This window comes from Oncorhynchus keta, chromosome 2, assembly GCF_023373465.1.
Source record: "Oncorhynchus keta strain PuntledgeMale-10-30-2019 chromosome 2, Oket_V2, whole genome shotgun sequence".
NCBI lineage: Eukaryota > Metazoa > Chordata > Actinopteri > Salmoniformes > Salmonidae > Oncorhynchus > Oncorhynchus keta.
This window is the reverse complement of record NC_068422.1, coordinates 67,175,402-67,313,812: the sequence shown is the minus strand read 5'-3', so window position 1 is coordinate 67,313,812 and position 138,411 is coordinate 67,175,402. Positions and strand designations below refer to the sequence as shown.

The window sequence follows — 138,411 nt, the reverse complement described above, 5'->3', positions numbered from 1 at the left end:
TTTGTGGGATCTTGTTTTCTGTTTAGTGTCTGTACCTGACAGAACTGTGTGCTTTCATGTTCACTTTTGTTATTTTGTTTGAGTGTTTTTGAAAATAAAAATCATGAACACTTTCCACGCTGCGCTTTGGTCCACTCCTTTCGACGAGAGCCGTTACAGGGGCGCTGCCGGAGAGGGACCAGTGACGTGCAGTCAGGGTAGACCCTACATTGTTCTAATAAAAAGCTGTATCAAAATAAATTCAATTATATACAAGAAAAAATCAATTATATACAAAATTGCCATTCTTTTATGCAATGTAATGTTTTTTCACAATGAGTTTGGTGTTTTCTATGCCCAAAATCCACAAATGTGCTAAAACTGCATCAAATGCTCTTGTCGACCTGTGCCTACCTTCCCATCCATTTAAATCATTGACACACCGCCGTTCCTGACTGCCGTCACTGTAGATGGACAGGGTAGGTATAGGCCTTGCTGCTTACACTAGCTCCATTAGATGCATTGAGCGGATTTCTTATTTTGCGCTCGTATATTGCCTTTAAGGCTTAAACAAGCTGTGTGGGAAAAGCACTGCTTATTTGGGCGTGTCTACATAATGTGTCGCTCATCTCGTAAACTGCGTAAGGAAGCTTGATAGCGAGTAAAAACAACCTGACAAAATTGACACTATACATCTTCTTTTAAGTGACGCAGCGTTTGAATAGAGGCGTCACTACAGACCAGGGTTTGATCCCGGGCTGTATCACAACCGGCCATGATCCGGAGTCCCATAGCGCGGCGCACAATTGGCCCAGCATTGTCTTGGTTAGGGGAGGGTTTGGCCGGGGTAGGCCGTCATTGTAAATAAGAATTTGTTTTTAACTGACATGCCTAGTTAAATACAGGTTGGTTAAATAAAAAACACCTGTCTTCCTGACCTTCCTCAGAAGAAGGGCCAAAAAATCATCAGATCGTTTAAACAGGAATGGTATGAACAAAAAGACTGGCTGTTCTACCAGTAGCCACCTGTACTGTTTCCCCTGCCTGCTCTTCTCATAATTTCATTTTCTGACTATCTCGGAAACTCACTTAGATAATAATACCTTTGATACAGTGATAGCAATACATGGTTATAACATCTACAGAAAAGACAGAAATGCCAATGGTGGAGGTGTTGCTGTTTATATTTAAAGTCATATTCCTGTAAAACCTAGAGAGGATCTCATGTTCAATACTGTTGAAGTAATATGGCTACAGGTTCATCTGCCTCACCTAAAGCCCATTCTGGTGGGAAGCTGCTATAGACCACCAAGTGCTAACAGTCAGTATCTGGATAACATGTATGAAAGGCTTGATAATGTATGTCAAATCAACAGAGGTGTATATTTTCTGGGTGATTTAAATAATGAGAGTGGCTTTCATCAAGCTGCCCACTCAAGAAAAAGCTTCAAACTGTAACCAGTGCCTGCAACCTGGTTCAGGTTATAAGTCAACCTAGCAAGGTAGTTAGAAACAGCACAGGAATGAAATCATTAACATACTGTATATTGATCACATCTTCACTAATGCTGCAGAAATTAGCTTGAAAGCAGTATCTAGATCCATCGGATGTAGTGATCACAATATAGTAGCCATATCTCGGAAAACCAAAATTCCAAAGGCTGGGCCTAATATAGTGTATAAGAAGTCATACAATATGTTTTGTAGTGATTCCTATGTTGTTGATGTAAATCATATTTGTTGGTCTGTGGTGTGTAATAAGGAGCAACCAGATGCTGCACTTGACACATTTATGAAATTGCTTATTCCAGTTATTAATAAGCATGCACCCATTAAGAAAATGACTGTAAAAACTGTTAAATCCCCATGGATTGATGAGGAATTTAAAAATGGTATGGTTGAGAGGGATGAGGCATAAGGAATGGCAAATAAATCTGGCTGCACAACCGATTGGTGAACATACTGCAAATTGAGAAATTATGTGACTAAACTAGACTATGAAACAAAGATAAATGATATAAAGAATGACAGTAAAAAGCTATGGAGAACCTTAAATTACATTTTGGGAAAAAAGACAAACTCAGCTCCATCATTCATTTAATCAGATGATCTCATGCGTCACAAGACCCACGGATATTGCCAATTACTTTCATGATTCTTTCATTGGCAAGATTAGCGAACTTAGGCATGACATGTCAGCAACAGACGCTGACACTACACATCCAAGTATAACTGATCAAATGTTGAAAGACAAGCCTTGTAATTTTGAATTCCGTAAAGTGAGTGTGGAAGAGGTGAAAAAAATGATTGTTGCCTATCAACAATGACAAGACACTGTGATCTGACAACTTTTGCCACTTCTATTTGCAAAAGTCATTCTGCTACCTAAGAATGCTGGCTCAAATAGCCAACCAATCAGCAGGTTACCATCCCATGGTTACCATCCCTAGGTTACCATCCCTAGGTTACCATTCCTAGGTTACCATCCCTTCTGAAAAAATGGTGTTTGACCAGGCCCTACAGGTACTAGTTTTGTCACACCTGGACACTGTTCAGTCATGTGGTCACAGCACAGAGAGCTAACATTAATGATATGCATGGCTCAAAGTGGGGGAGAGATTTACTTCATCACTACTTGTTTTTGTAAGATGTATTGACAAGCTGAATGCACCGAGCTGTCTGTTTAAACTATTAACACACAGCTCGGAGACCCATGCAAAACCCCACAAGACAAATGAGCCGCAAAAACAACATGTGACAATGCACAATGCTAACCCACTGGGCACACATTGGTTGAATCAGTGTTGTTTCCACGCCATTACAATGACGTTACGTTGAATCAATGTGAATAGACGTTGAATTGACGTCTGTGCCCAGTGGGATGGTAGCCTAAAGGAAAAGAAGGACCTTAGTAAAGCAACATGCTTAGGGGAGCATTTCGTGGTAATGATGAACCCAGACACTTGACGACTTCGTGTTGTTGGATAGGCTTACATCAAGCAGAATACAGAATGATTTGATTTAAGCAGTCCGTGATGTTAGGACAGATGAATAGACTTCATTTACAAGTAAAGGTAGACCTGCATTTTTGTTTGCAATTTGCAGGTTAGGGTACTGTTGAATGGATATGAGAATAATTGTTTATTAGCCTTTTCAAACTTGTAAAACGTAACCAGTGCGTGTGAAACTAACTGTGCCCACAAACCGTCTACTTGCCTGTCCACAAACGGTAACAATTATAGATGGCTAGACAGAGGTGCTGTCCATTGAGTACCACAGTTAACCTGCTGAATCCTGGCCACGGCCTCAGCTACCTTATAAAATACTTTCTTCTGAAGCTCATTTTCATCATTGTTCCAGCTCATTCTGTTACGGGATACTCCAGGACGTGCCAATTCTGCCGATACCAGATTACGTGTGAACCTGTCGAAACGTGGAAGCTATACTGTCCACTAGGGGCAATGTGAGCACCTATTCGCTTCTAATAGGCTTGCAACCTGGTTGTTGTGGATGGGCGTTTAAGCCGCAGACTCCGGCTCTGAGGGTCACGTGTTCAATCGCACTGCTAGACACTCGTTTTTAGTTTTTTAGTTTGAAGCCTTTCCCAAACCTTAACCACTCAGAATTAATGCCTACACTTAAAGGGATACTTCGGGATTTTGGCATTCTTGCAGATACCAATAAACCTCCAGCCATTGCACTTAGGGCTACTTAGCTTTAGCTCGCAAAACTACCTCTAACATCCTTCATATTGGACACAGAGACATAACATTTTAAACCTATCCGTAACCTTAACCATTCTGAGTTAATGCCTAACCTTAAGTTTTAGTTTCACCTTTGCAGAGTTTTACTGACAGCTAAAATACGGCACCACATGGCATAATTAAAACTTAAAGCCAAGGCTTAAATCTGTAACTGTAGTTACGCCATAGCCTGCCGTTTTATTTGGAGATTTGGTTGCATTGTTCGGTCAAGTTTGCTTTGTTCACCTTGATAATGTAAGTAATAACTTTAATTTATGCCCTTTATTCCAATGCATTATGTTAATGTATCTATTGCTTCATATCTGTCATTGTTTGCATTTGCTGGTCAGCCTGTTTAGAGTGCTCCCATTGCTTTGTTTTTCATGTCGACATTTGATTTATCAAGCTATAATTTCGTTTTGACTTGACTTTTTTCAGTAATTTCGATTGTTGATATGGACATTTCCTTAGTACCTTTAAAGTGGCAGTGCAGTCAAAAAAGTTATTTTCCTGTGTTTTTTATACAGTATATTTCCACATTATGAGATTGGAATAATATTGTGAAATTGTGAAAATTATGATAATGCCCTTTTAGTGTAAGAGTTGTTTGAAAAGACTGCCTTTCAGCTTGTTTGGCTGGTTGGGGTTTTTGGACTGCCTGGTGACATCACAACGTATATGTTTTTGGGGGTACTTTTTCATGATATCCAATTAGTAGTTACAGTCTTGTCCAATTGATGCAACTCCCGTACGGAGAGAGCCATGCGTCCTCCAAAACACGACCCCTCACGGCAACACTGCTTCTTGACACATTGCTCTCTTAACCCGGAAGCCAGCCACACCAATGTGTTGCTAGAGCGCAACGGGACAAGGACATCCCAGTCGGCCAAAACATCCCCAACTCAGAAGACACTGGGCCAATTGTGCGCCGTCTCATGGGTCTCACGGTCGCGGACGGCTGTGACACAGCCCGGGATCAAACCCGGATCTGTAGTGACGCCTCGATCACTGTGATGCAGTGCCTTAGACCACTGCACCACTCAGGAGGTCCAGGCGATATAGGTTAATAGACCAATAACAAAGAGAGTTTGCCCTTCTCTCTGCCAATAACAACTAGCTATCAGGTTACATATCCCTCCTATTAGGCTCATGCAATTAGGCCCCTCTCTCAGACCACTCCCAGGCAGTCTTCTTGCTTGAGAAATTGATTTTATTATTTTTTAGCTATTATACTTTTTGTATTTTTGTGTTATTTTTGACCACTTCAATTGAAAAACAATTACAGTAAGGTACTTAATTGTTACCCAGATATGATTTGAGATAAAAACGGCTGTAACGGTTTTCTTTAGGTGAAGTAGAGGAGGACCAAAATGCAGCATGGTTATATTGATTCATGTTTAATAAAAAAAGATAAACACGAACACTACAAAAACAATAAACGTGGAAATCCAAAAACAGCCCTATCTGGTGCAAAACACAGAGACAGGAACAATCACCCACAAACACACAGTGAAACCCAGGCTACCTAAATATGGTTCCCAATCAGAGACAATGACTAACACCTGCCTCTGATTGAGAACCATATCAGGCCAGACATAGAAATAGACAAACAAGACATCCAACATAGAATGCCCACTCAGATCACACCCTGACCAACCAAAACATAGAAACATACACAGCAAACTATGGTCAGGGTGTGACAACGGCTGCATTGGTGTCATGCCCTGATCTGTTTCCACCCCCATCCAGGTGTCGCCCATCTTCCTGATTATCCCCTGTGTATTTATACCTGTGTTCTCTGTTTGTCTGGTGCCAGTTTGTTTTGTTTCATAACGCCAACCAGCGTTTTCCCCTCTGTTCCTGTCTCTTGATTATTCCTGGTTTTGACCTTTTCTGCCCACCCTGAGCCAGCCTGCCGTCCTGTACCTTTGCCCCACTTCTCTGGATTATCGACACCTGCTTGCCTTGACCTGTTATTTGCCTGCCCCGTTGCTGTTATAAACATTGTTACTTCGACACAGTCTGCATTTGGGTCTTATCTGAAACTGAATAATTGGACAGTTAGAAATTATCATGACACAAGCCGAGACCCAGATGCAGACACAGGAGGCAGATGGTTAGAGTCTTACAATATGTATTAATCCAATAGGGGAAGGCAAGAGAATAGTCGTGGACAGACAAAAGGGTCAAAACCAGTTCAGAGTCCAAAAGGTACCGAAGGGCAGGCAGAATCAAGGTCAGGGCAGGCAGGATGATCAGGCAGGCTGGAAAGAAGTCCAGAGTCAGGCAGGAGTCCAAACCGGAAGGACTAGCAAAAAGAGAATAGCTAAAGGAGTACGGGAAAAACACGCTGGTTGACTTGACTAACATACAAGACTAGCTGACAGAGAGAGACAGGAAACACAGGGATAAATACACTGGGGAAAACAAGCGACACCTTAAGTGGGTGGAGACAATAACGTGGACAGGTGAAACATATCAGGGTGTGTCAGCAATATTATGAATTATATGTGTGTGTAATAATATTTCTCATAATATGTGTGTGTGCTGGCTTGCACATGCGGTGCATTGGTGGAATTGTGTCCATATACTGGTATTTTAATGCCACCTATTGTTTGTAATTGTGATTGGCTACATCGGTCTATGATATGGTGGGGATGAGTTAAGCAGCGTCGGATGATAAGAAATATTCGGCTACCGCTTGTGTATCTTAGCTACATTTGTATTTAGGCCTACACTGGTGAATATTTTTGTCAATTTGGGTTAATAGCCTATGTCACTCTGGTTGTTGGAACTTGGGCTTCAGCGAGGTTTATTTGTGAGTAAATCTGGCTTTGATAATAGCTAGTGCCTCACCAGCCACCGACCTCCCCGCACGTCACTGATCCACACAGTAATGTGTCACTGGAACATGCAGCAATGGTAATTACTGCTTCAGCTGGCTTTGATGATTACAAATCAAACTTGTATTTCTTCAAGAAAGTTTGCTGTTAATTTCACAAGGCTGCCATCATGTCCCCAGATGAAGAAACATCACCCCAATGGCCTGGGGATAGTTATGTCTAGCAGGCTGTAGCAGGCAGGTCTGCAGAGCTCTAGGTCACCTAGATGTCACACCAACGGCACACACACACACACACACACACACACACACACACACACACACACACACACACACACACACACACACACACACACACACACACACACACACACACACACACACACACACAGGGCTTGAGACTTTCTCCTTCGCTGCAGGGTGATGAATAGAGAGAAATAACTTTTTCACATCACACAACACTGCCCCTGAAACGTTGAGATAAGTGAAACTGACATATTTACCACTGCCCCTGAAACGGTGAGATAACTGAAACTGACATATTTACCACTGCCCCTGAAACGGTGAGATAACTGACATATGTACCACTGCCCCTGAAACGTTGAGATAACTGAAACTGACATATTTACCACTGCCCCTGAAACATTGAGATAACTGAAACTGACATATGTACCACTGCCCCTGAAACATTGAGAACTGAAACTGACATATGTACCACTGCCCCTGAAACGTTGAGATAACTGAAACTGACATATGTACCACTGCCCCTGAAACGTTGAGATAACTGAAATGGACATATGTACCACTGCCCCTGAAACGTTGAGATAACTGAAACTGACATATTTACCACTGCCCCTGAAAGAGTGAGATAACTGACATATGTACCACTGCCCCTGAAACGTTGAGATAACTGAAACTGACATATTTACCACTGCCCCTGAAACGTTGAGATAACTGAAACTGACATATGTACCACTGCCCCTGAAACATTGAGAACTGAAACTGACATATGTACCACTGCCCCTGAAACGTTGAGATAACTGAAACTGACATATGTACCACTGCCCCTGAAACGTTGAGATAACTGAAACTGACATATGTACCACTGCCCCTGAAACGTTGAGAACTGAAACTGACATATGTACCACTGCCCCTGAAACGTTGAGATAACTGAAACTGACATATGTACCACTGCCCCTGAAACGTTGAGATAACTGAAATGGACATATGTACCACTGCCCCTGAAACGTTGAGATAACTGAAACTGACATATTTACCACTGCCCCTGGAAGAGTGAGATAACTGACATATGTACCACTGCCCCTGAAACGTTGAGATAACTGAAACTGACATATTTACCACTGCCCCTGAAACGTTGAGATAACTGAAACTGACATATGTACCACTGCCCCTGAAACATTGAGAACTGAAACTGACATATGTACCACTGCCCCTGAAACATTGAGAACTGAAACTGACATATTTACCACTGCCCCTGAAACGGTGAGATAACTGAAACTGACATATTTACCACTGCCCCTGAAACGGTGAGATAACTGACATATGTACCACTGCCCCTGAAACGTTGAGATAACTGAAACTGACATATTTACCACTGCCCCTGAAACGTTGAGATAACTGAAACTGACATATGTACCACTGCCCCTGAAACATTGAGAACTGAAACTGACATATGTACCACTGCTCCTGAAACGTTGAGGTAACTGAAACTGACATATGTACCACTGCCCCTGAAACGTTGAGATAACTGAAATGGACATATGTACCACTGCCCCTGAAACGTTGAGATAACTGAAACTGACATATTTACCCCTGCCCCTGAAAGAGTGAGATAACTGACATATGTACCACTGCCCCTGAAACGTTGAGATAACTGAAACTGACATATTTACCACTGCCCCTGAAACGTTGAGATAACTGAAACTGACATATGTACCACTGCCCCTGAAACATTGAGAACTGAAACTGACATATGTACCACTGCCCCTGAAACGTTGAGATAACTGAAACTGACATATGTACCACTGCCCCTGAAACGTTGAGATAACTGAAACTGACATATGTACCACTGCCCCTGAAACGTTGAGAACTGAAACTGACATATGTACCACTGCCCCTGAAACGTTGAGATAACTGAAACTGACATATGTACCACTGCCCCTGAAACGTTGAGATAACTGAAATGGACATATGTACCACTGCCCCTGAAACGTTGAGATAACTGAAACTGACATATTTACCACTGCCCCTGAAAGAGTGAGATAACTGACATATGTACCACTGCCCCTGAAACGTTGAGATAACTGAAACTGACATATTTACCACTGCCCCTGAAACGTTGAGATAACTGAAACTGACATATGTACCACTGCCCCTGAAACATTGAGAACTGAAACTGACATATGTACCACTGCCCCTGAAACGTTGAGATAACTGAAACTGACATATGTACCACTGCCCCTGAAACGTTGAGATAACTGAAACTGACATATGTACCACTGCCCCTGAAACGTTGAGATAACTGAAACTGACATATGTACCACTGCCCCTGAAACGTTGAGATAACTGAAACTGACATATTTACCACTGCTCCTGAAACGGTGAGATAACTGAAACTGACATATGTACCACTGCCCCTGAAACGTTGAGATAACTGAAACTGACATATGTACCACTGCCCCTGAAACGTTGAGATAACTGAAACTGACATATGTACCACTGCCCCTGAAACGGTGAGATAACTGAAACTGACATATGTACCACTGCCCCTGAAACGGTGAGATAACTGAAACTGACATATGTACCACTGCCCCTGAAACGTTGAGATAACTGAAACTGACATATGTACCACTGCCCCTGAAACAGTGAGATAACTGAAACTGACATATGTACCACTGGTCCGTGGAACAATAATCACAGACGTCTTGCAGCAAGAAAAACACATTTGATAGTGAAAAGTGTTAAAAGAAGAAAAACTCGTGAATGGATCTGGGCTGTCTGGGGTTGTGAATCCACCTGGTGAGATTATAAATTGATGTTGCAGAGGACAGAGCAATGGGAAGGACACACAACGAACCAACACAGTATTTGCCAGGTGACAAAAATACTTTAAAAAAATGTATATCAATCAATATAATCTCACCCCAGCAGATTACCAACCCTATTGTTAATTTCTAATTAAATTACATAATAAGAATACATAAATATATATATATTCTCAAAGGAGGCGTGTTTGCTTTGCGTGTCACGCTCCCACAAGTGTACTGAGGTCACACGGTACATTTCAATCACTCTGCCGCCGTGCCACGTTGACCGGCAGCCCTCCCCCACGGCCCACCCTCAGCCTCTCCATCCCATCCTCCCTCCATTAAATAAATTGTGTTGTAATAATCTCCTGTGATGTGATGTGTGCTCCTAATATTGGTGGATGGACACGGCAGCAGCCTCTTTTGATTACCCCACTCTCAGGCTCGGCCAGACCCAGAGCTCACGCTAATCCTGTGCGTTACCTTCACTAAATAAAAAAAAGGGTGCAATGACTCCTCCGGCCGCACCCATTTCCCCACTATGGCATCCCCTACTGCATAGGCTATTAGCACTGTACTGTGGTGTGCCGTGCAGAGGAGAGGGGAGACATGCTCCATGGGGGCTGGCTGGGGGCCGGAGCCGGGGGCGACTCTCACTCTCAACACCCACCAATAGGGTTTGAGCAGTCAGACTGAAACTACGGCTGCACGTGGCCACCAGGCAGGGTGGAGAGCCTGCATTATTTCCTCCCAGCTCATTTTCTATAAATCACCCAATGACAAGCTAGAGGTCCCGCAAGACCCAAACAAATCAATATGAAAACGCACCCTCAAATCAACTGTAATCAACCTGGCTGAACGTAGACAACACTGTCATCTGATCCCACCCCCTCCCTTTCTACCTGAGCTACGAGCAAGTCGAGAGCGAGCGATAAAGTGTGTGTGTGCGTGTCAGCAAGCAGAGGAACAGTACTAGAGCATTGCAACCGTGTATTACACCTGTGTCATTTGTCATTCAAATGGCAATTTTCCGATAGGTTTTAGTACCCAGTCACTATAGTGTACTAGAAACAGTCTACTGTACAATGATTTAGCCTATAGCCTTCTCAACCTATGAAACAATCTATGACTGAACAGGCAAAGCTGAATTTCTGTATGACAAGCTATTTGTTGTGCTTCCAACAGACACATTTTATAAAGCACTGTCACGAGATCAATATGACGAGCCACCATACAAATACAGTTCTGCTTTCATTCAATGTGCAATCTTCATTTATGTACTGAAATAGAAATGTAGAAATGGGGGAGTCAGTTATACGACCTCATTTTGAATTGGGATGCCATTATTGTTTGAATGAACCAAAAGGGGATACAAACGGAAGCCGTTATGCACACATAAGACTTGTCTAGACTGGAATACAAGGGACAGTTCATATATTTACTTTTGAGGTGCTGAAACATTTGCAGTTTTGATCCAGCAGTAAGCGTTCCCCTTTAGTTTCATAATGACAGCCACAACTCTATCCCAGTTTTACAGGCTGATCGCTACAATAGATTTCCAAACAGAGATGTCTTTTAGAAACAGGATAATAACCCTGTCATGGGGAGCTAAAGCAAGCTGAACTAATGGGTGTTACCAAATGCATTCAGAAGGAAGTATTTCTGCTAATGCACATTTGGACATAAAGGTGTTTCTTGGCCCTCGAAATGTATTCAACCGAGAGTAATGTGCATTCTGTCTTCTAAATCTGCTCTACTTCTCTTTAATGTATTCCTCTGTAAAGGGAACAGGAGGAGAAGGAACTAGAAGATGTCTTTTTTAGAGGCCTTTTTTACTGCCGAGTGAAATCTCTTTGGGGAGATGGCGATGGTTATGCAGGATCAATAAAAGGCCAGGTGAGATGTGGGATTTGAAGGTTTGAACAGGGAATCTCCTGGCAGAGGGTGAGGCGGAGGGAGGAAGTCGATTGATTGACAGACACAGCAGGCCAGGTTAACCTCCTCTTCTGATCGGGTTGGGAGCACGGTTTCATGTTTAATAGAGTCTTTAAAACCAAAATAAGCTTTCATGTTAAAAGTATTGTCATTTTCCAACTCCGTGGCGATACGGCAGTATAAAACAATATACTACTACTGATGATGCATCGTTAAGCGTGCTGCTGAATTACAAGGTTATTAAAAGGTACTTAAAGATTGGAGAACAATGTTTTGCTGCCACATCATCCATCATTAACCTTGCCAAATCTCTCACTGATTCACCCCATACAAAACACCAATCAATCACATCTGCTGCAGGCTGGTTGGCTGGCTGGCTGACTACATCACTTCCCCAAAGAAAGGAAGAAGACGCATGTTCAGCAATGAGCAGAAATGAGGCTGTACAGCTTTGGCTCTGGAAATGAGCCTTTAGATTGGATTACGATGCCATTTTTAAGCCGTCTCTTCCCCTCAGAAGATGTGCTGTGCTCCTCCTCTCCCTCTCAACATTATGCAATAGTTGAGAAGAGAAAATATTGCTGAATTTCTGTAGTCATGATTGTGTGTGACTCCCAGTGACACTTTAATTTGTGCGTATTATGACAATATTAAATAGCAAAGGCTTTGGTGCAGCCAGGGAAATTGAAACTCAATCACAGAGTTCTGACTTCTCCAACCATGCCCATTACAAGATCCTCCTTCATCTCCTTCTATACTTTAATTTCAGCCATGTGTTTATTCGGTCTCTGATTGTAGTCAATATGCCTGCCTGGGGAACTATTTTGTGTTTTCTATGGCAACAACATCTTCCTGATCTTCCTGTCTGGGTTGGCGCCCCCCCTTGGGTTGTGCCGTGGCGGAGATCTTTGTGGGCTATACTCAGCCTTGTCTCGGGATGGTAAGTTGGTGGTTGAAGATATCCCTCTAGTGGTGTGGGGACTGTGCTTTGGCAAAGTGGGTGGGGTTATATCCTTCCTGTTTGGCCCTGTCCGGGGGTATCATCGGATGGGGCCACAGTGTCTCCTGACCCCTCCTGTCTCAGCCTCCAGTATTTATGCTGCAGTAGTTTATGTGTCGGGGGCTAGGGTCAGTTTGTTATATATGGAGTACTTCTCCTGTCTTATCCGGTGTCCTGTGTGAATTTAAGTATGCTCTCTCTAATTCTCTCTTTCTTTCTCTCTCTCTTTCTTTCTTTCTCTCTCTCTGGCAGGAGCTGAGCCCTAGGACCATGCCTCAGGACTACCTGGCATGATGACTCCTTGCTGTCCCCAATCCACCTGGCCGTGCTGCTGCTCCAGTTTCAACTGTTTTGCCTGCGATTATTATTATTTGACCATGCTGGTAATTTATGAACATTTGAACATCTTGGCCATGTTCTGTTATAATCTCCACCCGGCACAGCCAGAAGAGGACTGGCCACCCCTCATAGCCTGGTTCCTCTCTAGGTTTCTTCCTAGGTTTTGGCCTTTCTAGGGAGTTTTTCCAAGCCACCGTGTTTCTACACCTGCATTGCTTGCTGTTTGGGGTTTTAGGCTGGGTTTCTGTACAGCACTTTGAGATATCAGCTGATATACGAAGGGCTTTATAAATAAATGTGATTTTGATTTGATTTGAACAACACAGAAACAAACACTTCCTCATTATCCTCCTCTTTTAAAGCTGCAATATGTAACTTTTTGGGTTACCTGACCAAATTCACATAGAAATGTGAGTTATAGATATGTCATTCTCATTGAAAGCAAGTATAAGAAGCAATAGATTGTTCTATGATTGTTCTATGCATATTTCTATGCTTCCAGTTCTTAAGTTTTGTTATTACATGTTTTACTTTTGGTTTTGTACACCAGCTTCAAACAGATGAAAATACAATATTTTTGGTTATGGAAAATACATTTCACAGTGATTTAGATGGTACAATGATTCTCCACGCAAACAAGAATTAATCCAATGTCTCACACAAGTCTGTAGCTATACAACCTGTTAGTGGAGGGTGCTTAGTGGGATGACACTGCAAAAAAGTAGTTTTTTCATCTCATATACATTCAGACAGCTGCACTCATTAGCTATTATCAAAAACCCGACCCTAGGCAACACAGTGACTAGGCAACACAGTGACTAGGCAACACAGTGACCAGGGTCTGGCTTCAATGATGGACTCTTTTGGCATAGAGGAACTCCGTCACTGCCTACACAAATAAGGGAAGACAAAAAATCTGCGGACACTCCCAATAAATCATGAGGCAGACATGCCAGAACGTCACGATTCAGAAGTTTGCAGTCAATACCTTTGCATCAACTACCTTAACTAAAACCTGTGCAAACTAGTTACTTGGGAAACGCACTCATTAAAAATTGCCTCTGTGATCTCCATCTTGCTAGCAACTATTTTGTAGTTTATTTAAGCTGATAAAGTAGTAACGTAGGCAGTGACAGTTCCTCTATGCCAACAGATTCCATCATTGAAACCAGACCCTAGTCACTGTTGCCTAGGGTCGGGTTTTCAAGACTACTCATTAGCAGAGTATTGTACTTCAATGGGGACACTTAAGCTTGCTGAAGCACAGAATGTTCATCGTGACCTATGTTAAGGGTAAAGGCATCAACTGGATGACTAAATTATAACGATAGCAGACCATTTAACAATGAGTCAGGACTGAAAGAGATTTTTAATTGCACAAGTGAGAGGAACGTCCCATGTAATCACAGTCAACTGATTTTATAGCGTGTAAACTGCTGTCAGCTAGCTGAAATGTTTCAAATATAATTACGCCGATATACAGTAATACCCTCCCACACACACTGAGCAAGGCAAGTGATTGACCTGATTCTCATGCCACTTGGCAGGCATGGCCACTGGACATTAGGATGTGTTGGATGCCAGGCGGAGTCAGAGACTGTAGCTACCGAGGGAGTGGGTATAATAGAACTGGCAGACTCCTGTCTATAGAGTAACTCTAGCCTCACTTCTTTATAAGGGGAAAGAGTGGAGTTGGGGGTGTAGGTAATTATAGCAAGAGTGGGAGGCAATTGCAGGTGTGGGAGACAGAGGAGTGACTTTAGTGTAGGAGGTGCTATCTGTAGTGGTACAGGTGGGAGGGGTCACATTGGGAAAGGAGATGATGGCCCTTGTGGTGGGAGAGAGGGGTAAGAGCCAGGTAATTGATTGCAGCATCTGTGATCTAGTCCTCGCTGAATACCAATACTCCCCACTGAGAAAGAAATCATATAACCTTGGTATGAAATGTGTAAACATAATCAGAATACTGACAATAAGACAAAAGGAATCCAGTGTTCCAGTTACTGAATACTGTGTATTATGAAGGTTAGTCAACACTGTTGGAAAATATCCCTGGATAAAACAAATAAAACATGATGGTACAATAAATCATATGATTCAACTCCCAACTTACACAGATATGCATTTCTACTATTATATACTGTCACTTGCACAGTGCACGCACACACACACACACACACACACACACACACACACACACACACACACACACACACACACACACACACACACACACACACACACACACACACACACACACAGACACAGACACATACACTTCTTGCAAAGGCAAAGCAAATGACATCCCATGTCTTTTCTTGGCAGCCTGAGCTAAGTAATCCAGGCATCTGAGAAATGTGCACCATCCTGTGATGTGAAGGCAGCAGAATGTCTGTGTAGATTCACAAGACCAATGGGGAAACAAGCAGATAAATCAGTCTGTTTTCCATGGAGAGTGCCTTCCTTTCCCTGAGCCTTCTCTCTCTATCCACAGCCCTGGGTTGTGTCTGCCTGCCTGACACTGCTGCCTGCCTGCTCCCTCTCTCCCTCTCTGTCCGCCAGCCTAGCCTGCCTGTAAACACTCGTCACGCAGACTTGTCTCTCGCGAGCGAGACAAACCTGGTCTTGTTCTTGAAGCACTACTGTTATGACACACCTTCTGCTTGTGTGACAGGTGATGGGGTTGGTTAAGGCATTACTGTATATCATTATATCAGTGTACAGTAGATGAACCAAAGACTAGCTGGATCAAACTAGCTGGATCAAATCCAATGTCAAGGACAGGGAAAGATCTGTCGGGCAATTAGGCTTCTGCTATTGTCTTTCAGAACAGTATGATACATTTTTGCACTTAGCGTTTCGTCTGGTAACAATAGAGGCATTAGCCAGCATGTAATGTCAATAGCTGGAGGCTTTTATTTTAAATATATGATTAGAGATTGTGTATTGTCCAGTTGACAATTCAGTGTCACCTCAAAAGAATAAGGTAAGCAAGAGGTCAAGAGGTCAACTTTTGAAAAAGTTTTCATGTGCCATTTCACTGTCCTTGAAACGCTGATACAGATCCCCAATATGGCAGCCAGAGACAAAATGTGTCAATGACCTAAATATTTTTGAACGTATCAGAATACTGAAAAGTATGGTGACTAGGTAGGTTAAGATCACCTCTCAAATGTTTCATGAATTTGAGATCATTTGGTTGAATTCATACATGAAAGAACAATCAGCATTCATGTATATTACTATCATTTGTTTCAAATTGTGTTAAACTGTAATATAGTTTAATATAATATATTATGATATTGTACAATATAGTTTAATATAATATAGTATGATATTGTACAATATATATTTACTATTTAAATTATACATAACAAATATTACTATTGCAATATCAAACTTTGTATCTGGTTGCTGCGATACTATAATCCACTTTTGGAGTAAAAAAAAATTCCTTAATAAAATATTCTCTCCTAATCTATCCTATATTACATGCATGAGCTGAATGATTACAATCCACGAAAGAAATTCAACCTGTGTAAGAGGTTGTTATTAACTTAATTACATTATTGGGATTATAAAGATCACTGCTTATTTTGAAAATGTGTGAAAATGCTTTATAAATGCAGGCTACATTCATATGGGTTTGTGCTGTAACTCATATTCTCTGTAGCCATGTTCCACCCGTTCTATGGATATACTTCAGAATTCACTGTTTTTGGGCATATGGCCAGTAGGCCCTTGACGTATAGCATCAATAATGGACAATGTCCATAATGCTAAGCAATCCTGTGCTTTACATTTGAAGCCATGCATCACATGCATGCACTGTACTGTATAGCCAATGTCATAGTCAAGGGCAATACTTAATGAATAACAAGAGAATGAGGCTGCACTTCCATGTATACCTCATATGAAAACTTGAAGAATGATACTGGTAATTTATAGGTAGAACTGGTTATGATCATTTTTAACACATGAAACCTGAAACCTTAAATACTAGTTTGTGTGGGGGGGAGGGGGGGGGTCGTCATGATTCAGTCATAAGCACATCACCTCACATAAAGCCAATAGAGTTGCTGTACATTGATTAGTGATAAATCATTTCTCTGAATATAACTTGGATTGAATGAAAAGAGAGAATATTACATTGGTACACTTCTATTGATTCTGTTTAAGAAAATGAACAGACACCTTTGAGAACCATCTATGTGTGTGATGTTTGGCCTGTTCCTGCCACACATTATTCTGATGCCACGTATATAATCAGACTACATTACATTTATTAGACTATTATTAGATTTCCAAGGTTGAATAAGTTATTATAGCTGATGTCTAATAAATACATGTAAAATGAAGAGTAAGTATCATGGGATTATGTAATTCTCAGACGTGTAAATGATTTTTGATTTGTTTTCAATTCATTAAACAAATTGTTCCACGCACATTTATGCACAGAATTAGGGATAAACCAAATGTATCCTTTTATATCCGAGATGATGGCATTTTCTTATGTCATCATTAAATACCCTATCACTAATGCATTTGCCATTGTACATGATGGTGAGATAGTGAAATTATCAGTTGAAAATAAAGTACCCATTTCATTTGCCTTGAAGGCTAGGTGAGTGTGTATGGACGCATCCTGCCCACACTTCATCCGCGCATGACGCTCTGACGTCTGACCAGAGCACAATGGAGGTAGTTACCTGAAATCACTGTACGGGTGAATTATCCAAAATCCGGCGGATTTAACCCGCTCTTGTTCCCGTTCCACCGCCTTTTCGCTCCCAAACATCCTTAGGGAGAACTTGTTGACCCCCGGTTGCAGCATTGCCCCAAACTGCCTGTGTATGAATCCTGCCTGGTACAATCTCTCGTCGTCCGGCGAAATTTGATCAATGCCATCCAACTTTATGAACCCTGATTCCTGGTCAAGAGAAGCATGTTGGGCACCACCAGCACCACCAGCGCTGGCGCCTTGCGCACCTTGGTCCGCCCCACCGCCAATAGCTCCGGGAGGGCTCTCCTCGCTCGGGGTGACGTCCCCTTCCGTGATGAGGCGCCTCTGCTCCGCCGAGTCTGAGTCGTGCACATGCCGACTGGTGATGGAGGAGAAACTGCCACGAAATCTCCGACAATCTCCATTTAAACTGGTCTTCGTTGGTCTCCCAATGTCTGTCTCCATGATCACCGTGTCTCCACTTCTGGTCTCCCCGATGCCTTTGATGCTTCCTTTGGAGGTTGGTGACGGCAAGGGTTTCATCCTAATACTCTTCCTCCGGGTGTCCTTGTCGCCGTCTTCTCCTTCGCCCATAATATAAGCTTTCTGTCCAATATGCTGTGGCAAACTGTAGAGCCTTTTACGCATGGAGGAGTGCAACCTGTCCATTATGACATTGAGACGGAACGAACAATTTCAAATGCAATAGATGTTCAGAATAGGATGGTTATTGTTGAGAAGTATAGCCACGAACCACACAGCTCCCTATCTGTGAGTGAGAGAGACCAGTCTGGGGCTAATCTCAAACCCTGAAAGCATTACACTGATACACATGACACCGGCGGCTGTGGCTCTTCTGGTGCAAATACAGGAAGAGGCTCCTCTCTCGATCATTACCTTACAGTTTAGATATGCCTTCTCTCGCTGTATTGCCAGTCCGATTAACCATAACACTCATGGTAGGCACGTACGCTCAAACCGTGTGCGCACCAAGTGAGGTGGAAAATCTGGTAGAAGCCACCTTAGCATGATATGTGAGGGACGTGCCGACTGACAGAGAGGAGACGAGGTCATGAACAGCGTAAGGAGGGATGCTCTTTTCCTCCAGATTTGTGTCAGCTGCCTCTCAATAATAAACAATGCAATGCAATCACGCACCATAGGCTACATCAACAGCAGCATCCAAGGACCAGCTGACATCTATTGTCCCAAGCATTCTGGTAACATGAATATTCATGAAGCTGATGGGTTGCCATAGGAGCCAACGTGGTTTTAGAGCATTTCGTATTACTCTGTAGTCTACATAAATCTGAGACACTCCATTTAGTATGATATGTTACCTTTATAATAATAATATAATAATAATATAATATATAATAATAATAATATTTAATATGGTCCTTCTGTAGCTCAGTTGGCAGAGCATGGCGCTTGTAACGCCAGGGTAGTGGGTTCGATTCCCGGGACCACCCATACGTAGAATGTATGCACACATGACTGTAAGTCGCTTTGGATAAAAGCGTCTGCTAAATGGCATATATTATATATGTTACCTTTCATATGGTATGTATTAATTTGTGGATATCCATCATCCATTTTGTATGATATGTTACAAATTACTATGATATGTTACGACTTGCAATTCATATAATATGTTACGAATATGCAAAAGGGATATGTTACGAATTCCAATTTGTGGTGGCTAATGCTAGCTAGGTGGCTAACACTGGCTAGCATGAGGGGTTAGGGATTAAGGTTAGGAGTTAGGTTAAAGTTAGGGTTCGGGGAAGGGTTAAAGTTAGGGTTAGGTGAAGGGGTGGCTCCAACTTGCCCAGCAGTCTAAGGCACTGCATCTCAATGCAAGAGGCGTCACTGCAGTCCCTGGTTTGAATCCAGGCTGCATCACATCTGACTGTGATTGGGAGGCCCATAGGGCGGTTGGGGGTAACCGTCATTGTAAATAAGAATGTGTTCTTAACTGACTTGGCTAGTTAAATAAAGGTTTAAAAAAGTGGATCAGGTTAGCTTGACTTGGAGCTCACTGAGTACCGGCACCTTAACTGTTCTACTGAAGTTAAGTGGAGCTCCTGCACCTAAATATAAACAGTATCGGCACCTATTTCAGTCCAAGTCAAGCACTGGTTAGCTAACATGCTAACATTAATTATTTATTTCAGCTTTTATTTATTTCATCACATTCCCAATGGGTCAGAAGTTTACATACACTCAAGTACTATTTGGTAGCATTGCCTTTACATTGTTTAACTTGGTTCAAACGTTTTGGGTAGCGTTCCACATGCTTCCCACAATAAATTGGGAGAATTTTGGCCCATTCCTCCTGACAGAGCTGGTGTAACAGAGTCAGGTTTGTAGGCCTCCTTGCTCGCACATGCTTTTTCAGTTCTGCCTACAAATTTTCTATAGGATTGAGGTCAGGGCTTTGTGATGGCCACTCCAATTCCTTAACTTAGTTATCCTTAAGTCATTTTGCCACAACTTTGTAAGTATGCTTGGGGTCATTGTCCATTTGGAAGACCCATTTGCGACCAAGTTTTAACTTCCTGATTGATGTCTTGAGATGTTGCTTCAATATATCCACATATTGTTTCTTCCTCATGTTGCCATCTATTTTGTGAAGTGCACCAGTCCCTCCTGCAGAAAAGCACCCCCACAACATGATGTTGCCACCACTGTACTTCACGGTTGGGATGGTGTTCTTCTATGTTTTATCCAAACATAACAATGGTCATTATGGCCAAACAGTTCTATTTTTGTTTGATCAGACCAGAGGACATTTCTCCAAAAACTACGATCTTTGTCCCCATGTGCAGTTGCAAACCGTAGTCTGGCTTTTTTATGGCGGTTTTGGAGCAGTGGCTTCTTCTTTGCTGAGCGGTCTTTCAGGTTATGTAGATATAGGACTCGTTTTACTGTGGATATAGATACTTTTGTACCCGTTTCCTCCAGCATCTTCACATGGTCCTTTGCTGTTGTTCTGGGATTGATTTGCACATTTCACACCAAAGTACGTTCATCTCTAGGAGACAGAATGCGTCTCCTTCCTGAGAGGTATGATGGCCACGTGGTCCCATGGTGTTTATACTTGCATACTATAGTTTGTACAGATGAACGTGGTACCTTCAGGCATTTGGAAATTGCTCCAAATGATTAACCAGACTTGTGGAGGTCTACCATTTTTTCTGAGGTCTTGGCGGATTTCTTTTGATTTTCCCATGATGTCAAGCAAAGAGGCACTGAGTTTGAAGGTAGGTATTGAAATACATCCACAGGTACACCTCCAACTGGCTCAAATGATGCCAATTAGTCTATCTAAAGCCATGACATCATTTTCTGGAATTTTCCAAGCTGTTTAAAAGCACAGTCAACTTAGTGTTTGTAAACTTCTGACCCACTGGAATTGTGATACAGTGAATTATAAGTGAAATAATCGGTCTGTAAACAATTGTTGGAAAAATTACTTGTGTCATGCACAAAGTAGATGTCCTAACCAACTTGCCAAAACTATAGTTTATTTTCACAAGAAATTTGTGGAGTGTTTGAAAAATTAGTTTTAATGACTCCAACCTAAGTGTATGTAAACTTCCGACTTCAACAGTATATCCCCTCGGGATTGTTTTATGCCAGCCCAGGCTTTGCGAGTCCAAAGGTGATACTTACGCTACTATGCCATTCTTCATGCTTTTGTTCATCAGGTTGTAGGATATACAGACAGCAGCTGTGGTAGAATGATCAGTTGGTAAGGGAAACTGCTGCACTAATTTAATGCCATATAGCACAGGTGATTTATCAAGATAACTTTCACAGACAAAACATGTCCACGTTTTTTCAAAATGTATATGAAATATACATGATTAAAGGGTTATAGAGATGTATTTTTTGTCTATTTTGCTCAACTTTAACAATGCCTACATGACACAAATGAAATCAACTTAATGAATGTTAAAAAAGGATATAGGCTGTGGTAAGCCATCTCATGAATTGATATAATGTATCCAAGTGAGCAGACACCTAAGGCAATTGATTCATGAATGGTTCACGCCTGATGCCCTCAATTGCCCTTCGTGGCCGATCCCATACCCAATAATTCTGAATTTCTTTGGTATACAGGTAGATCAGAAAAGCCACATCCCTGATTGGCAGATGAGTGGCAACCCTGATTAGAAGCACCTGCTGCTCATCGGTTTTTCCCTACAAATCCGGTTTTGAATAAAACATTTTTTTACCTACACACTGAAGAAGACCGCAAGCCGAAACCTCTGTGTACGCTATCCCTGATGCAGTAGAAATAATAAATTAACCTAAAAATTAAGTAAGCGTTATGTGACTTTTTCAGTGCAGACCCATTATACCGTGTGTTAGCCTATAGCCTAATGATATAGCCTAATGATGTAATGCAGGAAATGTCAAACTTGTATTAGAGGTTTAAAAAGGCTTATGAAGTTTGTAATTTCCACCTTGAAATTTCAGACTTGATTTTTCCTTTTGAAAAATGTATTAACCCCTACAAATGTTTTAAATTTCATTGTAATCCACATATAATTCACATTTCCAGGATTATTTTCCTGATGTAGCACACATGGCTCAAATTAAAATCCTACATCTGTACACTACACTGACCACGTTCACATGCACACCAATATCCCGTTATTATTCGGGAGACTCAAGTATTCATTTTTTTAGTTGACACATAAACATCATATTCCGTTTACAATAACCCTTAAAATCTTGTATGAGAAACTCGGATAAGATGCCTGGGATATGCAGATCTTAGACGGGATACTGAGGCATGTAAACATCGTATGCCCTTTACTGTTGTTTTTCTCAGTCTGTGCAGGCTCAGTTTCACATATCATGGTGTAGTGTGATGATGTTTACATCTGATTGTCAAACAAATCACTTCAAATAATAATTATTTATTTTGCTGATACTCCGCACTGGACCTTATAGCCTACAGGCTACTTTCACCCCTAATTTAGACATGTTTCTGCTTATAATTTCCGACATTTGGTAGGCCATATGCCATATTATAATTTCAGACATTTGGTAGGCCATATTATAATTTCAGACATTTGGTAGGCCATATTATAATTTCAGACATTTGGTAGGCCATATTATAATTTCAGACATTTGGTAGGCCATATTATAATTTCAGACATTTGGTAGGCCATATTATAATTTCAGACATTTGGTAGGCCATATTATAATTTCAGACATTTGGTAGGCCATATTATAATTTCAGACATTTGGTAGGCCATATTATAATTTCAGACATTTGGTAGGCCATATTATAATTTCAGACATTTGGTAGGCCATATTATAATTTCAGACATTTGGTAGGCCATATTATAATTTCAGACATTTGGTAGGCCATATTATAATTTCAGACATTTTGTTCGACATTTGCTATGTCAACTATAGTTAAGATACATGCAGCTTCTCTTCTGTCATAACTTGTTGCCCCAGAAGACTAAATAAAGTAGTGCTCAGCAGAATAATGTCTTACATCGATAGAATGAATGCATTAGTAATCTAGGTAACATTGGTAAAGTTGTCTGCTTTGTTTAGGGACCGGGAAGAAAACGCAATAACTCCAAAACAGTGGCAAGATTGGTCCTGTGCAAAATATCCAAATGTCATCAGTTTGACCGGTTTTAAGGAAATGAAAAGCTGAGAAAACGATGAAACAAGTTTCTGATAAGAATTCAGTTCGTCTTGGGTGCATATTTTATGTGGTTGAAAATCAGTTAAAGCTCCTCAAAGGAGGAAGGGGAGGACCATCCTCCTCAGTGAATTTCATCAAAATAAATATAGTGCCTCCTGAGTGGTCTAAGGTCTGTGCCACTAGAGATCCTGGTTTGAGTCCAGGCTCTGTCGCAGCGGGCCGCGACTGGGAGACCCATGTGGCAGTGCACAATTGGCCCAGCGTTGTCTGGGTTAGGGGAGGGTTTGGCCGACAGGGATGTTCTTGTCCCATCGCGCACTAGCGCCTCCTATGCACGCTGACACGATAGACCAGGTGTACGGTGTATGGCGTAGCAGTAAGTCGTCCTGTCGTATCGTGTCCCCTGTATATACCTGTATATATCGTCTCTTTTTCGTTTTACATATTTTTCTTCGCATATCTTTAAAAACATTTTGCTAAACCTAAGCTTCCAAATAGTCTCCTGCAACCCGCCTCACCCAATGTAGCTACTTTTTCCTAAAGTATTTATATTTACTTCGGAACCGGAACCCCTCAACTGAAGTTAGCCAGCTAACCACCAGCTATGCTAGCGGTGCTAGCGGTCTTCAGCTAACCGGTCATCAGCTAACCTTTAGCTCGGAAAGCTCTCGCCAGTTCGAACAACGCGACGCTAACCAGAGCATAACGGACCTATTTATTTTTTATCCCCGGATTCCCACCGCAAACGGAACATTTTTCAGCTGGATCTTCACAACTAGCTATCGAGCTAAACCGCAACCCTGGTTGATTACTCCTGGCTAGCGTTTCCACCCACTTAGCTTGAAGCTAGCCCGGCCAGAGCCCCTGTGCTACCACCGTAGCATACTCCTGGACTACAATACCCGGACCCAAGACCGGTCTATCGATGTCACCGCATGAAGAGGAATAAACAGACTCACCCCATCGCGACGTCCCCCAAAGGCTAACTCTCTAGCCCTTGTTATCTCCTTGCTTGCTAATTCGGCCTGCTAACTGCAAGCTTGTTTAGCCCAGAACTCACTCAAGAACCTCCAGAAGCTAACCAGCTAACTAGCTACAAGCCATTTAGTCATTGTTAGTTTTTGAACCTGGATAACACTCGCCTGTCCAGCTCTCCTGCCCCATCCACCGCTGCCCCCTGGACACTGATCACTTGGCTACATAGCTGATGCACGCTGGACTGTCCATTAATCACGGTACTCCATTCTGCTTGTTTGTTTTATCTGTCGGCCCCGTTGCCTTGTCAACGCCATTTTACCTGCTGTTGTTGTGCTAGCTGATTAGCTGTTGTCTCACCTACTGTTTTAGCTAGCTTTCCCAATTCAACACCTGTGATTACTGTATGCCTCGCTGTATGTCTCTCTCAAATGTCAATATGCCTTGTATACTGTTGCTCAGGTTAGTTATCATTGTTTTAGTTCACAATGGAGCCCCTAGTCCCACTCCTCATACCCCTGATACCTCCTTTGTCCCATCTCCCACATATGCGGTGACCTCACCCATTACAACCAGCATGTCCAGAGATACAACCTCTCTCATCATCACCCAGTGCCTGGGCTTACCTCCGCTGTACCCGCACCCCACCATACCCCTGTCTGCGCATTATGCCCTGAATATATTCTACCATGCCCAGAAACCTGCTCCTCTTATTCTCTGTCCCCAACGCTCTAGGCGACCAGTTTTGATAGCCTTTAGCCGCACCCTCATACTACTCCTTCTCTGTTCCGCGGTGATGTGGAGGTAAACCCAGGCTCTGCATGTCCCCAGGCACCCTCATCTGTTGACTTCTGTGATCGAAAAAGCCTTGGTTTCATGCATGTCAACATCAGAAGCCTCCTCCCTAAGTTTGTTTTACTCACTGCTTTAGCACACTCTGCTAACCCTGATGTCCTTGCCGTGTCTGAATCCTGGCTCAGGAAGGACACCAAAAATTCAGAGATTTCCATACCCAACTATAACATCTTCTGTCAAGATAGAACTGCCAAAGGGGGAGGAGTTGCAGTCTACTGCAGAGATAGCCTGCAAAGTAATGTCATACTTTCCAGGTACATACCCAAACAGTTCGAACTACTAATTTTGAAAATTACTCTCTCCAGAAATAAGTCTCTCACTGTTGCCGCCTGCTACCGACCCCCCTCAGCTCCCAGCTGTGCCCTGGACACCATTTGTGAATTGATTGCCCCCCATCTAGCTTCAGAGTTTGTTCTGTTAGGTGACCTAAACTGGGATATGCTTAACACCCCGGCAGTCCTACAATCTAAGCTAGATGCCCTCAATCTCACACAAATCATCAAGGAACCCACCAGGTACAACCCTAACTCTGTAAGCAAGGGCACCCTCATAGACGTCATCCTGACCAACTGGCCCTCCAAATACACCTCCGCTGTCTTCAACCAGGATCTCAGCGACCACTGCCTCATTGCCTGTATCCGCTACGGTGCCGCAGTCAAACGACCACCCCTCATCACTGTCAAACGCTCCCTAAAACACTTCTGTGAGCAGGCCTTTCTAATCGACCTGGCCCGGGTATCCTGGAAGGACATTGACCTCATCCCGTCAGTAGAGGATGCCTGGTCATTCTTTAAGAGTAACTTCCTCACCATTTTAGATAAGCATGCTCCGTTCAAAAAATGCAGAACTAAGAACAGATACAGCCCTTGGTTCACACCAGACCTGACTGCCCTCGACCAGCACAAAAACATCCTATGGCGGACTGCAATAGCATCGAATAGTCCCCGCGATATGCAACTGTTCAGGGAAGTCAGGAACCAATACACGGAGTCAGTCAGGAAAGCTAAGGCCAGCTTCTTCAAGCAGAGGTTTGCGTCCTGTAGCTCCAACTCCAAAAAGTTCTGGGACACTGTGAAGTCCATGGAGAACAAGAGCACCTCCTCCCAGCTGCCCACTGCACTGAGGCTAGGTAACACGGTCACCACCGATAAATCCATGATTATCGAAAACTTCAACAAGCATTTCTCAACGGCCGGCCATGCCTTCCGCCTGGCTACTCCTACCTCGGCCAACAGCTCCACCCCCCCCCGCAGCTTCTCGCCCAAGCCTCTCCAGGTTCTCCTTTACCCAAATCCAGATAGCAGATGTTCTAAAAGAGCTGCAAAACCTGGACCCGTATAAATCAGCTGGGCTTGACAATCTGGACCCTCTATTTCTGAAACTATCCGCCGCCATTGTCGCAACCCCTATTACCAGCCTGTTCAACCTCTCTTTCATATCGTCTGAGATCCCCAAGGATTGAAAGCTGCCGCAGTCATCCCCTCTTCAAAGGGGAGACACCCTGGACCCAAACTGTTACAGACCTATATCCATTCTGCCCTGCCTATCTAAGGTCTTCGAAAGCCAAGTCAACAAACAGGTCACTGACCATCTCGAATCCCACCGTACCTTCTCCGCTGTGCAATCTGGTTTCCGTCACGGGTGCACCTCATCAAGGTACTAAACGATATCATAACCGCCATCGATAAAAGACAGTACTGTGCAGCCGTCTTCATCGACCTTGCCAAGGCTTTCGACTCTGTCAATCACCATATTCTTATCGGCAGACTCAGTAGCCTCGGTTTTTTGGATGACTGCCTTGCCTGGTTCACCAATTACTTTGCAGACAGAGTTCAGTGTGTCAAATCGGAGGGCATGCTGTCCGGTCCTCTGGCAGTCTCTATGGGGGTGCCACAGGGTTCAATTCTCGGGCCGACTCGTTTCTCTGTATATATCAATGATGTTGCTCTTGCTGCGGGCGATTCCCTGATCCACCTCTACGCAGACGACACCATTCTATATACTTTCGGCCCGTCATTGGACACTGTGCTATCTAACCTCCAAACGAGCTTCAATGCCATACAGCACTCCTTCCGTGGCCTCCAACTGCTCTTAAACGCTAGTAAAACCAAATGCATGCTTTTCAACCGATCGCTGCCTGCACCCGCATGCCCGACTAGCATCACCACCCTGGATGGTTCCGACCTTGAATATGTGGACATCTATAAGTACCTAGGTGTCTGGCTAGACTGCAAACTCTCCTTCCAGACTCATATCAAACATCTCCAATCGAAAATCAAATCAAGAGTCGGCTTTCTATTCCGCAACAAAGCCTCCTTCACTCACGCTGCCAAGCTTACCCTAGTAAAACTGACTATCCTACCGATCCTCGACTTCGGCGATGTCATCTACAAAATTGCTTCCAACACTCTACTCAGCAAACTGGATGCAGTTTATCACAGTGCCATCCGTTTTGTCACTAAAGCACCTTATACTACCCACCACTGCGACTTGTATGCTCTAGTCGGCTGGCCCTCGCTACATACTCGTCGCCAGACCCACTGGCTCCAGGTCATCTACAAGGCCATGCTAGGTAAAGCTCCGCCTTGTCTCAGTTCACTGGTCACGATGGCAACACCCATCCGTAGCACGCGCTCCAGCAGGTGTATCTCACTGATCATCCCTAAACCAACACCTCATTCGGCCGCCTTTAGTTCCAGTACTCTGCTGCCTGTGACTGGAACGAATTGCAAAAATCGCTGAAGTTGGAGACTTTTATCTCCCTCACCAACTTCAAACATCAGCTATCTGAGCAGCTAACTGATCGCTGCAGCTGTACATAGTCTATTGGTAAATATCCCACCCATTTTCACCTACCTCATCCCCACAGTTTTTATTTATTTACTTTTCTGCTCTTTTGCACACCAATATCTCTACCTGTACATGATCATCTGATCATTTATCACTCCAGTGTTAATCTGCAATATTGTAATTATCCACCTACCTCCTCATGCCTTTTGCACACATTGTATATAGACTCCCCTTTTCTTTTTTTTCTTCTCTCTAATGTGTTATTGACTTGTTAATTGTTTACTCCATGTGTAACTCTGTGTTGTCTGTTCACACTGCTATGCTTTATCTTGGCCAGGTCGCAGTTGCAAATGAGAACTTGTTCTCAACTAGCCTACCTGGTTAAATAAAGGTGAAATAAATACATTTTAAAAACATTGGTGCGGCTGGCTTCAGGGTTAAGCAAGCAGTGTGTCAAGAAGCAGTGCGGCTTGGCTGGGTTGTGTTTCAGAGAACGCACGGGCTCTCGACCTCCTGAGTCCACACGGGAGTTGCGATGATGGGACAAGACTGTAACTACCAATTGAATACCACGGAATTGGGGGAAATAAATATATATATATATATATAAAGTGAAACATTAAAAATATTACAATTTTTTGATAAAACTAGGCCTATACTAAATATATTCACGTCACCAAATAAATCATTAAAACAAACCGTTTTGCAATGAAGGTCTACAGTAGGCTCAACAGCACTCTGAGGGTAGCACCAGCATTTTCCGTCCTCCTCTGTGTACATTGACTTAAATACAAAACCAAGGAGGCTCATGGTTCTCACCCCCTTCCATAGACTTACACAGCAATTATGACAACTTCTGGAGGACAACCTATCAGAGTTCTTGCAGCATGAACAGCAATGTTGTCCACCCAATGAAAGGATAAGAGAATACATCTGGTACTAAAAGCATAAGCTACAGCTAGCTAGGACTGCAGTGTATAACATGTGGTGAGTAGTTGACTCAAAGAGAGAGAAAGTCAATAGTTGAACAGTTTTGAAGAAATGTATTTCTTTAAAAATGAAGGAAAAGCAAGAGAGAGAGAGAGAGAGAAAGAACTATACATTTTTTACAACTTTCACTTTCATTTAGCTAGCTAGTTTAGCCTACTATCTAGGAATACTATGTTAGCTATCTGGCTATGGCTAGCCAACACTTGAACTCTTCCAAGTCCAAGGTAAGCTTTTGGTTTTATTACATGATTGCTACTGAGTGTAACTTCTTGCTGACTGTACACTGTACTGCGTGTTTACTAACACGTTAGTTCTAGTAGCTATATTGACTATGACATTTCTAATGTTGTTAGCTAATATGGTGACAACGATGTAGGCTGTGTGTAGCGGTTAGCAGTTATGATAGGAAGGTTTGGCTTGGAAAGTTTTTTTTGCCTGGTCACAGACAGCTGATGTGTTGTGTACTGAAATCCAGAAGCTAACGGTAAAGGTGGGAGGAGGAAAGCGTGTAGATGCGAGAAGGAATTATACAACGATCAAAATGTTCATGCTGTTTGTATGTGGCTGCTATGAAAGTGAACTGTGTTTGCGTGTCATCAAGGGTGTATTCATTCCCCCGATTCTGTTGATTGACGTTTCTTTAACAGAAGCAAACAGAACAAAACAGGGATAAACATACTTGAATTTATCCAATAGAAACGCTTGTTTCCAACTGGTAGACTAATGATTACGCCCTATATCAGCTAGATGCAGGCAAGAGTGTGCAAGGCGGTACTGAATGTGTCACTGTCACCTGTATTAATCACATTTTTCTCTCGACCTGTGCACCTACGTTGTAAACTTTCATTCGTAGGCTAGGTTTTAGAAACCTCATTATTGGTATTTGGAACATTTGAGGATCATGTAGTGGCCTAAACCTATCGATGTTACATTGAGCTGGGTGAATGGAATATGAATTACAGTCATCCAATATGCTGTAATAGAAATAAGGCCATGCTCCTAAAAAAATTATTGGCCCCCCTCATCTTAAACATCAGCAACCACCACTGGTGAAATACTGCTTGTATAACACATAACACATTACATGACATGCTCATTCACATTTTCTAAAGAGAGGCTGAAAGAAAGAAATCATATTTCTCCACTCCTGTTCCTGAGACTAAATGAACATTTGTTGTATAATTTTACTGCAAGAAATGCATAATTCTGCATGAGTTAATATTATATTTGTGAGAGGTTATTGAACTACAGTCAGTGTCCATATTTCAGTTACTATTCTATATCAATTTAAATGGGGAATATTCTGTTTATTCATGGGTACAGAGATGCACGTGATATCAAAGGTGAATGTAAACACTTTATCCAAGACTTCAAGTGGTGTATGCGCTATGAATACTGTGCGCATGTAAACGTGGTCTCTATTCTAACCCAGCACCACTAACACATCACTAAACGAATCACAGGTTGAGCAATTGAGCCTGGGGATTAGGTTAGAGTTGAGTAGGTGCAACTAGTGTGCTAGGCTAGCACGAAAAATCCAATACCAATACTCCAATACCCTACTCAACAAATTGGATGCAGTCTATCACAGTGCAATCCGTTTTGTCACCAAAGCCCCATATACTACCCACCATTGCGACCTGTACGCTCTCGTTGGCTGGCCCTCGCTTCATACTCGTCGCCAAACCCACTGGTTCCATGTCATCTACAAGACCCTGCTAGGTAAAGTCCCCCCTTATCTCAGCTCGCTGGTCACCATAGCATCTCCCACCTGTAGCACACGCTCCAGCAGGTATATCTCTCTCGTCACCCCCAAAACCAATTCTTTCTTTGGCCGCCTCTCCTTCCAGTTCTCTGCTGCCAATGACTGGAACGAACTACAAAAATCTCTGAAACTGGAAACACTTATCTCCCTCACTAGCTTTAAGCACCAACTGTCAGAGCAGCTCACAGATTACTGCACCTGTACATAGCCCACCTATAATTTAGCCCAAACAACTACCTCTTTCCCTACTGTATTTAATTAATGTATTTATTTTGCTCCTTTGCACCCCATTATTTTTATTTCTACTTTGCACATTCTTCCATTGCAAATCTACCATTCCAGTGTTTTACTTGCTATATTGTATTTACTTTGCCACCATGGCCTTTTTTTGCCTTTACCTCCCTTATCTCACCTCATTTGCTCACATCGTATATAGACTTGTTTATACTGTATTATTGACTGTATGTTTGTTTTACTCCATGTGCAACTCTGTGTCGTTGTATGTGTCAAACTGCTTTGCTTTATCATGGCCAGGTCGCAATTGTAAATGAGAACTTGTTCTCAACTTGCCTACCTGGTTAAATAAAGGTGAAATTAAAAATACAAAAGGCGCACTTCCAGCATCCCCAGCCAGAACCCAGCGCATGCGCGCACACAGAAACCCAATCTACAGGCGTGACTCATGAATTTCTGATATATAAGCTCTTCTGGGATATATAATAACAATAATATATATATATTAGAATTGTTTTTACAAATGGCAACTGTACATAAATCTATATGGACGTTGAAACGCTTTGGACGTTTTTTGCCTGGGACCAAAGAAGACGGCGGTAATCCATGGAAGGTGACATGAAGTTGTCTAGTCGTGAATTTTGTCCAACCTCTGTGTTGTAGGAGATGACGCTAGCTAAAGTTAGCTACCTAATGCCACTTGCTAGATAGGCTAACCAAACGTTGTTTACAAATGTAGGCTAGTTTACTACATTAGTAAATAAAATACTTATAGGCCTACACTTTACATTATGGTTAGTCAACGAACTTGCCTCAGATGTGATGTGAATCATCCAGCTGTAGATGTTGAAAATGTGTCTTGAAACTTCTCTAGATGTTTGAGCCCAGTGAAAGCGCGGGTGAATTGGTGCTCACCATTGTGGAATCTGGTCATATGTTGGTGTCCCAAGGCCACGATCTTCTGGTAAGTGAGTTGAGGTCTAACTACATTACATGTCCTTTGATGTCAAGTAATTCCTGGATTGATCTGAATCTAGTTTTTACCGTCTTTGAGCTGGACTCGTGTAACAGTATAGCTTCCTTCCCTCTACCTACCTACCTGGGCTCGAACCAGAGACTCTCTGCACACAGACAACTGACACCCACGAAGCGTCGTTACCCATCGCTCCACAAAAGCTGCAGCCGATTGAAGCGCTATTAGCGTGCACCACCGCTAAATAGCGAGCCATTTCACATCGGTTACACTTGCACATTTCACACATGCACATCTCTGGACCAAATATCAATGTAACCAAATAAGATCAAATACAAATAAAAATTCCCCCAATATATTCAATTACTCATTATTATATACCAAATTATTGCCAATTGTACACTCCATAGACATAATAACTGTTATTGTCCAACCTGTTGGCCTAATTACACTGACTGTACAAAAAATTAGGAACACCTGCTCTTTCCATGACATACTTACCAGGTGAATCCAGTTGAAAGCTATGAACACTTATTTATGTCACATGTTAAATCCACTTCAATCAGTGTAGATAAAGGGAAAGAGACAGGTTAAAGAAGGATTTTTAAGCACGACAAAAGGGCACGACAAAAGATTGCAGTGTCTTTGAATGGGTTATAGGAGTAGGTGCCAGGTGCACCAGTTTGAGTGTGTCAAGAACTGCAACGTTGCTGGGTTCTTCACGCTCAACAGTTTCCTGTGTGTATCAAGAATGGTCCACCACCCAAAGGACAGCCAGCGATTTTGACACAACTGTGGGAAGCATTAGAGTCAACATGGGCCAGCATCCCTGTGGAATGCTTTCAATACCTTGCAGAGTCCACGCCCCAAATAAATGAGGCTGTTCTGAGGTTTTGCACACTCAACTTTGCACACTCAACTTTGTACACTTATTGTTATTATCAAGGGCTAGTCTAAGCTTAGATCTCCACTATTTGGCTTATAGGCAGATAGCCTAGCTATGGATACACTTGTATGTTTTTGCAAAAATGTTGAGAAATTACTTGATTCCAAGTCCTTTGAAACACAGGGAACAAAAACAAGTACTGAACACCAGCTATGTTGCTGTTGTACTTTCTATTTGATTTATTTTACAGGCAAGTTAGTTAAGAAGAAAGTCTTATTTTCAATGACAGCCTAGGAACAGTGGGTTAACTGCCTTGTTCAGGGGCAGAAGGACAGATTTTTACCTTGTCAGCTTGGGGATTTGATCTTGCAAACTTTCAGGTACAAGTCCAATGCTCTAACCACTAGGCTGCCTGCCACCACTGTTCTGTCTACAGAATAGTGCCTGTGTTAGTGTGCAGTTTATCCTGTGTCTTCTCAAGGTTCACTGCCAGACTCTGTGTGCAGCTGAGAGACTCAGCAGAAATTGCTGTAGAAACACAAGGGCCATAGCTGCGCTATGCCACATCAAGTGATGGGTGGAAAGTGGCTACAGCCATCTTGCTGAGCCAGGGTGCCAGACAAGGCTACATGCTTATTCAGGTCAGGACACAAAGTGCTCTCTGACAAAAGGGGATAGCGGTCATTGATAGACCGGCGCCCTTAATCGTAACGCTCTTGAGTATCTTTCAATAAAGGGAGTTTACAGTAATACACGGTGGCTGATGCCAGGGGAGTCCCAACTGAATGATGATGCCATATTAGGATGCACCATGCTGGAGGAGAGAGAGGGTTATTGAGTGTAATCATCATCCAGATTATTCCTGATTCTAAGATATGGTTTAATAGGGTCTTTCTCTCAGTATTTGGAGGAAGGAGGGGATTGGGATTATAGAAAATGGAACCTCTCAACCTGACTCAGAAAACGATTGACTATGCCTCAGAATGATTTGACAAGTCTTGGTGAAATTATGTAATGTGATGCCTTCCTGATATGATAATTTTCAACTAAAAATACAAATTTGATGTAATCCCTTCAGAACATCTCAGCGGAGTAGGAAAATTGAAATCTGTTTTGAATCTGGAAGTACGGAGCTGAAGTGTAATGTTTTATGTAACAAAGCTGAGTAGAGTATCCATCCCTCCATTGTGCTGAAGTCCATTTGAAATGGAGAAACATAACTTGCAGTATCTATATCACTAAGAAGGATATGTTGCTATAGTAAAATGTTATTCCAAATATCCTGTCATAAAGCTAGCATTTCCCCGTGCTCAGGACAAGGTCCAACACATTTTCTATCATTAATAATGTGCAAAACGCAACTACTGTCTCCTGTCAACACAGCAGGTATTATTGACCTATATTTCCCTGGTACATTTCAACGCAAATTCCAATGCTGAAGAAACTACTAAACAGAATAGTGTTTAAATAGATTTGTACTTTAGTTGATGTTAAATAGTTATAAATTGTAAGGTGTCAGATGACATCTGAAAGTATTCAGGAAAGTGTCATTTTTCACTTGGTTAGAAAAGTGCTGATTCATACTTGGAACTAAACTAACACCTGTTTTTATTCATTGTAGCCTAATCATGGAGAGATTTCTAGAGATTTCAGACTATAGCTGTGTTCGAATACCCATACTAACATACTGTATACGACATACTTAATGAGTATTTACTACATACTATATACTATTAGTTCATTTTAGTATACTGTAAACAAACCATATCGTTTCAGTTGAGCGTACTAGAGCTTCGCCTGTCTACCTGAAGTTGATGCTGTTGCTATGCAACCTCTTGCTAGCTTGTTAGCATAAGAACTGACTAGCTAAACATTTTACGATTTCGGTTGTGTTCGTAAATTCAATTTGGAGTGCCAGAGTGTGCTCTGGGTGTTTGTAAATCCAAATTGTCAGATTGTCCGTTCATAAGTTCGGAGCATTCAGAGCGCACACTGGACGCTCTGGCCGAGGAATAGGGTTGATCCGAGCGTTCGACGGCAGTCAAGCACCCAAGCTAACGTTGGCTAGCTACTTCCAGACACAAATGAGACTGAGAGAACACCTCACTCTGACCATTTTACTTGCCCGAGCAGAGCTGATTATGATGTTTTCATGTTATCTAGAGTGTTGGAGACATTAACTGCTGCTGGCAACAATATATTTATGCTTTCTTTTGCCGACGTTTACTGACACAGGCCATATTCAACGGGTGTTGAGCATTTGTGAATTCATCAGTTATTCTGCGCGAGAGAGCTCTGAAATCGGAGTCGATAGCCAGAATGAACAATGTCCATGCCACTTAGCTAAGAATTATGTAAATTATCAAGTCAATAAACGTTGGGTAATTAGTTAGATAGCAGATAGTTAATAATACTGCCTGGCAAGTTCGATGTATTAGTAGCCAACTAACGTTAGGTACAGTTGAAGTCAGAAGTTTACATACACTTAGGTTGGAGTCATTAAAACTAGATTTTCAACCACTCCATACATTTCTTGTTAACAAACTATAGTTTTGGCAAGGACATCTACTTTGTGCATGACACAAGTAATTTTTCCAACAATTGTTTACAGACAGATTATTTCACTTATAATTCACTGTATCGCAATTCCAGTAGGTCAGAAGTTTACATACACTAAATTGACCGTGCCTTTAAACACCTTCGAAAATTACAGAAAATTATTTAATGGCTTTAGAAGCTTCTGATAGGCTAATTGACATAATTTGAGTCAATTGGAGGTGTACCTATGGATGTATTTCAAGGCCTACCTTCAAACTCTGCCTCTTTGCTTGACATCATTGGAAAATCAAAAGAAATCAGCCAAGACCTCAGAAAAAAATGGTAGACCTCCTGGTTCATCCTTGGGAGCAATTTCCAAACACCTGAAGGTACCACGTTCATCTGTACAAACAATAGTATGCAAGTATAAACACCATGGGACGACGCAGCTGTCATTCCGCTCAGGAAGGAAATTATTTCTGTCCCCTAGAGATCAACGAACTTTGGTGCGAGAAGTGCAAATCAATCCCAGAACAACAGCAAATGACCTTGTGAAGATGCTGGAGGAAACGGGTACAAAAGTATCTATATTCACAGCAAAACGAGTCCTATATCGACATAACCTAAAAGGCCGTTCAGCAAGGAAGAAGCTAGTGCTCCAAAACCGCCATAAAAAAGCCAGACTACGGTTTGCAACTGCACAAGGGGACAAAGATGGTAGTTTATGGAGAAATGTCCTCTGGTCTGATGAAACAAAAATAGAACTGTTTGGCCATAATGACCATCATTATGTTTGGAGGAAAAGAGGGGAGGCTTGCAAGCCGAAGAACACCATCCCAACCGTGAAGCACTGGGGTGGCAGCATCATGTTGTGGGGGTGTTTTGTTGCAGAAGGGACTGGTGCACTTCACAAAATGGATGGCATCGTAGGGAGGACAATTATGTGGATATATTGAAGCAACATCTCAAGACATCAGTCAGGAAGTTAAAGCTTGGTCACAAATGGTTCTTCCAAATGGACAATGACCCCAAGCACATTTTCAAAGTTGTGACAAAATCTCTTAAGGGCAACAAAGTCAAGGTATTGGAGTGGCCATCACAAAGCCCTGACCTCAATCCTATAAAAAATGTGTGGGCAGAACGTAAAAAGCGCGTGCGAGCAAAGAGGCCTACAAACCTGACTGTTAGACCAGCTCTGTCAGGAAGAATGGGCCAAAATTCACCCAACTCATTGTGGGAAGCTTGTGGAACGCTACCCAAAACGTTTGACCCAAGTTAAACAATGTAAAGGCAATGCTACCAAATACTAATTGAGTGTATGTAAACTTCTGACCCAATGGAATGGCCCTAGCCCTCACCCTCTGATCCAATCGGTCCCAGGCGTGCTCAATGGGATTGAGATCCAGGCTCTTCGCTGGCCATGGCAGAACACTGACATTCCTGTCTTGCAGGAAATCACGCACAGAACAAGCAGTATGGCAGGTGGCATTGTCAGTCTGGAGGGTCATGTCAGGATGAGCCTGCAGGAAGGGTACCAAAATGAGGGAGAAGGATGTCTTCCCTGTAACGCACAGCATTGAGATTGCCTGCAATGATAACAAGCTCAGTCCGATGATGCTGTGACACACTGTCCCAGACCATGATGGACCCTCCACTTCCAAATCAATCCGCGAATCCGACCATCACCCCTGGTGAGACAAAACCGCGACTTGTCAGTGAAGAGCACTTTTTGCCAGTCCTGTCTGGTCCAGGGACGGTGGGTTTTTGCCCACAGGCGACATTTTTTCCGGTGATGTCTGGTGATGACCTGCCTTACAACAGGCCTACAAGCCCTCAATCCAGCCTCTGTCAGCCTATTGCGGACAGTCTGAGCACTGATGGAGGGATTGTGTGTTCCTGGTGTAACTCGAGCAGTTGTTGTTGCCATCCTGTACCTGTCCCGTAGGTGTGATGTTCGAATGTACCGATCCTGTGCGGGTGTTGTTACACGTGGTCTGCCACTGCGAGGACGATCAGCTGTGTGTCCTGTCTCCCTGTAGCACTGTCTTAGGTGTCTCACAGTATGGACATTGCAATTTATTGCCCTGGCCACATCTGCAGTCTTCATGCCTCCTTGCAGCATGCCTAAGGCACGTTCACGCAGTTGAGAAGGGACCCTGGTCATCTTTCTTTTGGTGTTTTTCAGAGTCCGTAGAAAGGCCTCTTTAGTGTCCTAAGTTTTCATAACTGTGACCTTAATTGCCTACCGTCTATAAGCTGTTAGTGTCTTAACCTTAACAACCGTTCCACAGGTGCATGTTCATTAATTGTTTATGGTTCATTGAAAAAGCATGGGAAACAGTGTTTAAACGCATCATTTTTTATTTGGATTTTTACAAATTATTGTTGAAAGAAAAAGGTATTTTTTTTGCTGAGTTTATATACTCAATTCACGTCACAAAGAGTACGGTTTGTATGAGTATTCGAACACACCTTATGACTCAATCAAAACTAATATTTAGTACAACAACATTCAGCCTCCAACAGCTGGTTGTTTGAGATGGAAGTTATCTTTCCAAAGACATTCTGATGGCATGATGCTGGTCACAGGGTCTGGATGGGTTTCTGAGTCAATAGAGCCCCCTGCAGGCGTACTTATGACATTTCAGATCATTTGAGATTTGCTCCAGCTTCTGCCAACCAAAAGTAGAGCTGTGATTGCTGCATGCTCCGTCTGATACTATTAAATGTACTTTTTTGTCTCATTGAAGACATGAGGATTAGCTATGTGCCCTATCCCATATGACTTTATTTTACTACTCTGACTTTTGACTGTTGTTTGTTTACAATTGTTAGTCTGTCTGATTGTTGTGATTCCACCTTTTTCAGGATGGGTTTTCCTTACTTGATGCTCCAAGCTACCTCAAAGTTCAGCAGAAATCAGATACCCTGCTGTTCCGTCTGACTGTTAAGGTGGGTTGCGAAAGCCTATATTTGCTTTCAGAAACAACACCAATTTTTAAATAGTAGCTAGCTAAAGTATACAAGAGTCTACATACCAAATTGTATTATTATTCTAGCACCTAGTTTTATATGAAACTTAGGCTAATGTTGACTACAAGGCAACACCGGAATTTTATTCTGTAATGTCCTCAGCTATTTGTATAGTGGCAGCTTTATTTACCATAGCCAGATTTCACACTGACATGCGTGTGGCAGACCTGATGTTTGGCAGGGGTGGCTGTGCTGAGACAACAGTGTAATTGGTCATTAAATGGCCTGATTTACGGGGATCTGAGGCCTGACACGATGCATTTTACCAGTCTTGGAACAACTAGCTGGCTCTAAGCAGTGCTTTGGTTGCCCATGTTCTGCCAAGGGCATGGCTTGTGAGTGATATGTAGGCTAAATAAGTGTTCTAGATAAGTGCCACTGATGAATTGTAAGTGGCGTGTCAAGCTTGTTAAGATTGTCTTAGTAGCATTTGAAGAGGAGATATTGGCTAGCTCTCAAACGAAACAATGCTGTGTATGTGCAGGGGGAGAGCCGTCTGATCAGGATGCAGTTCAGTGGCAGCAGGGCTGAGGCCCTGGAGGAGTGTAGCAGTGCAGTACTCAGACTGAAGGAGTACCTGCCTGTCACCACACAGGGGGGGCCACCACCACCACCACTCAGCTGCCCCCCAACACCCAATCAGCCCCCTACCAAGACCACTGCACAGAATCAACAGGTACTCAACAACACATTCACACTGAAAACATGTAGCTATGTATTGTATCATGAAAGTGTATTTTGGAACATCTGCATTGGAACAGCTCCTGCAATACATTATCTAATTGAAATGAGTGCATTGCATGTTTGTTTTTTTCACCTTTAAAGCTGTTCTTATTTTAAGAATGTTATTCTTCATAATGTATGAGGCAAACTATAGTTGAGGTATTAAAGTTGTTGTTGTTACAGTAAGAATCACCCACTAGATGGTGCTATTTACAGGCATGAAAACAATATAGCTTGTTTAATACTGAATGGCCCTGGAACCAACTAGGTTAATATGGATTTTATGTATGAATCAATGACAATGTGAAATATGTTCATCCTTAACCTCCCCACACAGAAGGGGGAGAAATTAAACCAACAATAAACACCATCACACACATTTGAAAAAGCTGTCAGTGAGGATGAATGAATGAGCCATGATGACTGAGGGAAATCATACAATAAAGGATGCAGCTATGATGCAGCTTAACCTCCCTTGGTGTGTTGCCTTGTAAAGTCCTGTGGCATTAGTATCATCTCTTTTAACCTTGTCATCAGGCGGGTGCTGGGGAGGCTATGGCTACTGAACCGGAGGTCGTCCAGGGCTCTTTATCCATCAAACGTCTTACCCAGGTAGGTTGGTACTGACACAACACAGTGATTAGATAGATGACTGATGAATGCTGAGGGTGATGATTCATGTAATGATCAATTGATGGAGTTTGACAATCGCGCAAGGTGAATAAATAGTAGCTATTTAACATTACTACTCTCACCCACTGAGCTTGAATGTAACCTACACTTCATGGGGTTGTAGTTATTCCCCGCCACTACTGAAGTGTAGAGTAGGCCAATGAAATAATGAACACCTAACTGACTTGGGAGATTATAGTTAGCCAATAGCATGGCTTTAATTGTATACAAACAAATGAACAGGTCCCTGGTCTATCTATTATTTTCTCAGCACTTCCTGGGCGAGCATGGTCTGTCTTTGCCCCTGGTGTACCGCCACAGTGCTCTGTCCCGTGGGGAGCTGGAGCCCTTTGTCCGCCTGTGTCTCTTGGACCCCAGCTTCCCTGCCTTGGTGGAGGAGGTGGAGGGGGAGCTGAGGAAGGTGCTCCAGGACTGAGGAGCTGAAGCTCATCAACACAAACAGCAGAGAGAGACAGGTCAACTCACTACACACGGTACACATGTGGGAGGTGGGTTGTGGAAGAGTTGGGGGATGTGTTGTTCTTCATGCTGCTGATTTTGTAAATGTGTGCTGGAACATAGTGACCATTGTGTTGTATGAGGATATTTAAACTGGCACAAATGTTGCGGTTTCTAGAAATGATTTTCGAGGCAAAGAAACTAAATGTATTTTGGAGCCTTTTATTTTCAAAAATGTATTGGTCTCGTATGTTATTGGTCTGATGTTTTATTGTGGCTAGAGATACCGTAGCTCCTTCCATTTCCAGCCTAATGTCGGTCCATTTGCACTGCAATACACATGGATACACTGTATTTATAGGACAGGAGTCATGCAGCTACAGCAGTGCATTTTGCTATACCAGCTTCCAAGTGATCCCACAATATTAAAGCTTCACTGAGAAAAACAAACTACCCCCAATATATCTATATATGAATACATATTGCATAGGATAATAGCCATGCTGTACAATTTCAGAAAAATAAAAATGAATGAATTAAGTTGGGAAATATAAAATGTATTTTTTTCTTCACATACAGTATTTGCTATTGTTTGAACACTCATACCTCAACATATACAAGACATCCTAAGTTACTCTGAAAAATAAACACTTAATTGTAATTTTATATATAACTAGATAGATATATAGTAGTCATTTTCTATAGTCATTTTCAAGTAAATACTGCCAGACTTTGAATCCCTTGCATCACATTTTCACTATAATGGCTGTTAAGAGTGGACTTTCCTTTCACTAAATCAAACATAGTTTAATGAATCAGCTGTACAAAGTTATTTAAGAATATAACAGTATTTTTCAGGTCAGGACAATTTCATAAAAAAACATAATTCCTTTGGATGCAAAATAGCCACACAGACATGAGGGAAAACAACAAAGTCTATTCTGGGCATCCTATTGCGTAATAATTTGCATGCGTTTTACATGATATGTAATACAAAAAGGATCACCTCTGGTTGGAGGACATGATAAAATGAATAAAAGAGACATCAAACGGCACACAAAAAAAGATGTGCACACCTTTCGTGATGGAATTAGTCATCTCTCCGTCCAGGCCTGTTCATGTAAGACTGAATAAGTCATGCTTAAGACAGCCATCTTGTTCTTTTCTGCCAGTGTTACGCTGTTATTGTTTTTTCTCATAAGAGAGAGATGAGATATGCTTCATTAAAAATTGCCTGGAGCTCCCTCCTCAGATACCTTCATGTGGTCAAGATATGCAGTTAGTCATCTGTTAATGAAAATCAGGGGGAGGAAGGAATTAGTATACCCTGTGCCAATTTGTAAGTCGCTCTGGATAAGAGCGTCTGCTAAATGACTTAAATGTAAATGTAAATGATCACATTCCTACAGTATATCACTTAGTTCAATGTTGACTTCCATATGCCTTAGATTCCTTTTTCTAAAGGCCAGAATACTCACTGTAACGAGTAGCTTCTCATTTCGTATTCCTCTGGCGCACGTTTTTGTCTTTGTGGTTGTTTGTCGAATTTGTTTTCCTAGTGAAGAAATACCAAGAGTTTAGTCAGTTCAAGGGGGAAATTATGATATGTACACTACCGTTCAAAAGTTTGGGGTCACTTAGAAATGTCAGTTTTTGAAAGAAAGGCACATTTTTTGTCCATTAAAATAACATCAAATTGATCAGAAATACAGTGTAGACAATGTTAATGTTGTAAATTATTATTGTAGCTGGAAACGGCAGATTCTTTTAATGGAATATCTACATAGGCATACAGAGGCCCATTATCAGCATCCATCACTCCTGTGTTCCAATGACACGTTGTGTTAGCTAATCCAAGTTTATCATTTTAAAAAGCTATTTAACTTCTTATGGCTGCAGGGGCAGTATTGAGTAGCTTGGATGAAAGGTGCCCAGAGTAAACAGCCTGCTCCTTAGTCCCAGTTCCTAATATATGCATATTATTATTAGTATTGGATAGAAAACACTCTGAAGTTTCTAAAACTGTTTGAATGATGTCTGTGAGTATAACAGAACTCATATGGCAGGCAAAAACCTGAGAAGAAATCCAAACAGGGAGTGAGAAATCTGAGGTTGGTCGATTTTCAACCCAGCCCTTATTGAATTCACAGTGGGATATGGATAAATTTGCACTTCCTAGGGCTTCCACTTGATGTCAACCGTCTTTAGAAACTTGAATGAGGCTTCTACTGTGTTGTGGAGCCGGATGGGAGCTCTTTGAGTCAGTGGTCTGGCAGAGAGCCAGGTCCTGGTCACGCGCATTTCACATGATAGCGACCTGCGTTCTATGGCTTCTCTACAGACAGGAATTCTCCTGTTGGAACTTTATTGAAGATTTATGATACTAACATCCTAAAGATTGATTCTATACTTAGTTTGACAAGTTTCTTCGACCTGTAATATAACTTTTGGAAGTTTACATCCGACGTTCGGATGGACCTGTACAAGTGTTGATTTGTGTACTAAACGTGCTAACAAAAGTAGCTACTTGGACATATATAATGGACATTATCGAACAAATCAAACATTTATTGTGGAACTAGGATTCCTGGGAGTGCATTCTGTTTTTGTTTTCGTGAGGTCTTGGCTGATTTCTTTTGATTTTTCCATGATGTCAAGCAAAGAGGAACTGGAGTAACGGACTGCCCTTCCTGTCTCTGCCTGCCTGTGCGTATTATGACAATATTAAATAGTAAAGGTTTTGGCGCAGCCAGGGAAATTGAAACTCAATCACAGGGTTCTGACTTCTCCAACCATGCCCATTACAAGATCCTCCTTCATCTCCTTCTATACTTTAATTTCAGCCATGTGTTTATTCGGTCTCTGATTGTAGTCAATATGCCTGCCTGGGGAACTATTTTGTGTTTTCTATGGCAACAACATCTTCCTGATCTTCCTGTCTGGGTTGGCGCCCCCCTTGGGTTGTGCCGTGGCGGAGATCTTTGTGGGCTATACTCGGCCTTGTCTCAGGATGGTAAGTTGGTGGTTGAAGATATGCCTCTAGTGGTGTGGGGGCTGTGCTTTGGCAAAGTGGGTGGGGTTATATCCTTCCTGTTTGGCCCTGTCCGGGGGTATCATCGAATGGGGCCACAGTGTCTCCTGACCCCTCCTGTCTCAGCCTCCAGTATTTATGCTGCAGTAGTTTGTGTCAGGGGGCTAGGGTCAGTTTGTTATATCTGGAGTACTTCTCCTGTCTTCTCTCTTTCTCTCTCTCTGAGGACCTGAGCCCTAGGACCATGCCTCAGGACTACCTGGCATGATGACTCCTTGCTGTCCCCAGTCCACCTGGCCGTGCTGCTGCTCCTGTTCACCGGACGTGCTACCTGTCCCAGACCTGCTGTTTTCAACTCTAGAGACAGCAGGAGCGGTATAGATACTCTTAATGAACGGGTATGAAATGCCAACTGACATTTACTCCTGAGGTGCTGACTTGCTGCACCCTCGACAACTACTGTGATTAGTATTATTTGACCATGCTGGTCATTTATGAACATTTGAACATCTTGGCCATGTTCGGTTATAATCTCCACCCGGCACAGCCAGAAGAGGACTGGCCACCCCTCATAGCCTGGTTCCTCTCTAGGTTTCTTCCTGGGTTTTGGCCTTTCTAGGGAGTTTTTCATTGCTACATTGCTTGCTGTTTGGGGTTTTAGGCTGGTTTTCTGTACAGCACTTTGAGATATCAGCTGATGTAAGAAGGGCTTTATAAATACATTTGATTCGATAACATCATTTTCTGCAATTTTTCAACCTGTTTAAAGGCACAGTCAACTTAGTGTATGTAAACTTCTGACCCACTGGAATTGTGATACAGTGAATTGTAAGTGAAATAATCTGTCTGTAAACAATTGTTGGAAAAATTACTTGTCAATGCACAAAGTAGATGTCCTAACCAATTTGCCAAAACTATAGTTTGTTAACAAGACATTTGTGGAGTGGTTGAAAAACGAGTTTTAATGACTCCAACCTAAGTGTATGTAAACTTCTGACTTCACCTGTATATATGGTGCATTCGGAAAGTATTCAGACCCCTTTTTTCCACATTTTGTTACTTTTCAGACCTATTGTAAAAAGTATTCAATAATTTTTTCCCCTCATCAATCTACACATAATACCCCACAATGACAAAGGAAATATAGGTTTTTAGAAATTGTTGTAAAACAGAAATACCTTATGTAAATACGTTTTCAAACCATTTGCTATGAGTCTCGAAATTGAGCTCTGGTGCATCCTGTTTTCATTGATTATCCTTGAGATGTTTCTACAACTTGATTGGAGTCCACCTGTGGTAAATTAAATTGATTGGACATGATTTGGAAAGGCACACACCTGTCTATTTGAGATCCCACATTGCATGTCAGAGCAAAAACCAAGCCATGAGGTCAAAGGAATTGTCCTTAGAGCTCAGAGACAGGATTGTGTCTGCACAGATTTGGGAGGATTAAAAAAAAAAGTAAAAGCATTGAAGTTCCCCAACAACAGCAGTGGCCTCCATCATTTTTAAATTGAAGAAGTTTGGAATCACCAAGATTCTTCCTAGAGGCCAAACTGGGCAACTGGGAGAGAAGGGCCTTGGTCAGGAAGGTGACCAAGAACCCGATGTTCCTCCGGAGATGGGAGAACCTTCCAGAAGGACAGCCATCTCTGCAGCACTCTACCAATCAGGCTTTTATGGTAGAGTGGCCAGATGGAAGCCACTCCTCAGTAAAAATGCACGACAGCTCGCTTTGAGTTTTCTAAGAGGCACCTAAAGGACTCTGACCATGAGAAAAAAAATTCTCTGGTCTGATGTTAGATTGAATTCTTTGGCCTGAATGCCAAGCGTCACGTCTGGAGGAAAACTGGCACCATCCCTACGGTGAAACATTGTGGTGGCAGCATTATGCTGTGGGTATGTTTTTCAGCGGCAGGGACTGGGAGACTAGTCAGGATCGAGGGAAAGATGAACAGAGCAAAGTACAGAGAGATCCTTGATGAAAACCTGCTCAGGATCTCAGACTGGGGGCAAAGGTTCACCTTCCAACAGGACAACGACCCTAAGCACACAGCCATGACAACACAGGAGTGGCTTTGGGACAAATCTCTGAATATCCTTGAGTGGCCCAGCCAGAGCCCAGACTTGAACACGATAGAACATCTCTGTAGAGACCTAAAAAATAGCTGTGCTGCAATCCCATCCAACCTGACAGAGCTTGAGAGGATCTGCAGAGAAGAATGGGAGAAACTCCCCAAATACAGGTGTGCCAAGAAGACTCAAGGCTGTAATCGCTGCCAAAGGTGCTTCTACAATGTAGTGAGTAAAGGGTCTGAATACCTATGTGATATTTCAGTTTTCTTTTTATACATTTGCAAAAATGTATAAAAAGCTGTTTTTACTTTGTCATTATGGGGTATTGTGTGTTGTTCAATTTTAGAATAAGGCTGTAATGTAGAAAAATGTGGGGAAAGTCAAGGGGTTTGAATACTTTTCGAATGTACTGTATGTATATTGTTTTTATTGTAGTCTTGTGGGAACAGAATATTTATCATACTTACGTTGGTGCGGCTGGCTCATCATCTTCGTCACAAGGGGAGAGAAGAGTGGAAAGAGCACAAAAACAATGGAATATTAGACAACATGGTCGTCCCTCAGAAGTGTCCAACACACTGCTCCCATATTTTCTTTCAAATGTTGATGTTGACATCTTAACTGTTACATGATTGTTACATGACTGTAGCAGTTTAAAAGTTAGTCGCATCTCGTCAGTGTGAACTATTGCAAATTTGCAACTGATGTTAACATTTTCAATGTTCCGGTTTTCTTCAAGTTCCCTTGTGGATCCCGCGGTATGGGTCTTTTGCATGGGTTGTTCCCAAGTTCCAGTTGTCATTACAGAATGCCGAAGTTATAGGAATAAAGTTAACTTTTTTTAAGTCTCCAGGTCTGCATTTTTAATTTGACAGAGTCTGACAATAAAAGCTCTGAGTTGTGAAAGCAGGCTTTACGTGTACATGAATGAGCAAAAAAAAATGTTTTAGTAGAATAAGGTTTTTAGTGTAGAGTTGAATTACACAGCAGCATGCAGTGTCAGTGGACATCATCGCACGTTAGTGATTAGCTAGTTAGTACAGATAACCACTCTTTCAAGGTGCCACAGTGGCATGTGTTTGAGAACACACGAGAAAGAATGGGTCAGTAGGTCAGTATAGTATGCATGGAGAGTGAAAGTGTGTTCAGTAGTATGCAACCAGAGATCTGGGGCACGTAACCATTTCAGAGTAGAAGTGCTGATGTAGGATCAGTTGAGCCTTTTAGATCATAATCCGTAAGATTATATAGAGAGGGGGGACCTGATCCTAGATCAGCACTAAACTATGAGACGCTTTATGAATACGGGCCCAGAAAGCAGCAGCATGCCATTGGCAGTTAAATGGGGGGGTGTGGTGGTCACAATGTGAGACGGGACAGCATGGCTGCCTGTGAGACAGTCTTGGGGACACGTCTGTTTGTAAGTGCCCAATCCCCACCTTTTTCCACCCTTACACTACCATCTGAGTTCACGTACAACTAGCCCCTGGGTGCAGAGTTATCCAGTCGGGCAAAGATAATGTTTAGAATATGTGATTCAAGTCATGAAATTGCAAACAAACAAAAACCCTGACTTTTACAGTGTGGAGAATATTAAGAATATAGCCAGGGTAAGATCAATGTACTCAGCAAGTTATTAATGTATGCCAATGGGTTGATATGGTCTGCATTACAGTTTAGTCATTTAGCAGACACGCTTATCCAGGGTGACTTTCCACCTAGTCAGCTCAGGGATTCGAACCAGCGACCTTTTGGTTAACGGCTTCACGCTCTTAAACGCTAGGCTACCTGCTGTCCTATATTTTACCTAGTGTCATTTTTCCTGGTTGTCCCTAATGATCCCACAAACTAAAAGAAAGTGGAACCCTCACAACCGGTTCTTTAAAAATGTATTTGCTTTCCAAAAAACCTCAACCTTTGCTTTGGATCACTTGGCAGTGCATTTATCAATGTTGATACACAATTTAGCCATCATGAAGACAGAATCCATAATGTACAGCTATAATATAATAATATAATAATAATAATAATATATGCCATTTAGCAGACGCTTTTATCCAAAGCGACTTACAGTCATGTGTGCATACATTCTATGTATGGGTGGTCCCGGGAATCGAACCCACTACCCTGGCGTTACAAGCGCCATGCTCTACCAACTGAGCTACAGAAGGACCGTACACCTACATATAACAAAGCTCTTGGGGATAGAGGATACTAAAAGGAGATTTCAGAGCTGGCTATTAGCACAAGTGATGCAGTGTTCTGCATCTCTGATTCACTTGATATGAATATGGCAGATAATCTACCTTCATCTACTCGTTGGGGGGCAAACAAAATATCACGCTGTGGCCAACCCGTTCTACACCAAAGCGAGTGTCTCTCTCTCCCCCTCCTCCAGTACATAAACCCTTGCCAAACTGGAGGCCTTGCCTACGGGTGCAGGAGATTGGTTGGTGTTTGTCAAAGCACTACACTGTCTTCAGACTGTACACAAAGCCAATGCTTACTTTATTGGTGACTTTACATCATTTCTGTTTAATCGTGTACTGCAGTGTAACAATATTTAACGCTGAAACCATCATGGGAAGGATTATACAGTGCATGCATACACAATTCAGACTTCAGAAATAGGAGTATGCATAATTGATATTTTTAATCTACCCAGTCTTTATTTTTTTAATGATAGCATCTACAGTATATCAGTGCCTTGGGGAACCTAGAGTGCATACTATCTCTCCTTGTGTGTGGGGCGGTTTGAGTGATTGAACACTCCTATATAAGACAAGTGAAGAAGACTGGTATAAAATGTATACAGCTATAAACATAGCAGTGCATTTCAGTAGGCTGATAGCAATGTATGTTTTAAACATCAGAGACCACCACCTATACAGGAGAAAACATGTCAAACTGCGTTGGCCCCTCTTAATGGAAATGAATATGAATGGAATAAATACATCATTTCAACACATATATTGTCTATGCAAAGACGCCAAACAACTTGTAGTCAAATAATCTGATAGACGGGTGTTGACATGGTCGTCTGGATGGACTGTAGTAGAAACGGATCAAATCAAAAAATCATTCTCTGAAAACATGCAAGATCTCTCACTTACCAACCGTTTAGATAATGATGCCATTTGGAGAGAGGGGGAAAGAAGTCAGTAACCAATGAATTCATATCTAGCTGATATCCTGAATAAAGTTGATAGAACCGTGGGTGGGTGAAGCCTCAACGGCCTTTTTGGCTTTGACTCTACACTCAAATTATTATGCCTTTGTTTGACTTTGACACTTTTAAATCTAGCTTTAACAGTTTATATTATTGTATGTTATCAAGTGGTTTTGTTATTAGAACAGATATTACTCTGTAAAAGTAGTACAGTAGTTACCAACGTAGGCTACTTTGAGAATAACTTACCTGTGGATGTGACGGGCTTTGATTGGAGTAGGTAACAGGGATTTTCGATTCTCTACTTTAAGCCCTCAGCCATAGGCAGAACTTGTAGGACAAAGCCAAAATAACACATCAAACTTCCTCTGATTCCCTGTCTGAAATTATTGTCAATGAAATGAATTGATCAGTTCTCCAGATGGGGTGATAAAATGGTCCCTGGTTATCATCATTAGCGAGACCGCAACGGCACTTCAACTCTTTCATTTAAAAGGTTAGCTGTGGACCCCCTCCTGGTTTACTAATGTGGAGCATCTCTAAAGGTCATATTATTATGCAGCTAATGTGTGGCGCTGCGCTGTGTGACAGCCAGCGGTGTCTCTGTCTCCCTTCTCAGTACTGACGGAGCATCCAGGGAGCGTGTCCCCCGACAGAGGTCAATTATTCACAGTGGGTCTCCGCTGCAACTGCTAACACAGCGGAGTCAGCGTCATGAATATTCAGCACCGTGTTTATAGCCTCCGCAACATGTTCACTTGGTAACAGTGTAATAAATGTGTGTGCTGATGGTAGAGGAACCCTGTTTGAATTGGTTCTTGATGGCTGTTGAACTTCTAGCCGAGCGCAGCCCCATAATCAGATATTTGAATCATTGTTTAACTGGAGTGAGAATGTCTTTGTATTGTTCTAGGAGCAGCAGCCTATTTCCTGGGTCATAATTCCCTCTTCCTCCCTGATTTTACCCCATGGCCACAAGCACTGCTTGAATCAGTACATACTCCCCTGCCGCTGCTAGCATGTTGCTCTCTTTCAGGTGAGATCGAGAACCCTTTTTCCTGTTAAGGTAACGTACTGTACAGTAATTTCAATGAGAGCATCCAGTAACGCTGACTAGTATTTATAATCAAACAGGCCTGACGATGACAACATGGCGAGAGGTTGTCTTGTCTCCCCAAAGAGATACAATATAATAATATATTTAACGTTGTCTTACCGTCCAACACATCGTCTGGCCTCTTGCGTTTTTCATACACTACGATGATGACCACCAGGATGATGATCTCCGCTAGCACCCCCAGGAAGGGCCAGAGGGGTGCCAAGTGGCTGCGCACCCGCAGGATGGACGACATGGACTTGGTGCCAATGTGGTTGGTAGCGTTGCACTGGTATTCACCAGGGTCCGAGGTGCGGTTCAGGTTGACGATGTTCAGCTCTGTGTAGTTGTCTTTGTTGGTGATGAAGAAGCGGCCAGAGGAGTTGTCGATTTCCTAGAGGAGGGTAAATTAGCATATCAATTATTTCTATGTTACAGACAATTTTACGATCACATTCCAGACAGTGATCACAGTAGTTTAGCACAGCGGTTCCCAAACTAGGGTCCATGCGGGGTCACCTGATATGAAAATGGGGTCGAGGGAGATTTTTAAAAATCCGGGAAAAAATGTACCAAAAAATATATGTATTTTATAATATCATCTTTGTATCTCAAAATCATTGTAATGTGGTTAACCTTAATCTAAATGAAAAATATTCCAATCTAAAATTCAACCAGAAAGCCCCCTTAGATCATGGGAAAAGACTGCACTTGACCGTTGCACCTGAATCATTCCCACGACTAGGCCCTCTATGCTATGAAACCACACACTATTGCAGAGACTTTGATATTACTGGCCGCAAATGATAAGGTGAAAACAATACGTGGGGAGGCAGAAGCACAGAAACTCACATCAATACCTTTGTCAGATAACACTACTAAAGAATTTATGTTTTTGCTAGCCATTAAGAGAATACTGACTGAACAACTCAAACTCCCCAGCTAATGCTCTCCAAATGGACACTAGCTGTGAGGGCCGAGATGGCCATGCATGAGTTTTGTTCGCTATACACGTCAGGGGATGCTATTCACAAGGACATATTGTTCTGTCTCACGATTTCCGAGCATGAAACAGCACAGAGGATGTTCAGTGTGCTGATTGGCTATATTGACGAAAAACAGATTCCATGGGATCGAATGGTGAGCTTTTGCACAGATGGGGCTCCATCTATGGCGGGACGGAGGGCAGGCCTCTGCACTCTAGTTATGAATGTGTCTCCCTCTGCCATATGGACGCATTGTATGGCAAGGGCCGTAACCTTTGTGGAGCAATAGGTAACGATGCTACGTGGGAGGCAGTTGTTGATGTGTGCAGAGGGTCCCTGGTTCAAGCCCAAGTAGGGGTGAGGAGAGGGACAGAAGCAACACTGTTACTGTACATCAGCATGCCAATTGTACACTCCCTCAAAACATGAGACGTCCACCTGTGGCATGTTGTGTGAGAAAACTGCACATTTTAGAGTGGCCTTTTATTGTCCCCAGCACAAGGTGCACCTGTGTAATGATCATGAAGTTCAATCAACTTATTGATATGCCACACCTGTCAGGTGGATGGATTATCTCTGCATTTGAGAGAAATACACTTTTTGTGCGTATGGACATTGTCTTTTATTTCAGCTAATGAAACATGGGACCAACACTTTACATGTTGCATTTAGATTTTTGTTCAGTATACATCAAAACACATCTACTGCGCACACACCTGTTCGCTAAACTATGTGGAGATATGGGATCAGAGCATTACAGGGTTCTATTTCACACAAGGCTTGGTGGTTGAACTTTTTTCTTTGCATTGAGAGAGGAACAATTGTCATTCACAACAACAAAAAACAGACATGGTTGACTTTATGTGTAATGAAAAGAAAATGTGTCTCCTTGTCTATGTAACAGACATATTTGGGAAACTGACCAAACTGAACGCAAGCATGCAGGGAAATACAAAATCCTTCTACAGATGAGTGACCAAATCAGTGGATTCATAGGAAATCATTCTTATTGGAGAGAGTCTTTCAAACACAAACCATGCCCCCTTCCCTTCGCTGTGCATGAGTCTAACAGAAAACAGCATCAGTAAGTGTCCCACATGAGTGATGACTACTCACCTCCAATGCTTGGAAGAGCACTTTCGGACCTACTTCCTAATCCGTTTGACTGTGATTCTGGCTCAGTTGACATGCCGGTGTGAAATGGAACAGCTGATCGAGCTGTCGTGACCAAATGCATTCACGGTCACTGAGGAGGAGTTTTGGTTCCTTACTCAAAGGGAATAATACTCTGCCGTCTCCCCTGAGCATTAATGCCGCGTTCAAAACAACTGGGAACTCGGAAATCTCTGACTTCCGACTTCAGTGCATTCAAGGCAACTGGGAATTCGGGGAAAAAACCGAGCTCCGACTGGGAAAAATAATTTTGAACGATCATCCAACTCAGAATTCAAACTCGGGAATTCGGGCCTCTTTCTTGAGGTCCGACTTTCCGACCTGAACATCACTGACGTGATGATTCGACCTCGTATTTTTCAGAGTTCCCAGTTGTTTTGAAACCACCATCAGTGCTCTCGTCTGCATTATAACCAAATATTGATCCAGGTTGGATGTGACAGCAGATATGAGGTGCGCACTGTCGACCACGCCCCCTGACTATGAGAAGCTCCGACACAACATTCATTAAGCACACCCATATCATTAGTGGTGGTGAGATAAGATACATTATGTCAGACTAATTTGCAATTGATTGTCATAGCCCCACATTAAAAGTATGTCTTCTCAACTCACCGTCAATCAGAACTACTGTTGAATGCTTTTCAATTGACTGCCAAAGCCCCAAATAAAAAAGTCAACATTGGCTGTTAATAACATAATTCTTTTCACATGGTTGGGATCGCAAACATTTTCAGATATCAAAATGGGGTCGTGGGCTAAGAAAGTTTGGGAGTCCCTGATCTAGCATGAGTTATAATAGAGCCAAGGAAGAGGACACGTACCATGTAGTTTGAGCCATCCAGTTTACGCCATGTCCAGATGGGAAAGGGGTAGCCCACAGACTTACAGTACAACAGAGCACTCTGCCCCTCGTTCTTATTGTCACTGCGCTTGTGGCCCGTGATCTCAGGTGCCGCTAAAACAAGGGGAAAAGGGAGTGAAATGCATTTGAATAAAAATTCTAACATTTTATGCAAGACGTTCTATGTTTGTGTCAAAGTCGTTCCTCATCGGCTTCTCTTAATAACAAGACATCAGATGATATAGTCAAGTCTGTCGGGACCCATTTTGATTATAGTAACTCACATTAAGATGTACATGAAAGTGATGGTAAATTATGAAAGGATTTGGGGAATTGTTCTGTGATTTAGCTGTGAGGCACTGACTTCCCTGAAGAAGGACTTACACTGGAATCAATGCTTTATCACAACAGTGATCGAGGCAGGGACACATTTATCTGCTTTATTCAATTTCCAAGTTTCTTTAAAAGGTAGAGCTCATGGTTTGCTGTGGCTTACTTCCAAGTATGCCCTTTGAAGGTGTAGGCCTACATATCTTGCAGAGTTTCAGTTCATAGTCAACAAGTGACAGACTTTCTCAAAGGTGAGATTCTCCAACCCAGCGACACCCTGGGTTTTCAGACAGAATCCTCTGTTTAACTCGGCTCTGGAGCCGGGAGACAACTGCCACAGCCTTTTGCTAATCCTTGAAATTACGGTAATTCCTTCCATGCAATTAAGCAGGATCAGGGGAGAGGCTGGCCTGGTGCTGCAGCGTTTTCTGCAGCGCGGCAGCGGCCGTTGTCATGGAGGATGATTGAGCAGCAGTGGCTTGAGCTCAAAGTGACATCATCCTTCCTACTGTAACTATGGTGCACACGTGCTCGCTGGCTAGTGGGGGAGGGGCCACGTTTATCTCTGTCTTCGTTATCCCCAGCTCACTTCCACTGTGACTGACTGACAGCATGGAGACTGACTGCCCTCTGAGTGGTGCCAAAACAGGCAGAAATCTTCCATTTCACACCCCCAACAGCTTGTGTGATTACTGATCTACAGTGCTGCTGTGTGGATGTGTCTGTCTGCCTGTGTGTCAGAAATATATAGAGAAAGAAACAACTTCTGCTGGTCTATCTGGAAGAGGCGATTAGGCAGTCCCATTTCTATTTACTGTTTTTGATACCTCCCATCTCTCCACTGAATTTAAAGAGCATTTGAGCTCAAATGTGATGATCGTGTGGAGTGGAACTAACAAAGTTGAATTATTTGACAGAGAAAGCATAGAGCCCCGAGATGATTATCCCTTGCATACCATGGCTATAATTTAACACATTTACTGCTAGAAATGTGTTCATTTGCAGGTAGAAATGTGTTCAACATCCACTGGAGCAGCTTGCAAGTTTACTAACCAAACATTCAGTCCTAGCTTACTATTGTAAAAATTGAATGAAACGATGCCAATAATGTTTTCAATTCGACTTTTGCTTTCAAAAGCAGCTCAAACACTATAGCCATTGAATTCTACCGTGCAAATACACTGTACTTTATAGAGAAATAATGCATGCTCTAAAATGCCCTTCAAGCCAATCAGAAACAAGTATTCAACAATGTCATGGTATAAAGAATTATATGACACATTATCCTGTGGGCCTGTACTGTGCGTTTGACAAAAAATAGGAATTTGAAAGAAATCTAGATCTGCAAAATTCATAATTGATTTGATTCAATCAACAGGGCATGTGGAATTATCTCTTTAAAAATGCGTAGATAGCACACAACAAAATCGGATATATAAAAATACGAAGGATAATTGGGATGCGCAAAATATGCATGCTCAGGACAGCAGCTTACTGTATCATCGTGGACAACAAAGTCCTGCCATTACAAATGGCTGGGAGCGGATTCTGAACCTTAATCCCACACCACCATCACACAAGCCTCCATCTGTTGCCTTGCTCTGAGCTGAGAGCTGGAGAGATGGGAGCGCCAAGGACACTGCAGCTGGGGGGAGCTGGGGGGAGCTCAGAGCTCGGCTGCCAGGAGCAGAGAGCACACAGGCTCGGCCCCTCTACCATGCTTAATGTATGGGACCTGGTGGTACGACCGAGTATGGGTTTAATGGTATGGGACTCAGTGCCCTTGTATAAGGCAAGGCAAGACTAATTGGATTCAGTTGGTCACAAATATCATGTATTTCTGCTTAGAATGATCATTTGCTGTAGCTTTTATTGAGTCTATTCCTCAATCGGTCCTTAACTGTAATAATTAACAGGAAAGCCTGCAAATGTATCTAAATCTATCTCAAAAATGATTGTCGTGCCAATGCTTCCTCCAAACCAAGACATTAGCATCCAAAATACGACTAACAGCGTCTGTCAACAATTCAGTTAATACTCCCAGTCAGTAAACAATAATGTTGAGAGGCAGTGCTGCCATGGTGTTTGTATGTCCAGGAAATGGTGTGTTGTACAGGCTCTAACAGCCAGGGGCAGCAAGCCTCCCTGGCAGCCTGCCTGCCTACCTCCCTTCACACGGCCCTAGGGTCAGGACGCTGAGGTTTGATTGGAGATGAGGCCTGTCATCTCAGGCTGGAGGAAGCAGCAGAGCTGCAGAGCATACACGGTCATCACACGCGTTACGCAACCAACCAACCACACAGGCAGCTAGCGCTTAATACAGCCAGGCAGGCATAACAGTCAATGGCAAGCTCACTATGCACAACCATAGCAATGTCACAACAAATTGGCTTAACACTGTACGTGCAGGCAAGCTTCTCTAGAACAGGGTTTTGCAAGTCCTTTCTCACCCAGAGTAAAATCCCTTATTCCACTTGAAGGGTGAGCTGTCAACTTCTATCTCGCTATGGTTTTAGTTTTTCTATAACCATCTTTCACGTCAATGAATGATCCTAACTATTATGAATATGTGCTTTCAAATGTGAAACAATGTTATCCAACATATATGGTACAGAATAAGCCACATTATTTGACACATTATCACTAATTATCGTCAGTTCCCCTTAAAAAATTAACAAATACGATACCCTTGGTCCTGTGCCAATTATATGGTGCAAAATCTTAATAATAATCTGACGAAAAAATCAAGTAAATCACTGTTGACCAGTGTCTACAGAGGAGACAGTAGCCTGAAGGAAGTCTGTGTGAATCGAGTGTACAGAGAGAGCAGAGAAGACAGGACTCTGTCCCTCCCTTCAGCTGTCCTGTCTTGCCCTGTCCTCTCAATGAGTGGCAGCAGCCTCCAGAGACCAGCCTGTCAACACCAAAACACATCACCGGACCAACATCTCAACGTCTGTCACTGGAAGGGGATCTGTTCACAGGAAGTAGCTCTAGATTGTGTTATCCATCAGATCCCTCATAGGAGAACTGTATCTCTCTCTTAGGTATGGCAGAGGGTCAAATGAAAGTGACAGTATTGATGAATTATAAAAATCAACAGAGTATCTGTCATTTGTTTATAACGTGAGTGAGATCAGGTGGTCGGAGAGTCTTACCTTTTACCTCAATAGTGGCGTTGGCGTTGGGAGCCATTTCAAACGTGTAAACACACATGTACTCCCCTGCGTCGTCTGACCTTGGTTTCTTGATTCTGCAACAAACCACAAAATATCAGTTACTCCATAACTTGAGCTCAGTCAAAAATAAAACTTTCTCTAATTCTGTTGTCTATCACTGTACATCACCCAATGATGCAATGATACATCACCTAATGATGCATGTTGTGTGGAAGTCCTTAGCGTACATTGTTAGCTCTGTGCTGTGTTTTAGGCAGCCAGGAGAGAGGAGAGGTTAGGACGGGGCTGTCTGTTCTGGGGTCAGCCATTAATAGAGTACTGAAATGTAATGTGACAGGAAAGGAGCTGCCCAGTGGTCTCCTCATGTAGCCGTCCGCGCCTGGCTGGGAGAGTCTGGGAGATGTCTATGGGGGTGTTGTGCAGTACAGGGGCTGGTTGCTCTGCTCTAAGCTCAGGGGCTGCTCTGATGGCTATGCCCTGCAAGGGATGGAGCTGCCCAACAACTGTTTTCACTAAAGGACTTGGCAACATGGCTCTTATTTCCATCTCAGGGTGATTGGTCTTAGTGTTGATAGTCTGTGTGACAATTAGAAGGGCTTTGTTGAATGCTCTAGTAAGAGAACTACAGAATAAGTAAGGACTCACATGTACTCTGTGTTCTTCTGCTCGTTCCGTGTGTCTGCGATCTCCACTCCGTTCTTCATCCAGAAGCTCTCTTGTTGGCCTTCGTGGGCGTTGGTCAGGCTACACTGCAGGGTGACAGGGGGTCCTTTGGTCTCCGATGGCAGGATGATCTGATCTGACGCATTGATCTTGGGCTCTGAAACACACAGAGAGACAGCAACCCCTTATCATTGAACTGGGGCTCAACACTATAGCAGAACTGTAACTGTCCTGACTGTTCCCCACACACAGACTGGGTGGGGGACGTGCGTGGGAGTTGGGGCTCAACACTATAGCAGAACTGTAACTGTACTGACTGTTCCCCACACACAGACTGGGTGGGGGACGTGCGTGGGAGTTGGGGCTCAACACTATAGCAGAACTGTGACTGTACTGACTGTTCCCCACACACAGACTGGGTGGGGGACGTGCGTGGGAGTTGGGGCTCAACACTATAGCAGAACTGTAACTGTACTGACTGTTCCCCACACACAGACTGGGTGGGGGACGTGCGTGGGAGTTGGGGCTCAACACTATAGCAGAACTGTAACTGTACTGACTGTTCCCCACACACAGACTGGGTGGGGGACGTGCGTGGGAGTTGGGGCTCAACACTATAGCAGAACTGTAACTGTACTGACTGTTCCCCACACACAGACTGGGTGGGGGACGTGCGTGGGGAGTTGGGGCTCAACACTATAGCAGAACTGTAACTGTACTGACTGTTCCCCACACACAGACTGGGTGGGAGTTGGGGCTCAACACTATAGCAGAACTGTAACTGTACTGACTGTTCCCCACACACAGACTGGGTGGGGGACGTGCGTGGGAGTTGGGGCTCAACACTATAGCAGAACTGTGACTGTACTGACTGTTCCCCACACACAGACTGGGTGGGGGACGTGCGTGGGAGTTGGGGCTCAACACTATAGCAGAACTGTAACTGTACTGACTGTTTCCCACACACAGACTGGGTGGGGGACGTGCGTGGGAGTTGGGGCTCAACACTATAGCAGAACTGTAACTGTACTGACTGTTCCCCACACACAGACTGGGTGGGGGACGTGCGTGGGAGTTGGGGCTCAACACTATAGCAGAACTGTAACTGTACTGACTGTTCCCCACACACAGACTGGGTGGGGGACGTGCGTGGGAGTTGGGGCTCAACACTATAGCAGAACTGTAACTCTACTGACTGTTCCCCACACACAGACTGGGTGGGGGACGTGCGTGGGAGTTGGGGCTCAACACTATAGCAGAACTGTAACTGTACTGACTGTTCCCCACACACAGACTGGGTGGGGACGTGCGTGGGAGTTGGGGCTCAACACTATAGTAGAACTGTAACTGTACTGACTGACTGGGTCCCCACACAGAACTGACTGGGTGGGGTTCCCCACGACTGGGTGGGAGTTGGGGCTCAACACTATAGCAGAACTGTAACTGTACTGACTGTTCCCCACACACAGACTGGGTGGGAGTTGGGGCTCAACACTATAGCAGAACTGTAACTATACTAACTATTCCCCACACACAGACTGGGTGGGAGTTGGGGCTCAACACTATAGCAGAACTGTAACTATACTAACTATTCCCCACACACAGACTGGGTGGGAGTTGGGGCTCAACACTATAGCAGAACTGTAACTGTACTGACTGTTCCCCACACACAGACTGGGTGGGAGTTGGGGCTCAACACTATAGCAGAACTGTAACTGTACTGACTGTTCCCCACACACAGACTGGGTGGGAGTTGGGGCTCAACACTATAGCAGAACTGTAACTGTACTGACTGTTCCCCACACACAGACTGGGTGGGAGTTGGGGCTCAACACTATAGCAGAACTGTAACTGTACTGACTGTTCCCCACACACAGACTGGGTGGGAGTTGGGGCTCAACACTATAGCAGAACTGTAACTGTACTGACTGTTCCCCACACACAGACTGGGTGGGAGTTGGGGCTCAACACTATAGCAGAACTGTAACTGTACTGACTGTTCCCCACACACAGACTGGGTGGGAGTGTAACTGGGGACTGGGTGGGAGTTGGGGCAACACTATAGCAGAACTGTAACTGTACTGACTGTTCCCCACACACAGACTGGGTGGGAGTTGGGGCTCAACACTATAGCAGAACTGTAACTGTACTGACTGTTCCCCACACACAGACTGGGTGGGAGTTGGGGCTCAACACTATAGCAGAACTGTAACTGTACTGACTGTTCCCCACACACAGACTGGGTGGGAGTTGGGGCTCAACACTATAGCAGAACTGTAACTGTACTGACTGTTCCCCACACACATACTGACTGTTCCCACACACAGACTGGGTGGGAGTTGGGGCTCAACACTATAGCAGAACTGTAACTGTACTGACTGTTCCCCACACACAGACTGGGTGGGAGTTGGGGCTCAACACTATAGCAGAACTGTAACTGTACTGACTGTTCCCCACACACAGACTGGGTGGGAGTTGGGGCTGGAACAGAAGACAACAAAAACACAAATACATAAAGAAACACAACATGGAGCGGCAGGAAAATACCTGCAACACTAAACCCTGTATCTGTCTTTGGTTCTGTTGTTACCGTACAATAGATGGGCTTAAAAAAACTCACTTAAAATATTCTGACAAAATTAAGTCTGTAAAATTAGAATGATGATTAGTCTCAGGCCTAGTACCTCTTGTTCCCGCGCCCATTTTGAGATGGTAGATAATCATAATGACACTACATTTACATTTTAGCAGCCGCTCTTATCCAGAGCAACTTAAAGGTGCAAATAAGGCACATTGACAGATTTTTCAACTAGTCGTTTTAGGGATTTGGGTTACTGGCCCAACACGCTTACCCGCTAGACTACCTGGAGTTGTGGAAGTAATGATCTTTAAGGTGATGACCAGCACCAACGCATCTTTGAGTTTGGAACCACTGGCACTTGATAACTTCCTGAACCTGACTGTATTATCATTATGCCTAATGCATACAGTAGCACTCAATTTGATATTGACAGCAACAAGGTTCTTTAAACAGTACAAATTGATTCAGGAAGGCACTTGGATATGAAAAGAGTGATGTAACCTTGAAATTATCATGAAATTATACAAATATGAGGTTGAATGAATAAAGGAAATTTGAACAACATACATTTTTACATGTCCAATCACTGACTTCCAAATAACTGCTGTCCTGTCATTCAAACCAAAGCAAGGAAATGAATAAGGTTTCATCTTCAGCAAACCTATCTGGTGGAAGAAAAAAAACAATAGCTAAACAGAAGAGGACAAAGTATATAATCGTGGCAAACAAAGATGAGCTGAACAACAGCTTGACTAATGCTGCACTACATTATAACAACCACTAGCTCTTTACTAGTATAATCATTTCGTGTATTTGTTAACAGAGCAACCAACCCAAGGGTCCATTTCTCAAGGACATAGAGGGAGGCTCAAACAGGATGTGTCATCAGAGAGCGCAGGCAGGCAGCCTTGGGTAGTGAGGAAGCTCCCCTCACAACCTCCCTCCCCCACGGCGGGCCAGCTTTGGCAACCACGCAACCCCGGTCTAGAGGAGGGAGGAGAAGGGGGAGGAGCATAATAATCTTCCTATTGGCTGCTACTACAAACCTCCTAGTGGAGGAGGGGAGGGGAAGTCTCTGGGCTCTGGCTCGTGACTTATATTAGCAGTCATGGCAGCACCTACTTCTGCAGTTCTGTATACCCAATAGCTAGAGGGAAATCTCTCACTATTGCTCTCCTCTTTCTTTTCCCCTCTCTCTATCTCTCACTCTATTGCTCTCTCCCCCTCTCTCTCTCTCTCTCTTTCTGTCACTCTATTGCTCTCTCTCCCCCTCCTGCCCTTTCCCTCTCTCTCACTCTATGGCTCTCTCCCTCTATTGCTCTCTCACTCTCTCTCTCTATGTCTCCCCTCCTCTCTCTGCTTCAGAACCCCTATACAGGCCTCTCAGCCCACATAGTGTGGCGTCCTGGGAATATACACAGACTACACAGAAATAGTTATTTCACGAAATTTGCATTAGGCAATAAAAGCACATTGTTTTCCATGGGCGGTTTCCTCAGCTCAGAAGAAGGTCATTTGTAGGACACCTGCTCAAAAAGAGAATGAATCAGTGATGTCATGCACAGCACACAGGCACTGACCACGTGGCCACCTCTGTGTCTAGGATTGTAAAAGCATCATTACATTGACACTGTTACCCACTCATAACAGTGTAGTACATTGTATTCCATTATGACCTGCATACAGTCCTAGAGGATTGTGCCAGTAATGTCTATTTCTTGCTGACAGAAGGAGGATGTTTGCCCACTTGATATGGTATGTTGAGCCAAACCCCCCCTGCAATAAACAGAGCAGCTATCAGCTAGAACACAACACAGGTTGAGAAGGGATCTAAACCAAATCACAATGAGGCCTGTATAGATGAGTTAATTTAGTGCAATTAAATACACTGTTGATTCAATTGTAACCTAAACTAAGGAGTTTATTTCAAATGTAGTAACAATATTAAGTTTATTTAAAAAAACGGCCTTGACTTTGTGCATAGACCTTGAGATTCATTCCAATCACAAATTAAAGGATTAAAACAAGACTAGCACATATTTGAAAACATTCCCGAAGAACTATACATGATCGTCTCCTTTGGTTCAGTGTGTATAGCCTGTTGTATGCATGTTATATACACATATTATTACAAGTCTATAACAAGAACATTGGCACTCAGTAATGACAGAATATATTGGATGACAAAAGGTCTGACTCAATTATTGGAACACGTACAGATCCTTTTGGAATGAATGTGTCTTTTTAAATAAGAAAACATTGGATTGACCAATTTCATGTTAGCTTGATGACGGACACATTTCTACCACCAGTAAACTCAGATATCTACTGTCGGCCGACTGTACACGTCTCAAGCCAGCTGGCGGAGTGTAGTATAATGCGTGTGAGATTAGGAGAGTGTGCACATGCAGCCCTTGCAGTCAGACAGTAGTCCAACAGCACGGTAAACACTGTGTACGACAGACAGATCAGTAGCTAATGCTCTGGAGATGAAGGAGCTGACTCCTGTAGTAAAACTCTAAGAGTTTCTGGCTGCATGGCTGTGACTAACAACATTCCACATCTCTCTGTGCTCCAAAGGGCTGGGCACTCACTGCATCATGCGCTCATTTAAAGGGTCCAGTTGACATTCAGTGTGTTTGAATGTTTGTATGCAATACAGCAGAGAGGGTAGAGGATATAATGTCATTACTGATTCATGCTCAAACACTTAATAATGGCTAAGTAGGTACAAGGTCATACAGTACACAGGTGAGTGCAGAGAGAGTCTTTCTGCTGCAGCAATGAAACCAGCTCTCTCAAATCTAGAAAGGAAAGAAATACATTTAAGAAAATCACTGTTTTCTGTCCTTTATTGGATTAGGGTGAGTCATGGGTTTAAAACAAGGTCATGCTTTACACCTGGACAGCTCCCTCCTTGTCTTCTTACGTCCCATCTACCCCTTCCCCACTAAAATAAGCAGCACAACTTCAAAGCGTTGCGATGCCTAGGCTACATGGTGCAGACAGGGCAGAATTACACCGGGCTTTGAAGTGAATAAAACAACCCACGCAACGCAACAGAAAAACACACATCACAAAAGAAATACAGAAATAAATGGATGAAATTAGGATTTGTTTTGAGAATAGGGAAAGAAACGAGACAACTGTCGAAGGACACATGAGACAGAGGAGAGGGCCAGGACGGCCAGGACGGCCAGGATGGGCTGTATGTGGAGAAGGAGAGGTTGGTGTGGGAGGAAAGCGGGAGTAGGTGGACAGAGACTGGGGAGGTTTCTGGGTTTGTGGTGATGTACAACAAAACGCTCAGGGCTTTGGGAGAGGCAGGAAATCTACAGAATTCTGAGAATTGTGTCAAGATAGAAGATGGAGCCGAAGAGCATGGGTGACGTTCTACATTCAATTGTGCTATTTTGTTTGTTTTTTTGCATTTTGTGTAACTTATTTTTGAGCTTACTTTGTACATCATTTTGCTACCGCCTCTTATGACCGAAAAATAACTTCTGGACATCAGATTAGCGATTACTCACCACGGACTGGAAGAAACTTTTTCCTTTAACGAGTTCGACAAGAAGGATATACTGCTTTCACTGGAACAGGCCCATATCCCTGTAATTTGCTTGAAGAAAAGACGCAGGAAAAGGGGCCGCAGATCGGGCTGCCTTCTGAGAATCCGCGGGCAAGAGAGTAAACTCCCACTGCCATCCGTTCTTCTTGCTATCATTGGAAAATGCAATTGATGACCTACGATTAAGATTATCCTACCAACGGGACATTAAAAACTGTAATATCTTATGTTTCACCGAGACATGGCTGAACGATGATACAGATTATATAGACCTGGTAGGGTTTTCCATGCACCGGCAGAACAGATAAGCTACGTCTGTTAAGACGAGGGGTAGGGGTGTGTGTCTATTTGTCAATAACAGCTGGTGCGCAATGTCAGCTGGTGCAGCTGTATTAAAAAACTCTCGAGGTATTGCTCGCCTGAGGTAGAGTACCTTATGATAAGCTGTAGACCACACTATTATTATATTATCTACCAAGAGAGTTCTCATCTATATTATTCGTAGCCGTCTATTTACCACCAGAGAACAAAGCTGGCACTAAGATCGCTCTCAACCAACTCTATAAGGTCATAAGCAAACAAGAAAATGCTCACCCAGAAGCAGCGCTCCTAGTGGCCGTAGACTTTAATGCAGGCAAACTTAAATCAGTTTTACCACATTTTTACCAGTATGCCACGTGTACAACCAGAGGGAAAAAATCCTAGACCACCTGTACTCCACACACAGAGATGCATACAAAGCATTCCCCCCGCCCTCCATTTGACCATATTTCTCCTCCTGATTCCTGCTTACAAGCAAAAACTAAAGCAGGAAGTACCAGTGACTCGCTCTATATGGAAGTGGTCAGATGACGCGGATGCTACACTACAGGACTGTTTTGCGAGCACAGACTGGAATATGTTTTGGGATTCATCCCATGGAATTGAGGACTATACCACCTCAGTCATCGACTTCATCAGTAAGTGCATCGACGACGTTGTCCCCACAGTGACCGTACGTACATATCCCAAGCAGAAGCCATGGATTACAGGCAACATCCGCATTGAGCTAAAGGCTAGAGCTGCCGCTTTCATGGAGCGAGAGACTAATCCGGACGCTTATAAGAAATCCTGCTATGCCCTCAGACAAACCATCAAACAGGCAAAGCGTCAATACAGGATTAAGATTGAATCCTACTACACCGACTCTGACGTTCGTCGGATGTAGCAGGACTTGAAAACTATTATGGACTACAAAGGGAAACCCAGACACGAGCTGCCCAGTGGCACGAGCCTACCAGACGAGCTAAATGCCTTTTATGCTCGCTTCAAGGCAAGCAACACTGAAGCATGCACGAGAACATGTTAACGCTCTCGGTAGCCGATGTGAGCAAGACTTTTAAACAGGTCAACATTCACAAAGCCGATGGGCCAGACGGAATACCAGGACTTGTACTCAAAGCATTAGCGGACCAACTGTCAAGTGACTTCACTGACATTTTAAACCTCTCCCTGACCGAGTCTGTAATACCTACATGTTTCAAGCAGACCATCATAGTCCCTGTGCCCAAGGAAGCGAAGGTAAACTGCCTAAATGATTACTGCTCCGTAGCACTCACATCGGTAGCCATGAAGTGCTTTGAAAGGCTGGTCATGGCTCACATCAACACCCTTATCCCGGGAAACCCTAGACCCACTCCAATTTGCATACCGCCCCAACAGACACACAGATGACGCAATATCAATCGCACTCCACACTGCCCTTTCCCACCTGGACAAAAGGTACACCTATGTGTGAATGCTGTTCATTGACTACAGCTCAGTGTTCAACACCATAGTGCCCACAAAGCTCATCAGTGAGGACTCTGGAACTTAACACCTTCCTCTGCAACTGGATCCTGGACTTCCTGACGGGCCGCCCCTCCAGGTGGTAAGGGTAGGCAACAATGCGTCTGCCACGCTGATCCTTAACACTAGGGCCCCTCAGGGGTGTGTACTTATTCCCCTCCAGTACTTCCTGTTCACCCAAAACTGCGTGTCCAAACATGACTCCAACACCATCATTAAGTTTGCTGACAACATATCAGTGGTAGGCCTGATCACCGACAACTAATAAGACAGCCTATAGGAAGGAGGTCAGAGAACTGGCAGTGCGGTGCCAGGACAACAACCTCTCCCTCAATGTGAGCAAGACAGAGGAGATGATTGTGGACTACAGGAAAAGGCGGGCCGAACAGGCCCCATTTAACATCGACGGGGCTATAGTGGAGCGGGTCGAGAGTTTCAAGTTCCTTGGTGTCTACATCACCAACGAACTATCATGGTCCTGACACTGGTGAAGAGGGCACGGCAAAACCTTTTCCTCTTCAGGAGACTGAAAAAATTTGGCATGGGCCCCCAGATCCTCAAAAGGTTTTACAGCTGCACCATCGAGAGCATCCTGACCTGTTGCGTCGCCGCATGGTATGGTAACTGCTCTAGATCTGACCGTAAGGCACTACAGTGGGTAGTGCTTACGGCCCAGTACATCACTGGAGCGCAAACTTCCTGCCATCCAGGACCTATATAATAGGCGGTGTCAGAGGAAAGCCCATAAAATTGTCAGAGACTCCAGTCACCCAAGTTATAGACTATTTTCTCTGCTACCGCACGGCAAGCGGTACCAGAGGGCCAAGTCTAGGACCAAGAAGCTCCTCAACAGCTTCTACCCCCAAACCATAAGACTGCTGAACAATTAATAAAATCGCCACCGGACTATATACATTTGCCCCTTCCCCTCCCTTTTGTACACTGCTGCTATTCGTTGTTTATTATCTATGCAGTCACTTCACCCCTACCTACATGTACAAATTACCTCAACTAACCTGTACCCTCGCATACTGACTCGGTACCGGTGCCCCCTGTATATAGCCTCGTTATTGTTATTTTTATTGTGTTACTTTTTTATAATTTTTTAAAAACTTTAGTCTATTTGGTAAATATTTTCTTAACTCTTCTTGAACTGCACTGTTGGTTAAGGGCTTGTAAGTAAGCATTTCACGGTAAGATCTACACTTGTTGTATTCGGCGCATGTGACAAATAAAGTTTGATTTGAATCCTCAAATTCTGCAGGGGGAGGAGGGAACAAATAGGAGCTATCAACATAATAGAACAAAAACACAAAAGGCAGTACTTCTAGGAGAATATAAAATACAATTTCTTCCAATTTCTAATACAGAAATAAAACAAAGACAAGTCTTTGAAATTAACAAATAACAAGGTGGTGGTTGGTGTTTTGTTTTATTTCTGTCTTTGCCAGGGACAGCTGTGGTGGAGGTGTGAACTCAGTTTTTTTTAACAGAGTGGGGTGGTGGGACAGGCAGGGGATAGTTAGTGTTGTTCACCAGCTAGGTACTACAGGACATAGACCACTCACTCTGCAGCACCGAAATGGTGGCCTGGGCTCGGATCCAGGTGATGGCGGGGTTTTGGCGCAGGTCGTTGCGCCGCGGGTCGTTGCTGGCCCGGCACTCGTAGGTCCCGGAGTCCTCTAGCGTGAGGCGCGTGATGCCCAGCACGCTCACCCCGTTGTTGCCGTAGGCCGTGTTGATGGACACACGGCGCTTGCGGGCGCCGTCCCACAGCTGCTTGAAGGAGTCGACGCGGTTGATCTCGGCGTACCACCACTGGATCTCGGGGGTGGGGTTACCAATCACGTCGCAGTACAGCTCAAAGGTGTCCAGCGTGAGCTTAGTCTCAGACATTGGCGACTTCACAAACCCAGCTGGAGAGGAAAAGTGTATTGGGGAGGAGGGGAGGGGGGTGGAAGAGGGGTTAGAGTGGAAGAGGGAGGGGATGGAGAGACCAGGGGATGGAGATAGGAGCAAATCAAACAGGGATCAGTTGGAAACAAAAGAAGAGGATGATTAAAGGCAAATTAAGTAAAAAGCAAACAACAAAGCTTAAAGTGGGTGGTTGAGTATAAGAAAGACAGTTTATAAAATAGTAAGAGATTTGTGTAAATGAGAAACAGGTTAATGGACCCTGAAACCCAATGTATACACTATCCAATGTTACTCTATTATCCCTGAACCAATCATGGCCACACGACCTTCAGCTGAGGTCACAGCCAACCAATCACAGTCTCTGTCATCAACCACCTGTGGGATCTCACCAGGGTTTAGGATGATTTTCATTTCCTACAGTACTCAGATGGCTGAAAATAAATAGCTGTGCTTTCCATTATGGTCAGAATAATCCAAATATTTAATTTTTGCAGTGGAATTCAGCAGAGTTATATATTTTCTGTGTAAACAAACAAATAAAATGGATTTACAGTGCAAAACATGTTGACTACTCACACCATTGTGAAATGTATACAGATGTGAAACTACTAACGTAGAACATAGCAAACTGACATGCAGTAGAACATATTATGGACAACTTAGTCAAAACATGTTTCTTCATCTAATCAATAAGTTACGTTTTCTTCCTATCTGTCAACCTTTACATGCATGCAGAGATTACAAACCACATACATAGATTCAATATTATATCTGACAGTCACTGAAACAGACAGAACTACACCCCTGTGAGTTTCTGAACAGATATTGCATAAAAGGAAGCCTTTGCTTTCTTGTACCTCTTTGATGTTAGATTGAAATGGCAACTGATTACAAAGCTCTCTGTTTACCGAGGTGTTTAGTTGGTTTGCCACATTAAGGAAACTCATGTTGCGTGATGTGACAGCTATTTCAAAGGGTACTGCTTGAGCCGATGGAAAGTCATGTGACTACTTGTAACACTGGCTGAGTATAATTTCCGTCAATCCCTATGAAGCCATGATGAGAACCTTATGTACAGGCCATTTTGAGTGCTTTATTTTGGTCAAATGAGAACTAAAATAGGAAACTACTCTAACAGCTAATCTGGTTCGGAACATAACTGACTCAGTCAGGAATCATAAAGGTGTTGAAATACATCGAAGGTGAAACAGCAGACGTTGCATGTGCTTTGAACCCCGTGCCTGATGGCTATTACTGTAGTTATTTATTCTTCTACAGCAAGACAAACATTCTGTCTGTTTTCAATCTGATTGTATATGTGAAAATGCTGTAGTTAGTAACCTTGACAGCCTACAGGGGAACAGTGGGTTAACTGCCTTGTTCAGGGGCAGAATGAGAGATTTTTACCTTGTCAGCTCAGGGATTCAATCCAGCAACCTTTCGGTTACTGGCCCAACACTCTAACCACTAGGCTACCTGCCACCCATCTTCAGGTTAGGGACAGGAGAGAAGCCCTCTTCATATTCCTCATGCATAAAGAACGAGGCCCTTTAAAGCCTCAGCTGGACTTAAAAGTCACAGAATCATCTTCACTGTGTGTGTGTGTGTGCGTACGCCATTCTCATTACATGAATCATACTACCGCTACACAGCAGTGGTCAGCCCCTACAACCATATGCCAGCATTCTAGCACAAACCTAATGCACTCATCAGCTGGGCTGTGCCTTAGGGTTCCTGTTGCAAGGCCATTCTAGCACAGAGCCAATGCACTCATCTATCTGAAGCCAAATCACCTGGGCTGTGCCTTAGGGTTCCTGTTGCAAGGCCATTCTAGCACAGAACCAATGCACTCATCAATCTAAAGCCAAATCACCTGGGCTGTGCCTTAGGGTTCCTGTTGCAAGGCCATTCTAGCACAGAACCAATGCACTCATCAATCTAAAGCCAAATCACCTGGGCTGTGCCTTAGGGTTCCTGTTGCAAGGCCTCCGTTGACTGCCGGTTCTACTCCATGTGTCCTCAGATGAATCACAGAAAAGGCCGCACACCCTAACCCTAACTCTGACTATGCTGAAGACGAGAGAGCCTGGAAGAGATAGCAGAGCAGGCGGTCTCTCTGAGTCGTGTGTTTTACTACAGGAGATTACAGGCCCTCCCAGAACAGCCCAACCTACCTGCTCAACAGTAATGTACTGTATCATAAGCACATGAGCAGATAAGCTGCCTAGTGGGGGGAGGTTACTAGCTGCCTAGTGGGGGGAGGTTACTAGCTGCCTCGTGGGGGTAGGTTACTAGCTGCCTAGTGGGGGGAGGTTACTAGCTGCCGAGTGGGGGGAGGTTACTAGTGGGGAGAGGTTACGAGCTGCCTAGTGGGTGGAGGTTACTAGCTGCCTAGTCGGGGGAGGTTACTAGTGGGGGAAGGTTACTAGTGGGGGGAGGTTACTAGCTGCCTAGTAGGGGAGGTTACTAGTGGGGGGAGGTTACTAGCTGCCTAGTGGGGGTAGGTTACTAGCTGCCTAGTGGGGGTAGGCTACTAGCTGCCTAGTGGGGGGAGATTACTAGCTGCCTAGTGGAGGAATGATATTAGTGGGGAGAGTTTACTAGTGGGGGGGGGGGTTACTAGTGGGGGAGGTTACTAGCTGCCTAGTGGGGGAGGTTACTATTGCCTCGTGGGGGAGGTTACAAGCTGTCTAGTGGGGGAGGTTACTAGTGGGGGAGGTTACTAGATACCTAGTGGGGGAGGTTACTAGTGTGTGGGGGAGGTTACTAGCTGCCTAGTGGAGGAATGATATGTGGGGGAGATTACTAGCTGCCTAGTGGGGGAATTACTAGAGTTTACTAGTGAGGGGTTACTAGATGCCTAGTGAGGGGAGGTCACTAGCTGCCTACTGGGTGGAGATTACTAGCTGCCTAGTGGGGGGCGGTTACTAGCTGCCTTGTGGGGGGAGGTTACTAGCTGCCTAGTGGGGGAAGTGTACTAGTGGGGAGATTAATTGTGGGGGAGGTTACTAGCTGCCTCGTGGGGGCAGGTTACTAGTGGGGGGATGTTACTAGCTGCCTAGTGGGGGGAGGTTACTAGATGCCTAGTGGGGGAGGTTACTAGCTGCCTAGTGGGTGGAGGTTACTAGCTGCCTAGTGGGGGGAGGTTACTAGCTGCCTAGTGGGTGGAGGTTACTAGTGGGGGAGGTTACTAGTGGGGAGATTACTAGCTGCCTAGTGGGGAATGATATTAGTGGGGAGAGTTTACTAGTGGGGGGTGGGGTACTAGTGGGGGGAGGTTACTAGATGCCTAATGGGGGTAGGTTACTAGCTGCCTTGTGGGGGAGATTACTAGTGGAGGGAGGTTACTAGCTGCCTAGTGGGCGGAGATTAATAGCTGCCTAGTGGGGGGAGGTTACTAGTGGGGGAGGTTATTAGCTGCCAAGTGGGCGGAGTTTAATAGCTGCCTAGTGGGGGAGGTTACTAGTGGGGGAGGTTACTAGCTATCTAGTGGGGGCAGGTTACTAGTGGGGGGAGGTTACTAGCTGCCTAGTGGGCGGGGTTAATAGCTGCCTAGTGGGGGAGGTTACTAGCTGCCTAGTGGGGGGAGGTTACTAGCTGCCTAGTGGGGGAGGTTACTAGCTGCCTAGTGGGTGGAGGTTACTAGCTGCCTCGTGGGGGGAGGTTACTAGCTGTCTAGTGGGGGAGGTTACTAGTGGGGGAGGTTACTAGATACCTAGTGGGGGAGGTTACTAGTGGGGGGAGTTTACGAGCTGCCTAGTGGAGGAATGATATTAGTGGGGAGAGTTTACTCGTGGGGAGGGGGGGAGGTTACTAGATGCCTAGTGGGGGAGGTCACTAGCTGCCTACTGGGTGGAGATTACGAGCTGCCTAGTGGGGAGTTACTAGTGGGGGAGGTTACTAGCTGCCTAGTGGTGGGAGTTTACTAGTGGGAGAAGGATACTAGTGGGGGGCGGTTACTAGCTGCCTTGTGGGGGGAGGTTACTAGCTGCCTAGTGGGCAGAAGTTACTAGCTGCCTAGTGGGGGAAGTGTACTCGTGGGGGAGGTTAATTGTGGGGGGAGGTTACTAGCTGCCTAGTGGGGGGAGGTTACTAGTGGGGGAGGTTACTAGTGGGGGGAGATTACTAGATGCCTAGTGGGGAGGTTACTAGCTGCCTCGTGGGTGGAGGTTACTAGCTGCCTAGTGGGTGGAGGTTACTAGTGGGGGAGGTTACTAGTGGGGGAGATTACTAGCTGCCTAGTGGGGAATGATATTAGTGGGGAGAGTTTACTAGTGGGGGGTACTAGTGGGGGGAGGTTACTAGCTGCCTAGTGGTGGGAGTTTACTAGTGGGGGAAGGATACTAGTGGGGGCGGTTACTAGCTGCCTTGTGGGGGGAGATTACTAGTGGGGGGAGGTTACTAGCTGCCTATTAAGGGGAGGTTACTAGTGGGGGAGGTTACTGGCTGCCTAGTGGGGAGGTTACTAGCTGCCTAGTGGCCGGAAGTTACTAGCTGCCTAGTGGGGGGAGGTTACTAGTGGGGGGAGGTTACTAGCTGCCTAGTGGGTGGAGGTTACTAGCTGCCTAGTGGGGGGAGATTACTAGCTGCCTAGTGGGGGGAGGTTACTAGTGGGGGGAGGTAACTAGCTGCCTAGTGGGGGAAGTTTACTAGTGGGGGGAGGTTAATTGTGGGGGAGGTTACTAGCTGCCTAGTGGGGGCAGGTTACTAGTGGGGGGAGGTTACTAGCTGCCTAATGGGGGAAGGTTACTAGTGGGGGGAAGTTACTAGCTGCCTAGTGGGGGAAGTTTACTAGTGGGGGGAGGTTACTAGCTGCCTAGTGGGCGGAGGTTAATAGCTGCCTAGTGGGGGGAGGTTACTAGTGGGGGGAGGTTATTAGCTGCCAAGTGGGCGGAGTTTAATAGCTGCCTAGTGGGGGGAGGTTACTAGTGGGGGGAGGTTACTAGCTATCTAGTGGAGGCAGGTTACTAGTGGGGGGAGGTTACTAGCTGCCTAGTGGGCGGGGGTTAATAGCTGCCTAGTGGGGGGGAGGTTACTAGCTGCCTAGTGGGGGAGGTTACTAGCTGCCTAGTGGGGGGAGGTTACTAGCTGCCTAGTGGGTGGAGGTTACTAGCTGCCTCGTGGGGGGAGGTTACTAGCTGTCTAGTGGGGGGAGGTTACTAGTGGGGGGAGGTTACTAGATACCTAGTGGGGGGAGGTTACTAGTGGGGGGAGTTTACGAGCTGCCTAGTGGAGGAATGATATTAGTGGGGAGAGTTTACTCGTGGGGAGGGTGGGGGGAGGTTACTAGATGCCTAGTGGGGGGAGGTCACTAGCTGCCTACTGGGTGGAGATTACGAGCTGCCTAGTGGGGGGAGGTTACTAGTGGGGGAGGTTACTAGCTGCCTAGTGGTGGGAGTTTACTAGTGGGAGAAGGATACTAGTGGGGGGCGGTTACTAGCTGCCTTGTGGGGGGAGGTTACTAGCTGCCTAGTGGGCAGAAGTTACTAGCTGCCTAGTGGGGGAAGTGTACTCGTGGGGGAGTTTAATTGTGGGGGGAGGTTACTAGCTGCCTAGTGGGGGGAGGTTACTAGTGGGGGGAGGTTACTAGTGGGGGGAGATTACTAGATGCCTAGTGGGGGAGGTTACTAGCTGCCTCGTGGGTGGAGGTTACTAGCTGCCTAGTGGGTGGAGGTTACTAGTGGGGGGAGGTTACTAGTGGGGGGAGATTACTAGCTGCCTAGTGGGGGAATGATATTAGTGGGGAGAGTTTACTAGTGGGGGGGGGGGTACTAGTGGGGGAGGTTACTAGCTGCCTAGTGGTGGGAGTTTACTAGTGGGGGAAGGATACTAGTGGGGGCGGTTACTAGCTGCCTTGTGGGGGGAGATTACTAGTGGGGGGAGGTTACTAGCTGCCTATTAAGGGGGAGGTTACTAGTGGGGGGAGGTTACTGGCTGCCTAGTGGGGGGAGGTTACTAGCTGCCTAGTGGCCGGAAGTTACTAGCTGCCTAGTGGGGGGAGTTTACTAGTGGGGGAAGGATACTAGTGGGGGCGGTTACTAGCTGCCTTGTGGGGGGAGATTACTAGTGGGGGGAGGTTACTAGCTGCCTATTAAGGGGGGGTTACTAGTGGGGGGAGGTTACTGGCTGCCTAGTGGGGGGAGGTTACTAGCTGCCTAGTGGCCGGAAGTTACTAGCTGCCTAGTGGGGGAGGTTACTAGTGGGGGGAGGTTACTAGCTGCCTAGTGGTGGGAGTTTACTAGTGGGGGAAGGATACTAGTGGGGGCGGTTACTAGCTGCCTTGTGGGGGGAGATTACTAGTGGGGGGAGGTTACTAGCTGCCTATTAAGGGGAGGTTACTAGTGGGGGAGGTTACTGGCTGCCTAGTGGGGGGAGGTTACTAGCTGCCTAGTGGCCGGAAGTTACTAGCTGCCTAGTGGGGGAGGTTACTAGTGGGGGAGGTTACTAGCTGCCTAGTGGGGGAGGTTACTAGCTGCCTAGTGGGGGAGATTACTAGCTGCCTAGTGGGGGAGGTTACTAGTGGGGGAGGTAACTAGCTGCCTAGTGGGGGAAGTTTACTAGTGGGGGAGGTTAATTGTGGGGGAGTTACTAGCTGCCTAGTGGGGGCAGGTTACTAGTGGGGGAGGTTACTAGCTGCCTAATGGGGAAGGTTACTAGTGGGGGAAGTTACTAGCTGCCTAGTGGGGGAAGTTTACTAGTGGGGGGAGGTTACTAGCTGCCTAGTGGGCGGAGGTTAATAGCTGCCTAGTGGGGGAGGTTACTAGTGGGGGAGGTTACTGCCAAGTGGGCGGAGTTTAATAGCTGCCTAGTGGGGGGAGGTTACTAGTGGGGGGAGGTTACTAGCTATCTAGTGGAGGCAGGTTACTAGTGGGGGGAGGTTACTAGCTGCCTAGTGGGCGGGGGTTAATAGCTGCCTAGTGGGGGGAGGTTACTAGCTGCCTAGTGGGGGAGGTTACTAGCTGCCTAGTGGGGGAGGTTACTAGCTGCCTAGTGGGTGGAGGTTACTAGCTGCCTCGTGGGGGAGGTTACTAGCTGTCTAGTGGGGGAGGTTACTAGTGGGGGGGAGGTTACTAGATACCTAGTGGGGGGAGGTTACTAGTGGGGGAGTTTACGGCTGCCTAGTGGAGGAATGATATTAGTGGGGAGAGTTTACTGTGGGGAGGGGGGTTACTAGATGCCTAGTGGGGGAGGTCACTAGCTGCCTACTGGGTGGAGATTACGAGCTGCCTAGTGGGGGAGGTTACTAGTGGGGGAGGTTACTAGCTGCCTAGTGGTGGGAGTTTACTAGTGGGAGAAGGATACTAGTGGGGGGCGGTTACTAGCTGCCTTGTGGGGGGAGGTTACTAGCTGCCTAGTGGGCAGAAGTTACTAGCTGCCTAGTGGGGGAAGTGTACTAGTTTAATTGTGGGGGGGAGGTTACTAGCTGCCTAGTGGGGGGAGGTTACTAGTGGGGAGGTTACTAGTGGGGGAGATTACTAGATGCCTAGTGGGGAGGTTACTAGCTGCCTCGTGGGTGGAGGTTACTAGCTGCCTAGTGGGTGGAGGTTACTAGTGGGGGGAGGTTACTAGTGGGGGAGATTACTAGCTGCCTAGTGGGGGAATGATATTAGTGGGGAGAGTTTACTAGTGGGGGGTACTAGTGGGGGAGGTTACTAGCTGCCTAGTGGTGGGAGTTTACTAGTGGGGAAGGATACTAGTGGGGCGGTTACTAGCTGCCTTGTGGGGGGAGATTACTAGTGGGGGGAGGTTACTAGCTGCCTATTAAGGGGGAGGTTACTAGTGGGGGGAGGTTACTGGCTGCCTAGTGGGGGGAGGTTACTAGCTGCCTAGTGGCCGGAAGTTACTAGCTGCCTAGTGGGGGGAGGTTACTAGTGGGGGGAGGTTACTAGCTGCCTAGTGGGTGGAGGTTACTAGCTGCCTAGTGGGGGGAGATTACTAGCTGCCTAGTGGGGGGGAGGTTACTAGTGGGGGGAGGTAACTAGCTGCCTAGTGGGGGAAGTTTACTAGTGGAGGGAGGTTAATTGTGGGGGGAGGTTACTAGCTGCCTAGTGGGGGCAGGTTACTAGTGGGGGGAGGTTACTAGCTGCCTAATGGGGGAAGGTTACTAGTGGGGGGAAGTTACTAGCTGCCTAGTGGGGGAAGTTTACTAGTGGGGGCAGGTTACTAGCTGCCTAGTGGGCGGAGGTTAATAGCTGCCTAGTGGGGGTGGTTACTAGTGGGGGGAGGTTACTAGCTGCCTAGTGGGTGGAGGTTACTCGCTGCCTCGTGGGGGGAGGTTACTAGTTGGGGGAGGTTACTAGCTGCCTAGTGGGGGTAGGTTACTAGCTGCCTAGTGGGGGGAGTTTACTAGTGGGGAGGTTACTAGCTGCCTAGTGGGTGGAGGTTACTAGCTGCCTCGTGGGGGGAGGTTACTAGTTGGGGGAGGTTACTAGCTGCCTAATGGGGGTAGGTTACTAGCTGCCTAGTGGGGGGAGTTTACTAGTGGGGGGAGGTTACTAGCTGCCTAGTGGGGGTAGTTTACTAGTGTGGGGGGGATACTAGTGGGGGGAGGTTACTAGCTGCCTAGTGGGGGGAGGTTACTTTCTGCCTAGTAGGGGGAAGTTACTAGTGTGGGGAGGTTACTAGCTGCCTAGTGGGAGGAGGTTACTAGCTGCCTAGTGGGGGGAGGTTACTAGTGTGGGGAGGTTACTAGCTGCCTAGTGGAAGGAGGTTACTAGCTGCCTAGTGGGCGGAGGTTACTAGCTGCCTAGTGGGAGGAGGTTACTAGCTGCCTAGTGGGCGGAGGTTACTAGCTGCCTCGTGGGCGGAGGTTGCTAGCTGCCTAGTGGGGGGAGGTTACTAGTGTGGGGAGGTTACTAGCTGCCTAGTGGGCAGAGGTTACTAGCTGCCTAGTGGGGGGAGGTTACTAGTGGGGGGAGGTTACTAGTGGGGGGAGGTTACTAGCTGCCTAGTGGGGGGAGGTTACTAGTGGGCAGAGGTTACTAGCTGCCTAGTGGGGGAGGTTACTAGTGGGGGGAGGTTACTAGTGGGGGAGGTTACTAGCTGCCTAGTGGGCAGAGGTTACTAGCTGCCTAGTGGGGGGAGGTTACTAGTGGGGGGAGGTTACTAGTGGGGGGAGGTTACTCGGCGCCTACGCATAGCTGTCAGTACCGGGTTAAAATGAGCTGTGCCTAACATTTCATTATTGCAATTTAACCTAGATACTTTGTGTTTTGGTTTTGGGCAAATAATGTACTGTGCTGTATCAGTTTGTAACCAAGAGACTGAGTTTATAGTGTAGGCTATAATTTCCCATTTTAGGTCAAACACCACTGTGTTTCCACAGCGAGAGACAATATGTTCTGTACACAACTGATGCCAAATACTCTTTGGTCTGGTCCACCCAGAGCAAAATATTCCAGAGACGGAACAATACATGGGTGGGGATCATACCGTACCATACCCTGGCAGCAACAGTTAGAAGTGAGTCACAGGCAGCTGTAAATAATAAGGCAATAGGAAAAGGGTAAATGATTTGGCTGTGGACATGATCCAGCCTGGCTTGATTTACACAGACCAGAGCCTAAACAGACCTTGTGCCATCTTGCCTGAAGCCCAGATACATGCAGAGTAATTAGTGCTTGTGTCTTTCTCCTGAAACATCTGGGACCATCTAGCTTAAGCCTCCACCCCCCATCATCACAGAGGGTAAAGCCCAGCCTGGACGCCCACTGACTCTGCTCCGGCTGCCTCTGAACTAAAGCATCCGCTGAGATCAAAGAACTGGACCGGCCTCTCATCCTCAACTCTTTTGGAGGGCAACAGAAAGTGAAGAGGACAAGGAGGTTTTCATAGAAGAGAGTAGCCTGTAATGTTGCTAAAGGGATACTACCACAATTACATAGGTGATCTGAATGAAATGATACCATAATGAGGAGGGATTCATATACAGCACAGTGAGTCACAAGCATCCATCAATCTCTGTTTATTCTGCGAGGCACTTCATTATAATGTTATATAGAATCATATAGAGTATACTGTGGTGAATAAATCCCCTCTGAGTCTGTGTGGTGGCCAATCATACATGTGCTCGGCCAACTGAGTGAGTTGGGGAGCTCTCTTCCCTGAGGACTGCAGAGCACACATCACCAGGCAGGCAGGCAGTGGCTCTGAGTCAACCGCCTGTAACCTGCCTCCCAGTCCCACAACACAGACAGACCTCAGCTAGATAACATTTACATTTACATTTAAGTCATTTAGCAGACGCTCTTATCCAGAGCGACTTACAAATTGGTGCATTCACCTTATGACATCCAGTGGAACAGCCACTTTACAATAGTGCATCTAAATCTTTTAAGGGGGGGGGGTGAGAAGGATTACTTTATCCTATCCTAGGTATTCCTTAAAGAGGTGGGGTTTCAGGTGTCTCAGGAAGGTAACCCCAAGGGCCACTGCACTGGCTACGTGCAGGGCATTTATTTATGTTTGGGAATGGAGATATGAGTGTCACCTCTGTGTACTGGTGTTTTTCCTATTTTGTTGGCTTACAACCTGGAATTAAAATGGATTTGTGTGGGGTTTGTATCATTTGATTTACACAACATGCCTACCACTTTGAAGATGCAAAATATGTTTTATTGTGAAACAAACAAGAAATAAGACAAGAAAACTTGAGCGTGCATAACTATTCACCCCCCTAAGTCAATACTTTGTAGAGACACCTTTTGCAGCAATTACAGCTGCAAATCTCTTGGGGTATGTCTCTATAAGCTTGGCACATCTAGCCACTGGGATTTTTTCCCATTCTTCAAGGCAAAACTGCTCCAGCTCCTTCAAGTTGGATGGGTTCCGTTGGTGTACAGCAATCTTTAAGACATACCACAGATTCTCAGTTGGATTGAGGTCTGGGCTTTGACTAGGCCATTCCAAGACATTTAAATGTTTCCCCTTAAACCACTCGACTGTTGCTTTAGCAGTATGCTTAGGGTCATTGTCTTGCTGGAAGGTGAACCTCTGTCCCAGTCTCAAATCTCTGGAAGACTGAAACAGGTTTCCCTCAAGAATTTCCCTGTATTTAGCGCCATCCATCGTTCCTTCAATTCTGACCAGTTTCCCAGTCCCTGCCAATGAAAAACATCCCCACAGCATGATGCTGCCACCACCATGCTTCACTGTGGGGATGGTATTCTCGGGGTGATGAGAGGTGTTGGGTTTGCGCCAGACATAGCGTTTTCCTTGATGGCCAAAAAGCTCCATGCCTAGTCTGTGAGTTTTGGTGGGCGGCCCTCTCTTGGCAGGTTTGTTGTGGTGCCATATTCTTTCCATTTTATTCTATAATGGATTTAATGGTGCTCCGTGTGATGTTCAAAGTTTTGGATCTATTTTTATATTTTTTTATTTCACCTTTATTTAACCAGGTAGGCAAGTTGAGAACAAGTTCTCATTTACAATTGCGACCTAGCCAAGGTAAAGCAAAGCAGTTCGACACATACAACGACACAGAGTTACACATGGAGTAAAACAAACATACAGTCAATAATACAGTATAAACAAGTCTATATACAATGTGAGCAAATGAGGTGAGAAGGGAGGTAAAGGCAAAAAAAGGCCATGGTGGCAAAGTAAATACAATATAGCAAGTAAAACAATGGAATGGTAGTTTTGCAATGGAAGAATGTGCAAAGTAGAAATAAAAATAATGGGGTGCAAAGGAGCAAAATTAATTAATTAATTAAATACAGTTGGGAAAGAGGTAGTTGTTTGGGCTAAATTATAGGTGGGCTATGTACAGGTGCAGTAATCTGTAAGCTGCTCTGACAGTTGGTGCTTAAAGCTAGTGAGGGAGATAAGTGTTTCCAGTTTCAGAGATTTTTGTAGTTCGTTCCAGTCATTGGCAGCAGAGAACTGGAAGGAGAGGCGGCCAAAGAAAGAATTGCTTTTGGGGGTGACTAGAGAGATATACCTGCTGGAGCGTGTGCTACAGTGGGTAGTATATGGTGGGTAGTATATGGGGCTTTGGTGACAAAACGGATTGCACTGTGATAGACTGCATCCAATTTGTTGAGTAGGGTATTGGAGGCTATTTTGTAAATGACATCGCCAAAGTCGAGGATTGGTAGGATGGTCAGTTTTACAAGGGTATGTTTGGCAGCATGAGTGAAGGATGCTTTGTTGCGAAATAGGATATATATAATCCAACCCTGATCTGTACTTCTCCACAACTATGTCCCTGACCTGTTTGGAGAGCTCCTTGGTCTTCATGGTGCCGCTTGCTTGGTGGTGTTGCAGTTTCTGGGGCCTTTCAGAACAGGTGTGTGTATATATTCTGAGATAATGTGACAGATCATGTGACACTTAGATTGCACACAGGTTGACTTTATTTAACTAATTATGTGACTTTTGAAGGTAATTTGTTGCACCAGATTTCGGGGCTTCATAGCAAAGGGGGTGAATACATATGCACACACCACTTTTCCATGATTTTTTAATTTTTTAGAAACAAGTTATTTTTTTCATTTCACTTCACCAATTTCAAAATCACATGGAATCCAATTAAAAATACATTTAAATTACAGGTTGTAATGCAACAAAATAGGACAAACGCAAAGGGGGGTGAATACTTTTGCAAGGCACTGTAGCTGTAGTATCAGTGTACTGTGGTGTGATGCTCCATTGTCTTAGCCAGTATATCTGACTTTTGTAGGAGTGCCAACTAAGCTGGCTTCCAGCATCTGGTTAAGAGGTGTTACACATGGCCGATTGCCCAAGGTTTCACAAAGCCTCCTGCTCTGACAGTTGTAAATAAGTCACTGCTGTGGGTTGAAGAATGATGTATCTGTTTCTGAACTGCTCTTAACACATCGATGGGTGGGTGGCTATAGATTTCCTCATTTGTTTGAACAAATCAACAATAAACCTTGATGCCTGCATGCATTAGAGTGGTGTTGTGGATAAATGGCAGTTAGCAACAGCAGCTGAGATGAGAGGGAGGAGGTGACCTCTGCCATCTTACTGTAACTACTCAGGGACAGCCATTCAGATCATAGAGGGGAGCCACAGCTTTCATGAGAGTTAAATCCCCCCACCCCCCCATCCCCGGTTGAAATGGGCTTATCCCCCTCAACCAGCAAACATTGCTCCCCGATTAACCTTTTCATAGGTCAAGATGACAGACAACCCAGGCCCTCTGTCACTGTGCAAAGCTAGCATGGTTAGGATACCATATGCCACAGGACTAGTTGACACTCATCCATGTCACCATAACAGTTTGTGACAATGACTATCAAATTAGGTGTTTTCTTCACTGGACACACTGTGACAGCACATATTGTAAGCACAAACAAATCTCCCAGAACGAATATTCCACACAACCACATATCAACATTAAGTCTCCATTTTGTTTAGAATCCCCTCTAGCGTCTTCCATTTGGGTGTCATCCTCAGTAGCTGCAGTATGTCTGGTGTGTACTGTGTTGGAGGCTGTGGGGTGCCTGATGCTGTTGCCATCGGTGCAGTATGTATCATGTTTCACAGTGGGCTAGTGTGACTCAGTGGAAGAACTGGCTTACGTCCCACAGCACATTTTCCGGTCTCACAGATGTGTCCTCTGCTACTCAGAACATGGGCAGTGATACAGCATGGACTTACAATTAATTACCTCACAATTACCAAGCTACTCTGTACCTTGCATTTACATTGATTGAATCCCTTATTAATTGTAAGAGAGATGCCATTTTGTATTTATTTTTATAATGTTGCCTGGCCCTGATTCAGGGGATTTGATCATGAAACGTGTTTAGTGATAGAAACTGGGACTGTGTCGATAGACTGTCTGTCTGTGGCTTTGAGCCACACAAACCTACTAATACTGTGCTACATGAAGAAATAATGAGAGGTCGTAGCTCTATCTTGTGGAAAAATAACAGATGCATTTAGAGCAGCATTGAGTTGATGCTTGACTTGGTTCATGATTCTATTGGTAACTCACATCAGGAATTCACATTGTGGTCTGTATTCTATGTCAACTCAAAAATAAGATATTATACACATAAATGTCCTGAACTTGATTACGGCTGTTGTGGCTGTTCAATTGTTCATTAGGGGGAGATTATCCATAAGCAGCATCTTCAGGTTAGGGACAGGAGAGAACCCCTCTTCATATTCGTCATGCATAAAAGAACGAGGCCCGTTAAGAGCTTAAATGGTTCACATGCATCTAGTGAGTCTTCAGAGAGCCAATCAGCTGTGCACAGGGATGCTGCTATCCATTAAGAGTTAATGGACTCACTTTCGCAAAAGGATATTAAAGCCACAGTTCTCTGTGCTCAGGGTGCTGTGTCTCCCCTCTATAAATAGCGACTGGTGGCAGAATGGCCCAATGCTATTTACAGTCCTCCAGGTATCTGTTGCTGAATCTCAGCCATCTATGGTTGGTCAGGCTCCCCAAGCATATAGAGGTATAATGGCTTCAGCTCAGCTCCCTCCTCTGCTTCACACATACTGTACTGTGATTAAATGCCGTGCCCTTATAATTACACTTCTTTACACGCCATTGCCCCGAATCTGAAATATTGCTGAGGAAATCAAACGTGACATAGTGAAACCTGCCACGTTACATCACACACTAAATCCAGACTGTGAAATATGAATTAATTTGTTTGGAGGGTATACCCATATTTGTGCGACCAAATAGCATCAGTATAACATCCATTAAAATATGATTACTGTGTTTATATAACAGCCTCATAAATGTGTTTTACAGTATCTAGGTACAGAACTGTATCTCACTAGTGTCTAAAGCCCCAACATCACTTTAATAAACAGTAATAAATCAGTAGGCTAATAAAGAAAGGAGTTGTATCAGTCTTCACCAGTTACAGTGAGGCTCAGACAGACACAGAGTGACAAGGTAGCACCAGTCTGTCTTCCACAGCCCCCCGGGAGTCTCAGCAGAGCAGCAGAGCCCATGGTGGAGGGAGCCCTGTGTGTCGCTATGGGACCCAGGGAGAGGGCACTAACACTGGGAAAAGACTGGAATGCCTTCACTTGGGCTTTACCAAACAATAGAGGCCGTAGATCTGACTTTGTGGATGGGGACCATCAAAGCGTGTCCTCATACACATATAATTCATCCACCAGATCAAGTGGACTGAGTGGCAACTGAGTGTACAAAACATTAGGAACACCTGCTCTTTCCATGACAGACTGGCCAGGTGAATCCAGGTGAAACCTATGATCCCTTATTGATGTTACTTGTTATATACACTTCAATCAGTGTAGATGAAGGGGCGGAGACAGATTAAATAAGGATTTTTAAGCTTTGAGACATTTGAGACATGGATTGTCTGTGTGCCATTCAGAGGGTGAATGGGCAAGACAAAATATTTAAGTGCCTTTGAACAGGGTATGGTATTAGGTTCCAGGTGCACCGGTTTGAGTGTCCAATAACTGCAACGCTACTGGGATTTTCACGCTCAATAATTTCCTGTGTGTCCACCACCCAAAGGACATCCAGCCAATTTGACACAACTGTGGGAAGAATTGGTGTCAACATGGGCCAGCATCCCTGTGGAAAAATGTAAAACCTTGTAGAGTCCATACCCCAACGAATTGAGGCTGTTCTGAGGGCAAAAGGGGGTGCAACTCAATATTATGAAGACATTCCTAATGTTTGGTACACTCATTGTACACTAGTAGTAAGCAGGGTTGGTGTCAATTCCATTTCAACAAAGTAAATTCAAGATTCAAACTGAAATTCAAATCTTTTTCTCATAGAGAAGCATAAAATAGAATTAAAATTAGATTTGGATAGAGAAGCATAAAAGATAGATAGAGAAGCATAAAATATAATTAAAATTAGATTTGGAATTTCAGTTTACTTCCTAAATTGACTGAATTTAAATGGAATTGACACCAACCCTGGTAGTGAGAATAGTAGAGCCAATGATGGATTTCTCTAGTCTGCTTTTAGTGACTATTTATTAGGCAAGTCAGTTAAGAACAAATTCTTATTTTCAATGATGGCCTAGGAACAGTGGTTTAACTGCCATGTTCTGGGGCAGAATGACAGATTTGTATCTTGTCAGCTTGGGGATTTGATCTTGCAACCTTCCGGTTACAAGTCCAACTATTGCTGTACAATTTCATATTACAATCTTTCTATATTCACAGTGCTAACAGTACTTTAGCAGACGCACTTATCCAGAGCGACTTACATTTGTGCCTTCATCTTAAAATAATTAGGTGAAACAACAACAACATAGCACAATCGTATAATAATATAATAATAAGTATCAAGTAGATTTTCCCTCAACAAAGTAGTTATCACACAAATTCAGTGCTTGCAGGAATAGACTAGTGGATTTTATTAGCTTTCTATAGGCCTATAACACGATCCAAAATTGCAAGTTTCATCATTGAAACAATTATTGTCATAAAATATACCAATAGCTAGTAGTAGCTCAGCTCTGAGAACATGTGTTTGTGTAGAGGCTGCGTCTGATTGGTGTGCCCTCTCTGGGTGGCAGAAGTGATTCACTGGGATTGGCCATCCATCAGGGGCATGTCAGGGAAGGCAACTCTTTCGCACGCAATGATAAGGAGGCTCAGACATCCTTCATGTCAAGCAAATGATGCCTCCCTCAATCCTGCCCCTTGTGACTGTGTGTTCATCAAAGACTGAAAGACATAAACTTTGATGGCCCATGGAGAGACAATTGAAATCAACATATTGCGGGACAAGATATTATAACCTTCAAACATGTAGGCTACACACAGATAGTGTAAATGTGTTTTGTTGGAACTTGTGTATATGTTTTGAGGTTATCAACACTCTGCTTTGAGCCAGCAGTGGGATTCAGAAGCCTCAATTATGTAATAGAATCTCAACTCCACTGACACACAGAGGGAAACCAATGGGTCTAAATATTTCCAGGAAACAAAAGATGCTGTTTACAATAAGGCAGATTGTATTTTGAGGGCAGAAAATGAGTAATGACCTTTCCAAATATCAACAGTCACTAAAAATGATATCAATGACAATGGTTGCCTATTAATTCACATGAGATGTAGAAGTGACACACACACACACACACACACACACACACACACACATACCAGTGGAACGTTGACCTCTTTAATATGAAAGCCCGATGATTTGTTTGTTGTGTTTTAGCCAGAGAGAGACTATGGGCTTAACAGTCCTGAGTCGTGCAGACTGTTTGGCAGGTTCTTCAACAGTCATCTATCTCCATTACGCTAGGAATGCATTACGCTGCTCTTCTTCACAACATAACAATACTTACATCCCAAACACTAAATATGCTACGATCAAAGAGTGTCAACAATCTGTGCATTCAGCAACCTATTTATCAATGAAGACAAATCATTCCTGGAGACTAAGGAATTCCAATGTATCCATCAAATAATAATAATACAATACTAACTCCAAACAGAACGAAATAGCTAATAGAGCTTGTATTAGGAAACACCAAGCAAACACAACGATGCTCTGGTTTGCAGTAACATATTATGCTCTGGTTTTCAATAGCATATTTATCTCGTTTCAATCCATGTCCTTAATATGTACAAGTGAGAATCGTGTGCGTAGGGAAATGGTCTAAAAAAATATGAACACCCTAAATAATGTGAACAGAGTTATGTAAACAAATGTGTTCTAAATAAACACTTTATTGCGATGCGTAAGGGCGCCCATGCCCCTCATATTTGACATTATGTAAAATGACAGACGCCCCCTTCCTCAAATCGTTATAAAATACATGTTCTCGAGTCACAGTAGGCTCCTAATTGGAACAATTAGCAAAACACTGTGTCTGACTGCGATTGTGTACAGTCTCGGGTATGGTCACATCTTCATTCTTACCGTTTTGAGCCGAGACGTAATGCAGCACCAAGTTTCCAAAAAGGACCACAGCCAACATTACAGCATTGGGCTGCATTCTTGGGGTTCGATGAGAGGACGAGGCAGGGACGAGACAAGGCGATTGTGGGAGATGAGATATTGATCGCGGGAATTATAGATCTGGTCTAAAAGTGCATAGCAGAGGGGATGCGGAGTTCTTTAGAATGATCTACGAAGGCTATAAAGGTAAAGTCCTCCTGAAAATAACGAAATGAAGGCAGCAAGGAATGGTCCAGGACAGGCCGATAGCTCCGTCAGGGATGCCGATGTAGTAGGGCCATAAACGGAGCCTCCTTCGTCGGATTGCGGAGGAGGTCTTTCGATGTCAGTGCGAGCGTCCACGGTTGTAGTTCCGAAGGATCAGAGATGCGCAGACCAATGCGCATTGGTGATCATAGAACGAGGCACTTCAGAGCCCAAAATAACAGTGTACATTTTACAAACAGTCATTCTGAACATGCGAATTATTGCCTATATCAATTTGATTACCTTTGCACATTTATTGAGTCAATCGTTTTTATTGACAGACGGTCTATGGATATATGGAATTTTAGCATCGAAATGTGGCGCAGGAAAGCTTGATCGCAAGACGCATATTCACAAACGCGAGCAACCACCAACGCGAGCGCGCAAACACGCACACAGAGAAAGAAAGTGGCCACTTTAGGTGGTTTATCTCTAAGTAGACCTCTTGACCAATTACAATTATAGAGACACGGATAATTGCTATAATTGCAAGGAATTCAGGTAAATCATGCCTGAGGGTAAGTAATTATAGGCTGTGGTTTAATCTTCCCAAATGCCATGCCCCATCATAATACTGTAAATACATAGGAAACAGGTCACTGGGTGGTAACAACCCTGCCATGAACCACACATATCAGCTCTTTTCACCAGAAGACATAACCCAGGACACAGTGAACCCTGGTTACTTGTACTGGACTGGACTGTGTATCAATCAGACTGACCCTAACTAACATGGCCTCCCATTAATCCCTGTATTCCAGAGCTGTGCAGTGGTGTTACATAGGCGACATCTGGTGGTTCATTATAGAAGCCAGAATTCAACTGAATCATACTGGGTATATTGTGTTGTGTGAACATTAGCAGTGGGGAAATCAATATACTGAATGGGTATATATAAATGATTTTTTTTGTAAACAAGTGGAAAACACACTATGATAAATGAAAGGCCAGACTATGGCAACCCATTCAGTCAGTGTATACAGTACACATGTAATATCTATTTGAGGGACACTTTTTTAAGTAGTACTGTCCACAATATGATTCTGTGGCCAAATGTATCTGAGAAATTGATTCCAAAGTTGCTGTCAACTGCTGCCGCACTACAGTATCCACCGGCCATTGCACTGTGAGTATTTGTGTGCTAGAAGAAGTATTGTAAATGGCTGGTCTTCTCACCCAATAGCAGAACAAACTGGACTTCCCTCCACTTTACTCTCCACCCTCTAATTTATCTGTGGAAGAGTACGTTTAAAATGTAACCCCATCTGAAACTCCCCACCAGCCAATCAGCTAGGGAAAGGTCAGAGCTGATGACACACCCTCCTTTGTTCAAAACCAATGAGAGTGGAAGTGGGGCATTTTGCCCTAGGGAAAAACTTACCCCTAGAACTGTTAATCACGCATCACTTAACTGTTGCCAATGTGTTCACAACGGTACACCCTCTGTTGGGATTTTTACCTCTACTACTCTCATTTTTTGGTATATTTAGTATGGATAGTAGACAACAATGGCTTACCAGACTGAAAAATGAACTTAGCAACAGTCCTCTGGTCTCAAATGTGGCTTTTGGATTTATCCTCATGGGACTAGAGAAGCTGGTGGAGCTGGAGTTTGAGTGTCCTTGCAATCCTAAATGGAACGGAGTGTTTTCATCTGCCTTCTTCATCATTCCTGCTGTCATGGCCTTCACGTTGATGCTGATCATTCAAGGATGCAGGTGCGATACATGGTGCCAGAAGACTGTGTCTTTTTCCAGTTTTGTTCCTGCAATCGTCTGGCTGATCTTGTTGTTCCTCGATGGCCAGTACTTTGCTTGTGCAATGACAGACTGGAAGGGCAGATTTGTCATAGTTGATAAAGCAGCACCACAGAAATGGTGTGAGCCAACTAGTGAGGGAGATGTCACACCGCAAGAACTAATGCTCCGCTCGCAGCAGCTATTTGTTGTGTCTCAGGTGAGTCTCATTTCATGCATATCACATGCATACTACATTGTTACATGCATATATTTCATTATATGAGGTGGAATGAGGAGCTAGTGGCCATGTGAATCAAACGATTCAGAGAGGGAGAGCTGATCTTGAATCAGGTTCCCCCGTCCATGTAATCTTATTCATTATGATCTAAAAGGCTAAACTGATCCTAAGTCAGTACTCCTACTTGGAAACACTTGATACATATGGCCCCTAGCTCCTTATGTTACTGCACAGCTCTTACCTGTTACAAATCACTCTACCTATGTGGAGTGACGGAGTTGTGGGTTATCAATGACAAAGATGTCTAGTCTATGCATTGCAGTCACATTTAGGATGTTATTCACCTTATTCAATCTTTATTTCTGCCCCCTAATATATCAGGTTATAGGTATATTTCTTCTCATAATCATCTGTGTGGGACTCATAGTGTATGTGATCAGAGAGAGCTGCCAGCAGGAGTCTGAGATGCAGGATGCAGACGTAGCAGAGCTCACCGTGCTCAGGATGAGCTCTCTGAGAACCAGGACAACGTGAGAGGACAGGCTCCTCCACCCCACCCATCCTCTCACCTGGCTGGCCTGCCCGCTGAGGCAGCTCTCAGATGGTTCTGATGGCTCTGAGGCCCTTGCCATAGCCCATGCCTTGTATAGAGACTTTGTAAATTACCTGAATTGACAGCTTCGTTTGAAAGTACTCTTTCTATTTGTAAATAAGGATATTTTTGGGGGGGGAGTTCTTTTACCATTTTTGGGATTTACCTTTTGCATTTTCAATGACCCCATCACTCAGAGAGTGAGTGCATTTCATGAAACTAATGACAGAAATGCCCACAAACGGTTGCATGCGGCACCCATGGAATGTATATGAGAGCAACATACGTGTAAACCATGAACATAGGTGTATACCATGAACATACGTGTATACCATGTGCAGGCTTTTCTTTCATTATCATCAACCGCATTTGGCCCAGCAACAGTGGGGATCCACTTACACACTGTCATGTCATGGACCTGCCTTCAATGAAATATACGTTTATACAGTCATACAGGCAATTTTATACTAACTGGTTGAGCCAGTTTTAATTGGTTGCTTCATGATGTCAGTACCTCATGTATATTTTCTACTTAAGACATTTTGACTAATTTCAGACCCAGTTCTAGGTCAAATAGAATGTACAGTACCGGTAAAAAGTTTGGACACACCTACTCATTCCATGGTTTTTCTTCATTTTTAATATTTTCTACATTGTAAAATAATAGTGAAGATTTCAAAACTATTTGACCAAGGAGAGTGATGGAGTGCTGCATCAGATGGCCTGGCCTCCACAATCACCCGACCTCAACCCAATTGAGATGGTTTGGGATGAGTTGGACCGTAGAGTGAAGCAAAAGCAGCTAAAAAGTGCTTAGCATATGTGGGAACTCCTTAAAGACTGTTGGAAAAGCATTTCAGGTGAAGCTGATTGAGAGAATGCCAAGAGTGTGCAAAGCTGTCATCAAGGCAAAGGGTGGCTACTTTGAAGAATATATTTTGATTTGTTTAACACTTTTTGGTTACTACATGATTCCCTATCTGTTATTTCATAGTTTTGATGTCTTTGCTATTATTCTACAATGTAGAAAATAGTTTTTAAAAACTTTAAAAAACTTGAATGAGTAGGTGTATCCAAAATTGTGTCTGGTACTGTATCTGACGCCCATTCTGCAGCTGGGCTGGGCTACGCTGCACTTCACTTCCTATGGTTTCCTGTTCTGGCCATCTGCAGGTATATACTAAAGGACTGGTCTTTACCCTGGCTGGGAGGTGTACCTCTCTTGGATTGGCCTTCTCATTCTGTTGTGAGGCCCATCCCATCACTCCCAGACCACTGACTTCCAGGCTCAAACCCAGGCCCAGCTAAACTACATACAGTAGTTGACATTATTCAGAGAAAATGGATATCTCTCATACTAAGCAAAATATGTACATGTAGCACTGTTGAAAAGGAGTCGTGTTATGTGTCGTCTCATGTTTAACACTGGATATTAGGTTTAACCAGGGACAAATTAAAATGTAACAACTGGTCTGTCTGTACAATGCATTTGTTATAACATAAATTATTTATTTAATGAAAAAAGCTCAGGCTTTTGTACAGTTCTGTAACACATGCAGAATACAATATTATGACTATTACTATCAAAACAGAAGTTATGCCATCATTTACATGATGAAATATAATACATATGAAATGTTTTTGGCTGCAGAACATAATGTAATAAAACACCGCTATTATCCATCACTGTCAAGTAGGCAACTATCCATTATGCTAACAAGTGGCATCAATCTCTCTTGCAAGTAAATAATGTATTTACATTTTTTCTTTCTCAATGAAATTTGTATTTTATTTGATTGTATTTCACCTTTATTTAACCAGGTAAGCTAGTTGAGTTCTCATTTACAACTACGACCTGGCCAAGATAAAGCAAAGCAATTCGACACATACAACAACACATGGAATTAACAAACATACAGTCAATAATACAGTGGAAAAAGTCTATATACAGCACGTGCAAATGAGGTAGGATAAGGGAGGTAAGGCAATAAATAGGCCATGGTGGCGAAGTAATTACAATATAGCAATTAAACACTGGAATGGTAGATGTGTGGAAGATGAATGTGCAAGATAAATAAATACAGTATGGGGATGGGCTATTTACAGATGGGCTATGTACAGGTGCAGTGATCTGTGAGCTGCTCTGACAGCTGGTGCTTAAAGCTAGTGAGGGAAATATGAGTCTCCAGCTTCAGTGATTTTTGAAGTTCGTTCCAGTCATTGGCAGCAGAGAACTGGAAGGAAAGGCGGCCAAAGTAAGAATTGGCTTTGGGGGTGACCAGTGAGATATACCTGCTGGAGCATGTGCTACGGGTGCGTGCTGCTATGGTGACCAGTGAGCTGAGATACGCCGGGGCTTTACCTAGCAGAGACTTGTACATGACCTGGAGTCAGTGGGTTTGGCGACGAGTATAAAGCGAGGGCCAGCCAACGAGAGTGCACAGGTCGCAGTGGTGGGTAGTATATGGGGCTTTGGTGACAAAACGGATGGCACTGTGAGAGACTGCATCCAATTTGTTGCGTAGAATGTTGGAGGCTAGTTTGTAAATGACATCGCCGAAGTCGAGGATCGGTAGGCGTAGAGGTGTCGTCTGCGTAGAGGTGGATCAGAGAATCACCAGCAGCAAGAGCGACATCATTGATGTATACAGAGAAGAGAGTCGGCCCGAGAATTGAACCCTGTGGCACCCCCATAGAGACTGCCAGAGGTCCGGACAACAGGCCCTCCGATTTGACACACTGAACTCTATCAGAGAAGTAGTTGGTGAACCAGGCGAGGTAATCATTTGAGAAACCAAGGCTGTTGAGTCTGCCGATAAGAATGTGGTGATTGACAGAGTCGAAAGCCTTGGCCAGGTCAATGAATACAGCTGCACAGTAATGTCTCTTATCGATGGCGGTTATGATATCGTTTAGGACCTTGAGCGTGGCTGAGGTGCACCCATGACCAGCTATGAAACCAGATTGCATAGCGGAGAAGGTACGGTGGGATTCGAAATGGTCGGTAATCTGTTTGTTAACTTCGCTTTCGAAAGAACTTAGAAAGGCAGGGTAGGATAGATATAGGTCTGTAGCAGTTTGGTTCTAGAGTGTCTCCCCCTTTGAAGAGAGGGATGACCGCGGCAGCTTTCCAATCTTTGGGAATCTCAGACGATACGAAAGAAAGAGTTTGAACAGGTTAGTAGTAATAGGGGTTGCAATAATTTCGGCAGGTAATTTTATAAAGAGAGGGTCCAGATTGTCTAGCCCGGCTGATTTGTAGGGGTCCAGATTTGGCACCTCTTTCAGAACATCAGCTATCTGGACTTGGGTGAAGGAGAAATGGGGAGGCTTGGGCGAGTTGCTGTGGGGGGTACAGGGCTGTTGACCGGAGTAGGGGTAGCCAGGTGGAAAGCATGGCCAGCCATAAAAAAATGCTTGTTGAAATTCTCAATTATAGTGGATTTATCAGTGGTGACAGTGTTTCCTAGCCTCAGTGCAGTGGGCAGCTGGGAGGAGGTGCTTTTATTCTCCATGGACTTTACAGTGTCCCAGAACTTTTTTGAGTTTGTGCTACAGGATGCAAATTTCTGCTTGAAAAAGCTAGCCTTAGCTTTCCTAACTGCCTGTGTATATTGGTTCCTAACTTCCCTAAAAAGTTGCATATCACGGGGGCTATTCGATGCTAATGCAGAACGCCACAGGGTGTTTTTTTGCTGGTCAAGGGCAGTCAGGTCTGGAGAGAACCAAGGGCTATCTATATCTGTTCCTGGTTCTACATTTTTTGAACGGGGCATGCTTATTTAAGATGGTGAGGAAGGCACTTTTAAAGAATAGCCAGGAATCTTCTACTGACAGGATGAGGTCAATATCCTTCCAGGAAACCCGGGCCAGGTCGATTAGAAAGGCCTGCTCACTGAAGTGTTTTAAGGAGCATTTGACAGTGATGAGGGGTGGTCGTTTGACTGCAGACCCATTACGGATGCAGGCAATGAGGCAGTGATTGCTGAGATTGGTTGAAAACAGCAGAGGTGTATTTGAGGTACAAGTTGGTTAGGATGATATCTATGAGGGTGCCTGTGTTTACGGATTTGGTGTTGTACCTGGTGGGTTCATTGATCATTTGTGTGAGATTGAGGGCATCAAGCTTAGATTGTAGGATGGCCGGGGTGGTAAGTATGTCCCAGTTTAGGTCACCTAGCAGCACAAACTCTAAAGATAGATGGGGGGCAATCAATTCACATATGGTGTTCAGGGCACAGCTGGGGGCAGAGGGTGGTCTATAGCAAGTGGCAACAGTGAGAGACTTGTTTCTGGAAAGGTGGATTTTTAAAAGTAGAAGCTCGAATTGTTTGGGTAGTAAGACAGAACTCTGCAGGCTATCTCTGCAGTAGATTGCAACACCGCCCCCTTTGGCAGTTCTATCTTGTTGGAAAATGTTATAGTTAGGGATGGAAATTTCAGGGTCTTTGGTGGTCTTCCTAAGCCATGATTCAGACACGGCTAGGACCTCTGGGTTGGCAGAGTGTGTTAAAGCAGTGAATAAAACAAACTTAGGGAGGAGGCTTCTAATGTTAACGTGCATGAAACCAAGGCTTTTACGATTACAGAAGTCAACAAATGAGAGCACCTGGGGAATCGGAGTGGAGCTAGGCACTGCAGGGCCTGGATTAACCTCTTACATCACCAGAGGAACAGAGGAGGAGGAGGATAAGGGTACAGCTAAAGGCTATAAGAACTGGTCGTCTAGTACGTTTGGAACAGAGAGTAAAAGGAGCAGGTTTCTGGGCGCAATAGAATAGATTCAAGGCATAATGTACAGACAAAGGTATGGTAGGATGTGAGTACATTGGAGGTAAACCTAGGCATTGAGTAATGATGGGAGAGATATTGTGTCTAGAGACGTTTAAATCAGGTGATATCACTGCATATGTGGGAGGTGGAACTAAATGGTTGGTTAAGGCATATTGAGCAGGGCTAGAGGCTCTACAGTGAAATAAGACAATCACTAACCAGGACAGTAATGGACAAGGCATATTGATATTAGGGAGAGGCATGTATAGCCGAGTGATCATAGGGGTCCAGTGAGTGGTTGGGCTGGCTGGAGACACGGCGATTCAGACAGCTAGCAGGCCGGGGCTAGCAAACTAGCAGAAGGGCCTTAGAGGGACGTTGCGACGGAGGAAAGTCTGTTTTAGTCTCGTGCGGTGACGTTGATAGACCAGTCGTGATGGATTAGTAGGTTTCGCCCGAGTCGCAGAGGGGTCCAAGTTCAATTGGCAAAATAGGTATAGTGGCCCAAGAAATTGGCCAATGGATCTATTCAGCTAACAGTCCAATATGCTCAAGACAGCTAGCGGGCCACGGCTAGCAAGCTAGCAGATGGGCATTCAGTGGACCTGTTGGAAAATAAAACCTTGAGCAGATAACGTCGGTAGTCCAGTCGTGATGGATAAGCAGGACTTCGTTGAGTAAAAGGGGCCAGGCCAATTGGCAAAATAGGTATAGTGGCCCAAGAAATTGGCCAATAGGCCTATTAGCTAACAGTCCGATATGCTGAGAGTTTCCCTCCCTCTTTATCTGTATTAGTCTTGACACAAATGAGCTAAATAATTCCTCATCAGCTCCGCCTGGAATATCAATTGTGATTGAACTGTAGTGAGAGGATGTTTCTTTGATGTACCAGCTATCTGATGGCCGTACTACTGACACACTGTGACCTCTTGAATGCAGCGCTTCAATAATGACCTTCATGTTGACCCAGTGGCTGCCGTCTTGAGGAAACACCAGGACTTTCTCACCATGGACAGCAGGAATAGAGAGGGTCAACAGGGTAACAATGAAGTTACCAGGGAGACATCTTCACTAGCTGCTTCACATAAGCATGCATCGATTTTACCTGAAATATACAAAAATAAGGTCAAATAAATCTAATGAAATTATGTTTTGACATAAGAATAATTAAAACAGGCCTATGTTTTCTTCTTCTTTAGGCTACAAATAAGTCTACACCCTACAGAATATTGATTGGCCTACTTTAAAGTTTAGTCAAGTTATGTCAAAAGGTTGATTACGTAATACAGTATAATCTTTCACTCTGAGAGATTTTTTTTAAAGTCTCTAGACATCCGCGTTGCCCCATCCGCAATTTTCAAACGCTCCGGTTTTTCAAGAGGACACATGTCGGTATAGAGAATGGGCGCGTTCGAGCTGATCACTTTTGTCAAGTCGGTCACCGCCTTATTGCATTGTAGGGATAACAAGTTTTGACCGCAAGTTTCTGCAGTTACTCTTCACCAACCTCATCCTACAGCCATCGCCTCCATTATCAACCAATCATTGGGGTGTTTTTGTTTGACCCACAGCAAACGTGACCAAAGCCATGACTAAAACAGGCAACTTTGCCGCTATTCATGCCAAACAGTGGGTATATACAAAATAATTATTTTTGAGGCTCTCTCAATTCATTGTAGGCCTACAATGTACATACATATGATTTCGATTTGTGATATGGGGGTTGGAGACATTCTATTTCAACATTATAAATAAAAACGTTTATAATGGAAACAGCCATGCTGATCTGCGCCTTGCTGTTGGAAAACTATTTTACTGTCCGACTTTTCAGTTGTTGCAGCTGAACCCTCCCCGACTTCACTCCGCGTCTTTCGTCTACAGTCGGTTGCTTTAGCCTTATAGACGGTGGAACTCCCCTACCTGCTTTCGGGACTTTAACCATCTCTGGACCCACACAGACCTGCGCTTTCGACGGGGCTGGTCCCGGTCCAACAGCGCGATCAAGACCACCTTCCTCAACGTTGGTCTCATTGTTGAAAGAGCCTACTCTGCTATCTTGACTATTTATTATTGCATTTCGCTCCAAAACTGCATTTTGGAGGGAAATTATATTATAGGCTCTCACAGTTAATGTGTGGATGTCATCGAATAAATAATATACTTGGCAAATAAATTATTAAAACAATGTGAAGAAATTATGCATTCACACTTTTTACGTAATCGCACATTTTTACTGAATATGTGTGCAAAAAAAAATCTACATTCATATTTTGCTACTTTCTGTCAAGTCTACGCATACAATTTGGTGCATACATTCGATTTACACAGAACGCACTGCAACTGCCTGATGCAACGCAATGCAATGTACTTCTGGTGTATCGAAACGCAACGACACAGTCGGTGTGTTCGAAGCGTAATTCAAGAGCTTCGACTGTTTGGAGAGGAATTCCGAAGTTACTTTCGCCTGGATCGAAGCCAGTTCGATCACCTGCTCCAGATGGTTGGAGCCAGGATCACCCGGATGGATAACAACTACCCGGAGTCCATCGGCACAGCTGAACGCCTGGCGATTTGTCTCCGGTAAGCTACATTCTAGTAAATTTTTAAAGAATTTGATACCATAATTGATTGACATTTGATATTGTTTCTATGTGCAGCCTAGTTAGCTAAAGGGCTCTAGTTAATAGTCCCTATTTGACATCAGATGTACTTTTACAGAATGTTCATTGGGACTATAACTTTTCCCAAAGTTGGTTTATAATCCTTTTTTAATTATGCAATGTTACCAAATGAAAAGAAAGGCGCCTTCTGCCCTGATGAAGCTAGGCTAGTCTTCTCCAAGACCAATTGTTGTTCTAGACAGTTACAGTTATTCATTACATTCTTATTGGACTCACATACACTCTTAGAGAAAAAGTTTCCAAAAGTGTCCTTCTGCTTTCCCCATAGGATAACTATTTTTGGTTCCAGGTATAATACTTAATACATGGAACCCAATAGGGTTCTACTTGGAAGCAAAAGGGGTACTACCTGGAACGTAAAGGGGATCTCCTATGGAGACAAAAATTATTTCAAAGAGTAGAGTTGGCCTGGACTACAGTTTATTGATATAGTCATAGACTGAATTGTACTGTTTCAAGGCATTGTTAATTATGGTTGATGAGTATTACAATATAATTAGTAAAGCATAATAAACAGTAATGAGGTAGCTATATGAGGAGACATAATATGTGGGTGGAATTAAAGTTGGTTGGTGAATACATGCCTGTCCCCAAGGAGGAAGACTGGAGGGCCATCGCTGCCGAGTTCCTGGAGAGGGTGGAATTTCTCCAACTGTCTTGGCTCCATTGCTGGGAGACATGTAGTAATCCAGGCTCCACCGTGCTCAGGTTCGCAATTCTACAACTACAAGGGTAGATATTCAGTTGTACTCTTGGCTGTAGTAGATGCCTTCTACTGTTTCCGTGTTGTCGATGTTAGTGCTTACGGTAAGGGAAGTGATGGCGTGACCTTCCGAGACTGCCTTTGGCCAGGCACTTCAGGATGGCACCCTGGATATTCCACCACCTGCATCACTCCCTGGGGTTGGAGACCTGGGATCTGTTCCCCACGTCTTCGTCGGCGATGAGGCCTTCCCTTTAAGACCCAACCTCATGAGGCCCTACGCTGGACGCCAGCTGCCATTGCCAAAGCCTGTAAGGATCTTTAACAAACGACTGTCCAGGGCAAGGTTAGTTGTTGAATGCACCTTTGGGATTCTGGCAGCCCGGTGGAGAATGTATCGGAAAGTGCTTGGTCTCAGCCCCTCAAATGTCGATACCTGCGTGAAGGCCACGTGTGTTCTCCACAACTACCTGCGGAGGGCATCCCAGGAGCCGCTCCGGATGGAGATGGCCACGCCAAATGGTCACCTTCCTGATGTCACCAGGGCATGTGCCAACAACGCCCCCAGACAGGCACTCCATGTGATGGAGAAAGCTGACCACCTACTTCTCATTGCCAGCAGGTGAAGTCCCATGGTAGTATGCCGTGGTGTGAAACGGCTCTTTTAAGAGCCCCATAACACAAAAGGTTATTTTAAGAACCATCCACCTTTGTCCATAAAACTGCATTTTTCAATTTGGGAGTAAAGACCACACCTTAACCCCTTCCCTCTCCCATTAACATCAGTATTATACACACCTGGCATGGCACAACTGCAGACCGATACAGGGACTACTCATAAAGCCTAGACGTAGTAGGGGAACTGCAGACATGGCCATAAAGAGAGAGAGGGCAGGGCACTGGAGATCTGAGGTACGAAGAGGTGTGGCCATAAAGAGAGAGAGGGCAGGGCACTGGAGATCTGAGGTACGAAGAGGTGTGGCCATAAAGAGAGAGAGGGCAGGGCACTGGAGATCTGAGGTACGAAGAGGTGTGTGTGTGTGTGTGTGTGTCTCTGTCTCTGAAAAAAAGGGAATAATATGTAGCCATAACACAGCTAAACAAACAAATGGCCCCTGGACGTCACCGACCAGTCGATGGAACATAACTTCACAAAAAGTTTCAACACCCTGGTTTTCAAGTGGTTTTAAATGAAAGAAATATATCGACCTTTAGTCTCGTAAGAGACCAAGAGCATCTGTGAAAACTCCGTATGAGTTTCAATTCAGAAATCTATGCAACACTAATAATGAATGCAATCCTAAGACTTTATTAACAAATGACTTTATGAATTGACTGAATTTAAACGGAACTGACGTGTGTGAAAAGAAAGGTACAATGAGGGAGGTCAAAACAACAACCAGACAACTCCTCTCCTCTTCCTGTCCTTCCTGTTAGCTGGTCGGCCCCGGCAACTCCTCTCCTCTTCCTGTCCTTCCTGTGAGCTGGTCGGCCCCGGCAACTCCTCTCCTCTTCCTGTCCTTCCTGTGGGCTGGTAGGCCCCGGCAACTCCTCTCCTCTTCCTGTCCTTCCTGTGGGCTGGTCGGCCCCGGGCAACTCCTTTCCTCTTCCTGTCCTTCCTGTGAGCTGGTCGGCCCCGGCAACTCCTCTCCTCTTCCTGTCCTTCCTGTGAGCTGGTTGGCCCCGGCAACTCCTCTCCTCTTCCTGTCCTTCCTGTGGGCTGGTCGGCCCCGGGCAACTCCTTTCCTCTTCCTGTCCTTCCTGTGAGCTGGTCGGCCCCGGCAACTCCTCTCCTCTTCCTGTCCTTCCTGTGAGCTGGTCGGCCCCGGCAACTCCTCTCCTCTTCCTGTCCTTCCTGTGGGCTGGTCGGCCCCGGCAACTCCTCTCCTCTTCCTGTCCTTCCTGTGAGCTGGTTGGCCCCGGCAACTCCTCTTCTCTTCCTGTCCTTCCTGTGGGCTGGTCGGCCCCAGCAACTCCTCTCCTCTTCCTGTCCTTCCTGTGGGCTGGTCGGCCCCGGCAGCTCCTCTCCTCTTCCTGTCCTTCCTGTGGGCTGGTCGGCTAAATTGACTCCATTTCTGAAAGGGAAGAGAAAAACAACACATACAAGCTTAACATAATATGACACCATAAAAGGTGAGATTTATGTTAACTAAATACTGCTTGCATAGTGTAGTTAGTGGCATAAATATAGTGTGGTAAAGTTGGTAATACTTGCTGTTTACTCATGGAATTTGTATTTCAGATCAAAAGATGAATAGAAAAAAAAGATGAAAAGATGAACAGGCAGATATTTCGATAGCAAACTGTTTTAGGATATTTTCTAACCCAGAAACAACAGCTATACATTTGCCTCATATTAATACTTTGATCTGAAATACCAATTAACCTACATGACTATACTGTAAAAATGACCTACTTTACTTCACTGTCGCACACTTATGACACTACCTGTGATGTGGAGAGAAAAAAAAAGTACCATTGAATTCGGCTTGGAAAAGCAGCTGATACATTTGCTTCTCTTTGCTGAGGCAGCCTCCTCAGGGTTGGCACCAAGCTCATGGCAAAGAGGGTCTCTTCATCCTCCTTCCTGTGAGCATCAGGTTAGGCTGCATCCCTCTCGACGGCTTGGAGGAGAGCCTCTGCTGAAATGAGTTGAGTGGATCTGTGTGCTGGTACCTCTGATGACACCTGGTGTGACATTGTTCCTCTTCGATTCTCTCTCTGTTTCTCTCCATCGTCACATCCTGCTCAACGAGGTCCTCAGTGGTCACTTCCGTGAGGTTCATAATAATCTCAGGTGGTCCTAGATCCAGAGGTGCTTCCTCCATTTCATCATCTTCCATAGCTGCACCAGGTAGTGGTCATACTCGTGGATGATGTTGTAGAGGGTCTCACTCCACCGGTGGAGGTGATGGTCGCATTTGTAGATGACGTTGAGGGTCTTGATGCACCGGTGGCGACAACACTTGTGGATGACGCAGTAGAGGGTCTGGCTGTAAAATTGCCACTCGTTGCCCGAGGCACAATAAATGGATCCAGAAAAGAAAGAATGTGGCAGAAGCGCCAAGGCTGTTGGCCTGAAGCTGCTGACCCAGACCTCTTCTTCTCTTTCTCTGCCCTTCTCTCTCTCTGATACCTGTCCTTGAGTCCTCTCCACTTCCTCCTACAGTCTTCTTCTACATAGACATGAACATGATAAGCCAAACCATCACCTAGCATAACTATAGTTATTAGATAGCTATCATGGACATGTCACCTACTGTACACATAGACACACACACACACACACACACACGGTTATCTGACCAAGTTATCAGGGGTACAGTAGTATCTACTATTTCGATTACTATTTATATAGCATACACACTCTCACTCTTTCAAACATTATTATTTGGTAAAGTTATCAGGGGTAGTAACTAGCATAATTTGACTATTTCTTTCACACACACCTCATTGGCTAGGTTAGCTAGCTAGCTAACGCTAACTAGCCACATCTAGCACAAGCTCACTACTAAACTAACCTGGCAATCCTACTATCGTAGACACTTGTCTCCAAGCAGCATTTCTTTTGTGTTTATGTCCCTGTACCTGTCGGCAGTTGTGTCAAACAGACACGGTTTTGAGGATACTGCGAAAATGATTCTCTCCCCCATGTGTCCAACCGCATGCGACCATTTGCAAAAGGTACCTGCATCAGTATAGTTGCCGAGCTGCGCAAAATGTTATGCAGCAGTGATGCACTACACAGTCGGTGTGTTTGAAGCGTAAGGAAGGATCACGTAATTTAATCCAGGTCATCAAGAGGGATCAGCCAATTAATTATACTTGTGAGAAAATGTTCCATAACTGCAGGTGGCAGTAAATCGCCAACCTTGACTTTATACCTGTTCAAACAACCCACTACTGGTGGCAGTATGCACCCTTTTAGTTTGTTTATCAACTCATAGAAGTAGAAGAAGAAGAAAATGGAATACTTAAAACTGGAGATGCTCTCTTTATTTCCATTTATTTTAGAATAATGAATTGTGCAAAGTGCCCATATATTTTACCGCATCTGTCTGTGTTGTATACAACCCAAAGATATGTGTCATTCATTTCTTTGTCTTTATGGTAAGTTAGTTGTGCTAACTACTTGAAATCTTACAGACAGAGGCTATTACTGTGGGCTCTCGTTCTCCGTGGCCGTCATGGGTAAGACATTTAAGCTTGTTAACCATCGCAAGGCTGCCAGCCCAGACGGTATCCCTAGCCGCGTTCTCAGAGCATGCGCACACCAGCTGGCTGGAGGGTTTAGGGACATATTCAATCTCTCCCTGTCCCAGACTGCTGTCCCCACTTGCTACAAGAAGTCCACCATTGTTCCTGTACCCAAAAAAAGCAAAGGTAACTGAACCAAATGACTATCGCCCGTAGAACTCACTTCTGCCATCATGAAGTTCTTTGAGAGGCAAGTTAAGGATAATCTCACCTCTACATTACCTAACACCGTAGACCCACTTCAATTTGCTTACCGCCCCAATAGATCTACAGACGATGCAATCGCCATCGCACTGCACACTGCCCTATCCCATCGGGACGAGGAATATCTACATCAGAATGCTGTTCATTGACTATAGTTCATCCTTCAACGCCATAGTTCCATCCAAGCTCATCATTAAGCTCGGGCCCTGGGTCTGAACCCTGCCATGTGCAACTGGGTCCTGGACTTCCTGATGGGATGCCTCAGGTGGTGAAGGTAGGAAACAACACTTCCACTTCACTGATCATCAACACAGGGGTCTCACAAGGGTGCGTGCTCAGCCTCCTCCTGTACTCCCTGTTCACCCATAACTGCGTGGCCACGCACGCCTCCAGCTCAATCATCAAGTTTGCAGACGACACAACAGTAGTAGGCCTGATTACCAACAATGACGAGACAGCCTACAGGGAGGAGGGCCCTGGCGGAGTCGTGCCAGGAAAATAACCTCTCCCTCAATGTCAACAAAACGAAGGAGCTGATCGTGGAATTCAGAAAATGGCAGAGGGAGAACGCCCCTATCCACATCGACGGGACTGCAGTGGAGAAGGTGGAAAGCTTCAAGTTCCTTGGCGTACACATCACTGGCAGTCTGAATTGGTCCACCCACACAGACAGTGTGATGAAGAAGGCATCAGCGCCTCTTCAACCTCAGGAGGCTGAAGAAAACTGGCTTGGCCTCTAAGACCCTCAGAAACTTTTACAGATGCACAATTTAGAGCATCCTGTTGGCTGTATCACCACCTTGTACGGCAACTGCACCGTTCGCAACCGCAGGGCTCTCCAAAGAGTGGTACGGTCTGCGCAACTCATCACAGAGGGCACACTGCTTGCCCTCCAGGACACCTACAGCACCCGATATCACAGGAAGGCCAAAAAGATCATCAAGGACATTATCCACCCAAGCCACAGCCTGTTCACCCCACTATCATCCATAAGGCAAGGTACACTAGAATGAAAAACAGCTTCTATCTCAAGGCCATCAGACTGTTAAATAGCCATCACGAGCCAGCTACCACCCACCACCCAGCTACACAACCCTGCACCTTAGAGGCTGCTGCCTGATATAGATAGACATGGAATCACTGGCCACTTTAATAATGTTTACATACTGCTTTACTCATCTCATATGTATATACAGTATTCTAGTCTAATGTATTTAGTCAATGCCAATGTAAATTGTAAGATACTACTGCACTGTTGGAGCTAGGAACACAAGCATTTCGCCACATCTGCTAAATATGTGTATGTGACCAATAAATTTGATTTGATTTGATACATACTGATAACCTTATGCCTAACCCTAACCTGGAATGAAGACCCCCAAAAATGTTTTGTGTTAAAAAAAGAAAAAAAGAAAGAAAAAATTGGTCTGTCAAACCAAAACAATGTGTGCACTAAAATTACAAAAAGTTAACTCTGACAGCCCTAAAATATATATACAGTGCCTTGCAAAAGTATTCAGACCCCTTGATTTCTTCACATTGTACTTTGTTAAAGTGGGATTAAAATGGATTTAATTATATATTTTTTGTCAGCAATCTACACAAAATACTCTGTAATGTCAAAGTGGGGGGGGGGAAAGAAAAATAATCATGACCAAAATATAGTTGTTGCATAAATATTCAGTATTCTTTGTTTAGGCAAGCCTAAATTAGTTCAGGAGTAAAAATGTGTCTTAACAAATCATATAATAAAAGGGGTTGATACATGGGCCTTCTGAATGGTGCAGCGGTCTAAGGCACTGAATTGAAGTGCTAGAGGCGTCACTTCAGACCCGGGTTCGATCCCGGGCTTTATCACAACTGTGCTTGATTGGAAGTCCCATAGGGCGGTGCGCAATTGGCCCAGCGTCGTCCGGGTTAGGGGAGGGTTTGGCCAGGGTAGGCAGTCATTGTAAATAAGAATTTGCCTCATAATGAAGGGCAGTGATTGGTAGATGGGTAACAATAACAAATCAGAGATTGAATAATAATAATGCTGTGGATGATGTATTAAACCACCCAGACACATCAAAGATACGATAATCCTTGTAAACTGCAGGACAGGAATGAAACTGCTCATGGATGTTACCATGAGGCCATTCATTTATTTGTGCAATGGAAAAAAAGTGATAGATAACAATACAGATAAAAAAACAATAAAAAAGAACAGTGTGCAGGTGGTGCTGAAAGGCCAAAGGCTTATATGAGAGTTAGGCAATATGGAGGAGATTACTGAGTAGATTGGTTCATCAGGCTGACCCCCAGTCTTCGCTTGATGTTGTTGAGGGATGATGATGTTTTGGCAATGTGAAGATAACAATTCCAGAGTATGGTACTGTACCTTTGGAAAGTATTCAGACCCCTTGACTTTTTCCAGATTTTGTTATGTTACAGCCTTATTCTAAAATGGATTAAATTGTTTTTTTCCCCTCATCAATCTACACACAATACACCATAATGACAAAGCAATAACAGGTTTTTAGAAATGTTTGCAAATGCATTACAAAAAACACACATTTACATAAATATTCAGACCCTTAACTCAGTACTTTGTTGAAGCACCTTTGGCAGCGATTACAGTATTGAGTCTTCTTGGATGGGGAGCGTTGCTGTACAGCTATTTTCAGATCTCTCCAGAGATGTTTGATTGGGTTCAAGTCCAGGCTCTGGCTGGGCCACTCAAGGACATTCAGAGACTTGTTCCGAAGCCACTCCTGCGTTGTCTTGGCTGTGTGCTTAGGGTCGTTGTCCTGTTGAAAGGTGAACCTTCGCCCCAGTCTGAGGTCCTGAGCGCTCTGGAGTAGGTTTTCATCAAGGATCTCTCTGTACTTTGCTCCGTTAATCTTACCCTCTATCCTGACTAGTTTCCCAGTCCCTGCCGCTGAAAAACATCCCCACAGCATGATGTTGCCACCACTATTCTTCACCATAGGGATGGTGCCAGGTTTCATCCAGACGTGACGCTTGGCATTCAGGCCAAAGAGTTCAATTTTGGTTTCATCAGACCAGATAATCTTGTTTCTCATGGTTCGAGTGTCTTTAGGTGCATTTTGGCAAAATCCAAGCAGTCTGTGATGCCTTTTACGGAGGAGTGACTTCCATCTGGCCACTCTTCCATAAAGGCCTAATTGGTGGAGTGCTGCAGATAGATGGTTGTCCTTCTGGAAGGTTCTCCCATTTCCACAGTGGAGTTTACCCCACCAACATTTAATTGCTGAAATCGCCACTGGCATTGCTTACAATGCTTACGGTCCTATTATACACTGAGTGTTGCTGGGTTTTTTACAGCCAACAGTTTCCCATGTATCAAGAATGGTCCACAACCCAAAGGACATCCAGCCGACTTGACACAACTATGGAAAGTATTGGAGTCAACATGGGCCAGCATCCCTGTGGAATGCTTACGACACCTTGTAGAGTCCATACCCCAATGAATTTAGGCTGTTCTGAGGGCAAAAGGAGGGAAATATACTATCTGTATTTCTAAGTGAACTAAATCTAAGTGAGGCTTCCAAGCAGAGTCCTTTAGAGAAAAGTCAGACAATAGAAACCCTTCTTCTGCTCTATGCAGACCACCTTGGTTGGCTTATTTATTGCAGATCAATGCTGTCATTTTATAAGCATCAGTATGAAAATCCCTTCACATTCCTCCTCGGATCTCATAGGATTATATTACCTCTGAATTATCAACCCTTCTAGAATGAATGAAGAATGATGTTGTCGTTAAAGTCTGTATAACGACAAACTGAAAGTTCTTTGTTCTTTTGAAATGACCTCCACAATAGATGTGGAAGAAAAAAAGAACAAACCAATGAGGGACAAAGTGTTTTTGGCAAACATCTAAGCTGCATGATATCTTTATTAAAAAACAGAGCTCCTTAACGGTCTTCTGGAGAATCAACATTTACATCACTTTAACTGTTACACACAAAGAAAGCAGCCACACACAACTATAACAGCATTCATTTTTAAAGTGCACATATGGACTTTCCTATTCAAACCTTTGATTAAATGGGCTGAACAGTTAAATGGGCTGAACAGTTAAAGTACAGTTGTAAGTTTAGCAAAATCTTCAAAAAGCAAATAGATAAAACATCTGTCGACAATACTGTATGTCTACATCAATGCCACATATATTTATCATGTGAACAAAAAGTATAATGAGTGAGACAAATAAAAACATATTGTTGTACCACACTGTGTACAGATGAAAGCCATAATCATTCCTCTTTCATTTTCATTTTCAAACATGACCTGCAACAGAAACATCTGATAATGCCAATGAAAGCCAGCAGAGTAAATAACACAACAGTCAGTAAAAAGACCATTACATCTACAGAGTGGTAGGAGTACCAGGGCATTCTGTAGGACTCTGTACGCAGGTGAGCAGCACCTTTGTGTCTCATGACAAACTCAATCCAGAAGAGGGCAGTGTCCAGGGGCTCCATTGGCACGTCCCTGTGTAGCCTGGAGAGTCTCTGCATGTTCGTCCTGTAGGATGGCTCATCCAGAACTTCCTGTAAGGCCTGGGAGAATATGTTTCTATCTAGTGTTGCTAAATCCACAACCTTTGCTACACCCTTCACTTTCATTCTAGAAAGATTGTCAGTTTGGTCGAACACCAGAGGAAGGCCTACTATTGGAACACTGTGGTAGATAGCCTCGAAAATCCCATTTGTTCCTCCGTGAGCTACAAACAGCCTTGTCATAGGGTGTCCTAAAAGATCATTCTGAGGCATCCAGTCAACTAGTAAGGTGTTGTTACCCAGAGTAGCTGGCCTGTCTCCTTTATACCTCCAGATTACCTTCTGAGGCAGTTGGGCAAAAGCAACAGCTATCTCATCAGCTATATCATGTGGAAGCTGCCCAATTAAAGTCCCCAAAGACATGATAATGACTCCATGCACCCCAGAACTCTGAACAAACTCCTCTAGTTCTTGGGGAAGAGGCTTGGCAGGTTTACATTGGAACCCTCCAATATAGATGATGTTAGGCATGGTGGGACGAGGGAACTCAAACACAAAGTCAACTCTCATGAGCCATAAATCAGCAGCTTGAAACAATGAGAGGTAGTCGACCTCAGGACCAAAGTAACGATTAACTAAAGCAGAATAATGAGGTCTAATTGTCTGTCTGTACAGATGCTGCCTGATGATATAAACTAGGAAGTTACGGACCCTCTGAAAAAAACTCATCTTGTCTGTTAACTCTGCAGCAGCAATTGGAACATAAGATAGTGGAGAGGGAGCAATAACAAAATGACCCTCACCGCCTATAGTCCATCTAACATTGAAAACAAGTGGCAAATTTAAATAGTGCGCCAGCACAACGCCTCCCCCATTTAATGGGTCTGCCAGAACCAAGTCATACTTGGTTTCTCTAATAGACTGCATCAACTGTTTATTCTCTAACATTTTGATTGTCATCTCACACACTTTGCGGTGAATTTCAAAAAACCCGTCCTTCAACTCCATGTCTAAACTAAAACGACTCCAAGCAGAGTTTCCCTCTCTCTTTATCTGTATTAGTCTTGACACAAATGAGCGAAAGAATTCCTCATCAGCTCCACCTGGATTATCAATTGTGATTGAACTGTAGTGAGGAGAGGTTTCCTTGATGTACCAGCTGTCTGATGGCCGTACTACTGACACACTGTGACCTCTTGAATGCAGCGCTTCAATAATGACCTTCATGTTGACCCAGTGGCTGCCGTCTTGAGGAAACACCAGGACTTTCTCACCATGGACAGCAGGAATAGAGAGGGTCAACAGGGTAACAATGAAGATACCAGGGAGACACATCTTCACGAGCTGCTTCACATAAGCATGCATCAATTTTACCTGAAATATACAAAAATAAGGTCAAATAAATCTAATAAAATTATGTTTTGACATAAGAATAATTCAAACAGGCCTACGTTTCTTTTCTTTGGGCTACAAATAAGTTCCTACACTGCCCACAATATTGATTGGCCTACTTTAAAGTTTAGCCAAGTTATGTCAAAAGGTTGATTAAGTAATACAGTATAATATTTCACTCTGTCACAGAAATACTTTTTTTTACATGAGACATTTTTAAAACAGGCTTGATTGTGACCGCTTAATTATATATTTTTTCGCTACAAATAAGTCCCTACACTATCCACAATACTGATACTTTCAAGTTTAAACAACTTTTCATAAGAAAAGATTGATCACGTAATACAGTATAATCTTTCATTCTGAGAGATCAATTATTTTCTTTTCCGATATAAATGTCTATTGAACGTTAGGAAATAGTCCAATTCTGTAGATTTTGCCGAGGTGAAACCTATTTCACATCCTAATGTTAGGCTACACATTAACATTGTATTATTGTAGCTCCGAATAAACAATCTATGGTGAGTGTGAACAAACAACGTCACGATAGAATCAATTCATGCGGACCTAATTTAATTGAAGGCTTACGTTCCGGTTTTCATCCAAATAATTTGAAATGAAGGCTATTTCAGAGCCCGTCTGTCTATAAATCAGTTCGAAGGTATTTGTAATAATCTCGGAAATCAGAGAGGAAGAGGTGAAATCAGTATAGTCTCTAGATATCCGCGTCGGCTCCCACAATTTTCAAATTCTCCTGCTATTTCTGTGTTTCAAGGCCGTAGATTTGTCAGCATATAGAATGGGTGGGTTCGAGCCGACCGCTTTTATCAAGTCGCTCACCACCTTTCAAAGCGTATTGCGTAATGACAGGGCCGGTCCTGAACGTTCTGCAGCCCTTGCCGAGACAAAAATCTGCCCCCTATCTTTTATCAGCTAAAAGTTGGAGGAACAGAACATAATAGCAGCCCAAATAATAAGCCTATGCTACAAATTAAACACTAACATCTCGTTAGTGGGCTATATTATCAGTTCAATGTCAATAACATAGCCTAATATTTTCAATCTGATTACATTGATAAAATCACCAATGCCCTGGATGTTCTGCCGCCCTAGCCTAGACAAGAATAATTACATTTTAGCATTGGTTGAAATCCCCCGTCCTCCCTCATCCTGGGAAAAATATGATTTGAAAAAATTCAAATTTGAATAATGATTTCAATAATATGAATAATACGCAATGAAAGCACTTGTGCTGGTTATAGACACTTAATAGCGCGTTTTTAAGTTTCAAAAGAATGAGACCTCCGCCCTTTGCCTCACAATGGTTTGATCCACTGCCTCCCAGCACTGAGCAGTGGCACAAGATGCAGGTACTGTGCATGTGTGGGAATCTGACAGTGTCTGTCGTTGGTGGCTGACATCCAGTAAGTAGTTCAAACAAAGGATATGTTAGACATTTCTTTACTTCTACAACTCAATACAAGAAAACACATTTATAACCATCACCAGTCTTAATTTTCACTGCATTAAATTACAGGTCTCTCTCTATGTTAGCTAGTGGTTAGCAACATTAAATTACAGGTCACTCTCTATGTTAGCTAGTGGTTAGCAACATTAAATTACAGGTAACTCTCTATGTTAGCTAGCGGTTGTAACGGCGTTCTTCGTTTGTCAAAAGAGAGTCGGACCGAAATGCAGCGTAGTGGTTACTCTTGTCTTTAATGAAGAGATCGCGATACATTAAATAACTTATACATATACAAAAACAACAAACGGAACGTGAAACCTATTACAGCCTATCTGGTGAAACTACACAGAGACAGGAACAATCACCCACGAAATACACAGAGAAATCCCGGCTACCTAAATACAGTTCCCAATCAGAGACAACGAGAATCACCTGACTCTGATTGAGAACCGCCTCAGGCAGCCAAGCCTAAACAACACCCCTACTCAGCCGCAATCCCAAATACTACAAACCCCCAATACGAAACACAACATAAACCCATGTCACACCCTGGCCTGACCAAATATATAACGAAAACACAAAACACTAAGACCAAGGCGTGACAGCGGTTAGCAACATTAAATTACAGGTCACTCTTTCTGTTAGCTAGAGGTTAGCAACATTAAATTACAGGTCACTCTCTCTGTTAGCTAGCGGTTAGCAACATTAAATTACAGGTCACTCTCTTTGTTAGCTAGCGGTAAGCAACATTAAATTACAGGTCACTCTCTATGTTAGCTAGCGGTTAGCAACAGTTTGCTAGCTATCTACAGTAACATCAACCATTGTTTGCAGCTATTTGAATTTGAGTCAATGAGAGAAGTTAGCAATGCAATGTAGTGTTCCTTTGCTGGCAAGGTAACAGAGGGTTCGTGTCTACCGTCTGAAAGGCATTCAATGCACGTAACTAACGTGAGGTTAATCCAGTCAATCGCACCATAGCGATGTTGTTTTGTGTTGGCAGTGTTCACACACACACAATAGCTGAATTTGCAGAGCTAGCGAGCAAACTAAAGCAAACATTAACTATCAAGCTAGATAGTACCTATTCCATTTTATGTGGCGTAGTCAAAGATGGAATCTTTGCTATTGTCTGTTTATTCCAAGATCAGCATGCAGCTGTAGTGCTTCAAAGTCCCTGTGATAAGGTTAGCGATAAACTGACCTCCAAACTGAACAGAACTACACTATCTTCTACCGTTGTCTTAAATATCTGTAATGGTTTCATTTCAAAAGCTAAAATTGTCACTAGGGGACTTTGAAGTACCTGTGTGCAGATCTTGGAGTAAACTGACGATAGCAAAGATTATATAGCAAACACCACAGAAATTAGATGCCCATCTCCTACTGTAAATAACCTGCACACTGTGTATGTAGCCAGCCAGCCAGGTAGAAAAATGAAAAAAAAAGACAGACATCAGAGTATTTTTTCAGTACACCAAAACGCAAGGTAAGAACCCTAGTAGCCTAATATCTCAAAGACTAGTTGAGTAAATGCTCATAAGAAAGAAGTGAAATGGAAATGTTTCACAATGATGTCATAAGGCAGAGCAGGCAACAGACAGCAGAGCTGGGGACAGATGGGCAGGGACAGACTGGCAGAGACTGATAGGCAGGGACAGACTGGTAGAGACAATGCCATGGATACCCCCACTCTCAACTTAAACTGGTGACTGAACTAAGATTTGTTTAAGCCAAAGGTATTGCTGTTGTGATTAATTGTGTCGTTTTTGGTACCGGTAGGTAGGAGTACGGCAAACACCTTATTTCATTTCTAGGAGACAGACTGTGAGGCAGTGAGGGTGGTGAAAGGGAAAGAGCCAGGGAGAGAGACTTCAGAGAACAGTGTCACAGCCACGGCAGGACCAGGTGTCACCCTTGTTGCCAGCTGCACCAGTATAGGGGACAGTGGCACAGCCACGGCAGGACCAGGTGTCAACTTTGTTGCCAGCAGCACCAGTATAGGGGACAGTGACACAGCCACGGCAGGACCAGGTGTCAACCTTGTTGCCAGCAGCACCAGTATAGGGGACAGTGGCACAGCCACGGCAGGACCAGGTGTCAACCTTGTTGCCAGCAGCACCAGTATAGGGGACAGTGGCACAGCCACGGCAGGACCAGGTGTCAACCTTGTTGCCAGCTGCACCAGTATAGGGGACAGTGGCACAGCCAAGGCAGGACCAGGTGTCAACCTTGTTGCCAGCAGCACCAGTATAGGGGACAGTGGCACAGCCACGGCAGGACCAGGTGTCAACCTTGTTGCCAGCAGCACCAGTATAGTGGACAGTGGCACAGCCACTGCAGGACCAGGTGTCACCCTTGTTGCCAGCTGCACCAGTATAGGGGACAGTGTCACAGACACGGCAGGACCAGGTGTCAACCTTGTTGCCAGCAGCACCAGTATAGGGGACAGTGGCACAGCCACGGCAGGACCAGGTGTCAACCTTGTTGCCAGCTGCACCAGTATAGTGGACAGTGGCACAGCCACTGCAGGACCAGGTGTCACCCTTGTTGCCAGCTGCACCAGTATAGGGGACAGTGTCACAGACACGGCAGGACCAGGTGTCAACCTTGTTGCCAGCAGCACCAGTATAGGGAACAGTGGCACAGCCACTGCAGGACCAGGTGTCACCCTTGTTGCCAGCTGCACCAGTATAGGGGACAGTGGCACAGCCACAGCAGGACCAGGTGTCAACCTTGTTGCCAGCTGCACCAGTATAGGGGACAGTTTCACAGCCATGGCAGGACCAGGTGTCAACCTTGTTGCCAGCAGCATCAGTATAGGGGACAGTGGCACAGCATTGTCCAGTTACCTCAGTGATGGCACAAAACCATATCAGCCACACCCACAATTTATAGATCCACAAACTCTTGCCAACAGAGTGTTGACCTTTCAAGAGAGATGGTTTTGTGATTTCCTCTGGCTACATTATAAATGTGTTTTCACTGTAGCCAAGGGTTTTCAAGCCAGCCATCTTTTGGCCAAAGAGCGGATGCTGCCTTCATTAGTGCAGGATTTAGGAAGTCGAGAAAAGCCATTGTAAAATTCACAGCACATCAAAACTGTCAAACCCACCGCCACTTTGTAACTGTAACAGCACACCAGCTAAATCTAATCAGTGTCCAGTTATCCAGCGCGTGGGGTAAACAGCAAAAATGACAAAGCTACCTTGCACTGTATGAGTAAGCAACGGCATTGATTGACTCAATGAATCCATTGAGACACACTCAAGACGATTTGCTGGCAAAGCAGTGGATCACTATAGGGCAGAATTCTTTTAAGTGTTGCATGGTGTGCAGGTTCAGTTTGGTGACCATTTTGACGAGGACAGTCTAAACGTCCTGCAAAAGTTGGAAAGAGTGCTTCTTACGGGGGAGTTGGATGAGTCTCTAGATCAGTACCCTAAGTTGAACATCGATTCTGATGACCAGGTGGCGAATCGCATCTCTGCATGTCTGGCAGACATATCAGTGTGGATGACGGATCACCACCTCAAGCTGAACCTCAGCAAGACGGAGCTCCTCTTCCTCCCGGGGAAGGACTGCCCGTTCCATGATCTCGCCATCACGGTTGACAACTCCATTGTGTCCTCCTCCCAGAGCGCTAAGAACCTTGGCGTGATCCTGGACAACACCCTGACGTTCTCAACTAACATCAAGGCGGTGTCCCGTTCCTGTAGGTTCATGCTCTACAACATCCAGAGTACGACCCTGCCTCACACAGGAAGCGGCGCAGGTCTAATCCAGGCACTTGTCATCTCCCGTCTTGATTACTGCAACTCGCTGTTGGCTGGGCTCCCTGCCTGTGCCATTAAACCCCTACAACTCATCCAGAACGCCGCAGCCCGTCTGGTGTTCAACCTTCCCAAGTTCTCTCACGTCACCCCGCTCCTCCGCTCTCTCCACTGGCTTCCAGTTGAAGCTCGCATCCGCTACAAGACCATGGTGCTCGCCTACGGATGCTGTGAGGGGCGGCACCTCAGTACCTCCAGGCTCTGATCAGGCCCTACACCCAAACAAGGGCACTGCGTTCATCCACCTCTGGCCTGCTGCCTCCCTACCACTGAGGAAGTACAGTTCCCGCTCAGCCCAGTCAAAACTGTTCCTGCTCTGGCCCCCAATGGTGGAACAAACTCCCTCACGACGCCAGGACAGCGGAGTCAATCACCACCTTCCGGAGACACCTGAAACCCCACCTCTTCAAGGAATACCTAGGATAGGGTAAGTAAGGGTAAGTAATCCTTCTCACCCCCCCCAACAAGATTTAGATGCAAGTGGCTGTTCCACTGGTTGTCATAAGGTGTATGCACCAATTTGTAAAGTCGCTCTGGATAAGAGTGTCTGCTAAATGACTTAAATGTAAATGTAAATGTAAATGATTCTCTTTCAGTGCAGTTGCCTCTCTTTTGCAACAAATACCCCTATAGCAGCTGTGGAGAGGCAGCAGAGGTCCTCAGGAGGCTTCCAGTGGAGGTGCGGGGTTGGTTGACCAAGTTGAGGTGCTGATCAGAATTTGGTTTGTGGTGCCAGTGTCTTCATGTGAGGCTGAGAGGAGTTTAAGTGCACTCCATAGTTTAAATACTTGGTTACGGGCCAGCATGGGCCAAGAGAGACTGAACGGTGTAGTTGTCTTTAATGTACATAAAGACAGGCTGGACAGTCAAGAGGGAAAATATCTGCCAGCAATTTGTTGGATCCATTGAAACCCACAAACATATGTTTGGTTATTTTGTTCAGTAGTGTGTATAGTAGTGGTTCTCAACCTTTTTCGGGGACAGGAACCCCTGCATATTTTGAGGCGAGGTTTTGAGCGGTCCTCGAGAACTCCACCCCCTCTATATTATATGTAAAGTTACTGGAATCCTTGTGGTGCTGAATACATTCATTACACTTTTTATTTCACAAACCCCTTGCAATTACACCAGGGACCCCTAGGGGTCCACGGACCACTGTTTGAGAACCCCTGATGTATAGTATGATATTTGTTCTATTGTTTAGTGGTTTTTAGTACATAACAGTACACTTACTAATGATTTATTTTGTTATTTTATTTCAAATTGCAGACTTTGTGTGACATACTTGTCCATAGCTGCTGTTTGAAGAGTTGAGACACTGACTGAACAATAAATACATATTTTTGAAGGATATTTTGGTTGATTTATTTGGGTTATTCCTTGAAGTAGTTCTTTCGCTTTTATAATTGTACTTATTTTTAGCTTTTTGTTCTTTTCAAGCTATTGTAGTAGACTCAGGACAGTAGCACATATTTAATGACTACATAAATGTATCAGAAAAAGTTAAATAAAAAGGTCAATTCAATACGGATACCAACTAAGTTGTCCTTCTGGAAGGTTCTCCCATGGCACTTTCAAAAGTTACTTTTCCTACCCAGATGCAGAAAACTGTAAGCTTCAACTGCTGGCTACTCGTCCGTTGTACAGTGGCTTGCAAAAGTATTCACCCCCCTTGACATTTTTCCTATTTTGCTGTCTTACAACCTGGAATTAAAATAGATTTTTGGTGGGGGTACGTATCATTTGAAGATGCAAAATAATTTTTATTGTGAAGCAAGCAAGAAATAAGACAAAAAAACTGAAAACTTGAGCGTGCATAACTATTCACCCCCCAAAGTCAATACTTTGTAGAGACACCTTTAGCAACAATTACAGCTGCAAGTCTCTTAGGGTTTGTCTCTGTAAGTTTGGCACATCTAGCCACTGTGATTTTTGCCCATTCGTCAAGGCAAAACTGCTCCAGCTCCTTCAAGTTGGATGGGTTCCAACTTTGTGATGGTTCTCAATGGAGATTATTTTAGATGAGATCACACCATCTTTATTGTATTTATGAAAACTCCACCCATATACTGGCCTTTCTTGGTATTGCTGCCACAAAGAAACACGAAGAAACACAGTGGGAAAAATAGTTAAGCCCGCACAAAGAACAGGCGGGCCTACCGGCGTAAATAGCCCAACTAATCAACCTCAACAAGGAACAGGTGAAACTAAACAGATAAAACAAACAGAAAAGGGATCGGTGGCAGCTAGTAGGCCGGTGACGACGCCCGCCGAGCGCCACCCGGACAGGGAGAGGAGCCACCTTCGGTAGGAGTCGTGACAAGGGGTTAATAAGATAATAGGAAGGGTGTTATAATCTATAACACATCTCGTTTATCCTCCTCAGGTCTTTAAAGGGCCCCACACACTGCAGCCCCAGCTTCCGGCAGGGCAAGCGGAGGGGTAGGTTTCGGGTCGAGAGCCAGACCCTGTCCCCCGGTACGAATATGGGGGCCTCACTGCGGTGGCGGTCAGCGCTCCTCTTCTGCCGTCCGCCGGCCTGCTTGAGGGATTCCTGGACAGCTCTCCAGGTCTCCTTGGAGCGCTGCACCCACTCCTCCACCGCAGAAGCCTCGGTCTGACTCTGATGCCACGGTGTCACGACCGGCTGGTAGCCCAACACGCATTGACATGGTGACATGTTCATGGAGGAGTGGCGGAGTGAGTTCTGGGCACACCGAACAGGAAGAGACATAGAATCTCACTTCCCTAGCCAAGGTGGGCCACCAGTACTTCCCCCTAAGACCCCACACTGTCCTCGTCACACCAGGATGACCCGAAGAGGGTAGTGTGTGAGCCCACCGAATCAATTGATCACGAACACCAAGCGGCACGTACTTGCGACCTGTAGGACATTGTGGAGGCGCAGGCTCCAACCGTAACGCCCGCTCAATGTCCACGTCCACCTCCCATACCACCGGTGCCACCAGCCTAGAGGCTGGAAGGATGGGAGTAGGATCGATGGGCCGATCCTCTGTTTCATAGAGACGGGACAGAGCGTCGGCCTTCGTGTTCAGGGAACCTGGTCTATACGAGATTGTGAACCTAAATCGGGTGAAGAACATGGCCCACCTTGCCTGACGCGGATTCAGCGGTCTCCTCGCTGCCCGGATATACTCCAGATTCTGGTGGTCAGTCCAGATGAGGAAAGGGTGCCTAGCCCCCTCAAGCCAGTGTCTCCACACCTTCAGGGCCTTTACCACAGCTAACAACTCCCGGTCCCCCACATCATAGTTACGCTCTGCCAGGCCGAACTTCCTCGAAAAGAAAGCGCAGGGGCGGATTTTCGGTGGCGTACCCAAGCACTGTGATAGCACGGCACCCACCCCAGCCTCGGACGCGTCCACCTCCACTATGAACGCTAATGAGGGGTCCGGGTGCGCCAACACGGGCGCATCAGTGAACAGCGCCTTCAACCGATTGAAGGCTCTGTCAGCCTCTGCTGACCACCGTAAACGCACCGGCTCCCCCTTCAGCAGTGAGGTAATGGGGGGCACTACCTGGCCAAAACCCCGGATAAACCTCCGGTAGTAATTGGCAAACCCTGAAAACCGCTGCACCTCCTTCCCCGTGGTTGGAGTCGGCCAATTACGCACGGCCGTAACACGGTCACACTCAATCACCACCCCCGAGGAGGAAATGCGATAACCCAGAAAGGAGGCGGCTCGTTTGGAGAACACACACTTCTCAGCCTTGACGTATAGGTCATGCTCCAGCAGTCTCCCAAGCACCTTGCGCACCAGAGACACATGCGCGGCACGTGTGGTGGAATAGATCAGGATATCATCGATATATACAACCACGCCCTGCCCGTGCAGGTCCCTGGGAATCTCGTCTACAAAGGATTGAAAGACGGCTGGAGCATTCTTTGACGAGGTACTCATAATGGCCCGATGTGGTACTAAACGTGGTTTCCACTCGTCTCCCTCCCGAATACGCACAAAATTATATGCGCTCCTGAGGTCCAGTTTTATGAAAAACTGCGCTCTGTGAAATGATTCCACAGCCGTAGCGATGAGAGGTAGCGGGTAACTAAACCCCACTGTGATGGAATTGAGACCGCTATCATCAATACACCGACGCAGACCTCCCTCCTTTTTCTTCACAAAAAATAAACTTGAGGAGACGGGTGAAATGGAGCGTTGAATGTACCCCTGTCCCAGAGATTCCGTGACATATGGCTCCATAGCCAATGTCTCCTCCTGTGACAATGGGTACACGTGACTCCTGGGAAGCGCAGCGTTGACCTCGAGGTTTATCGCACAATCCCCCTGTTGATGAGGTGATAATTTAGTCGCCCTCTTCTTACAGAAGTCTCAGAGGGAATGCGCACAGTGGAAACCTGGTCTGGACTCTCCACCGACATGGCACCAATGGACACTCCCATAAACCTACCTGAACTCTCCTCTGACCACCCCTGGAGAACCCCCTGTCTCCACAAAATCCTGGGATTGTGACTGGCCAGAAAGGGCCCCCCCAGCACCACTGGAAACGCAGGTGAATCGATAAGGAAGAGACTAATCCTCTCCCTATGATTCACCTGCATTACCATGTCCAGTGGAACCGTGGCCTCCCTGACCAGCCCTGACCCTGCACTTCCTGACCCTGGCCCTGGCTCCTCCCCCTCCGGTTCCCCTTCAAGCTCCCCCCCCCCTAACTCCATAGGAATGGGAGCGAGAGGGCTAGGAAGTGCGCTGGAGCCGGCCGCCGGGGGAGGAGTGGGCGGACTCGTCGGAGGAGCCTGAGGTGAAGTGGGGAGACCACTCCTCTCCCATCGGTCCATTCTCTCCATCATCTGGTCCATCACAAACCCAATCCGATGGAGGATGGTGGTGTGATGGAGGATGCGTTCCTCCATCGATGGGAGGTGGTGGCCGCTGCTCCTGCTGACTCCATGCTCTTGGTGTGGGCTTCTGTAACGATCTAGTCGTAGTGGGTGTGGAGTCAGGCGCAGGAGGCAGAAAGTTCAGGATAGCGTTTATTACGCACAGGGGAAAAAATAGCGCTTGCCAAGAATACCGGGTGCACAATAACAAATGCTCAACACAATACGTACTGCCACACAGAAACACAGTGGGAGAAATAGTTAAGCCCACACGAAGAGCAGGCGGGCCTACCGGCTTAAATAGCCAACCTATCTAATCAACCTCAACAAGGAGCAGGTGAAACTATACAGACAAAAAAAAACAGAAAAGGGAAAAAGGATCGGTGGCAGTTAGTAGGCCGGTGACGACGACCGCCGAGCGCCACCCGAATAGGGAAAGGAGCCACCTTCGGTAGGAGTCGTGGCAGGATGGAGAAAAAGTGTGACTCCAATCAGGCCCTCGAGGACTGGAGATGCCCACCCCTGCTTTACAGCCTTATTCTAAAATGGATTATATAAAATAAATACTCAGCAAGCTACACAAAATACCCCATAATAACAAAGTGAAAACAGGTTTTTAGAAATGTTTGCTAACTTATTAACACTAAAAAACAGAAATACCTTATTCACATAAGAATTCATACCCTTTGCTGTGAGACTCAAAATTGAGCTCAGGTGCATCTTATTTCCATTAATCATCCTTGAGATGTTTCTACAACTTTGAGTCCACCTGTGGTAAATCTGTGGTAAATTCAATTGATTGGACATGATTTGGAAGGCACACACCTGTCTGTATAAGGTCCCACAGTTGACAGTGCACGTCAGAGCAAAAACCAAGTCATGAGGTCGAAGGAATTATCTGTAAATCTCCGAGACAAGATTGTGTCACGGCACAGATCTGGGGAAGGGTACCAAACATTTTTTTGCAGCATTGAAGGTCCCCAAGAACACAGTGGCCTCCATCATTCTTAAGTGGAAGAAGTTTAGAACCACCAAGACACTTCCTAGAACTGGCCGCCCGGCCAAACTGAGCAATCGGGGGAGAAGGGCCTTGGTCAGGGAGGTGACCAAGAACCTGATGGTCGCTCTGACAAAGCTCTAGAGTTCCTCTGTGGAGATGGGAGATACAACAAATTGGAATTCGTAACATATCATACGGTTACAAACTTGTAAAATATTGGACAAATTCGTAACATTTAATCCGAATTGGAATTCGTAACATATCATACGAAATGGATGATGGACATCCACAAATGAATGCATTCCATACAAAACGTAACATATCATACGAAATGGAGGATGGACATCCACAAATGAATGCATGCCATACAAAACGTAACATATCATACTAAATGGACTGTCTTGGATTTATGTACAGAATAATACAACATGCTCTGAGACCAGGTTGCAGCCGGGGAAATCCCAGAACTGGTGCAACATCACTGGAACATTGTTAATGTGGAAATCAACCCGTGTCACGCCTTGGTCATTGTATTTTGCGTTTCCGTTATATGTTTGGTCAGGCCAGGGTGTGACATGGGTTTATATGTTGTGGTTCGTATTGGGTTTTTTGTAATTATTGGGATTACGGCTGAGTAGGGGTGTTGCATAGGCTTGGCTGCCTGAGGCGGTTCTCAATCAGAGTCAGGTGATTCTCGTTGTCTCTGATTGGGAACCGTATTTAGGTAGCCTGGGTTTCGCTGTGTATTTCGTGGGTGATTGTTCCTGTCTCTGTGTAGTTTCACCAGATAGGCTGTAATTAGATTTCACGTTCCGTTTGTTGTTTTGTATTTTGGAATAGTTATTTCATGTATCGCTTTCTTCATTAAAGACATGAGTAACCACCACGCTGCATTTCGGTCCGACTCTCTTTTGACAAACGAAGAACGCCGTTACAACCCGTCTGCCTAGGTTGACTAAAATGATCCTGAATTAATCGTGAATATTGATGAGTAAGAAAGTTACACAGGGTCAAAGATCATACCTCCAGACATGCTAACCAATAACAGTGGAGGTCAGCATGTTTTAAGCATAAAGTATGTTATGTTGAACTGGGTCAATAGAATGGTGAATAAGTCATCCAATATGCTGTAATAGAAATATAGTGTAGCTCCCTAATCTTAAACTGCATCAAATATTGCCAATATAGAACTAACTCGTGTTTAATTCTACCCCACATGATAGGGAGAATTCGATAAACTGGAATCTTGCCATATAGATAACATAATGCATGGTGGGAGGGAGCTTAAACACAAAGTCATCTCTCATGAGCCATAGATCAGCCCCCTGTAATAACTCATAAAGTCCAAACCTGGTTGGAAAAACTCATCACAAACAGCCTGGTAATGTGGCTGGAGAGTCAACCTGTCGTAAACAGTAAATAGCAAATATAAAATCATATCCTTTACTCTCTCTCTGTGAAAGTCATTTTGTCTGAGTGCCCTGATAAAGTTATTGAAATGTACGACATTGGTGATGGCGCAAAAGTTAAATGTCCCTCTCCACTGTTTACCCACATTACATTGTAGACTCAATTGTTTGACAGACCTTTTAACTATGATCAAAAATCTCTCAATGATAGAGAGAGTTCAATAAACTCATCTGAGTGAACGCAATGTTCCTGTGTTTGGACTTTCACCTTCATGTTGTTTTTAAACTCTCATAAGAATGTTACATATGAACTACATGTTCCCTCATTCTCCAATCTAATGTGTTCCTGGATATGTATGGATTTGACATAAAAGGCACAGGTAGATGAGCTTGTTAAGAAGTTAAGATTTAAAGTTGGCTTTTTCTACTGGTGCCTTTCTCTAAGCAGTAGGAAGTAGATCATTAGTCATCCTTTTTATCTGATCTTGATTATGGTGGTATTATTTATCAAAGTGCAGCTGCTACTACTCTTAAACCTTCGGATGCCATATACCATAGTGGGCTTTGTTTTGTTACAGGTGACAGTTTTGATACTCATCCCTGTATCCTGTATCACAAGTTTGGCTGAACGTCGCTAAAGACCCGTAGATCTCTACATTACTCCCTTTATATTTACAAGGCCCTACTTCATAAACTTCCATCTTATCTAACTTTGCTGTTGAAGTATACACACCTGAGTTGCCTAACCAGTTCACAGGATTGGTTAACTGTTGAGGTTCCTAGGGTCTCCAAAGCTAGGTGAATCTGCTTTTAGTTTTAATGAACCATATTGAATGCACCATTTGCAAATGTATGACGTTTAATACAGAGATTGTTTCTCTCTATATCAATTACTTTCTTTATGATTTGCTTTACAAATTCCTCATCCATAGCATCAGTGACAGGTATTGTAATAGAACTGTAGTAGGACGACTCTTGTTTGATATACCAACTTTTTGTCGTTCGGTACCACTCTGGCTGTGTGTCCCTGAGAGTGAAGAGCCTTGATCAGAATGTCCATGTTAACCCATTAACTTCCCTCCCCAGGAAAGACCAGCAACTTCCCACCATGTCAAACTGAAACACACACAATTAACATAATTATAAATAGGTACAAGTCATGCTTCCAATATATGTTATCATTTATCTGAAGTATAAACAAACAGAGCTAGGAAATCATAATCAGTTTGTATGACACGTTGAACGGATATTTACATATAGTCAGTTAGCTGACTATATATTCTCATTTATGTGCAAGCATTTCGCTACACCCGCAAAAATATCTGCTAAATATGCGTATGCGACCAATAAATACAATTTGATGTGATACAAATCATGAAAGACCATGAAAGCTGTTCTCAATAGGGCGTAATTAATTATCTATAGGGTTTTGAGAGATCGAGACAATGAAGATTACACTTTATTCTTTATTTAGATTCACATTTGATACAGTATGTAAACAATGACTCACAATACATTACAATCTTGCCTATGAACATTAACTTAACGTAATTATTATTAGCTTATTCAGTCTGGAGGTAAGATGTAGTGAAATGTTACTTAAATGTGTAGCTCACTTTGGCTTTTGTGTGGCATGTTGGTTTATAAGCATTAATTAAGTAAATGTCAAAGTACTGCTTTTATGAGAACCTTTCCATTTGTTAAATTTACCAATAAATTTAGGCTGATCTGAGGGCAAAAGGAGGGAAATATACTCTCTGTATTTCTAAGTGAACAAAAAACTAAGTTAGGCTTCCAAGTAGATTATTCCTCAAACCAGGAAGGCAACTGTTGGTAAATTTCATCCCGTCTAGGTGTTTAATTTTATTGGTCCCTGATCTGACTTTTTCCTTTCAAACATACTGTATCATAGCATATCAAACGTTTGTTGCGGTGCCATAGGCCGGTCTAGTACCATCTACCCACAGCACACACAGTGGGGAGAACAAGTATTTGATACACTGTCGGTTTTGCAGGTTTTCCTACCTACAAAGCAGGTAGAGGTCTGTAATTTTTATCATAGGTACACTTCAACTGTGAGAGACGGAATTTAAAACACAAATCCAGAAAATCACATTGTATGATTTTTAAGTAATTATTTTGCATTTTATTGCATGACATAAGTATTTGATACATCAGAAAGGCAGACCTTAATATTTGGTACAGAAACCTACCAATTTTTTTCAGCTCCAAGGGCCAGTACATCAAGAGCCAGACTAGTGCAACATTTTGGGTCAGTCACAGAGGAGGAAGAATCAGGTATTGATGAGATATTGAATATATTAATCTATACAATTCCTTGTTATTCAGTGGCCTTGTAATTAATTTATTGTATTTTTATTAAATCTGTCATTTGTAGTTGAAACAATAACAAAGCACACTCCCCTGTTTTGGTTAAAAGCTGAGTGATGGGGTTGGCCAAATGTAACCACTTTCAATTTATCGACAGAGCTATTATTGCAATAACTTACCATCAATGTTATTAAAATAATAGGTTTAACCATATATCATTAATATAAATCCAAAAATGGCTTTATCAACTTCTGAATGTCCCTTTAAATCTAATCCTTTCCTTTTTTGCATATCTTATTTTAGAGACGAGGACCAGTGGATTGGAATCCACTCCAGTTTTAAACATTGATGAAGAAATAGGTATGTTTAAATTGTTTTACTTTCAAAATTGGGGTCATCTTGGTGTTACTGAATTATACTGCAAAACATCTTTATTTTGACAGCGATGCAACATTTTTAAATGTGTCTCAAGTCTCCAGAATTTCGGATTTGAGATCAAATGTTTGATATGAGGTTACAGTACAGAATGTCACCTTTTATGTCAGGGTATTTTCAGACATTTCTGATTTACCGTTTCGAAATGAAAGCACTTGTCAAGTTTTATTAGTCGTATGTACAGGATACTGATGGTAACACGATCCAACGAAATCATAACTTGCAGGTTGTGTCACGTTCGTCATAAAGAGGAGACCAAAGCGCAGCCTGATTAGAATACATATTATATATTTTAATAAAGACGGACACGAAACAAACTACAAAACGAACATGAAGCTATACTATAAATGTGCATACACAGGCAACTAGACATAGACAATAACCCACGATATACCCAAAGAAGATTGGCTGCCTAAATATGGTTCCCAATCAGAGACAACGATAAACACCTGCCTCTAATTGAGAACCAATCTAGGCAACCATAGACATATATAAACACCTGCATGATAAACAACCCCATTAACCTACAAAACCCCAGTACAAAAACACATACATCACCCACGTCACACCCTGACCTAACCAAAACAATAAAGAAAACAAAGAATACTCAGGTCAGGGCGTGACAGGTTGCTTCTCGACAAAGCAATTAAAAATGCATAGAGTATAGAGACTAATTCAACATTTTAGCATCACTGTCCAAATACTTATGTAGGGGAGTGCAATAACAACATCCAAATACTACTGTAGGGGAGTGCAATAACAACATCCAAATACTTCTGTAGGGGAGGGCAATAACAACATCCAAATACTTCTGTAGGGGAGTGCAATAACAACATCCAAATACTACTGTAGGGGAGTGCAATAACAACATCCAAATACTTCTGTAGGGGAGTGCAATAACAACATCCAAATACTTCTGTAGGGGAGTGCAATAACAACATCCAAATACTTCTGTAGGGGAGGGCAATAACAACATCCAAATACTTCTGTAGGGGAGTATAATAACAACATCCATATAGTTCTGTAGGGGAGTATAATAACAACATCCATATAGTTCTGTAGGGGAGTATAATAACAACATCCATATAGTTCTGTAGGGGAGTATAATAACAACATCCATATAGTTCTGTAGGGGAGTATAATAACAACATCCATATAGTTCTGTAGGGGAGTATAATAACAACATCCATATAGTTCTGTAGGGGAGTATAATAACAACATCCATATAGTTCTGTAGGGGAGTATAATAACAACATCCATATAGTTCTGTAGGGGAGTATAATAACAACATCCATATAGTTCTGTAGGGGAGTATAATAACAACATCCATATAGTTCTGTAGGGGAGTATACTAACAACATCCATATACTTCTGTAGGGGAGTATAATAACAACATCCATATAGTTCTGTAGGGGAGTATAATAACAACATCCATATAGTTCTGTAGGGGGGGGCAATAACAACATCCATATACTTCTGTAGGGGAGTATAATAACAACATCCATATAGTTCTGTAGGGGAGTATAATAACAACATCCATATAGTTCTGTAGGTGAGTATAATAACAACATCCATATACTTCTGTAGGGGAGTGTAATAACAACATCCATATAGTTCTGTATGGGAGTATAATAACAACATCCATATACTTCTGTAGGGGAGTATAATAACAACATCCATATACTTCTGTAGGGGAGGGCAATAACAACATCCATATAGTTCTGTAGGGGAGTATAATAACAACATCCATATAGTTCTGTAGGGGAGTATAATAACAACATCCATATAGTTCTGTAGGGGAGTATAATAACAACATCCATATAGTTCTGTAGGGGAGGGCAATAACAACATCCATATACTTCTGTAGGGGAGTATAATAACAACATACATATAGTTCTGTAGGGGAGTATAATAACAACATCCATATAGTTCTGTAGGTGAGTATAATAACAACATCCATATACTTCTGTAGGGGAGTAACAACATAATACTTCTGTAGGGAGTGCAATAACAACATCCAAATAGTTCTGTAGGGAATAAAATAACTGTAACATACATATAGTTCTGTAGGTGAGTATAATAACAACATCCATATAGTTATGTAGGGGAGTATAATAACAACATCCATATAGTTCTGTAGGGGAGTATAATAACAACATCCATATAGTTCTGTAGGGGAGTATAATAACAACATCCATATACTTCTGTAGGGGAGGGCAATAACAACATCCATATAGTTCTGTAGGGGAGTATAATAACAACATCCATATAGTTCTGTAGGGGAGTATAATAACAACATCCATATAGTTCTGTAGGGGAGTATAATAACAACATCCATATAGTTCTGTAGGGGAGTATAATAACAACATCCATATAGTTCTGTAGAGGAGTATAATAACAACATCCATATACTTCTGTAGGGGAGTGTAATAACAACATCCATATAGTTCTGTAGGGGAGTATAATAACAACATCCATATACTTCTGTAGGGGAGTATAATAACAACATCCATATAGTTCTGTAGGGGAGTATAATAACAACATCCATATACTTCTGTAGGGGAGTATAATAACAACATCCATATAGTTCTGTAGGGAGGAATAACAACATCCATATAGTTCTGTATAATAACAACATCCATATACTTCTGTAGGGGAGTGTAATAACAACATCCATATAGTTCTGTAGGGGAGTATAATAACAACATCCATATACTTCTGTAGGGGAGTATAATAACAACATCCATATAGTTCTGTAGGGAGTATAATAACAACATCCATATACTTCTGTAGGGGAGTATAATAACAACATCCATATAGTTCTGTAGGGAGTATAATAACAACATCCATATACTTCTGTAAGGGAGTATAATAACAACATCCATATACTTCTGTAGGGGTTCTGTAGGGAATAACAACATCCATATAGTTCTGTAGGGGAGTATAATAACAACATCCATATAGTTCTGTAGGGGAGTATAATAACAACATCCATATAGTTCTGTAGGGAGTATAATAACAACATCCATATAGTTCTGTAGGGGAGTATAATAACAACATCCATATACTTCTGTAGGGAGTATAATAACAACATCCATATAGTTCTGTAGGGGTAGTACAATCCAACAACATCCATCCATAGTTCTGTAGGGGAGTATAATAACAACATCCATATACTTCTGTAGGGGAGTATAATAACAACATCCATATAGTTCTGTAGGGGAGTATAATAACAACATCCATATACTTCTGTAGGGGAGTATAATAACAACATCCATATAGTTCTGTAGGGGAGTATAATAACAACATCCATATACTTCTGTAGGGGAGTATAATAACAACATCCATATAGTTCTGTAGGGGAGTATAATAACAACATCCATATATCAAATCAAATCAAATCAAATTTATTTATATAGCCCTTTGTACATCAGCTGATATCTCAAAGTGCTGTACAGAAACCCAGCCTAAAACCCCAAACAGCAAACAATGCAGGTGTAAAAGCACGGTGGCTAGGAAAAACTCCCTAGAAAGGTCAAAACCTAGGAAGAAACCTAGAGAGGAACCGGGCTATGTGGGGTGGCCAGTCCTCTTCTGGCTGTGCCGGGTAGAGATTATAACAGAACATGACCAAGATGTTCAAATGTTCATAAATGACCAGCATGGTCGAATAATAATAAGGCAGAACAGTTGAAACTGGAGCAGCAGCACAGTCAGGTGGACTGGGGACAGCAAGGAGCCATCATGTCAGGTAGTCCTGGGGCACGGTCCTAGGGCTCAGGTCCTCCGAGAGAGAGAAAGAAAGAGAGAATTAGAGAGAGCATATGTGGGGTGGCCAGTCCTCTTCTGGCTGTGCCGGGTGGAGATTATAACAGAACGTGGCCAAGATGTTCAAATGTTCATAAATGACCAGCATGGTTGAATAATAGTAAGGCAGAACAGTTGAAACTGGAGCAGCAGCATGGCCAGGTGGACTGGGGACAGCAAGGAGTCATCATGTCAGGTAGTCCTGGGACATGGTCCTAGGGCCCAGGCCAGTTGAAACTGGAGCAGCAGCATGGCCAGGTGGACTGGGGACAGCAAGGAGTCATCATGTCAGGTAGTCCTGGGGCATGGTCCTAGGGCTCAGGTCCTCCGAGAGAGAGAAAGAAAGAGAGGAGAGAATTAGAGAACGCACACTTAGATTCACACAAGACACCGAATAGGACAGGAGAAGTACTCCAGATATAACAAACTGACCCTAGCCCCCGACACATAAACTACTGCAGCATAAATACTGGAGGCTGAGACAGGAGGGGTCAGGAGACACTGTGGCCCCATCCGAGGACACCCCGGACAGGGCCAAACAGGAAGGATATAACCCCACCCACTTTGCCAAAGCACAGCCCCCACACCACTAGAGGGATATCTTCAACCACCAACTTACCATCCTGAGACAAGGCCGAGTATAGCCCACAAAGATCTCCGCCACGGTACAACCCAAGGGGGGCGCCAACCCAGACAGGCCGACCACAACAGTGGATCAACCCACCCAGGTGACGCACCCCCCCAGGGACGGCACGAGAGAGCCCCAGCAAGCCAGTGACTCAGCCCCAGTAACAGGGTTAGAGGCAGAGAATCCCAGTGGAAAGAGGGGAACCGGCCAGGCAGAGACAGCAAGGGCGGTTCGTTGCTCCAGAGCCTTTCCGTTCACCTTCCCACTCCTGGGCCAGACTACACTCAATCATATGACCCACTGAAGAGATGAGTCTTCAGTAAAGACTTAAAGGTTGAGACCGAGTTTGCGTCTCTGACATGGGTAGGCAGACCGTTCCATAAAAATGGAGCTCTATAGGAGAAAGCCCTGCCTCCAGCTGTTTGCTTAGAAATTCTAGGGACAATTAGGAGGCCTGCGTCTTGTGACCGTAGCGTACGTGTAGGTATGTACGGCAGGACCAAATCAGAGAGGTAGGTAGGAGCAAGCCCATGTAATGCTTTGTAGGTTAGCAGTAAAACCTTGAAATCAGCCCTTGCTTTGACAGGAAGCCAGTGTAGAGAGGCTAGCACTGGAGTAATATGATCAAATTTTTTGGTTCTAGTCAGGATTCTAGCAGCCGTATTTAGCACTAACTGAAGTTTATTTAGTGCTTTATCCGGGTAGCCGGAAAATAGAGCATTGCAGTAGTCTAACCTAGAAGTGACAAAAGCATGGATTAATTTTTCTGCATCATTTTTGGACAGAAGGTTTCTGATTTTTGCAATGTTACGTAGATGGAAAAAAGCTGTCCTCGAAATGGTCTTGATATGTTCTTCAAAAGAGATCAGGGTCCAGAGTAACGCCGAGGTCCTTCACAGTTTTATTTGAGACGACTGTACAACCATTAAGATTAATTGTCAGATTCAACAGAAGATCTCTTTGTTTCTTGGGACCTAGAACAAGCATCTCTGTTTTGTCCGAGTTTAATAGTAGAAAGTTTGCAGCCATCCACTTCCTTATGTCTGAAACACATGCTTCTAGCGAGGGCAATTTTGGGGCTTCACCATGTTTCATTGAAATGTACAGCTGTGTGTCATCCGCATAGCAGTGAAAGTTTACATTATGTTTTCGAATAACATCCCCAAGAGGTAAAATATATAGTGAAAACAATAGTGGTCCTAAAACAGAACCTTGAGGAACACCGAAATTTACAGTTGATTTGTCAGAGGGCAAACCATTCACAGAGACAAACTGATATCTTTCAGACAGATAAGACCTAAACCAGGCCAGAACATGTCCGTGTAGACCAATTTGGGTTTCCAATCTCTCCAAAAGAATGTGGTGATCGATGGTATCAAAAGCAGCACTAAGGTCTAGGAGCACGAGGACAGATGCAGAGCCTCGGTCCGATGCCATTAAAATGTCATTTACCACCTTCACAAGTGCCGTCTCAGTGCTATGATGGGGTCTAAAACCAGACTGAAGCATTTCGTATACATTGTTTGTCTTCAGGAAGGCAGTGAGTTGCTGCGCAACAGCCTTCTCTAAAATCTTTGAGAGGAATGGAAGATTCGATATAGGCCGATAGTTTTTATATTTTCTGGGTCAAGGTTTGGCTTTTTCAAGAGAGGCTTTATTACTGCCACTTTTAGTGAGTTTGGTACACATCCAGTGGATAGAGAGCCGTTTATTATGTTCAACATAGGAGGGCCAAGCACAGGAAGCAGCTCTTTCAGTAGTTTAGTTGGAATAGGGTCCAGTATACAGCTTGAAGGTTTAGAGGCCATGATTATTTTCATCATTGTGTCAAGAGATATAGTACTAAAACACTTGAGCGTCTCTCTTGATCCTAGGTCCTGGCAGAGTTGTGCAGACTCAGGACAACTGAGGTTTGGAGGAATACGCAGGTTTAAAGAGGAGTCCGTCATTTGCTTTCTAATAATCATAATCTTTTCCTCAAAGAAGTTCATGAATTTATCACTGCTAAAGTGAAAGTCATCCTCTCTTGGGGAATGCTGCTTTTTAGTTAGCTTTGCCACAGTATCAAAAAGGAATTTCGGATTGTTCTTATTTTCCTCAATTAAGTTAGAAAAATAGGACGATCGAGCAGCAGTAAGGGCTCTTCGGTACTGCACGGTACCGTCCTTCCAAGCTAGTCGGAAGACTTCCAGTTTGGTGTGGCGCCATTTCCGTTCCAATTTTCTGGAAGCTTGCTTCAGAGCTCGGGTATTTTCTGTGTACCAGGGAGCTAGTTTCTTATGAGACATATTTTTAGTTTTTAGGGTGCAACTGCATCTAGGGTATTGCGCAAGGTTAAATTGAGATCCTCAGTTAGGTGGTTAACGGATTTTTGTCCTCTGGCGTCCTTGGGTAGGCAGAGGGAGTCTGGAAGGGCATCAAGGAATCTTTGTGTTGTCTGTGAATTTATAGCACGACTTTTGATGTTCCTTGGTTGGGGTCTGAGCAGATTATTTGTTGCAATTGCAAACGTAATAAAATGGTGGTCCGATAGTCCAGGATTATGAGGAAAAACATTAAGATCCACAACATTTATTCCATGGGACAAAACTAGGTCCAGCGTATGACTGTGACAGTGAGTGGGTCCAGAGACATGTTGGACAAAACCCACTGAGTCGATGATGGCTCCAAAAGCCTTTTGGAGTGGGTCTGTGGACTTTTCCATGTGAATATTAAAGTCACCAAAGATTAGAATATTATCTGCAATGACTACAAGGTCTGATAGGAATTCAGGGAACTCAGTGAGAAACGCTGTATATGGCCCAGGAGGCCTGTAAACAGTAGCAATAAAAAGTGATTGAGTAGGCTGCATAGATTTCATGACTAGAAGCTCAAAAGACGAAAACGTCATCATTTTTTTTTTTGTAAATTGAAATTTGCTATCGTAAATGTTAGCAACACCTCCGCCTTTGCGGGATGCACGGGGGATATGGTCACTAGTGTAGCCAGGAGGTGAGGCCTCATTTAACACAGTAAATTCATCAGGCTTAAGCCATGTTTCAGTCAGGCCAATCACATCAAGATTATGATCAGTGATTAGTTCATTGACTATAATTGCCTTTGAAGTAAGGGATCTAACATTAAGTAGCCCTATTTTGAGATGTGAGGTATCATGATCTCTTTCAGTAATGACAGGAATGGAGGTGGTCTTTATCCTAGTGAGATTGCGAAGGCGAACACCGCCATGTTTAGTTTTGCCCAACCTAGGTCGAGGCACAGACACGGTCTCAATGGTGATAGCTGAGCTGACTACACTGACTATGCTAGTGGCAGACTCCACTATGCTGGCAGGCTGGCTAATAGCCTGCTGCCTGGCCTGCACCCTATTTCATTGTGGAGCTAGAGGAGTTAGAGCCCTGTCTATGTTGGCAGATAAGATGAGAGCACCCCTCCAGCTAGGATGGAGTCCGTCACTCCTCAGCAGGTCAGGCTTGGTCCTGTTTGTGGGTGAGTCCCAGAAAGAGGGCCAATTATCTACAAATGCTATCTTTTGGGAGGGGCAGAAAACAGTTTTCAACCAGCGATTGAGTTGTGAGACTCTGCTGTAGAGCTCATCACTCCCCTAACTGGGAGGGGCCAGAGACAATTACTCGATGCCGACACATCTTTCTAGCTGATATGCACGCAGAAGCTATGTTGCGCTTGGTGATCTCTGACTGTTTCATCCTAACATCGTTGGTGCCGACGTGGATAACAATATCTCTATACTCTCTACACTCGCCAGTTTTAGCTTTAGCCAGCACCATCTTCAGATTAGCCTTAACGTCGGTAGCCCTGCCCCGGGTAAACAGTGTATGATCGCTGGATGATTCGCTTTAAGTCTAATACTGCGGGTAATGGAGTCGCCAATGACTAGAGTTTTCAATTTGTCAGAGCTAATGGTGGGAAGCTTCGGCGTCTCAGACCCCGTAACGGGAGGAGTAGAGACCAGAGAAGACTCGGCCTCTGACACCGACCCGCTGCTTAATGGGGAAAACCGGTTGAAAGTTTCTGTCGGCTGATTGAGCGACACCGGTTGAGCGTTCCTACAGCATTTCCTTCCAGAAACCGTGAGAAAGTTGTCCGGCTGCGGGGACTGTGCCAGGGGATTTATACTACTATCTGTACTTACTGGTGGCACAGACGCTGTTTCATCCTTTCCTACACTGAAATTACCCTTGCCTAACGATTGCGTCTGAAGCTGGGCTTGCAGTACAGCTATCCTCGCCGTAAGGCGAGCACAGCGGGTGCAATTAGAAGGCATCATGTTAATGTTACTACTTAGCTTCGGCTGTTGGAGGTCCTGACAAATCGTGTCCAGATAAAGCGTCCGGAGTGAAAAAGTTGAGGAAAAAATAAATAAATATATGAACGGTAATTAAAAAGTGAAACCCGTAAAGTTGTCAGGTAGCAAAATAGGTTGGCAACAAAACGCACAGCAATTCGAAAACAAGCCTTATACTTCTGTAGGGGAGTATAATAACAACATCCATATACTTATGTAGGGGAGGGCAATAACAACATCCATATAGTTCTGTAGGGGAGGGCAATAACAACATCCATATACTTCTGTAGGGGAGTATAATAACAACATCCATATACTTCTGTAGGGGAGGGCAATAACAACATCCAAATACTTCTGTAGGGGAGGGCAATAACAACATCCAAATACTTCTGTAGGGGAGTGCAATAACAACATCCAAATACTTATGTAGGGGAGTATAATAACAACATCCATATACTTCTGTAGGGGAGTATAATAACAACATCCATATACTTCTGTAGGGGAGGGCAATAACAACATCCAAATACTTATGTAGGGGAGTATAATAACAACATCCATATACTTCTGTAGGGGAGTATAATAACAACATCCATATACTTCTGTAGGGGAGGGCAATAACAACATCCAAATACTTATGTAGGGGAGTATAATAACAACATCCATATACTTCTGTAGGGGAGTATAATAACAACATCCATATACTTCTGTAGGGGAGTATAATAACAACATCCATATACTTCTGTAGGGGAGTATAATAACAACATCCAAATACTTATGTAGGGGAGTATAATAACAACATCCATATACTTCTGTAGGGGAGTATAATAACAACATCCATATACTTCTGTAGGGGAGGGCAATAACAACATCCAAATACTTCTGTAGGGGAGTATAATAACAACATCCATATACTTCTGTAGGGGAGTATAATAACAACATCCATATACTTCTGTAGGGGAGTATAATAACAACATCCATATAGTTCTGTAGGGAGTATAATAACAACATCCATATACTTCTGTAGGGAGTATAATAACAGCATCCATATAGTTCTGTAGGGGAGTATAATAACAACATCCATATAGTTCTGTAGGGGGAGGGCACTTATGTAACAACATCCATATAGTTCTGTAGGGGAGTATAATAACAACATCCATATAGTTCTGTAGGGGAGTATAATAACAACATCCATATAGTTCTGTAGGGGAGTATAATAACAACATCCATATACTTCTGTAGGGGAGTATAATAACAACATCCATATACTTCTGTAGGGGAGGGCAATAACAACATCCAAATACTTATGTAGGGGAGTATAATAACAACATCCATATACTTCTGTAGGGGAGTATAATAACAACATCCATATACTTCTGTAGGGGAGTATAATAACAACATCCATATACTTCTGTAGGGGAGTATAATAACAACATCCATATACTTCTGTAGGGGAGTATAATAACAACATCCATATACTTCTGTAGGGGAGTGTAATAACAACATCCATATAGTTCTGTAGGGGAGTATAATAACAACATCCATATACTTCTGTAGGGGAGGGCAATAACAACATCCATATAGTTCTGTAGGGGAGTATAATAACAACATCCATATACTTCTGTAGGGGAGGGCAATAACAACATCCATATAGTTCTGTAGGGGAGTATAATAACAACATCCATATAGTTCTGTAGGGGAGTATAATAACAACATCCATATACTTCTGTAGGGGAGGGCAATAACAACATCCATATAGTTCTGTAGGGGAGTATAATAACAACATCCATATACTTCTGTAGGGGAGTGTAATAACAACATCCATATAGTTCTGTAGGGGAGTATAATAACAACATCCATATACTTCTGTAGGGGAGTGTAATAACAACATCCATATAGTTCTGTAGGGGAGAGCAATAACAACATCCATATAGTTCTGTAGGGGAGTATAATAACAACATCCATATACTTCTGTAGGGGAGTGCAATAACAACATCCATATAGTTCTGTAGGGGAGGGCAATAACAACATCCATATAGTTCTGTAGGGGAGTATAATAACAACATCCATATACTTCTGTAGGGGAGGGCAATAACAACATCCATATAGTTCTGTAGGGGAGTATAATAACAACATCCATATAGTTCTGTAGGGGAGTATAATAACAACATCCTGGCAGAGATTTTTCCTCTGCATTTCCTTTAATATGAAGCAATCGTTGAATTCATTCAAATCCACTATTGGAATGTTTACACAGAGTCGTTCCTTTTGTAACCACTGTCTGTAATTGTGAAAGCTGGAAGCATTTGCCTTTGAGGAGAGTTTACTCAGTAGTCAAATACACTGAGTGTATAAAATATTCCTAATATTGAGTTGCACTCCCTTTTGCCCTCAGAACAGCCTCAATTCATCGGGGTGTGGACTCTACAAGGTGTCGAAAGCGTTCCACAGGGATGCTGGCCCATGTTGACTCAAATGCTTCCCACAGTTGTGTCAAGTTGGCTGGATGTCCTTTGGGTGGTGGACCATTCTTGATACACACGGGTAAATGTAGATCATGAAAAACCCAGCTGCGTTGCAGTTCTTGACACAAACCGTTGGACCTGGCACCTACTACCATACTCCTTTCAAAGGCACTTCAATATTTTGTCTTGCCCAGTCACCCTTTGAATGGCACACAGACACAATCCATGTCTCAATTGTCTCATGGCTTAAACATCCTCCTTTAACCTGTCTCCTCCCTTTTATCTACACTGAAGTGGATTTAACAGGTGACATCAAAAAGGGATTATAGCTTTCACCTGGTCAGTCTGTCAGGGAAAGAGAACGTTTTGTACTTAGTGTGTTGTTGCTGTTTTAAAAACATTCAGAATTTCTATTCGACGATGGGATCAAGTTCTTTTGTTTGATATTTGATAAAGCCCCACCTTATCTCAGCTCACTGGTCACCATAGCAGCACCCACTCGTAGCACGTGCTCCAGCAGGTATATCTCACTGGTCACCCTAAAGCCAATTCCTCGTTGGTCGTCTTTCCTTCCAGTTCTCTGCTGCCCATGACTGGAACGAATTGCAAAAATCTCTGAAGCTGGAGACTCACATCTCCCTCACTAGCTTTAAGCACCAGCTGTCAGAGCATTTTACAGATCACTGCACCTGAACTTAGCCCATCTGTAAACAGCCCATCTATCTACCTCATCCCCATACTGGTATTTATTTATTTTGCTCCTTTGCACCCCAGTATCTCTACCTGCACATTCATCTTCTGCCGATCTACCATTCCAGTGTTTAATTGCTATATTGTAATTACTTCGCCTCCATGGCCTATTTATTTCCTTAACTTACCTCATTTGCACTCACTGTATATAGACTTTTAGTTTTCCTTTGTTCTACTGTATTACTGACTGTATGTTTTGTTTATTCCATGTGTAACTCTGTGTTGTTGTATGTGTCGAATTGCTATGCTTTATCTTGGCCAGGTCAGAGTTGTAAATGAGAACTTGTTCTCAACCTACCTGGTTAAATAAAGGTGATCTGGCCTACCTGGTTAAATAAAGGTGATCTGGCCTACCTAGTGGTCCTTCTGTAGCACAGTTGGTAGAGCATGGTGCTTGTAACGCCAGGGTAGTGGGTTCGATTCCCGGGACCACCCATACGTAGAATGTATGCACACATGACTGTAAGTCGCTTTGGATAAAAGCGTCTGCTAAATGGCATATATTATTATTATATATTCCAATTTAGCCTTTACTCAACATTTTGATCTGCCCTCTAAGTGAATTTGCTGTAGAATCAAAGCTGAGGTTTTTGGCTTGTCACACCATAGATTGTGCAGAGATATATTTGCTGTCACCTACTTACAGCCCTGTGTGCATTTTAATAGATGAATTATATAATATTCTTAATTGAATCCTTTTCCCATTTTTGTGTTTTCAAAAAAGCAATACTTCATAGAGAAATTAACATCCTCCTAGCTGACTTAGAAGACCCTGGGTGTTCAAATCCTGCTGTGCCTGGTGCATCGCACAGTTGGAGTGTGAGGAAGGAACTCTCACAGGATAGGTGGAGGGAGTCCAGGCCTGAGATGGTAGATTCTCTACGATGTAGAGACTGTCTGCCGAAACAGCTGTACTGCGAAGACTGCGATGTCTCTACACATGCAAAGTTCCCCCTGCACAACAGACAGTCCATCATCAAGGGGTTCTACACGCCTCTTCCTCCAACTACAGCCATCTCTCTCCACAGTGATGGCAAATATGCTCTTCATGAACAGGGTGTGTTTATTTATTTTTTGCGGCTGAATGTATTATATCAAGGTTCAAATGTATTCTTGTATATTGTTGTATATAAATATTGTCCCTAGATTGTTTCTTACCATTGGATGTACCAGAGGTGATATGTGGTTGCCTGACAAGCACCATCCATGTTGGCCCCTGGAAACATATAGTCCTCGTAGTAATAAATGGTATGTGCAATTTCTACAAGAACCAAACAGTGATGGAGCAATGCAATGTAAAACAAACTTAATTCAGACTACATTTTTTTCCTCAAGCTCGCTGCAATGTCACAGTGCCTGCTGCAATGTAACAGCAAACTTGGCAGATCTGATAAAGAATGGGTACTGGCCTGCCACTGTCAACTGTGACACCATATACCAGGTAGATCTGTTCAGCTCTTTTGAGGAGCTGAAAGTGTCAGCCCCAGGAATGTCCCGTCTGGCATTTATGTGGAGTTTGGAGCAGCAAACTGACTTCTTTGGCAGGGTAACAATCAATTATACTCAGCTTTACCAATGTATGACTTCAGGTTAACTATGTTACATTTTGTTACAACACTTTGTGTAACAACTTTATTTCCAGTACTATAACTATGTTAAAACTTCAGGTCTCTTGCTACAGTATGTGTTAGCCTCCTGCACCACTGTCCTGCGATGCACCTTATCTGTGCCCCTCTTGCTACAGTATGTGTTAGCCTCCTGCACCACTGTCCTGCGATGCACCTTATCTGTGCCCCTCTTGCTACAGTATGTGTTAGCCTCCTGCACCACTGTCCTGCGATGCACCTTATCTGTGCCCCTCTTGCTACAGTATGTGTTAGCCTCCTGCACCACTGTCCTGCGATGCACCTTATCTGTGCCCCTCTTGCTACAGTGTTAGCCTCCTCCTGATTGGATTCCAGGACCATGGACAGAGACGGAGAGAAAACATCGCTGACTGCAATGCAGCACCACGGCATGGAAAGATGCCACTCTAGCTGGAGATTAAATAAATACATGTTTGAAACTGATGTTGGACAATCAAATTCAACATGGAACTAAACTAAATTCGTTATTGCTGGGTCATTGACATGAAGCTTATTTTACACTGCTCCAGCGAAACGAGGCCCGCCATGCATTTATGACAGCAGTTGTTTCCAAAGCTCAAATGATCTTACTCTGTTTTACAGTTCTACAGAAATATTAAAATATATGTCAAACACGTTATATAAAAGTGTTATTTTTATTGTAATTGTAACAATTATGGGGTCGTGCCATGTGTGATAACCGGTGGGATATTAATAAGAAACTAGTTTTCTACTATAGGTAGTAGGTAGCATAGTGATAGCAACATTGTAACTCTCCGATGCAGGGGTTAAATATGATTGGAGCTCCTTTGTTCATCTTCCAATAAATAAGTGGTAAGTCTACCTGTTTGCCAGACACACTCAAATCCATAGCTGTCGGTATAGCCAAAAACTAAAATACTGTTGCATGCACTGATTAAATACCTTCGTGTCTGGGAAGGGCTTGGTGTGTTTGACTAAAACTTGGGCTCGAGTTGAGTGAGGGTATCACATACCCTTTGTTAATGAAAATGATATCTATTGTTTGCTTTATATTTTGAAATAAATACATAAAACGATTCCAAATTATATCAAGCGTTCTATAACAATGCTTAACTCGGTGATGCCTTATGGTAGAAACTAGTTCTAAAGACGTGACTCCGATGCATATGGTGATATATTAATTCCTCTCTATGACAATCTGAAGCTAAACTGCAGCCTATAATATTCGAGGAGATAAAAAAAATTGACTTTGCTATTCTATCTTTATTAATTGAGCTTTTCTCTTTCTGAAAAGAGAAGATGTTTGTTTTAACGCAGGCAGCTTTTAGGGAAGCACTTCTGTTGTTGGGTTATACAGTGCCTTGCACAAGTATTCATCCCCCTTGGCGTTTGTCCTATTTTGTTGCATTACAGCCTGTAATTTAAATTGGTTGTATTTGGATTTAATGTAATGGACATACACAAAATAGTTTAAATTGGTGAAGTGAAATGGAAAAAATAACTTGTTTCAAACAATTCTAAAAAAATAAAACATGGAAAAGTGGTGTGTACATATGTATTCACCCCCTTTGCTATGAAGCTCCTAAATAAGATCTGGTGCAACCAATTACCTTCAGAAGTCACATAATTAGTTAAATAAAGTCAACCTGTGTGCAATCTAAGTGTCACCTGATCTGTCACATTATCTAAGTATATATACACCTGTTCTGAAAGGCCTCAGTCTGCAACACCACTTTGCAAGGGACACCACCAAGCAAGTGGCACCATGAAGACCAAGGAGCTCCCCAAACAGGTCAGGGATAAAGTTGTGGAGAAGTACAGATCAGGGTTGGGTGATAAAAAAATATCAGAAACATTGAACATCCCACAGAGCACCATTAAATCCATTATAACAATTGAAAAAATATGGCACCACAACAAACCTGCCAAGAGAGGGCTGCCCACCAAAACTCACAGGCCAGGCAAGGAGGGCATTAATCAGAGAGGCAAGAAAGAGACCAAAGATAAAACAGAAGGAGCTGCAAAGATCCACAGCAGAGATTGGAGTTTCTGTCCATAGGACCACTTTAAGCAATACACTCCACAGAGTTGGGCTTTGTGGAAGAGTGGCCAGAAAAAATAAGCAAACATGTTTGGTTTTTGCCAAAAAGCATGTGGGAGACGCTCCAAACATATGGAAGAAGGAACTCTGGTCTGATGAGACTAAAATTGAGCTTTTTGGCCATCAAGGAAAACACTATTTCTGGCGCAACCCCAACACCTCTCATCACCCCAAGAACCCCATTCCCACAGTGAAGCATGGTTGTGGCAGCATCATGCTGTGGGGATGTTTTTCATCGTCAGGGACTGGGAATCTGGTCAGAATTGAAGGAATGATGGATGGCGCTAAATACAGGGAAGTTCTTGAGTGAAACCTGTTTCAGTCTTCCAGAGATTTGAGACTGGGACTGACAGAGGTTCACCTTCCAGCCTGACAATGCCTAAGCATACTGCTAAAGCAACACACAAATTATTTAAGGGGAAACATTTAAATGTATTGGAATGGCCTAGTCATTGCCCAGACCTCAATTCGATTGAGAATCTGTGGTATGACTTAAAGATTGCTGTACACCAGCGGAACCCATCCAACTTGAAGGAGTTGGAGCAGTTTTGCCTTGAAGAATTGGAAAAAGATCACAGTGGCTAGATGTGCCAAGCTGATAGAGACAATCCCCAAGAGACTTGCAGCTGTAATTGCTGCAAAAGATGGCTCTACAAAACGTTAAATATTTTGCATCTTCAAATGACACAACCCCCCAAAAAAAATAATAATAATAATAATAATTCCAGGTTGTAAGGCAACAAAATAGGAAAAAGTCTAGGGGAGGTGAAAACTTTCGCAAGCCACTGTACAAGGGCCTAGTAACCAGTAGTTGAAGCTTACCGTTTTCTGCATCAGTAGAGCTTCTGTCTGGGTAGGAAAGGTAACTTTTGAAAGTGCCATGCTTAGTTTAAGAAGAATGTCTAAATTGTAATTATTTTTGCCTCGCCTAGGGCGGCAGAACGTCTAGGGCATTGGTGATTTTATCAATGTAATCAGATTGAAAATATGAGGCTATGTTATTGACTGATTATACAGCCTACTAACCAGATGTGTTAAAAACTGTGTTTAATTTGTAGCATAGGCTTATTAATTGGGCTGCTGTTATGTTTTGTTCCTCCAACTATTAGCTGATTAAAAAAAGGGGGAGCGGCAGATTTGTCTAGGACCGACACTGCCATTCATACGCAATAAGCTTTGAAAGGCGGTGAGCGACTTGATAAAAGCGACCGGCTCGAACGCACCAATTCAATGTGCTGACAAGTCTACGGTCTTGAAAAACAGAAATAGAAGGAGCATTTGAAAATTGTGGGAGCCAACGTGGATGTCTAGAGACTATACTGATTTCGCATCTTCCTCTCTGATTTCCGAGATTATTACAAATACCTTCGAACTGATTTACAGACAGACTGGCTCTGAAATAGCCTTAATTTCAAATTCTTTGTTATTTGGATGAAAACCGGAACGTAAAGCCTTCAATTAAATTAGCTCCGCATGCAAGGATTCTGTCGTGACGTTGTTTGTTCACACTCACGATAGATTGTTGATTCGGAGCTACAATAATAAATGTTAACGTGTAGC

The 138,411-nt window shown here is 43.8% G+C and overlaps 6 protein-coding genes and 1 long non-coding RNA gene across 11 annotated transcripts in view; 3 read left to right on the top strand and 4 right to left on the bottom strand.

The window, feature by feature from the left end:
* The window catches only part of LOC118362343 (potassium/sodium hyperpolarization-activated cyclic nucleotide-gated channel 1-like), an 88,676-nt gene extending 69,992 nt beyond the window's left edge, over nucleotides 1-18,684 (bottom strand). Inside the window, exon 1 of the mRNA XM_052481105.1 lies at nucleotides 17,595-18,684. Coding sequence (XP_052337065.1) covers nucleotides 17,595-18,277 — 683 coding nt within the window. The 5' untranslated portion in view covers nucleotides 18,278-18,684. The remainder of the gene's footprint in view (nucleotides 1-17,594) is intronic.
* Nucleotides 18,685-31,310: 12,626 nt separating this feature from the next.
* rec114 (REC114 meiotic recombination protein) lies at nucleotides 31,311-41,093 on the top strand. Its single transcript, XM_035737189.2, has 6 exons — nucleotides 31,311-31,513; nucleotides 31,775-31,864; nucleotides 38,166-38,249; nucleotides 38,815-39,006; nucleotides 39,591-39,665; nucleotides 39,997-41,093. The coding sequence occupies exons 1-6, from the start codon at nucleotides 31,424-31,426 to the stop codon at nucleotides 40,159-40,161; spliced, it is 696 nt and encodes a 231-aa protein (XP_035593082.1). The 5' UTR covers nucleotides 31,311-31,423; the 3' UTR covers nucleotides 40,162-41,093.
* LOC118359018 (neuroplastin-like) lies at nucleotides 40,391-85,102 on the bottom strand. 3 transcript variants are annotated; one of them, XM_035737156.2, is made up of 9 exons: nucleotides 84,485-85,097; nucleotides 66,276-66,623; nucleotides 56,714-56,888; nucleotides 56,048-56,142; nucleotides 52,540-52,673; nucleotides 49,677-49,950; nucleotides 45,759-45,780; nucleotides 41,663-41,739; nucleotides 40,391-41,471 (listed from the first exon to the last, which is right to left on the bottom strand). In XM_035737156.2, exons 1-8 carry the CDS (start codon nucleotides 84,558-84,560, stop codon nucleotides 41,679-41,681), a joined length of 1,185 nt encoding a protein of 394 aa, XP_035593049.1. In that variant the 5' UTR covers nucleotides 84,561-85,097; the 3' UTR covers nucleotides 40,391-41,471; nucleotides 41,663-41,678. The 3 variants fall into 3 exon arrangements, with proteins under 3 accessions (XP_035593049.1, XP_052337063.1, XP_035593068.1); XM_052481103.1 differs by lacking the exon at nucleotides 45,759-45,780 and having other exon boundaries at nucleotides 49,667-49,950; nucleotides 84,485-85,102; XM_035737175.2 differs by lacking the exon at nucleotides 66,276-66,623 and having other exon boundaries at nucleotides 84,485-85,092.
* A 963-nt stretch (nucleotides 85,103-86,065) lies between these two features.
* Nucleotides 86,066-89,307, top strand: LOC127912193 (uncharacterized). The gene is made up of 2 exons (XM_052481096.1): nucleotides 86,066-86,725; nucleotides 87,128-89,307. The coding sequence occupies exons 1-2, from the start codon at nucleotides 86,108-86,110 to the stop codon at nucleotides 87,278-87,280; spliced, it is 771 nt and encodes a 256-aa protein (XP_052337056.1). The 5' UTR covers nucleotides 86,066-86,107; the 3' UTR covers nucleotides 87,281-89,307.
* Nucleotides 89,308-96,788: 7,481 nt separating this feature from the next.
* On the bottom strand, nucleotides 96,789-99,355 carry LOC118362827 (uncharacterized). 2 transcript variants are annotated; one of them, XM_052481089.1, is made up of 3 exons: nucleotides 99,017-99,355; nucleotides 97,972-98,671; nucleotides 96,789-97,570 (listed from the first exon to the last, which is right to left on the bottom strand). In XM_052481089.1, the coding sequence occupies exons 2-3, from the start codon at nucleotides 97,972-97,974 to the stop codon at nucleotides 96,929-96,931; spliced, it is 645 nt and encodes a 214-aa protein (XP_052337049.1). In that variant the 5' UTR covers nucleotides 97,975-98,671; nucleotides 99,017-99,355; the 3' UTR covers nucleotides 96,789-96,928. The 2 variants fall into 2 exon arrangements, with proteins under 2 accessions (XP_052337049.1, XP_052337050.1); XM_052481090.1 differs by having other exon boundaries at nucleotides 99,084-99,355.
* A 4,288-nt stretch (nucleotides 99,356-103,643) lies between these two features.
* Nucleotides 103,644-106,634, bottom strand: LOC118359007 (UDP-glucuronosyltransferase 2C1-like). 2 transcript variants are annotated; one of them, XM_035737141.2, is made up of 2 exons: nucleotides 106,421-106,634; nucleotides 103,644-105,835 (listed from the first exon to the last, which is right to left on the bottom strand). In XM_035737141.2, the coding sequence occupies exon 2, from the start codon at nucleotides 105,824-105,826 to the stop codon at nucleotides 104,216-104,218; it is 1,611 nt and encodes a 536-aa protein (XP_035593034.2). In that variant the 5' UTR covers nucleotides 105,827-105,835; nucleotides 106,421-106,634; the 3' UTR covers nucleotides 103,644-104,215. The 2 variants fall into 2 exon arrangements, with proteins under 2 accessions (XP_035593034.2, XP_035593028.2); XM_035737135.2 differs by having other exon boundaries at nucleotides 106,442-106,634.
* A 13,981-nt stretch (nucleotides 106,635-120,615) lies between these two features.
* On the top strand, nucleotides 120,616-135,071 carry LOC127912188 (uncharacterized). The gene is made up of 3 exons (XR_008081366.1): nucleotides 120,616-120,725; nucleotides 121,062-121,118; nucleotides 133,868-135,071. It is a non-coding gene; the product is annotated as an uncharacterized LOC127912188 (long non-coding RNA).
* The last annotated feature ends 3,340 nt before the right edge of the window (nucleotides 135,072-138,411 follow it).

Coding starts and splice junctions, on each gene's coding strand:
- rec114 (XM_035737189.2), top strand. CDS start 31,424: ATGGCAACTGTACATAAATCTATATGGACGTTGAAACGCTTTGGACGT. Junction 38,250..38,814: donor TGTTCCGTCTGACTGTTAAG/GTGGGTTGCGAA, acceptor GTGTATGTGCAG/GGGGAGAGCCGTCTGATCAG. Junction 39,007..39,590: donor CCACTGCACAGAATCAACAG/GTACTCAACAAC, acceptor CCTTGTCATCAG/GCGGGTGCTGGGGAGGCTAT.
- LOC118359018 (XM_035737156.2), bottom strand. CDS start 84,560: ATGCAGCCCAATGCTGTAATGTTGGCTGTGGTCCTTTTTGGAAACTTG. Junction 45,781..49,676: donor GCCAGACGATGTGTTGGACG/GTAAGACAACGT, acceptor CTTGTGACGAAG/ATGATGAGCCAGCCGCACCA. Junction 41,740..45,758: donor GATGAGCCAGCCGCACCAAC/GTAAGTATGATA, acceptor TTTCTTCACTAG/GAAAACAAATTCGACAAACA.
- LOC127912193 (XM_052481096.1), top strand. CDS start 86,108: ATGAGAGTGGAAGTGGGGCATTTTGCCCTAGGGAAAAACTTACCCCTA. Junction 86,726..87,127: donor AGCTATTTGTTGTGTCTCAG/GTGAGTCTCATT, acceptor CTAATATATCAG/GTTATAGGTATATTTCTTCT.
- LOC118359007 (XM_035737141.2), bottom strand. CDS start 105,826: ATGCATGCTTATGTGAAGCAGCTCGTGAAGATGTGTCTCCCTGGTATC.